The sequence below is a fragment of the Globicephala melas genome, chromosome 4 (genome assembly GCF_963455315.2).
Source record: "Globicephala melas chromosome 4, mGloMel1.2, whole genome shotgun sequence".
NCBI classification, from domain to species: Eukaryota; Metazoa; Chordata; class Mammalia; order Artiodactyla; family Delphinidae; genus Globicephala; species Globicephala melas.
The window spans coordinates 23,332,502-23,476,680 of record NC_083317.1 but is presented as its reverse complement, the minus strand read 5'-3'; the positions used below and the strand labels follow the sequence as shown (position 1 = coordinate 23,476,680).

Genomic DNA, 144,179 nt, shown 5'->3' with positions numbered 1-144,179 from the left:
GTGCATTGACAGAGGAGCTGCTGATATTTGATCAATATATTTCCTTACGTTCATCCAAAGAGACATATATGGTTGGGACATCATGTCATCTGGTTCTAACATTGTTTCCTCAGTGCATTGTATTAGCTGAGATGTCCTTGATCTGCTGTTATCTTATATATATATATAATATATATGTATATATATATATATATATATATACATGCATACATACATATATGTATTAATTTTTATTGGAGTATAATTGATTTACAATGTTGTGTTAGTTTCAGGTGTACAGCAAAATGAATCAATTATATACATAGATCCACTCTTTTTAAGATTCTTTTCCCATATAGGTCATTACAAAGTATTGAGTAGAGTTCCCTGTGCTATACATACTGTAGGGTCTTTATTTGTTATCTATTTTATGTATAGTAGTGTGTATATGTCAATCCCAATCTCCCAATTTATCTTTCCGCACCCCTTACCCCCTGGTAACCATAAGTTTGTCTTCTATATCTGTAACTCTATTTCTGTTTTTCTTCTATTTGCTATAACTTTCCTCCCTCAAACTATGAAGCCTCTCTAAGCCCCACTCTTTTCCCATCTTTATCCCCAGGTTAAAGGTCTTTCAGTGTCAGGTAACAGAATACCTGTTGAAAAGCAAGTTAAATAATAAGGTTCTGATTTTAAAATGTAATAAGATTTTCATTTCTCTAATGACTAACGATGTTGAGCATTTTTTCATGTGCCTCTTGGTCATCTGTATGTCTTCTTTGAAGAAATGTCTATGTAAAAAATAGAATAGAATAGAACAGAATAAAAAATAAAATAAAATAAGAAGTGTAGGAGTAATTGGTCCTATAATTAATTCATCAGAATGAAAATGTCAGTACTGTGGATGACTTTAATTCACTGTTCTGGTCCTTCCCGTTTATACACGGGTCAGATGCTACAGTTCCAAATATTATCTAATCTTATAATGCCAGGAACTGAGGGACATGTACCATAAGGACATTGATGAGACACCAAAAGTTGTGCTTAATAACCATAACTTAGCCTGGCTTCATCTGTCACACATCACCAAACAAGTATCATTTAACTTATTGCTCTAAAATATTAAATTAGTTATCTGGGAACTGCAAATTATAATCACATTGAGAGAGCTCTTTTTAAAAAATTAATTAATTTATTTTATTCATTTTTTGCTGCATGGGGTCTTTGTTGTTGCACGAGGGCTTTCTCTAGTTGTGGCGAGCGGGTGTACTGTGTTGTGGTGCACGGGCTTCTCACTGCGGTGGCTTCTTTTGTTGTGGAGCATGGGCTCTAGGTGCACGGGCTTCAGTAGATGCAGCACGTGGGCTCATTAGTTATAGCACACAGGATCTAGAGCGCAGGCTCAGTAGTTGTGGCGTACAGGCCTAGTTGCTCCACAGCATGTGGCATCTTCCTGGACCAGGGCTCGAACCTGTGTCCCCTGCACTGGCAGGCGGATTATTAACCACTGTGCCAACAGGGAAGTTCTTAACCCCTATGAAAATGGTCTAAATTGGAAATAATGACATCCCCAAGAAAAATGAATATGTGTATAAAATAAATATAGTTTTACACAGAAAGATTTATAGAAAATAATATTTTTCATAATAGCCCAAGCTGGAAACAATCCAAATACGTAGCAAGGAGAAGGAATAAGCAATAAATGGATTGTGATATAACAATACCATGGAACTCTACTGAATCATCAAAAGGGGAAAAACAAAACCATATTTGCAACAACATAGGTGATCCTAACAACATGCTGAGCAGAAGAAGCAGAGAGAAAAGAATACTCGCTGCATGATTTCATCTACATGAACTGCAGACAGGATGAAAGTTCAAATAATAGTTATTGAGGAGTTGTGAAGATGAGGGCTGACTAGGAAGGGACATGATAGATTTTTTCATCTAAGATGATGTAAATTGCCTATATATTTGTACCAGTGTAAGTTATTCAGGTGTGTGCAAATATAAAAATTCATCACACTGTATGCCATATAAAATTTTACCTCAATTACCAAAAAAAATGTGACATACTGATACAAAACTATAGTTTCTGAAAGATTCTCTGGTTTTTCTTTACGTTGGACATGCATTGGGTAACAGGACCCTGAACTTCCTAAAGTGAAAGAGAAAGTTTTGATATGTCATAAAAGAATAATGATGATACAAAATTTTTCTTCTAAACTAAATGAAAAAAAATGCTTCTTTGAACTTCAGTGATATTCCAGAGCCTATCAGGAGATGATATGGGAGCACCATCTCAGTTAATAAATAACACCTCATCAAATCTAACGAAAGTTGTCATAGACAAAATTCGCTAAAAAATATTTTATTAATTCATTTTATTATTTGGATTTTATTGTCTATAAATAAAATCTGACTCATTGGACATTTTGCCTTATTGTATATTACAGGTCTGAATATGTAAATAGGATAGGAAAGCATTTGAGAGAGCCCTGTGATTAAATTCAAAGAAGTATAAGACTATAACTTGAAAATTATTTTATTTTGAGAAGCAGAATTTTCTATGTAGTATTAATCTGTACCTTTTTATAATTATTAAGTAATATTTTTTTTAAAATGAGAATTAACTCCAAAAACATAATCAAATGCAAGATTATATTAGAAGTATCTACAGAAACATGTTTTTATATGTATGATATTTATGTATCTATCAACAAAAAAGTCTCGTGTTTGACTGAGACACAATATTTTGAAATGACTTTAGAAAACAGAAAAGGGATCCATTTATTATTATTGTTATTATTATTATTACTAAATTGAATTCTTAGATTTTTCTACCTGTAAATTGTATACTCTTTCTCATTATGACAGCTTGCCTTTTAATTTGATAACTATGCATACACTTATTGAAAAGTACATATTCTTCCCACATAAATAACACTTTTTAAAGTCTACATTTCCTCCACTGTCATCAAATTATCTTCCTCCCCTCACCTCAGTGTTTCCACATTTTTCTTTATTTTTCTTTCAGCTGCAAACAATAAGTCTGTATGAAGATTAAATGTAGAAACACGATGTAGGATTACAGAAGGGAACATTTAACGATGGCAAATTCACAGTGTTTAATAATGCACTTTATTAAATACATGATATTTCAATTTTACCTTCTCATTTTAAGAGAGTAAAACTAAACATGTTCTCAGATTATCAAAATAATGTAATCCAGAAAAATTTGTTCTGCTTTATTAATAATTTTCCTTTAAACAAGTATAACATTTAATTTAGCCATATGTAGAAGTAAACTTAACCATTTTACCAACTGGTGTGATAAACAAATCGTTTATCTTCTTTACACTGTATTCAACTCAACGGTTTACTTGCATACTTTTCCTACTAAATCACAAATTTCCTAAATCCAGGACCTAAATTCAGGGAGTACTCTTAAATTACAAACTTTTATTATTCATTTATGTATCGCTATTACCTATTTTGGTACATGGGATATAGTTAATAGTCAATAAATATTTTTAATTAAGAAATATTTCTTACCCAAACTGTTTTCGAACCATCAAATTCTATGTTTTTTATGTTGTTTTATTATCTTAGCTCAAATATTGTCAATATTTTGACTTAAGTTAACAAGATTTCCAATTAAAACAAAAATTTTATTGAACAAAAGATTCTTTAAATTCTATAGTGCTTTACAATTTTCAAAAGTTTCACACAGATGATTTCATATAATTCGATAATAACCCCCTTTGTTTTCTCCTAGTCCTATATTGCCCCTCCCCTCTTCCCTCTTCCCACTAGTAACCACTAGTTTTTTCTCTTCATCTCTGAGTCTGCTTCTTTTTTGTTGTTTTATTCACTAGATGGTGCATTTTTTAGATTCCACATATAAGTGATATCATACAGTATTTGTCTTTTTCTGTCTGACTTATGTCACTTAACATAATGCTCTCCAAGTCCATCCATGTTGCTGCAAATGGCAAAATTTCATTATTTTTTTTATGTCTGAGTAGTATTCCATTGTATATATATGTACACCACATCTTCTTTATCCATTCCTCTGTTGATAGACACTTAGGTTGCTTCCATATCTTGGCAAATGTAAATAATGATGCTATGAACATTGGGGTGCATGTATCTTTTCGAATTACTGTTTTTGTTTTGTTTTCTCAGATATATATATCCAGGAGTGGAATTGCTGGGTCATACGGTATTTCTAGTTTTAGTTTTTTGAGACACTTCCATATTGTTTTCCACAGTGGCTGCACCAATTTACATTCTCCCCAACAGTGTACAAAGGTTCCCTTTTCTCCACATCCTCACCAACATTTGTTATTTGTGTTCTTTTTGATTATAGTCATTCCGATATTTCATTGTGGTTTTGATTTGCGTTTCCCTGGTGATTAGTAATGTTGAACATCTTTTCATGAGCCTGTTGGCCATCTGCATTTCCTCTTTGGAAAAATATCTATTCAGTTCTTCCACATATGTTTTAATCGGGTTGTTTGTTTTTTTGATGTTGAGTTGTATGTCCAATCCATGTGCTCAATTTTTAACATAAATAATATGGGAATTTAAAGGTCTGTCAGATTTTATACAGCTTAGTTTAGTTATCTGTTTTCCTTCTAACATCTTGAGCTAAATAGAAGAAAATGGGCATCTTAATAAAGTGTATGATAATGGAAAAAAAGAAAAGTGAATTTTTCAAGCATGTGTTAATTTGGGCAATGAGTGGATTTTTAAAATTATTTAATTAATTAACTCTTGTCTGCACTGGGTCTTTGTTGTTGTGTGTGGACTTTTCTCTAGTTGCAGTAAGCAGGGGCTACTCTTCATTGCAGTGCATGGGCTTCTCATTGTGGTGGCTTCTTTTGTTGAGGAGCACAGGCTCTAGTCATGTGGGCTTCAGTAGTTGCGACATGCGGGCTCAGGAGTTGTGGTGCACAGGCTTAGTTGCTCCATGGCATGTGGGATCTCCCCAGATCAGGGATCGAATGCAGTGTCTGCTGCATTGGCAGGCAGATTCTTAACCACTGCACCACCAAGGAAGTTCCAATGAGTGTAGTGCTATTTTATTAAGTCAAAAGGAAATTTGAAGAGAGAAAGTAACTGGGCAAAATGTAAGTCTGTAAAGGAGACATAGGAGACCACAAAAAACAAGCATCCACTATTTGACATTTTTGCCTGGAATTATGTGGTTGTTCTCACTTCCCTCTGCTCCTTCTACCTCCTGACTCACTACTTACTACCACATGTAGATTTGTCTTCCTCCGTCTGTTTTTCTTTTTCTCCAGTGAAGTGCAGCCCAAATTCTAGCCACAATACGTACTTCAGTACTCTAAAGAAAATAAATAAATACAAATTTTTACAAAGGTTGTTAAAAGTATGTTTTTTTCTATACCATATTTTCAAATATAGTTTTATATTTCTTCTAAGTTTTCCCTGAAGTAGTGTTTCTCAAATATGGCTGCTTATTTCAATAACTAAGGGAGATTTTAAAATGCAATGAGATCCACACATCAGTATATTTTTTAAAGCACTCCTGGTAATTCAAATGCACAGCTATTGCTGAGAGCTATTGCCAAAAATCAACTAAAACAGATGAGTCATTTAGTGGGCATTTCATACATAACTGATGTCATCTTCAAAATCAGGCAAGAAAATGATTTGTTAGAATGGTTTCCATATATGAACTGAGATAAAAGCATTTACCATGCTTACTTGAAAAGAAGAATAAAATATCAATTTCCAAAACAAATATCTCAGGAAAGCACCTTTGGAAATGCAGAGAATTTGCTGCTTATTAAAAAAAAGTCTACTTTTTAAAATCAAGGGTATTCCATTTGTCCTCTTCTTCTCCTGTTTCTGTTTGCCCCAAAATAGCACAGAAGGTACAAGGCAGCAACCTATTTTTACCTTACTATTTGTGGAATTCTTAAAAAGAAAACATGACTTATAAGATAAGTGGCACTTAATGTTGCAAAGCATTTTTGTAAAAATGTGATATTTGTATTTGAATAACTTTAATATGGAAAATAAATTTTATTTTTAAATGCCTTAAAAAGGAAATTAATTTGATTAATTCAAGTTATGAAAAACAGAAATTGATAAGAAAAGTAGTTATAAGAAGTGAATGCAATATAAAAACGCTTTTTAATACACTTTTTTTTCTTTTTCTTAACACAGATTTTCCAAGGGCTAAGGTTCTACTTTTCCCAGAGCTAAGATGATTTGATATCTCAATTTGGCCTAGAAAGCTAAAGTTTTTTATTCTATATTTTAGGAAACTTCCAGGTCAGAGAATCTTACTCCAGAAATAAGTACTGTATGTATCTTCTTAGTGAGATATCTAAGATGACCTCATTTTGTGCTGGTTCACAATGTGATACATGATTCCTTGTACTTTGCCACAAATTGTTTAGTTTCTCTTCTAAGACTCATTCAGTCCCAAGAGTTTGGTTTTATTTTGTATGAAGGAATCCTGGATGCCAGAGAAATTCAGGATTTAAAGATTCTTCTTTTTTTCTATTCTTATATCAAGACCACATGCTTAACTCAGAGGCTATTGATATTTAAGACAAATAGTTTCACTTAATCTGCTAGTTGCTGTTTCCCTGACTTTGCATTTCCCTGAGGAGAGTCTTTACTCTCAGTTCCTCCTGATGTGTGGAAGTGAAGGAAAAGGCCTTATTTAATTGATTTGCTGAGACCTCCACATTTTGGTGAATTAGCCAGGCACTGTGAGAAATAGATAAGAAATAACTTTAGGGGAAGAGTGTTACATATTAAGATTAAGGATCCTTGTTTATCACAAGAGCTGGTTCTAAACGTGTACCAAATGAGTTTGAGCTTGGTGGTTTATGGTTAGTTTCTACTGACTACCTTTTTACGTGAGTGCTTGACTAGTTTTAATTGCTGAGCAAACAATATCTAAGTGAGCAAGGACTGACTGTTTTGGCAAGAATTTGTGAATCTGATTTTGACAAGCCCTAGCCAGGTATTACTGAAATAGGGATTCAATTATAAGGAAGAGAGAATTTTTATATATCTAGGCCCCTTAGATATCTACAGACTTGGTTTCTTAGCCAAGAGTGCAAAAAGCCATGTTGAGTTTGGAGTTTTACAGTATTGGCCAGTGCTGTCAGACAAGCAGCCTCAAACTTACTTAATTGCTCTGTTGTCTTTGACTGTTCACAGGGCCAAAGGAAGGAACTGTGAATAAGCTAACCTCTTGGATCCATGTGGCTTTTTTTAATAGGCAAAAATTTCCAGCACTCACATGATCTCTAGTTAACTAACTGCATAAACTCTGAATATGGCTTTAGGTAGTAGACATCAAAACTTTCATCACCCACAGAAAGGAAAAGTGGTACATTTTATAAACAGAAAAAAAAAAAAACAATTATAAACAGAATAAACACTGTTAAGCAGTGGGGTGCATATGTGATATGCACTATGTGATATGCAATATGATATGCAATATGTGATATTCTTTGATGGAAATTGATAAACAACTGTTGAAAATATTACAAATCAAATACTTAAAAGGAAAATTTTTTCAGACGCACAGGCTCAGCGGCCATGGCTCACGGGCCCAGCCACTCCGCGGCATGTGGGATCTTCCCAGACTGGGGCACGAACCCATGTCCCCTGCATTGGCAGGCAGACTCTCAACCACTGCGCCACCAGGGAAGCTCAGGAAATTTTAATACATATCTATAATAATCTTGAAATTATTTTGCTCCAGAAATCAAGAAAGAATGGGAGTGATTTGAATTTAAAATATCATTACTAGTATCAGAATGAAAATGAAGAGAGAATAAAATAAAAATAAAATACTAAAAAACACAAACCTGTTTATACTTATTTACCTGTTTTAAATTTAAAAATCTGAGAATACAAGAGTGGGAGTGAATGTGGATAAAAGAGTTTTCTTGATGTTGAATGTACAAACTACTCTGAAAAAAAAACTCTTGGATTTATATTGTTAAGTTGAACAGTTATATATACCTTATAATATTGTAATTTCATCCTTATATAATATACCCAAGAAAAGCTTTAATATCTGTGTACCTGGAGACATCTAAAATATAGGATCATTGAATAGCATTGTATTCGAGTGATGTATTGGAACAAACCCAGACTCTGATCCAGTGGGTAACCATATTATAGAAAATTCACACAGTTATATAATTACACAGCAGTGAAAATAAAGGGGTCACCTAAGTGAATATTAGTAATAAATATTGTGTTGAGAAAGCAAGTTCCCAAAGACTATTAATAGAAGACAATTTTATATAAAGCTCAAATATAAGTAAAATTTTACATATATATTGATTAAAAAATAAAGCAGGATATGAAAAATCTCAAATTCAAAATAAGGATTAATTTTAGGAATGATAGAATAGAAGAGGGACTGGCAAATAGACAAGCACTGTTGACAGTAATTAATCCTCATCTTTGACAATGTGTCTATGGCTGTTCATCTTGTCATAAAAATAAGTCATGTGGCAAATGATTCAAGGAAACAGCAGGGAATTCATTATAGTTGGGGTAGGAAGCTGAAGAGATTGGAAGTGACAGATTGGCTCTTCTTGGGTCTTGAGCCTGCCAGCTTTTGGAGTAGAACTTACACCATCCGCTCTTCTGGTTCTCACAACCTTCAGACTTAAACTACAACTGTACCATCTGCTCTGCTGGGTCTCCATTCAGCTTGTTGACTGCAGACCTTGAGACTTCTCAGCCGCCATAATCATCTTTATTGAGATATAAATGACATAAAACATTGTGGAAAGAGCAGTTCCCAGCTCCCAGCCAGTCGGGAAACAGGACCTCGGAGCCGTAGCCACAAGAAACTGGATTCTGCCAACAATCTGAATGAGTTTAGAAGCAGGTTCTTCTCAAGAGCTTCCAGTTGCCCGACCGCGGATCAAACCTGCACCCTCGGGACTGAAAGCTCAGAGTCTTAACCACTGGACTGTCAGGGAATTCCCCAGAATACCCCACTTCTTATCACCTCTGACACCCTCGTCCAAGCCACCATCATCTCAGGTTTATCCATTGAGAGGGACTGAGGGTGGAAACATCCCAAAGCAAGGAGCCCACTTAGCACCTGGATCTTAGATTCTGAGTGCCAAGAAATCTGGCAGAGACCATCTTCATCAAGTGACTCAAGCAAACAAAGTTAACATCACAAGGAATGAAACAAATTGAAATTGTGCACACCCCTGATAGGATGCAATAAGAAGAACACAGCATCACTTGTGTGATATTCCTGCCAAAGTGCATCACTTAGGACCTGGGCTTTATGCTAGTGGCACTTCCAGTGGAGTCCTGTAGGACATAATTCATTTTCCACATGGATAGGAATTATCAAAGCAAAAACTGCACTAGACAGAGTTATAGAGCCATGTGGCTGACAGGGTCTTGGTGCTCTGGCCGGGTGTCAGGCCTGAGCCTCTGAGGTGGGAGAGCCGAGTTCAGGACATTGGTCCAGCAGAGACCTCCCGGTACCATGTAATATCAATCGGTGAGAGCTCTCCCAAAGATCTCTGTCTCAATGCTAAGACCTAGCTCCACTCAACAACCAGCAAGCTCCAGTGCTGGACACCCTATGCCAAACAACAAGCAACACAGGAACAAAACCCCACCCATTAGCAGAGAGGCTGCCTAAAATCATAAGTTCACAGACATGCCAAAACACACCACTGGATGCAATCCTGCCCACAAGAAACACAAGATCCAGCCTCATTCACCAGAAAAGAGGCACCAGTCCACTCCACCAGAAAGCCTACACAAACCACTGAATCAGCCCTACCCACTAAGAGCAGACACCAAAAACAACAGGAACCACAAACCTGCAGCCTGAGAAAAGGAGACCCCAAACACAGTAAGTTAAGCAGAATGAGAAGACAGAGAAACACACAGCAGATGAAGGAGTAAGCTAAAAACCCACCAGAACAAAAAAATGAATAGGAAATAGGTAGTCTACCTGAAAAAGAATTCAGAGTAATGATAGTAAAAATGATACTAAATCTTGGAAATAGAATGGAGAAAATACAAGAAACAATTAACAAGGACCTAGAAGAACTAAAGACCAAACAGCAATGATGAACAACACAATAAATGAAATTAAAAATTCTCTAGAAGTAATCAATAGCAGAATAACTAAGGCAGAAGAACAGATAAGTGACTCTGAAGATAAAATAGTGGAAATAACTACTGCAGAGCAGAATAAAGAAAAAAGAAGGAAAAGAATTGAAGAGAGTCTCAGAGAATTCTGGGACAACATTAAATCACCAACATTGGAATTATAGGGGTCCCAGAAGAAAAGAGAAAAAGAAAGGGACTGAGAAAATATTTGAAGAGATTATAGTTGAAAACTTCCCTAATATGGGAAAGGAAATAGTCAATAAAGTCCAGGAAGTGCAGAGAATCTCATACAGGATAAATTCAAGAAGAAACACACCAAGATATATATTAATCAAACTATTAAAAATTAAATACAAAGAAAAAAATTAAAAGCAGCAAGGGAAAGCAACAGATCCTATACAAGGGAATCCCCATAAGGTTAACAGCTGATCTTTCAGCAGAAACTCTGCAAGCCAGAAGGGAGTGGCAGAATATACTTAAAGTGATGAAAGGGAAAACCCTACAACCAAGATTACTCTACCCAGCAAGCACCTCATTCAGATTCAACAGAGAAATTAAAACCTTTACAGACAAGCAAAAGCTAAGAGAATTCAGCACCACCAAACCAGCTTTACAACAAATGCTAAAGGAAGTTCTCTAGGCAGGAAACACAAGAGAAGGAAAAGACCTACAATAGCAAACCCAAAACAATTAAGAAAATGGTAATAGGAACATACATATTGATAATTACCTTAAATGTAAATGGATTAAATGCTCCAACCAAAAGACATAGACTGGTTGAATGGATAAAAAAACAAGACTAATATATATGCTGTCTATAAGAGACCCACTTCAGACCTAGGGAAACATACAGAATGAAAGTGAGGGGATGGAAAAAGATATTCAATACAAATGGAAATCAAAAGAAAACTGGAGTAGCAATTCTCGTATCAGAAAAAACAGACTTTAAAATACAGACTATTACAAGAGACAAAGAAGGACACTATATAATGATCAAAGGATCAATCCAAGAAAAATATATAATAATGGTAAATATTTATACACCCAACAAAGGAGCACATCAATACATAAGGCAAATGCTAAAGTCATAAAAAGAGAAATTGACAGTAACACAATGATAGTAGGGGACTTTAACACCCCACTTTCACCCATGGACAGATCATACAAAATGAAAATAAATAAGGAAACAAAAGCTTTGAATAACGTATTGAATAAGATGGACTTGATATTTATAAGACATTGCAACCAAGACAACAGAACACACTTTCTTCTTAAGTGCTCATGGAACATTCTCCAGGATAGATCATATCTTGGGTCACAAATCAAGCCTTGATAAATTTAAGAAAATTGAGATGGTATGAAGTATCTTTTCTGACCACAATGCTATGAGACTAGATATCAATTACAAGAAAAAAAACTGTAAAAAATAAAAACACATGGAGGCTAAACAATACACTACTAAATAACCAAGAGATAACTGAAGAAATCAAAAAGGAAATCAAAAAATACTTAGAACGAATGACAGTGAAAACACAACAACCCAAAACCTATGGAATTCAGCAAAAGCAGTTCTAAGAGAGAAGTTTATAACAGTACATTCCTACCTCAAGAAACAAGAAAAATCTCAAATAAACAACCTAACCTTACATCTAAAGGAATTAGAGAAAGAAGAAGAACAACAACAACAAAAAAAACCCTAAAGCTAGAAGGAAAGAAATCATAAAGATCAGATCAGAAATGAAGGAAATGATAGCAAAGATCAATAAACATAAAAGCTGGTTCTTTGAGAAGATAAACAAAATTGATAAACCATTTGCCAGAATCATCAAATAAAAAAGGGAGAAAAACCAAATCAATAGAATTAGAAATGAAAAAAGGAGAAGGAACAACTGACACTGCAGAAATGCAAAGGATCATGAGAGATTACTACAAGCAACTAGATGCCAATAAAATGGACAACCTGGAAGAAATGGACAAATTCTTAGAAAAGCACCACCTTCCGAGAATGAACCAGGAAGAAATACAAAATATGAACAGACCAATCACAAGCAATGAAATTGAAACTGTGATTAAAAATCTTCCAACAAACAGAAGTCCAGGACCAGATAGCTTCACAGGTGAATTCTATCAAACATTTAGAGAAGAGGTAACACATATTCTTCTCAAAGTCTTCCAATATATAGCAGAGGGAGGAACACTCCCAAACTCATTCTCCAAGGCCACCATCACCCTGATACCAAAACCAGACAAAACTGTCACAAAAAAAGAAAACTACAGGCTAATATCACTGATGAACATAGATGCAAAAATCCTCAACAAAATACTAGGCAACAGAATCCAACAGCACATTAAAAGGATCATACACCATGGTCAAATTTGGTTTATCCCAGGAGCGCAAGGATTCTTCAAGATACACAAAGCAATCAATGTGATACACCATATTAACAAATTGAAGGATAAAAACCATATGATCATCTCAATAGATGCAGAAAAAGCTTTTGACAAAATTCAACACCTATTTATGATAAAAACCCACCAGAAAGTAGGCATAGAGGAACTTACCTCAACATAATAAGAGCCACATATGACAAACCCACAGCCAACATTTTCTCAATGGCAAAATCCTGAAATCATTTCCACTAAGATCAGGAACAAGACAAGGTTGCCCACTCTCACCACTATTTTTCAACATAGTTTTGGATTTTAGCCACACTAATAAGAGAAGAAGAAGAAGTAAAATGAATCCAAAGCAGAAAAGAAGAAGTAAAACTGTCACTGTTTGCAGATGACATGATACTATACATAGAGAATCCTAAAGATGCTACCAGAAAACTGCTAGAGCTAATCAATGAATTTTGTAAAGTAGCAGGATACAAAATTAATGCACAGAAATCTCTGGCATTCTTATACACTAATGATGAAAAATCTGAAAGTGAAATTAAGAAAACACTCCCATTTACCATTGCAACATAAAGAATAAAATATCTAGGAATAAACCTACCTAAGGAGACAAAAGACCTGTATGCAGAAAATTATAAGACACTAATGAAAGTAATTAAAGATGATACAAATAGATGGAGAGATATGCCATGTTCTTGAATTGGAAGAATCAACATTGTGAAAATGACTCTACTACCCAAAGCAATCTACAGATTCAATGCAATCCCTATCAAACTACCAATGGCATTTTTCACAGAACTAGAACAAAAAATTTCACAATTTGTATGGAAACACAAAAGACCCCGAATAACCAAAGCAATCTTGAGAACTAAAAATGGAGCTGGAGGAATCAGGCTCCCTGACTTCAGACTATACTACAAAGCTACAGTAATCAAGACAGTATGGTACTGTCAAAAAGCCCAGAAATATAGATCAATGGAACAGGATAGAAAGCCCAGAGATAAACCCACACACATATTGTCACCTTATTTTTGATAAAGGAGTCAGGAATATACAATGGAGCAAAGACAGCCCTTCAATAACTGGTGCTGAGGAAACTGGATGGCTACATGTAAAAGAATGAGATTAGAACACTCCCTAACACCATACACAAAAATAAACTCATAATGGATTAAAGACCTAAATGTAAGGCCAGACACTGTAAAACTCTTAGAGGAAAACATAGGCAGAACCCTCTGTGACATAAATCACAACAAGATCCTTTTTGACACACCTCCTAGAGAAAGGGAAATAAAAATGAAAATAAACAAATGGGATCTAATGAAACTTAAAAGCTTTTGCACAGCAAAGGAAACCAGAAACAAAATGAAAAGACTATCCTCAGAATGGGAGAAAATATTTGCAAATGAAGCAACTGACAAAGGATTAATCTCCCAAATATACAAGCAGCTCATGCAGCTCAATATCAAAAAAACAAACAACACAATCCAAAAATGGGCAGAGGACCTAAATAGATATTTCTCCAAAGAAGATACACAGATTGCCAAGAAACACATGAAAGAATGCTCAACATCACTAATCATTAGAGAAATGCAATCAAAACTACAATGAGTTATCACCTCACACCTGTCAGAATGGCCATCATCAAAAAACCTACAAACAACAAATGCTGGAGAGGGTGTGGAGAAAAGGGAACCCTCTCGCACTGTTGGTGGGAATGTAAATTGATACAGCCACTATGGGGAACAATATGGAGGTTCCTTAAAAAACTAAAAATAGAATTACCATATGACCCAGCAATCCCACTACTGGGCATATACCCTTAGAAAACCATAATTCAAAAAGATTCATGTACCACAATATTCATTGCAGCACTATTTACAATAGCCAGGATATGGAATTAACCTAAGTGTCTATCTACAGATTGAATAGATGAAGAAGACATGGCACATATATACAATGGAATATTACTCAGCCATAAAAAGAAATGAAATTGAGTTATTTGTAGTGAGGTGGATGGAGCTAGAGTCTGTCATTCAGAGTGGAGTAAGTCAGAAAGAGAAAAACAAATGCCATATGATAAATGCCATATGATAATACGTATATATGGAATCTAAAAAAAAAAATTGTTCTGAAGAACCTAGAGGCAGGGCAAGAATAAAGAAGCAGATGTAGAAAATGGGCTTGAGGATACGGGGAGGGGGAAGGGAGAAGCTGGGACGAAGTGAGATAGTGGCATGGACATATATATGCTACCAAATGTAAAATAGATAGCTAGCTGGAAGCAGCTGCATAGCACAGGGAGATCAGGTCTGTGTTTTGTGTCCACCTAGAGGGGTGGGTTAGGGAGGGTGGGAGGGAGATGCAAGAGGGAGGGTATATGAGGATATATGTATACATATAGCTGATTCACTTTGTTATAGAGCAGAAACTAACACACCATTGTTAAGAAATTATACTCCAATAAAGATGTTAGTAAAAAAAAAAAAAAAACACCAATAACCTCCCATAACAAACAAAAAGTCATTTTTTAGAAAATAATTAATAGTAAAGGTCCATTGTCTGTAGCAATGAAGTTAATATGTAATAAAGATTTTGATCAGTCCAGTTTTATGCAAAAGACAAAAGGGGTTTGGCAAACATATAAATAAAAGAAACAAAAAAAAAAAAGGAAAAAGTTCAAATTAACCAGACAGAAGTTTGAAGATTAAATAATAAGTGAGCAGTGTTCTAGATAGAGGGAACAATATTTGATTACAAAATAAAGGGAAGGCTTCCCTGGTGGCGCAGTGGTTGAGAGTCTGCCTGCCGATGCTGGGGACTCAGGTTCGTGCCCTGGTCCAGGAAGATCCCACATGCCACGGAGCAGCTGGGCCCGTGAGCCACAGCCAATGAGCCTGCGCGTCCGGAGTCTGTGCTCCACAATGGGAGAGGCCACAACAGTGAGAGGCCAGCGTACCGCAAAAAAAAAAAAAAAAAAAAAAAAAAAAATGGAAACACAACACAGTTTCTGTGTATCAGATACTGTGCTACATGGTTATATGCATATTAACTTATATGCATTACAGCAACTCCACACCCCTACCCCCATTTTACTAAAGGAAGCATGGGCATAGAAAGTTCACACAACTAGGAGGTGGGAGAGTTTGTGCACTTCACCAGTCCACCATCACAAGACAACAATTGCTAGACTGTGTTATGAAAAAAAAAATCTTGTCAGAAAACAAAGATAAAGTAGAAGGAAAGAATACCAATATCCAGTAAATTGTGCCAGTTTTCCATAGACAGATAACTGAGAAGCAGTTAAGAATCTAAAATCTTAATCAAACTCTTCTAGAATGATTAGGAGAGTAAGAAGAGAATGGAGATAAGAGCATGTCCCTTAATTTCAGATAGACATTGCTGTCATAGGAGAATATATACTCAGTGATTCAAAAATCCAAAAAAACAGGAGTGACCAGGCTTTAGGAAAGGACCCATGCAAAGTTACTGAAGCTCCCTCTCCATGGAGCTAGGGTAACTGTGAGCCCTGAAGCCAGTTTAATTAATGTGGTCTTCCTGCCTTTTTAGGGCCTTTTTAGGGGAAGTACTAAGCTGCCCACAAGTGGGAGATTATCACATCCTGATGGATGGGTCATGGACTTGTTGGTTAAACCCAGTGTATTAAAAGAGGAAAATGTTGGAGATAAAAAGAGGGATCTCCATTTCCATGACTTCAGGTTTTCATGTGGAAGTATTCTTGTGACTATTATTCATGATTTCTCTCTTCCTTATTTACTTCTCCTTATTTACTTCTCTCCCTGAAGGATAATCTCCTTGGCTCTAGTTCCACTATTTCAGGAAGCTGAAAGTATTGCTACTCTAACTAAAGCAGTGCCTAACCTTTCTGTACCTAAAGCAGTAGCGTTGTAAATCATAATCACACTAAATATTGTAGCTTTTAAGTTAATGTTTTAACATCAGTTTTTGAGCAACACAATATTTAAATTACATTTTGATCCAGCAATTCTACTTCTGGGTATGTACCCAACAGAACTGAAAGTGGGGACATAGGGAGATAAATAGATTATTTTACAACTGTGTTCATAGCAACATTATTCACACTAGCCAAAAGGTGGAAGCAACCTAAGTATCCATCAGTGGATAAATGGATAAACAAAATGTGATATATATACACACAATAGACTATTATTCAGCCTTTAAAAGGAAGGAGATTTTGACATATGCTAAAGCATGGATGAATCTTTAAGACATTATGCTAAGTGAAATAAGCAGGTCACAAAAGGACAAACACTGTATGACTCTATTCATGTGAGATACATAGACTTGTCAAATTCATGGAGAAAGAAGTAAAATGGTGGTTTCCTGGAGCTGGGAGAATTGAGGAATAAAGAGTTGTTATTTAAAGGGCACAAAGTTTCAGTCTGGGAAGATGAAAAAAAAATTTCTGGAGGTTGATGGTGGTGATGGTAGCACAAAATGTGAATGTACTTAGATACTACTGAACTGTACACTTAATAATGGCTAAAATGGCAAATTTTATGTTATGCATATTTTACCACAAAAATTAATTAGTTAACTAATTTAAAAAATCTTATTAGATGAAGCAATAAATGGACTTTCTAACACATTAGTATTATATGAAGGCTCTGAAATCATTAGTTTGTAGCTTTTGTTGCAAACATTGTAAGTTTATCCTTCTCAGAGCTTTTATCCAAAAAAAGCGTTTCAAAAAGACCTTTGTGGGGCTGGAACTGCATTGTCTTTTTTTTTTTTTTTTTAACCACACTTGAAAAGGAAAAAAACACAGCACTACCATCTAACTTGTTTGTTTATTTCTAAAAGTAAATAATTAGCATATTCAAATAATTCTGTAAAGTTAATTTTAAAGACTTTTCCAGTAAAAGTTTAGATGATTCACACCTAAGTGTAAAAGTAATAAACTAGCTCTTTGGAATTTTTCTCATGTTCTACCACTCATACAAGTTTCACTTCAAAACGCTCATATGTTTCTCTGACCAGAATTAGATTTCAACCATGCAGTACAGCCAGACATAACTCCAAGTAGAATTTTTCAAAGCACAGCCACAGGGCTTCCCTGGTGGCGCAGTGGTTGAGAGTCCGCCTGTACATGCAGCGGACATGGGTTCGTGCCCTGGTCCGGGGAGATCCCACATGCTGCGGAGCGGCTGGGCTCGTGAGCCATGGCCGCTGAGCCTGCACGTCCAGAGCCTGTGCTCCGCAACGGGAGAGGCCACAACAGTGAGAAGCCCGTGTACCGCAAAAAATAAAATAAAATAAAAAAAAAAATAACAGAGCCACAGGTTATGTATATACTAAAGGATTAATTTGATGTAAACAAAATTAAACTAAGAACTTATCAAATCAACGATAAATAAGAGTAGTAAATGATATTTAGTTTTGTTTTTTCTACCTCATGAAAGCATTGAATTAAACAGGGGAGATGTTTGACAATATATTAAATGTGACACACTCCAAAAGTACATTATAATTTATAAGCACTATTTTTTGTGTCTGTATGTATTTATGTGTGAGGTTATGCATGTGTGTGTGTATTTCTCCAAAATTTAATCCAAAGTTATCTTTATCAAATAGCATGAAAGAGACATCTATTTTTTTACCTACTATTTTTTTTTTCTTTTCTTTTTTTTGGGGGGGGGGCGGTACACGGGCCTCTCACTGTTGTGGCCTCTCCCGTTGCGGAGCACAGGCTCCAGACGCACAGGCTCAGCGGCCATGGCTCACGGGCCCAGGCGCTCCGCGGCACGTGGGATCTTCCTGGACTGGGGCACGAACCCGTGTCCCCTGCATCGGCAGGAGGACTCTCAACCACTGCGCTACTAGGGAAGCCCTACCTACTATTTATACATCTGAATAAAAGGCAGTTAAAAGCTGAAGAGATCAATCTTTTTAAAAATGGAAAGTAATCCTTTCTGCCTCCAAATAAAATTGAATTACAACATTCTTCTTATCTTTCTAGGTGTCCATGTTGCTTAAAGATTGTAAGTTAAATTTAAAAAGTAGGCAGAAGTTTGTATCTAGAAAATGACATTTTCACTGTAATAGTCATCATTATTGTAATGCTTGTAAAGTTCAATTAATGATAAATGTCAAAATCTTAAGTGGATATACTGTGTGCTGTAGGAGGGCTAAGATTCAGAGAGAAATCTACTTTGGAGAGGTAAAAAAAGGAAAATTATGATAGTTTTTTTTCTAGGGAATATTCTCTAAAGATATATGACAAAGGTGTGTATTAAAGGACCAAATTTAAAAAGAGTAGAATAAAGTGGGATATTTTAATCTATTTTCTACTTTTTCAACCAGTGTTTCCCTAAGATTAATAGTACCTTTTAAAATTACAGTAAGACTGTATATAAGGAGATGTGACAGTGGGAATACTTGAATTAGAAGAAAGTAAAATAAAATGAAATTGAATGTTAAGCAAAGGTAGTCAAAGTGAGAGTCTACACATGTCAAAAAGTTTAAATATAGTATCATACTTAATATTCACATTGTATTCTAGTACAGGTATTATTAACTCCTTTTTCAACTGAACAAGAGCAGCAAAAAATTAAGAGATAAATAATTTGCAAAAGATATATAACTTGTAATATAACTAACACCAAGTGCTTGCTTATTCACTGCAGCACCCCTCCTGGATAAATGAGGCAAAGCACGTTGTAGATTATGTATTTGATGAAGTAGCATTTTTTTTTTCTATGAAACTGAATTCAGTTTTCAGAGAAAAAAATGTGTAATATAAACTAAGAGATTTTAGAATGCCAGCCAAAGGTCTCTGGGTTTTTTGAATTTTTAGTCTTGGCTTAATTGTAGCTGAGTAAGCACCAGGGCATGGGAGCTCAGTTGAGGTTAAAAACGACAATATGGGGCACCATCAGGGGAGCTTAAAGGCTCAATTCCTCTGAGAACCTGTGTTACTAAGAACTTGGATTCATAGAGTTAATGGACAAGCAGAACTTTAAGTAATGTGTTGGGAAAGGTACTGTTAGGTCACTTTGGGATTGTGAAGTTACAGAAAGCAAAGACACTGTTCCAGGACCTGCCATCTGTAGGTCACGTTGACCTTCCTGCTTGGGGGCTCTCATTAAGTGTATGCGCTGTAAACACATCTTGAGCCTTCTGCTGGGGAAGGATTTGAGGAAAAGGAGAACCTCTTGATATTTACTGAGTCATTAGAGAGACTGAGTGGTTACAGAATATGATGGAAGAAATAACTCTAACAAAAGCTCAGATGTTTTAAATTTATAAGATTCCAAAGAAATAGAGAAGAATCAAGGTTATTGCCCAGGATACAAGATGATGTAGACACAGAGATGCAGGGCCCAGATGCCCCTTTAAGGAAGGACTTGCTGTCAACTCTAGGAAGTCAGTCACTAGACAGACTCCAGCTGTCAGCTCCTTTAGGACCTTATCTCCACCTCAGTTACATTTCCAAGGGCCACATCCTTCCAAGAAGCCTGCATTCCCAACAGTGTGACCTCATGAAAACTTTCTGAATCTCAGGAAATTTATCTTTACAGTGGGTTTAGTAATCTCTGTCTCACAAAGTGGTTTTGAAGAGCAAGTGAAATTACACATGCAAGCCCTAACATGGTACCTAGCACACAGTATGCCCTGGCAATTACTTCTCTTCTCATCAAAGAAAAAAAAATATAATAAAAAAACTGCATCTTGTGATGAGTTTCCTCCAAATCACTAGGAGGTTATATAGCTACCAAGATCATTATAGCAATAGAATCTTGGATTCGAGATAGTCTCTCCTATGTAAGTTTGTTCTGGCTCTCAGAATCTTAGGCAATTTATTGATGCTATAATGTTTGTCACATCATGTGATCTAGGACATGGACTTCTCCCACCCAGCTCAAACTGAGATTTTCTGATTAAAACTTATAAAAGAAAAAGCACTTTTCTCAATGCACTATTTCACAACCTCTACTCATTTTTAACTGCCTCCCAACAAAATGATTAATAAGCCCGCCACTATACAGCTACACACTAATTCGGAAATGATTGTTTTAAAAATGTCTTATTTTCTCACTGTGCACTTTTTGTATTGCCTGTCAATAACGATGCATCTCTAAAATTATCATAATATGACTGACTTCATAGGAATTTGGGAAGTTAATGAGACAATGGGTTCAAGGATCTTAATAATGCAATACTTTAGTACATTTCATCTGTATACTTGAATACTATGGTACTGTTACTAGGAAACTTACTAATGACTTTATTTATCTACCCTTCCCAAATCCATGAAGTAAACAAATATTGAATTACAGATATTCTACATACTGGATTAGGGAAAACCAATTGTACAATAGGAACAGGGACTCTTATTTTAAAAAATCTAGATTTATGTTGCCTCCTTCTGTGAGACACTTCCATGTTATCTTCTCTCTTTGTTCTCAACTATTTATTAGGATGAGTATAATGAAACACATAATGATACAATATGGCTTTACCTCCTAATATATACAACTTAACCAAAAATCCAGAACATATCTCCCAGTAGTGATATAAATACTTTGTGAAACAAGGGCTTCTAGGAGTTTTATGGTTTCAGATCTCACATTTAGGTCTTTATCCATTTTGAGTTTAATTTTGTAAGTGATGTAAGGAAATGTTCTAATCTCATTCTTTTACAAGTAGCTGTCCAGTATTTCTAGCACCACTTATTGAAGAGGCTGTTTTTTCTCCACTGTAAATTTTTGACTTCTTTGTCATACATTAATTGGCCGTAGGTGTGTGTGTTTATTTCTGGGCTATCTATTCTTTTCCATTGATCTGCATCTGTATTAGTGCCAGTACCATATTTTTTGATACTGTAGCTTTGTAGTATAGTCTGAAGTCTGGGAGGGTGATACCTCCAGCCTTTTTCCTTTTTTTCTCTCATGACTGCTGTGGCAATTCAGAGTCTTTTGTGGTTACATATAAATTCTAGGATTATTTGTTCTAGTTCTGCCAAAAATATCATGGGTATTTTGATAGTGATTACATTAAATCTATAGATTGCTTTGGGTAGTATGGTCCTTTTAGCAATATTTATTCTTCCAATTCATGAACACAGGATAGTTTCCATTTCTTTGTATCATCTTCAATTTCCTTTATCAAAGTTTTATAGTTTTCAGAGTATAGGCCTTTGACCTTCTTGGTTAAGTTTATTCCTAGGTATTTTATTCTCTTTGATGCTATTTTGAATGGGATTGATATTTTGCTTTTTCTTTTTGATTGTTCATTATTATATAGAAAGGCAACAGATTTCTGTATATTAATCTGTATCCTGAAACTTTACAGAATTCATTTATTAGTTCTAATAGCTTTTTGGTGGAGACTTTACGGTTTTCTATATACAGTATTATGCCATCTTCAAATAGTGACAGTTTTACTTCTTCCCTTTTAGTTTGGATGTTCTTTTCTTTTTGTCTGATTGCTGTGGCTACAACATCAAATACTATGTTAAATTGAAGTGGTGAGAGTAGGCATCCTTGTCATACTCCTGAAATTAGAGGAAAAGCTGAAAGCTTTTTCACCATTGAGTATGATGTTAGCTATGGGTTTAACATAAATGGCCTTTATTATGTTGAGATATGTTCCCTGTATGCCTACTTTGATGAGAGTTTTTTTCAAGGATGGATGTTGAATTTTGTCAAATGCCTTTTCTGTGTCTATTGAGATGATCATGTGATTTTTATCTTTCCTTCCATTAATATGGTTTATCACATTGACTGACTTACAAATATTGAACCATACTTGCATCCCTGGAATAAACCCCACTTGATCATGGTGTATGATCCTTTTTACGTATTGTTGGATTTGCTTTGCTAATATTTTGTTGAGGATTTTCACATCTATATTCATCAAAGGTATTGACCTCTAATTTTCTTTTTTTGTGGTGTCTCTGGTTTTAGTATCAGGGGAATAGTGGCCTCCTAGAATAAATTTGGGAGTTTTCCATCCTCTTCAATTTTCTGGAATAGTTTGAGAAGGATAGGTGTTATCTTTTCTTTATATATTTGGTAGAATTCCCCTGTGAGCCATCTGGTCCTGGACTTCTGTTTACTGGGAGTTTATTTTATTACATTCAATTTTAGTACTAGTGATTTGTTTGTTCAGATTATCAGTTTTTTCCTGATTCAATCTTGACAGGTTGCATGTTTCTAGAAATTTGTCCATTTCTTCTAGGATGTCCAATTTGTTGGCATATAACTGCTCAGAGTATTCTTATGATTTTTGTGTCTCTGTGATATCAGTTGTTATTTCTTCCTTTTCATTTTTTATTTTGTGTATTTGGGTCCTCACTCTTATCTTCTGGATGAGCCTGGCTCAATTTTGTTTATCTTTTCAAAAGGCCAGCTCTTGGTTTCATTGATCTTTTCTATTGTCTTTTTGGTCTCTATTTTCATTATTTCCTCTCTGATCTTTATTATTTCTTCCCTCTGCTGACTTTGGGCTTTACTTGTTTTATTTTTCTAATTCCTTTAGATGGTAGGTTAGGTTGTTTCTTTGTTATTTTTCTTATTTCTTGAGCTAGACCTGTATTGCTATTCCCTCTTAGAACTGCTTTTGCTGATTCCCATAGATTTTGGAGAGTTGTGTATCCATTTTCATTATTCTTGAGTCATTTTCTGATTTCTTCATTGACCCACTGTTTTTTCAGTAGCTCGTTTTTAATCTCCACATGTTTTTACTTCTCCCATTTTTCTTTCTGTAATTGATTTCTAGTTTCATACCATTGTGGTCAGAAAACATTCTTGATATAATTTCTATCCTCTTAATTTTGTTAAGACTTGTTTTGTGGCCTAGCATATGATCTATCCTGGAGAATGTTCCATGTGCACTTGAAAAGAATGTGTATTCTGCTATTTTGGGAAGAAATGTCCTAGAGATATATGTTATATATGTTATATGTTAAATCCAACTGGTTTATTATGTCAGTTAAGCCCACTGTTGCCTCATTGACTTTCTGTCTGAATGATATGTCCATTGATGTAAGTGGGGTGTTAAAATCCCCTTGTATTATTGTATCATTGTCAGTTTCTCCTGTAAGTTCTGCTAATATTTCCTTTAATTATTTAGGTGCTCCTCTGTTGGGTGCATATATGTAAATGAGCTTATATTCATTCCTTTATCATTACATATGTCCTTTTTGTCTTTCTATTATAGACTTTATTTTAAAGCCTATTTTGTCTGATGAGTGTTGCTACCCCCATTTTCTTGTCATTTCCATTTACATGAAATATCTTTTTTCATTTGCTCATTTTCAGTCTCTGTGAGTCTTTAGCTCTGAAGTGAGTCATTTGTAAGCAGGACATAGATGGGTCTTGTTTGTATTTTTGTTTGTTTTTTAATCCAATCAGCCACACTATGTCTTTTGATCTTTTGATAGGAGCATTTAGTCCATTGACATATAAAGTAATTATTGATAGTTATTCACTTACTGCCATTTTATTAATTGTTTCCTGGTTGTTTTTGTAATTCTTCCCTGTTCATTTCTTCTTCTCTTTGTTTCTTCACTGGTGGCTTGATGATTTTCCTTAGAAGTATGCTTGTGTTCCGTTCTTTCTAGTTTTTGTGTGTCTATTGTATGTTTTTGATTTGTGGTTACCATAGGGCTCATATGCTGACCTATAGCTATAACTGTTTTAAACTGGTAGTCATTTAAGTTAAAACACTTTCTAAAAGAAAGAAACACTTTTTTACTCCTCTCTTCTACATTTTGTCTTTTTGATGTCACATCTTACATTTTCATGTTTATTCCTTCACTGCTTATTATGGTTATAGTTGCTTTTACAATTTTTTTGTCTTTTGTTCTGAGTACTATCTTATTTAAGTTGATTGAGTGTCAGCTTTTACTGTATATTTGCCTTTCCTAGTGTGATTTTTTTTCCTTTCCTATAGATTCTTAATTCTTGTGATAGCCTTTTCTTTTCCACTTAGATAAGAATGTTTAACATTTAAGGTTAGTATTGATGAACCCTTAATTTTTGCTTGTAGGAGAAATTCTTTATCTCTCCTTCTATTCTAAATTATTACCTTGCTAGGTAGAATACCCTAGGTTGCAGGTTTTTCCCTTTTAGCACTTTGAATAGATCATTCCACTCCATCTGGCCTGCAAAATTTGTGCAGAAAAATCAACTTAAAGTCTTATGGGGGTTCCCTTTTATATGCCTGTTTTTCTCTTGGAATCCTCTCTTTAACTTTTGCCATTTTAATTATGATATGATATTAGTTTGGGGGGGTTCATCTTGCTTAGGACCTTCTGAGCTTCCTGTACTTGAATATTTCTTTCTTTCTTTCTTCAGATTTAAGATGTTTTCAGCCATAATTTCATCAAATACATTTTTGACCCCATTCTCTTTCTCTTATCCTTCTTGTAGCCCTATAATACAAGTGTTGGTATGTTTGATGTCATCCCAGAGATCTCTTTAACTGTTCTCATTTTTTAAATTTGTTTTTCTTTTTACTGTTCTGATTAAGTGATTTCTATTATTCTGTCTTCCAAATCACTTATGTGTTCTTCCCTATCACATGGTCAGCTCTTCATTCCTTCTAGTGTGTTTTTTTTTTTCAGTTATTGTATTCTTTAGTTCTGAATGGTTTTCTTTTTCTTTTTTTTTTTTTAATATTTTCTAGTTCCTTGTTAAAATTCTCATTGTTCATCTATTCTTCTCCCTAATTCAGTTAGCATTCTTACTACTAATGGTTTGAATTCTTTATCTGGTAAATTGTTTATTGCTGTTTTATTATTTTTTTTTCAGGGTTTTTCTCTTGATCTTTCAATTGAGACTAGCTTCTCTGTCTTTTCATTTTGCTTAACATTCTCTGTCTACATGAATTTAGGTGAAACAGTTACCTACTGCTGTCTTGAGGGGGTGTCCTTGTATGGGGTCATCCCTATATAGTCTGTGTGTGGTCTGTACCTTTGGTGGGAGACCTGGATTTGATGTGAGCAGAAGTCACATCTTTACTCAGCTTATGCTGGCAGCTATCACCTCTGTAGGAGGTGGGGCTGGAGATGGTAGGGCTAGGACAGGAGCCAGGTGTGAGGCAGGGCTTCCCCTGTGCTTAGTTACCATCACTGCCCTATGGAGTGCTGGTACAGATCCCAAGTTGATGGAGCAGAAGCCCTGAGTGTTAAGTTTGAACTGGCTCTTTTCCCTTCAAGTGTGTGCTTATCTTCTCTCAGCACCAGGAATCCCACCCCAGAGGGGAATGGCACTGGAACAAGTTGGTCTTGTGTAGGGTCTCAGCTCATGACATCACACAGGCTGTGGCGAGCTGGCTACAGACAGTTGTCCAGGCTGCCTCTGATATACCACCTGTGTGAGCACCAGCTATGGCAGCTCCCTTTGAGTACAAGTCTCCTAGTGCTTCATAGTCAATTGATGAGTCCTCCCACCCTATGCTGACCTTGTCTTGTGGAGCCACACTGCAGGGTAGGCAAGGCACACATGGGTTTCTTGGGAGTTGTCAGGACTTGAGCCATAGGAGTCCAGCCATAACCACTTATTTTAATTTAAATAGAATAAATGACTCTTCAGAAGCACTCTATTATTTTATTGAATTATTCATTTAAATTAAATTATCAATTACAACAATATGGCAATGGAAATTGTTGATTAATCCTAATTACTTTAATGTAGCCTGGTTGAGAACCTTTGAAAGCAAATAGATATTACCATGTATAACATCTACATTGGAAACATATTAATATAATATTTATCTCTACACAAGAAGTAGTTTCCTTTCCTTTTATATTTTTAATGGATGTGAGTCACACAGCTTTATTTTTATATAATGAACTCTGAGTTCATGGTTGTGATGGTTCTCCCATAGTAAAATAAGTCTTCAGAGAGGAGACATTTTTCCATAGTAGTAAATAAAATGTTTTAAAAATAATGAAAAACTTGCCTGAAAGTTTTTTCTTCAAGAAGATATAGAACATTTATTTATACTTTCATTTAATATGCCACCTAGTAGCCATTATCTCTATAAATAGATGAGAAACTTGAAGGCTTATTTACTCAAAAAATCTCTGAAATAACTTGCAGAAAGATTATTCTTATAAAGTGAGTGCATATTTTGAGTAACTCTGTTGAAAATAATGAAATTAAATTTCCTTTTTAGGTCCTCTACTCTTCAGATGTTCTTTCCCACATTCAATCCTCTTTACCCTTTATCTCTGAATGGCAAATGTCCTTATAATGTGCCATTTATTGGCACCAACTCCCCTGAGCTTCCTTTAATCTCTGCAACATTAAAATTAGCTAATTTACATTTGCTAGGGTTAGATTAAAATTGTGCCTTTATTCATCCAATTCACACTGATTGTTTTCCAGAAATGATTAAGTCATTTTCAGGTATTATTTACATTTTTAATTTCCTCTAAATTGCATATTTAAGACATTTTATAAAGAAATTCAAATATAACTTCAAAAATAAAAAAAAATTGTTAATAAAATCTACTTTTATACAGTTTAATACGCATAAAAATAGATTTAAAAATACATTTTCAGAGTAAGAGAATAGATCACTTGAGTGTACAAGTGAACAGCCTTAAAAGATGGAGTAGTTTAGCAAGAAGAACATAAGATTGATTATGAAACTTTTTGGATTCTGTTCCTAGCTCTGCTGTTGCTTGACTTTGGCAAGATCTAAAATGTAGTCAACTTTTCACTTGCTTCATGCATATGAACTAAATTAAATGATTCCCCTCCCACCCATATGGTGGACTTTCTGCACAGATGCAGTTAGTATTACATGCTGTGCAAAATCCCAGCTGTAAATGAAAACGGTGCTTTCATTTATTTTCTATTGTTTTTAGTTTTTTTGAAAATAAGCTTAAGAAGCAAATGAAAAACAAAAAATTGAACCAGTATATTGGCTCATTCTACAATTGAGTGATGAAAGATAGAAAGGGCTGGAAAGAGAAAGGAAAAACAGATACATTTAAATGAAAAGAATGATGAAAATGGTAAAACTCACAATATTTGCAAGCTTCTTAAAATGTGTTCTTCAAAAGAAATGTCCTCCAAAAGCAATATTCAGAAGCCCCAATTTCCTCCAAAATTCTATGGGAGATAATGTGTTCTGAGGGAAAATACTGTGCTCTGTTTACTTCCAAAGAGTATAAAAATCTGAAAGTAAGGTAGGAAATTTGTAGTACCTCAAATATATATGAATTAGTATTTGATTAAAGCCATGGGTAATTATCAGCTTTAATATTAATCTCTAAAAGAGTTAGGTTTAAAATAAAATAACTCTTTACAGTAACTTAAGTCATCAGGTATTTTTATGAGGAGTTTCTGGTCAGAATGTCTTCGGTTCCAAATTCCTATATGTTTCTCAGTAGAAAACCAGTTTTACAGATTCTTTAGGCTAAAACCCAATCTGGAAGGATTCAGCATAGATATGTGTGTGTACAAAACAGCCAGAGACAGAGAGATGTGCCTGAATACAGATGTGAAGTTTAGAAAATAATGCACACAAAAACTCCATTGTTCACGATCATTTTTTAGATAAAGTCTTTTCTGTAGCTAGGAAATCAGTTCTATCACTGGCACAGCCTGTCTATATCTAGCTCTGTCTCTGTCTTTATGTTTATAACTGTAACATTTCTATACCTATCACTTAGTTGAAACCTCTTGAGTCGGTCTCCCAGAGTAATTTGTGTAGTTGCAAAGTGTCTGCTCTGTAGTCCTTTAGGAAATTTTATCTTCCTCAAGATATTTCAACAGCATATAATAATGAAACTTTGATGAAATGAATACATTTCATTTGAAAATAAATTTTTTTAAAGTTCATATTTCTCCCAAGTTCAGCCTCCTACCTTTACCATAAGAGTGCATAATAAGGATTAGGCAAAATTAACAAAAAATGGTATGAACTTTGTTGTCTGTTCTCTTGACTCTCCTACGTAATTCACTGTACCTAAAGTGGATATTTGATATCATGTGATATATATTGCCAATTCCTTCCTAGAGAAATCTTAACTATATTCAAATTGCCTACATTTCAGAGTGAAGAATCTTACATACCCCTGCAAATGTTCAGCATCCTTATATTAAATAATAGACAAACACTAAATGGACATACATTATATATTTAAAAATTTGTTTAAAAAATTCTGGGCTAGACCTCAGTCACAAGCAGAGACTGAAAAAAAATCTAAGGAATTAGATTAATTAATTAGTTAACGAAAGGAATGCTCTATGTCACTGAATTGCACTAATCATACATAAAATAATGTCAAATGTTGTAAACATTAGTGTTCTGGTTATCTATTGCTGTTTATACAACTACCTCAAAATTTAATGGCTTAAAACATCATTAGTTACTTTGATCACAGACCTGCAATTCTGGCAGTGCTGGGGTGGGCTGGCTCCTCTTTACGCCACAGAGTGTCACTGATGTGGCTAAACTGTGGCTGGAGAATCTATTTCCAGGATGATTTGGTCATATGGCTGTGAGCTGAGCCAGAGCTGCCAGCCATGGATCTTTTCTTCTTTCCTAATGGGCATCTCCTTGAAGCTATCTGGGGCTCTTCTTAGGATATAGCTGGGTTTTAAGAAAGATTATTGCAAAAGACAAGAAGTGGGAATTGCCACTTTTCTAAGGCCTGAGCCTAGAACCTGTCACAGCATTATTTCTGTACTGTCTGTCAAAGTAGTCATAGGGCTTCCCTGGTGGCGCAGTCGTTGAGAGTCCGCCTGCCGATGCAGGGGACACGGGTTCGTGCCCCGGTCCAGGAAGATCCGGGTTCGTGTCCCGGTCTGGGAAGATCCCACGTGCCGCGGAGCGGCTGGGCCCGTGAGCCATGGCCACTGAGCCTGTGCGTCCAGAGCCTGTGCTCTGCAATAGGAGAGGCCACGGCAGTGAGAGGCCCGCGTACCGCAAAAAAAAAAAAAAAAAAAAAAAAGTAGTCATAGAAGTCTCCCATATTCAAGTAGAAAGCATATCAACTCCACCTCTGGGTGGAAAAATATCAAAGAATTTGTAGTCAGGTTTAATACTTACTTAATACTTTAATACATACTTAATATATCCCTTTTGCTTTAATCAAATCAAAAGAAAATCCAATTTAAAATACAATTACTATGTAGGTCTCACTCAGTCAGACTCAAAGCTAATCATGCCATAGCTTGTAAAATTTAAAGTGTATGTTTCCTTTAGTTGTTTATAAAATTGAATGTAATAAATTTTCAAACTGATGTCTGACTATCAAAAATACTGTGGTAGGCCATAATCAAGGCCACATTAGTACCAAATGGACCAGAAGGAAACATTCCACTGAAGTATGAAAGCTAAGACTTGCTTTTTTAGTAGAGATAGAATCCCTATGTTAGCTGAAAGTAACAAAGAACAGCAAGCCCATTGTTTATTTTTTTCTAACCTGTTCAATTTATCATTCTACATGGGATTTATTCAACAATGAACTTTACCTCAGTCTCCTTCAGGAGGGCACTTATGAGCACCAGGAGCTATATGCCCCACGTGCATCCTCATCTTGTGCATCCTTTGCATTATATTCTTTATTTACCAGGACAGCGGTAAACTGAAGTGACAGAGAGTTTAGCTAACTCTGAGCTATCATTCTTGCAGTTTTTGAACCCTGATTAGGCTTTGTAGTCTAGCTCACAAACTGACAGAGCTGTCAAAGGCAAATATTCCAGCCTCATGAAAGAATTTGATGCTGCAAAAAACAAGAGCCCTTTGGAGATCATATTTTAATAATCAAAGGACAAATATTATTTCCTCTAGTCTCAAGACCATCTCTGAAATATATTTCTCCAGTACATACAAAAAATAATATACTTATTTGAATTATAGACTCAAATCTTTAAAGCGGAAGAGATATTCAATATTAGTGACTATTAAACTTATACTTTGCAAATGAGGAAAATACTGAGCATTGTAGGAGTTTGTTTCAGCTACACAGCTCATTAGAGTAGAGTAAGAGTTGAGACCTAGGCTTCTGGGTCTCCAGTTTAGAGCTTTCTTTATGATTATTATACATCAGGGTTTTCTACTAAAATAAGCCATCAGTATAAATCATGTGGCAGACTATTTAAAATATTCATTTTATTAGCAATTGTATAAGGAAATCTCTTTTGTTGATTACCAGAATTACGCTGAAGAAAGCAATATACATTAATAAAGAAAGCATGGAGCAGATATCTGGCTAAGATGATAGAATGTTATGTTTCTGCTACTGAGATATACAAATGCTGAATATAATATGTAAAAATATGTATAAAGTGTAAATATATATAAATATGTACTTATATAATTTGCAATATATATATGTGTGTGTGTATATATATATATATACATATATATATATATATATATATACAATTTATAAGAGAGAGAGGGAGAGAATCAAGTTTGAAGTTAACAAAGGGAAATTTTCAGATGCCTTAGCAGCAGATGATGTGGAAGCTGTTTGGCTTGTGTCTAAGGTAACCTAGTTTGCCTGGGATATTCCAGTATATCCTTATTATCTGGATTAAATAATATCACCCCCTTATACTCTCAGATGTTTTCTGGTTTGGGTGCAAAGTTACATTGTCACTACACATATAGGGTTGTGGAATACAAACATGCTGGGTTTGTTTCAATACCCATAAAGTGATGATGGATACAAGGTCGCAGACCATGACAAAACCAAAATGATCCTAACCATAAGTGGGCAAAGACACTGACAACTCTGACCAGGAAGCCAACTGAAGTGAAATATGGTGAGTTAAAAAGAGTGTCACCTGTGGCTAAACAGATGCCTAAGTCTGAACCCCAAAATTTCTGGTGATAAATCCTCTATTTAAAGAACTAACATAAAAATCATTCAGACATAAGGAGTTTCTAGAGAGACATTTCAGTCTTGATTCCATCATGAAAACAAAGTCATTTTAATGAAATAATTGGTTTAATAAATGCATTGAGATTAGATGATTGTGGGAGAGCTGGAGCAGCTACAGTTCAAGGAATTGTCACCAAATATAAAACAATTGCTCGTGGGAGGTAAGAGAAACAAACCTCAAAGTCTTCATCTTAAGCATTAGATTGGGTGGTTCTCATGGGCTGGACTGAATGATTGGAAGCTCCTATCAAATGCTTCAGTCAGCAGCAGGGAAATGGTTCTTTTCACTTGCTGGCTGAGAAGCTACAGTGATTCTTCAGTTTGACCACGAGTAAGGAAGAAAATACCTTTTAAATATTGCATGAGTTCTCTTACTGGTAAACTGTAGCCCAGAGTTTTAGAGGAAATGGGGTTCTGTAAAGGAAGTTCCCTGCTTCTCCTCTACCATGCAGAGAAAACCAGAAAAGGGGGATGAGGTGGATGCTAAATTGACATTGGACAATCCAGCATAGGCCCCACAGAGATGAATGCACTCCCATCCCCCATGAAGACTTCTACAGCCCAGAGAACACCTGACACTCCTTCTGAAGACAATGTCTTTGGAGAAAGGCTCACACAGACAACTGAAAAGCATTTACATGAATCTTTTTCTTTGAAGCTGAATTTGCAGAATTAAAGTGAAAATTCAGATCCAGAATCTATAGATTTAAAATGATCTGAAAACTTATTTTACAATAAACATAGTTAAATTATTCAAAGAGACAAAAGAAGAAATAAAGTTCATAATGGGCCTAGAACATTTTTAATATATAAATCCCAGAAATAAATCATATCTGCATTTAAATTTAAAAGTGATAGAGAGTTAATTAGTTACTCATTATTGTTATTAGTTAATTATTTGGCCAACAGATCTTAGGAAAACACTAAGGACACATCACAGTGAGTTTAAAGATGATGATTGAGAGAAAAAGAAGAAAAAGATGATGATTGAACTAAACAGACAAAATAAGAACCTGGATATATGTCTAAAGGAACACCAGAGGGTGAAGAAAAGTGATAGGGAAGGGAATCTATATTTAAGTAGAATGTGATTTCATTTTTATCTAGAAATATAGAAATTTTTATCTAGAAATATAGAAAATGTGTTCTCACATTGAAATAGTACAGTGAAATCTGAGTAGGAAAAGTAAAGCAATCTTCACTTTCAGAACATCAAGAGTAAAGACATACATTTTACACTCACACACACACACACATATCCATACATATATATATGTGTGTGTGTGTGTGTGTGTGTGTGTCTGTGTGTGTGTATTATGGTAATAATTGAACAATTTTAAGATAAATGGTAACATCTAAATTCATTTACAACTTTAACAACTAGACATTTGACCTTAAAAAAATCACATAATCTTTTCAACCTTAATTTACTCATCTGAAAAGTGGGAATAACACCACTGATTCTACTTAATAAAAAGAAGCCATACTATTGGGCCCGTGAGCCATGGCCTCTGAGCCTGCACGTCCGGAGCCTGTGCTCCACAGCGGGAGAGGCCACAACAGTGAGAGGCCTGCATACCGGAAAAAAAAAAAAAAAAGAAGCCATACTATTTTGAAGTTACTTAAGAAACTGTAGAGGAATATGAGCTACTTGTTAGCTCCATCAGTTATTTGAAAACTTAAGGCGCCATTCTATATCTTTCATCCATTTAATCATTGTTTCAAATATTAAAATGACCATCAATATGAAAAAATAGAATAAGAAAATTATTGGAATGTGTTGGGAAGGAAGTTGTAAAAGTGGGTGAATGGCAGTTTTTTTAAAAGTCTCCTCATTTCCATTAAAGCATTCTAAATGTATTTAAATGATGCTATTATATGGAATAAAATTTAGTCATAGAGTACAAGTTCAAGATTAAATACTGCTTTCAAGTATAAGAATTACCTATGATGAAGACTGATGGTTTTAGGTTGTTCTGACCTTCTTAGAATTAGATCTAAACAAAGAAGTCTTTCAGCTTTGGAGACACCATATAAAATTGTCACTTTTCAAGATTTAACTGAGTTATATGGAGGTGGACATGCAGAATATTACCTGTATTAAGCTAAGCATACACTAATGGTTTTATCTTAAGAAAGAATGATGATTCGGAAAATTAAGACTAAACACAAATCTTCCTGCTCTGTTAAAGAAAGTTGTATAAGTCACCTTAAATCTTCAGGACATGGAAGTTATCAGTAAATCAATAAATGAAATAAATAATTGCAAACTCGAAATTTTAGAATGGAAAAGGGAAAGAAAAAAATGTTTTTGGTTTTGTTTTGCTTTTTTACAATGCATATTCCAAAGTGAAACCTCAAGTATTTTATAAAATATAGTATATAGTATTTATAGAAAATGTTTCAGTCAGAAAAAAAATCAATGTATAAAATACGATGAATCCTCAAAGAACAGATCCTTTTAAAACCAAAGTATTTTATTCAAGCATAGAAAGAAGCTTCATAATGAAAACAGCAATATGAGTAATTTGTTTTATGGAGAGGCTCCAGAACCTTTTTCCCCAAAGAGGTTAAAATAAATTGGGACCATCTTAATCAAGGTTATAACTTCCTTGAGGCTTATCTTCTGACAGAATCATTTACTTTTCTGTTAGCAATTATTGTCTGGGGCTTTTCTACTTCCTCACAGTTCCCAGTCTATAAGTCAAAGAATGATCTGATATTCAATTATTTGCACTTTAAAAAAATAGTCTAAACTCAATTAGAATTGAGTCACAATTAGGTATAAACTAATATAGCTTTAATATTTCTGGTTTATGGGTGGTTGTCTAATTAGAGAGTGAGCCTTTACAATGCTACCTTACTTCCATTGGAAAGCGGTGAGAATGGGGTATCAGAGAGGAGAGAGGAAACCAAGCCCTTGGGCTGGTATCTCAAAGAATGGAGATTTCCCAATGACCGGACATCTCACCCAGCAGCAGGGCTCACTTGACTATACTTTCAATGAAAATAGCAGAATGTATTCAATATTTCCTTGTTCCCCAAGATTTTGTTCAATCATGAGCAATACTGAATGTTGATTTGCTATGTATTACCAAAACAAGTTGATGAGATAAACCTGAATTCATTTCTTGCCATGGTAACAGAAAAACACTACCTCAGCAGAGGGGAAAGAGATATTCATTGAGATTTTAAAGCCTGGTTTAAGGTGACTCCTTTAATGTGAAACCTTGGTTAGGATTGGGTAAGAAACATAATAAAATTGTTTAGGATTGTGGACACAGTAAGGATAGAATTTTGAGGCAAGTAGGACAAAGGGTCTTGACATGTACCTTTCAGTAAGTTACTGGAATGCAAAATAAAATTATTTGTAATTTTATCTTCTTGCTCAAGGGTTGTCTGTGATACTAATGTGAAGTTGGGCAAGAGTTGTCAGTGGGGCTTCCCTGATGGTGCAGTGGTTGAGAGTCCGCCTGCCAATGCAGGGGACACGGGTTCATGCCTCGGTCTGGGAAGACCCCACATGCCGTGGAGCAGCTGGGCCCGTGAGCCATGGCCACTGAGGCTGCGCGTCCGGAACCTGTGCTCCGCAACGGGAGAGGCCACAACAGTGAGAGGCCCGTGTACCACAAAAAAAAAAAAAAAAAAGAGTTGTCTGTGATACTAATGTGAATTTGATGAAGTCAGTGCAGGAGTAAAGGCATGTTTAAGTAGACAGTAAACTGTGCAATGGAATCTCAGCTCTCAACAGGGAATTTCCACAAAACAATATGAAGACTGATGAAACAAGACAGGAAAGCAGACTCCAGAACAGAGAAATAGCAGGCTCAATGAAGAGAAACATTTAAGCACAAAGAAAAACAAAATGATATGATTGTATCTTAAAAGAAGTATGACTTTAAACATACACATACAAAAAGAGTAACACCAGAGAATAAAAATAGAGTTTTTGGGGGCTTCCCTGGTGGCGCAGTGGTTGAGAGTCTGCCTGCTGATGCAGGGACACGGGTTCGTGCCCCGGTCCGGGAGGATCCCACATGCCGCGGAGCAAAATAGAATATTTTGAAACTAAAAGAAACTTCAGTATGTAGGCTAAATAGCAAGATGGATATGGCTGAAAAGTAAACTAACAAGTAGATGTATTCAAGTGAGGATTGCTTCCAAAGGGAAAAGGGATTGTGAAGTATGAAAAAAGCTGTAAGAGACTTGGGAAAATCATATTAAGTTCCAACATCCAAAAAGCTGGAATGCCAGAAAAAGAAAACCAAGAGAATACTGAGGAATCAATGATTCAAAAATCAGTTTCTAATGCTCAGTATGGTGAATATAGACAACGATATTGTATTAAAATCATCAAACTTGATAAAACTAGATCTTAATTATGCACTCCTCAAAAAAGAAATGAAGATTATATGATGTGATAGGGATGCTAAGTATTGGTACAATGGCTATCATATTATGACCTATAAGTGTGTCAAATCAAACTATTGTACACCTTAATTGTATACAATGCTATACATCTAACATATTTCAAATAAAAATTTAAAAATGGGGTTCACCTGAGGATGTTTTAAAACCGACTTAATTATACATTTTTATCCTAACCAACTATTTTGTTTTAACCTCTAATAAAAAACATTTATGGGGGGACATTCAAGATGGTGGAAGAGTAAGACATGGAGATCACCTTCTTCCCCATAAATACACCAAAAATACATCTACATGTGGAACAACTTCTACAGAACACCTACTGAATGCTGGTGGAAGAACTCAAACTTCCCAAAAGGGAAGAAAGTCCCCACGTACCTGGGTAGGGCAAAAGAAAAAAAGAAAAAACAAGACAAAAGAGAAAGGATGGGACCTGCACCTCTGGGAGGGAGCTGTGAAGGAGGAAAAGTTTCCACATACTAGGAAGCTCCTTCACTGGTGGAGACTGGGGATGGGTGGGGGGAAGCTTCAGAGCCATGGAGGAGAGCGCAGCAACGGGGTGCAGAGGGCAAGGTAGAAAGATTCCCACACAGAGGGTCCATGCTGACCAGGACTCACCAGCCTGAGATGCTTGTCTGCTCACCCACCAGGGCAGGTGGAGGCTTGGAGGTGAGGCTTGGGCTTCAGAGTCAGATCCCAGGGAGAAGACTGGGGTTGGCTGTGTGAAGACAGGCTGAGGGGTTAGTGCACAACAGCTAGCCAGGAGGGAGTCTGGGAAAATGTCTGGACCTATCTAAGGGGCAGGAGACCATTGTTTCAGGGTGCATGAGGAGAAGGGATTCCTTCCCCATCTGCCCATAGATGGCAGAGCACCACCTAAGCCAGCTCCAGAGATGGGCGCAAGCCACTGCTATCAGCTCAAACCACAGAGACAGGAATGAAATGCTAATGCTGCTGCTGCTGCCACCAAGAATCCTGTGTGCAAGCACAGGTCACTATCCACCCCTTACCTGAGAGCCTGTGCAGCCCGACACTGCCAGACTCCCAAGATCCAGGGACAACTTCCCCGGGAGAACACACTGCGTGCCTCAGCTTGTTGCAACATCACAGCGGCCTCTGCCAATGCAGGCTTGCCCCATCCCAATTTTGACTACTGTACCCTTCCTTCACCCCGGCCTGAGTGAGCAAGGGTGCCCTAATCAGCTGCTGCTTTAACCCCCACCTGTCTGGGCAGGGAACAGATGCCTGAAGGTGACCTACACACTGGAGTGGGACCAAAACCAAGCTGAACACCAAGAGCTGTGTGAACAAAGAAGAGAAAGAGAAATTTCACCATGTAGCCTCAGGAGCAGTGGATTAAATCCTCACAATCAACTTGAAGTACCCTGCACCTGTAGAATACTTGAATAGACAACAAGTCATCCCAAAATTCAGGTGGTGGATTTTGGGAGCAACAGTAGGCTTGGGGTTCGCTGTCTGTGACTGATTTGTTTCTAATTTTTATGATTATCTTAATTTAGTTTTTAGCACTTGTTATCTTTGGTGGATTTGTTTATTGGTTTGGTTGCTCTCTTCCTTTTCTTAAATTAATTTTTATATTTTAATAATTTTATTTTATTAAAAAAAATTATTTTCTCCCTTCTCTTCTGAGCTGTGTGGCTGACAGGGTCTTAGTGCTTCAGCCTGGTGTCAGGCCTGAGCCTCCCAGGTGGGAGAGCAAAGTTCAGGACATTGGACTACCAAAGACCTCCCGGCACCAGGTAATATCAATTGGTGAGAACTCTCCCAGAGATCTCTGGCTCAATGTTGAGACCCAGCTCCACCCAACGGCCAGCAAGCACGAGTGCTGGATGCCCCAAGCCAAACAACTAGCAAGACAAGAACACAACCCCACCCATTAGCAGAGAGGCTGCCTAAAATCATAATAAGTTCACAGACACCCCAAAACACACCACCAGGTGCGGCCCTGCCAACCAGAAAGACAAGACCCAGCCCCATCTACCAAAACACAGGCACCAGTCCCCTCCACCAGGAAGCCTACACAAGCTACTGAATCTACCTCAGACACTGGGGACAGACACCAAAAACAACGGGAACTATGAACGTGTAGCCTGTGAAAAGGAGACCCGAAACACAGTAAGTTAAACAAAATGAGAAGACAGAGAAATATGCAGCAGATGAAGGAGCAAGGTAAAAGCCCACCAGACCAAACAAATGAAGAGGAGAGAGGCAGTCTATCTGAAAAATAATTTAGAGTAATGATAGTAAAAATGATCCAAAATCTTGGAAATAGAATGGAGAAAACACAAGAAACATTTAATAAGGACCAAGAAGACCTAAAGACCAAACAAACAATGATGAACAACACAATAAAAAAAAAATCTCTAGAAGTGATCAATAGCAGAATAATTGAGGCAGAAGAATGGATACATGACCTGGAAGGTAAACTATTGGAAATAACTACTGAAGAGTAGATTAAAGAAAAAAAGAATAAGAAGGATTGAGATGGTCTCAGAGACCTCTGGGACAACATTAAATGCACCAATATTCAAATTATAGGGGTTCCAGAAGAAGAAGAGAAAAAGAAAGGGTCTGAGAAAATATTTGAAGAGATTATATTTGAAAAATCCCTAATGTGGGAAAAGAAACAAACAATAAAGTCCAGGAAGATCAGAGTTCCATACAGGATAACTTCAAGGAGAAACACACCAAGACATATATTAATCAAACTATCAAAAATTAAATACAAAGAAAAAATATTAAAAGCAGCAAGGGAAAAGCAAAAAAATAACATACAAGGGAATCCCCATAAGGTTAACAGCTGAGCTTTCAGCAGAAACTCTGCAAGCCAGAAAGGACTGGCAGGACATATTCAAAGTGATGAATGGGAAAAACCTACAATCAAGATTACTCTACCCAGCAAGGATCTCATTCAAATTCGACAGAGAAATTAAAACCTTTACAGGCAAAAAGGCTTAGACAAAAGCTAAGAGAATTCAGCACCACAAAACCAGCTTTACAACAAATGCTAAAGGAACTTCTCTAGGCAGGAAACACAAGACAAGGAAAAGACCTCCAATAACAAACTCAAAATAATTAAGAAAATGGTAATAGAACAAACATATCAATAATTACCTTAAATGTAAATGGATTAAATATTCCATCCAAAAGACATAGACTGGCTGAATGGATAAAAAAACAAGACCCATACACATGTTATTTACAAGAGACCCACTTCAGACCTAGGGACACATACAGACTGAAAGTGAGGGGATGGAAAAAGATATTCCATGCAAATGAAAATCAAAAGAAAGCTGGAGTAGCAATTCTCATGTCAGACACAATAGACTTTAAAATAAAGACTGTTACAAGAGACAATGAAGGACACTACATAAGGATCAATCCAAGAAGAAGATGTAACAATAGTAAATATTTATGCACCCAACATAGCAACTCAATACATACAGCAAATGCTAACAGCCATAAAAGGGGAAATTGACAGTAACACAATCATAGTAGGGGACTTTAACACCTCACTTTCACCAATGGACAGATCATCCAAAATGAAAATAAATAAGGAAACACAAGCTTTAAATGATACATTAAACAAGATGGACTTAATTGATAATTATAGGACATTCCATCCAAAAACAGCAGAATAAACTTTCTTCTCAAGTGCTCATGTAACATTCTCCAGGATAGATTATATCTTGTGTCACAAATCAAGCCTTGGTAAATTTATTAAAATTGAAATCATATCAAGTAACTTTTCTGACCACAATGCTATGAGACTAGATATCAACTACAGGAAAAATACTGTAAAAAATACAAACACATGGAGGCTAAACAATAAACTCCTAAATAACCAAGAGATTGCTGAAGAAATCAAAGAGGAAATCAAAACATACCTAGAAAAAAATGGCAATGAAAACACGACAACCCAAAACCTATGGGATGCAGCAAAAGCAGTTCTAAGAGGGAAGTATTTAGCAATACAATCCTACCTCAAGAAACAAGAAACATCTCAAATAAACAACCTAACATTGCACCTAAAGCAATTAGAGAAAGAAGAACAAAAAAACCCCAAAGTTAGCAGAAGAAAAGAAATCATAAAGATCAGATCAGAAATAAATGAAAACGAAATGAAGGAAACAATAGCAAACATCCGTAAAATCAAAACCTGGTTCTTTGAGAAGATAAACAAAAATGATAAACCATTAGCCAGAATCATCAAAAAAAAGGTAGAAAATTAAAATCAACAGAATTAGAAATGAAAAAAGAGAAGTAACAACTGAAACTTCAGAAATACAAAGGATCATGAGAGATTACTACAAGCAACTATATGCCAATAAAATATACAACCTAGAAGAAAGGAACAAATTCTTAGAAAAGCACAACCTTCTGAGACTGAACCAGGAACAAATACAAAATATAAACAGACCAATTACAAGCACTGAAATTGAAACTGTGATTAAAAATCTTCCAACAAACAAAAGCCAGGACCAGATGGCTTCACAGGAGACATCTATCAAACATTTGGAGAAGAGCTAACACCTACACTTCTCAAAGTCTTCCAAAATACAGCAGAGGGAGGAACACTCCCAAACTCATTCTACGAGGCCACCATCACCCTGATATGAAAACCAGACAAAGATGTCACAAAGAAAGAAAACTACAGGCCGATATCACTGATGAACATAGATGCAAAAATCCTCAACAAAATACTAGCAAACAGAATCCAACAACACATTAAAAGGATCATACACCATGATCAAGTGGGATTTATTCCAGGAATGCAAGGATTCTTCAATATATGCAAATCAATCAATGTGATACACCATATTAACAAACAGAAGGATAAAAACCCTATGATAATATCAGATGCAGAAAAAGCTTTGGACAAAATTTAACACCCATTTATGATAAAATCTCTCTAGAAAGTAGGCATAGAGGAAACATACCTCAACATAATAAAGACCATATATGACAAACCCACAGCTACAGGTCTCAATGGTGAAAAACTGAAACCATTTCCTCTAAGATCAGGAATAAGACAAGCTTGCCCACTCTCACCACTATTATTCAACATAGTTTTGGAAGTTTTAGCCATAGCAATTAGAGAAGAAAAAGAAATAAAAGGAGTCTAAATCAGAAAAGAAGAAGTAAAACTGTCACTGTTTGCAGATGACATGATACTATACATAGAGAATCCTAAATATGCTACCAGAAAACTACTAGAGATAATCAATGAATTTGGTAAAGTAGCAGAATACAAAATTAATGCACAGAAATCTCTGGCATTCCTATACAACAACGATGAAAAATCTGAAAGAGAAATTAAGGAAACACTCCCATTTACCATTGCAAGAAAAAGAATAAAATACCTAGGAATAAACCTACCTAAGGAGACAAAAGACCTGTATGCAGAAAACTATAAGAAACTGATGAAAGAAATTAAAGATGATACAAACAATTGGAGAGATATACCATTTTCTTGGATTAGAGGAATCAACCTTGTGAAAATGACTCTACTACCCAAAGCAATCTACAGATCCAATGCAATACCTATCAAACTACCAATGGCATTTTTCACAGAAATAGAACAAAAAATTTCACAATTTGTATGGAAACACAAAAGATCCCAAATAGCCAAAGCAATCTTGGGGAAAAAAAAAAACGGAGCTGGAAAAGTCAGGCTCCCTGACTTCAGACTATACTGCATAGTGAAGACACTATGGTACTGGCACAAAAACAGAAATATAGATCAATGGAACAGGATAGAAAGCCCAGAGATAAACCCATGCACATATGGTCACCTTATCTTTGATAAAGGAGGCAAGAATATACAATGGAGAAAAGACAGCCTCTTCAATAATTGGTGCTGGGAAAACTGGACAGCTACATTTAAAAGAATGAAATTAGAACACTTCCTAACATCATACACAAAAATAAATTCAAAATGGATTTAAAATGTAAATGTAAGGCCAGACACTATAAATCTCGTAGAGGAAAATGTAGACAGAACACTCTATGACATAAATCACAGCAAGATCCTTTTTGTCCCACCTCCTAGAGAAATTGAAATAAAAACAAAAATAAACAAATGTGACCTAGTGAAACTTAAAAGCTTTTGCACAGCAAAGGAAACCATAAACAATACAAAAGGACAATCCTCACAAATGGGAGAAAATATTTACAAACAAAGCAACTGACAAAGGATTAATCTCCAAAATATACAAGCAACACATTCAGCTAAATAGCAGCAAAACAATCTAATCCAAAAATGGGCCAAAAATCTAAATAGACTTTTCTCCAAAGAAGATATACCGATTGCCAATAAACATATGAAAGGATGCTCAACACCACTAATCATTAGAGAAATGCAAGTCAAAACCACAGTGAGGTATCACCTCAAACAGGTCAGAATGGCCATCATCAAAATATCTACAAACAATAAATTCTGGAGAGAGTGTGAAGAAAAGGAATCCCTCTTGCAATGTTGGTGGGAATGTAAATTGATACAGCCACTATGGAGAACAGTATGGAGGTTCCTTAAAAAACTAAAAATAGAACTACCATACAACCCAGCAAACCCACTACTGGACATATACCCTGAGAAAACCATAATTCAGAAAGGATCATGTACCACAATGTTCATTGCAGCACTATTTACAATAGCCAGGACATGGAAGCAACCTAAGTGTCCATTGACAGATCAATGGATAAAGAAAATGTGGCACATATATACAATGGAATATTACTCAGCCATAAAAAGAAACGAAACTGAGTTATTTGTAGTGAGGTGGATGGACCTAGAGTCTGTCATACAGAGTGAAGTAAATCAGAAAGAGAAAAACAAATGCCATATGATAACACATATATATGGAATCTGAGAAAACAAAAAGGTTTTGATGAGCCTAGCAGCAGGATAGGAATAAAGATGCAGACATAGAGAATGGACTTGAGGACATGCAGACAGGGAAGGGTAAGCTGGGACAAAGTGAGAGAGTAGCATTGACATATATACACTACCAAATGTAAAATAGATAGTTTGTGGGAAGTAGCTGCATAGCACAGGGAGATCAGGTCAGTGGTTTGTGACCACCTAGAAGGTGGGATAGGGAGTATAGGAGGGAGATACAAGAGGGAGGGGATATGGGGATATATGTATACATATAGCCAATTCACTTTGTTATACAGCAGAAACCAGCACAACATTATAAATCAATTATACTCCAATAAAGGTGTTTTAAAAAAAAAACAAAACATTTATGCTTCACCAAGCAAAGTTTTGCTATTTGTAAAAGCAAAAAAAAAAAAAAAAAAAAGTTGAACTGCTGAGATGCCCCTGAAATCATAGTCTCTGACAATTCTAGAAAATGTCCCTTACTTATGCAAGGTGCAATATCTTGTGTCAAAGATGGTCCAATCCAGGACAGAAGTCTCTTCTTCAACATTTCCTTGAGGCCATGAGTATTGGGACGCTCTCCATGTCTGAGTGACCAGAAAATTTTGGGGTATAAAAGCCTATATATCCTGGCATGTATAAGTTCTTCCATTGTCTAGAATTCTCTCTCCTATGAGTGTACAAAGTAGACTGATGGCAGATCACTTGTCTGGAAACTTTATCTAAATTGTTTGATGGAATCCTTATCCAGTTAAAGATTTTTTTCTGAGTAGTTTGGTGAAGTGATCTTGGTTAATCTTAATAATGTTTTCCTAACAACATCCATGTTGCCTGTTACCACAAGATACATTGTTCCATACCTTTTATTTCTACATCTGGATGTAAAGTCCCTTGAAAAGGTGCTATCAAAACAAATCCATTTTACTAAGAAAGGTATGCATGTTTCTTCAAAGTGGTTATTTAGAAAAATAATTACCACCTGTCAACTGCTCATCACCAATGACACAAGCTAGTTATATTGCTATTGTGGGGCAGGAACCACAATTCTGTCTTTGAGCAGGTAAAGAAAATCTTACTAAAATGACCTTTTATTACCAGCTTTGTCCTCTCTTCAGGTTTGTAAAGATTGTTAGCTATATTCACAGAAGAAAGAAGCATCCTGCCTAGTTCTGGCACCCACCGTTACAGCCAGGCTTAGATAACATCTGCTAATTTTGATCTGAATAAAATCATCTCATTTTATTCATTTTCTTTTTTAGCACTAACATAATACCCCTCTTCATACACTTTATCATAGAGGTTACATGCTAAATGGAAAGAAGGTGATGCATTTTCATTTTTTTCTTCATCATTGTCAAACCAAAACAAATCTGAATTTACTAAGGAGAAATTGTATTTGGAAGGATTATTGCAAGGGTGAAAAGGACTATTGTAATAGGGGACGGGAAGTATTATAATAGGGAGAACACTCTGATCATAAAGTTTTCGAGCATCTCAAGGGTTAGGCAAAAAGAGTTTTCTTTTATAGAGAGAAATGAACAAGGTTAAAAGGAAATGCCTGACAGGGAGTGAGATGAAAAGGTGGCCTGATCGGATAGGAGATCAGAGAATGTTTTACTCTGAGGCCAGCCTATTCTCAAGAAGGGCTGTTAAAGAAAAGTTGCATGCTGCCCAAAGATAGGGACCTGGGGAAGGTGAGAAGCTTAACCAAAGTTGTTTTGTTTTGTTTTAACAAGCATTTCGTTCTGATTGATCAGTGGGGACAAGCAGTTCAGCTTCTAATTTATGAAGCAAAGAATGAGAATTTGGAAGGTGTGTATCTGGTTTTGTTATAGGAAAACAAGGGGAACATCCATGATTCTTATCTAAGTCATGTTGGGAAGGGCGGGTGATCAGAGCAGACCTTTTCATGGAATACAAAAGGGTGGGGGTTTCTTAACCTTTGTTGTTTTTCAGAATCACAGGGCTCAGGTAAAATTCAATATTATCATCATAAAGAACATTTTAGATAGGCATCAGAGATGCTCAAACTATGTCTTGAAATTTCAAAGCACAGTTCTATAAAATCACTTACAGTCATCCTGTGAGGTTAGAAGTCAAATATTTAGAGGTTCTCCTTTGAATAAAAGCCTGAATCTGGCTGTTACATTTATTGTTTGTTCTAAGTGGCATATTTATACATACAACAAAATAAGAACGGCATCTGTTAGTATTTAAACACCTGAAAACTGTAATACTTCTATCTCTAAAACTGGTAGTGTTTTTATGGATTACATATGATATGAGTTTTGTCAACACAGAAAAACCTAGAATAAGCAGCCAGGGCTTCTATTTTCTCACTCAAAATGTAGCCAATGAGTAGATAATTACTCCAAAGTTACATATAGAATATAACTCTTAAAATAACTGTAGAATATAGAATATTATGTAGACTATAGAATATTATTCTATAAGAAAATTTCCAAAGCTCTAAACTATATATTTTGAGAGTGGCCAGCCTTCCAATGCTGATTCTGCAGTTTGTTGCAGAATCAATAATTTTGTCATTAGTTTTGTCACCTTGGTAAGTTGTTAAGTCCTTTGTGCCTTATTTTCTACATCTGTAAATTGATTACACCAATGCCCACTAAATTAAATGAGAATGGAAATGTAAAATCCATTCATTGCATGTGGATTAAAGTCCCGGTAAAACAAAACAGCAAAAAAAAAAAAAAAAGGGGGGGGAATTTTTGAATTAATAAATTCCTTTATGAATGAATTCTGATAATATGAATAATCAATACATGATACCTAAATAAGAACTGGCAGTTGATCAAGAAAAGATGCTACAATTCTTGAATCTACTCACCTACTCAACCCTGTTCCTTACTCTTATAATTTTTTTCCTAGAATAAAATCCAAAGGCATTCCATCCTCATATTTTTTAAACTTTATGAAATATTTGTTCTATTAGAACTAAAAAGTATGACAGATACATGCAGTGTTAAAAGCAAATCATTTTCTTGTCATGCCCCTAGAGTTTCTTCAACTAGCATAATAATAACTGGGCCATTATTCCTCTGAGAACTGGAAATGAATGTTCATAAATAATTGAGTTTCTAAAAGCCATAATAACAAGGACTTTAAATGTCATATTTACTTACCTTTATTTCCTGCCATGTAATTTTAATATATCTTTATATGTACTATTCATGATCTCTTTCTGTAGCATTATCCAGAAAATGTTGAATTTTTTTGTAACTGAGCCTGGAAGAAAAATCTAGAGGAATCTTTGAAAGTAATAATTGTGTAAGAGGTGCTATGATTCAATGCTCGGGAATTTTTTGTCTTTATGAGCATCCTTGATAATATTATTACACTGTTTAATAAGAGTGTCAGGGAGCAATGGGGCAAACATGTAATTCTTTAAGAGCAATTAACAAGAAAGTTTTGATGGCTTACTCCTTCCTTGTATGTATGTTTCTGTCAGGGAGATTTCACTACTAGAGTATAGCACATCTTTTTTGGCAGCAATGATATGAGTCTGTTAAAAAGTAAATTGGGCAATAACAGCAAGAGAAAATGGGACTATTCAAGAGCTGTCTGCAATTATCTGAGGGCTCTAAGAACAAAGTGAAGCAGCTGCTGCTAAGGAAAGAATCAGCAGTAGTTGCCAACACGCAGCGAAAAATCAACCCAATCATGTGGGCAAACATTTTAACACAGTATCCACTGTGGAACCTCAGCTCACCCTGTATTTAACCCTGGACAAAAGCCATAAAGTCCAACAGACGAAAATCTCTGTTAACATTGTATATGGCAAAGCAACAAACTTGTGATCTACAGCCCTTGATATCTGCTGTTTTGGCTATTGTGTCATTTTCTACCTGGTCTACCAATTAGGGGATGAGGGCATTAAAAAAAAAACAAAAGTAAAAGAAAATGCACGAGAATTAGTTTCCCCAACGTCATTTTTCTCTACCATGTGCCTAAAATGAACTAAAGAAACCTCAGTTGAAAGTGGAGTGGGAACAGGCCTGTAGGGGGAGCTCTCACACCCCACCATGCATCGTCAGTTGCTCCAAATAGGAAGAGACTTAAGCCTGCATCTCTGACAAGAAGGTGCCTCTACTCTACCACCAAGCAGAGAGAAAGAAACTTCTTTCCACCCCATGACAGCCCAGTTAGATACTAGCAGCCCAACCAATGAGAAGTCTCCATATTTTTGGACTCGCACCTTCCTCGAATGAACTCTGTTTATCACAGCCCCTCTCAACTCCCCACTTTACCCTATAAAAGCAGGTTCCCCCTTCTTGTTCTCTGGATTTGCCTTTGTTCTGCCATAGCTTGCATCTCCCAAATTGCAATTCCTTTGGCTATTCCTGCATAAACTCACTTTTACTGGTAAAATAGTGGGCTATTATATTATTAAAGTTGACACTTGTATAGACAACGGATACCTACCCATCCGTCACCACTTAAAGTGTCCATAGGAGGTTTGTTTATAATCTGCTTTGTGGATTAGAACAATGAAAGAATGAAATCCAAACCCTTAAAGGTTAAGCCTAAATACATTTATCAGATCCATAGCATTAAATTATTGTTGTAGTTCATAAAGTCAATGTCAAGTGCTTAAAACTTGCAAATACACAAAGTGGATTTTTTTTCCTCTTGAATGATGGCATTTCTATGTCCTCAACAATAAAATTTCAACATTGTCATTTTTCAGATTAGTATACCAAGATTCGAAGAGGGTAAGTGAATTTCTAGAGTTGCAACAATTAAAAGTACCTACCTCAAAGGGTTGCAGTATGAATTAACTAAATAGGTATGACTTAGAAAGACTTTATAATGGTGTTTGGCACATAGAATGTGCTTAGAAGTGTTTGCTCTTATTATGACCCCTGTTTTCAAAAGGTTGATATTTTCACCTTGTATTGCAAAGCTTGAACCGCCAACTATGACTAAAGTATCAACTGCTCTTTTAGAAGAACTGGAAACACTCCAGGACTCACTTTCAGCCAGGTGCTCTGCACTTCCTGGACTGATGCTGGCCACAAAAGCAATGCTCTTAGAAGATAATGCAATACCACATGATTGCAAAGCCAAGGAGGTCTAACCCCAGAAACACTCAAAGGAACTTGATTTAGATTTGACCTGCGCTTGACAGCATTATTGGTATGAAGCAGGCAAAAGTCCAACCAATGCGCAGCCCAGACAGTGGAGAGGAGATCCTGGGGATGTGAGGATGGTCCCACAGAACACCCTTACTCAACTGTGTCATTCCTGACATCAGGACACAAGCTGGCTTCAGGACTTGAGTCCAAGCTTACAAATGCCTTAAGTTAAAAGTGATGGAAGAGAGGCAACTGAAGCCATGCTACATTTTTATTCTTATAACAACTTGGTGTTGTCTTTTGATGTTTACAAAACATTTTTTTCCAAAATATTATCTCAGTAATTCCCTATAAAAAGAAGGGGAAACTGTCTTTATTAAATAATCATAATGCAAAAAATAGTATTAAGAGGAAGGTACAAAGTCACATATCTCCTTTGCAAAGTCATTTCCAAACCTACTCCTCTTAAAAAAATAGAGTAGCAATGCTAAAGCCACCAGTCTCAGGCTGGATAGCCAGGCAGTCTGATTATAGAGATATTTGTTAATATTATGGGCTTCATAGTTTGAAAATGCCGCTTCCAACAGGGGTCAAACAAGTATCACCAGCAGAAACTTGTGTTGGGTTGATTGAGTGAGGAGTTGAAGGGTGCTTGACCTTCTAAAGGGGTCAGCTGCTCCCAAGATCAAATGCTGGGCTGATACCCTAATGGGATTTCAAGATCTGAAATTCTTCTAAAGCTAGAAATTCCAATTTCAATGTGAATTCTCCTTATTTTAAAATTAGATGATTAATTCAATTTTGTAAAAACACTACTTCAAACACAAAAATACACTAGTGAGATTCTGTTATGTCCAAACCCTTTATCCCAACAAGTGGGAACTTTAAATCAGAAAGCAGTCTTAGAAAGAGAAGTGGGTAAGTTTTATAGCAGCACTGGGTGGTAGTGGTGGGACAGTATAAATGCTGTTTAAGCACTGAGGGTACGGGGTTGCTACCAAGGGATAGCTTAGTCATGTGTGGTGACATTAGTCTCCCACAGTCTTTAACTCTGCCAGTAAAACCACCTCTAATTTTAAATATACATATATATATAAATACATATATATATATATTTATATGCCAACTATTTTATAGGAACATTTTGAAAGATACTACATTTTCAAGACTGGTTTAAATTTTGGAAAGATTTTAGAGGCTATTAGAAACTAATACAATTAGATTTAAGTGAAAATACTGAAAAACTTGCCATTTTTATGGTTACATTCACCATAATTGAAAAAAAGAGTTTCCTTGGCCTGAGAGGGAGGCAAGGAGAGAATTTGTGGAGAGGGGCAGTGGGGACCATATACAGTGATGTCAATTTTGTTGGGATGGTTGATTCAGATTTAACTTATACATTGCTTTTTTAATAACTAATTTTTTTAAAAAACTAAAAGCTAAAGTAGATAAAACATGGACAACTGATTGAGAATGCTATGAAACTAAGTTACGATTAATTCAGTTCTGTGCAACTGAGGAAAAAAATATAAATGTCACAAAAGCATAAAGGCAGTGGGATAGTTATGCCAACACAATTTCAGCAGATATCCCTGACCTCTACTCCCAACTAGTCTCTAATTCCTTCCTCTATGAGACTCTGGTGCCAATAAAGAGACTAGGAAAGTGGAAATACATCCATAGTTCACGTTCTGTCTACATTTTGTAGTTTGCAAGTACACATTTCTTGGAACACAAGAAAAGGACTATATTCCCCTCTTGGAATGAACAGATAAAAATTACTTTTATTTCCCCCTATGCTGAATCACATTAGTCTATCCCTAAACCAAAGCACATACCTCTCCTCCAAAACAGAGTTCTTAAGACCCAACTTACCTGTAAAAAAGTGCTTCTACTAATAAAAGTCAAGATAACCATCTGGGAATATGTAGAGCTTAGCCTTTGGATTGGATATAATTGTTTGAAATCCAGCTACAATTCATATTAGCCCTGGACTTTCAACAAGTCACTATCTTTCTGTGCTTTACTTACATTAAGGCAGGTAACAGCAGTGCCCTGCTGGACTGTGTCCCTGATCGGGTTTTATTATACCTGGGTTCATTTGAAATCCTGGTAGGGTAGCATGAAGGGAAGCTGATTTGCAAGTGGCTGTTTAATTTTGTTTTTAGCAGGTGAAGGGGCAGTACAGAGGCATGAAAATGGGGAAGATTTGATGAATCTACCCAACACCAAGCCCAAAGTGTGAGTGATAGACCCTACAGAGATATTAGTTTCAGCACAAACTGCCAAGACCCAGATTTGCAGGGCTTGAGCATTCATTCACCTCTTTCCAAAAAAAAATAGGATACACTGGAATTCTGTAGCTTTATAAGTGATACGTCAGCAGACAGCAGCAGAGCAGTGGTGGAGACCATGCTGTTTAGTGGATAATACCAGATGCAGGTTGTTCACATGCTTGGCCTGTTGTCCAAAGAAGATGCCCAGTAAGAGATGGAAGATTCCCAATGAAAGAGGTACTGGAATAGTGTCTTTTAGCAAGGTCAGAATTCTAACATGAATACATGTAAGGGTACCACTAGGAATGCTAAGAAGTGTGCATTTTGACACTGCTCTTTTAATTTGAGCAATTTAGACTGTATTTCTAACCATCTCAATCTTAAAGCAGTGTACTAATCATTGACAAATAAACATGATCAGCAAATCAAAAAGTTCTCTGTTATAAAACAATATTTTAAGGCCTTAGAAGATAATTCTTTATCTCCTGATATTGGTGCTGTCTTTTGATACAATCTATTCCTACGGCATAAACCTTCTAGACCAAGTGGCTGTTGACAACTTGATGTTTTTAAGGAGTGGTAATGCAGGTGACATGTAGCAATGAAGCCATTTGGTACTTTTTATTATTTCTAAGAAATCTTGATTATTAACTTTGTCCCCTAATTACTTTCAGTAACCATTAGCTTTCAATCCAAGCACATTTTTCCTCAAAAATACCAACCATGACAGGAGCAAACCTCCTTCCTTAAAACATGTTACTCTTGCTTTCTTTAAATATGCCAAAGATAGGGCTTCCCTGGTGGCGCAGTGGTTGAGAGTCCGCCTGCCGATGCAGGGGACGCGGGTTCGTGCCCCGGTCCGGGAAGATCCCACATGCCGTGGAGTGGCTGGGCCCGTGAGCCATGGTCGCTGAGCCTGCGCGTCCGGAGCCTGTGCTCCGCAACGAGAGAGGCCACAACAGTTAGAGGCCCACGTACCGCCAAAAAAAAAATAAATAAATAAAATAAATATGCCAAAGATGAAACTCGGATAATGAATGAAAATTTGGCTTAAAAACCTAGCTATTTTGTAAAATTAGCAATAATGAAATCAGGTAGTGTCACAGAAATGTCAAGCATCCAGAAATCTACAATGAAATTTTCTGTGTCACTCTCAGAAATAGTTCTTCTGACTGGTGGAAACACATTCACAAACTGAAATCTTCCCCAAGCAAATGGAGCAAAATCAAATTCATTAATGTTTTATATAATTACAGAGAACAGTTATCAGGGATGTGCTACAGTGTGTGGCACACAGCTCATGCTCTTTAAAAATAATGGATATATGAATGGATAGATAAATAAATGAATGAATAAATGCTATAATCAGTCAAAATATTTTGCTGCAAGTAAGATTAATTGACTCCAGCTAACTTAAGTAGAAAGCAAAATCATTGGAAAGATAATAGAAAGATCACAGAATGGATGGAAATCTTAGTGAAACTAAGAGGTGAAAGCTAATGGGGAGAGTGACTCAGCACTCAGCAGTAAGAAGCAAATCTAAGGACACATCATGGAAACAACTGGCTGAGATGTTATATGATGTAGCTGTAGATCAACTGGTTTTACCATCAATGACCTCCTGGTGCTCCCACCTCTGATATGAACATCCAATATATAGATTCTTGGCCATACTCCCAAGTCATCTGGGCATTGCCTGGCCCTTTGGGATTGTATAGTAGGAAGGCAAGACCCATACTCTCAAGGAGACTCACACAGTAGAAATACTGCTACAGTAGAAAGTGAGTTTAAAGGCAGTAAGAAAATAACAAAATTCACTACAATATTGTAGAGTATGATATCATCTTTGTTTTTGATATCTTTATAGCTATACATATGGTAACTGATTAATTCTGATTAAAGAGACATGAATGAGTTTATTTGCTTGTTTTCAGTTTGTCTGCATTTGTATTTATTAAAAACAAATAATTGGATTAAACTGTCAAAGAAAAGATAGAGAATTTTCTGCTTTAGTTTATTAATTCACACATTCTTTTACTCATTGATTAATTCAATAAATGTTTATTGAATAACTTATATTTTAAGGGCTATGTCAGAAACTAAATATTATATTGCAATGAACAATATTCCTAACCCTTACAAAGTATACAGTAAATTAGAAGAGAACACATTACACAAATCCATAAAGAACTACACATTTGATATGGAAAGAGACCATAATTAGTTAGCAATATAAAGTCTAACTGAGGAAGTGACATAAAAGGTGATGCCTAAAGAATATAAGAGTTTGCTAAGAAAATTGGAGGTAAACCAATCTAGGCCAAGGGCACACTTTCTGTAAAGAGCCATATAGTAAATATTTTCAGCTTTGCAGGCCATATGGTCCCCCTTGCAATTGCTTAAGTCTGCCTTTGCAGAAGGAATGCAATCACAGACAATACACAATAACCAAATGAGCACACCTGCTTTCCAGTAAAATGGCGTACTCTTGGACCATGGGAAGTAGTTAGCTGACCCTCTAGTTGAGCAAAGAGCACATTAGGCATGTATGAAACCCTGAAGGCACAAAACCTGAATAGATAGTTTATCAAAACACAGGACATTCACTGAGCACTCTGTCTGAAATAGGAAATGCATGTTAAATACTTGCAACTGTATTCATATATCATATTGACTTAGAATTACAGTTTTAAATGAAGGTTTTTCAGACTGTGATTTTAAAAGTTTTGGGTTTTGTGAAATAAATGGGATTTTTTGCTATTTTATCCCATGGCATAAAAATACTATAAATGAACTTGAAATAATAGGTTATATGAAAAGTAGAAAAAATATGTCAATCTATCCTACTCTGTTGTTTTGATTTATTTATTCTAATTATCAAGATGTAAACTTTATAATTTGTTAGAAAGCTTTCCATTTTTTATTGGTTTTCAAATCCATTGCAGCAGAGATGCATGTGCTATTTGGGATATGCAAATATGTGCAATATTCCCTCTGTTTCTGATAAAATCTCCTGTCTTATTTATTATCTTGTATATTTCCTATCCCCCCACCATACATACACACACATGTTTTTCAGTAAGCTTATGACCGACTTTTTGAATTTACTTTTCCCCAGAACTAGATTTTATTTTTTATCTTTATTCAAAATTTTTTTCCATTTCCTCAATTTCAGGTCTTATTTTTAATTCACTCTTACCTCAGTCTTAATTTCCAAGTGGTTAAGATAGTTTTGTGACCTTTTAAAATTTATTTTTAACTTTATTGGATTATATTCAAAGATTATTACCTATAAAACTTTTACCTTTCTGAATTTATGAAGCTTTTTGTGTGGTAAATACAAAAGTTTCAAGGACATAGAGAGATTTTTGAAAGATGTACTTTTTATAGATATTCATTAAATCATCATTAAGATTAATTAACTTCTTTTTTTAATGTTAGCATTGCCTAATTTTGAGAGTGGTTTATTAGAATCTCATAATCGAATTGATTTTGTCAAGTTCTTCTTGGATTTTTAATAATTACATTAAGTATTTAGCTGATTTCTTATTATTTTATGCATTTATGATGATCATATCTTTCCACAAAGTGTGTCTTTTTTATATAAAATGTTTCATTTTATTTTGATTAGTAAGTTTTACTTTAAATTCCACTTTGACATATTAATACTGCCATTGTTTTTTTCTTTTTAACTTGCATTAACCTAACATCTCTTTTACTATCTCTATTCTATCATTTTTTAGATATTTTAAGTGTATTTATTGAAAAAATGTAACATTTTTATTTTTAAACTTGTATATTAAACCTCTGTCTTTTAAAAATATAATTTATTCCATTTTCAATCATTTGTAATTAATATACCTGATTCTTGTCATAAGCTAGGAGTTATTTCACATTGCTCCTCTTCTTTTTTTGTTTAGCTCATGTGTTTTCTGGTTTAAGAAAAAAACACTGTTATTTCCCTTTGATCATTAAAAAAATGTGTTGAGTTTTTATTTTACTAATAGTTACTACTTTTCCTTACCCTGCTCTCCTCTTCAGAGATTTCTTTTTTTTATATGAAAAGAAAATAAAAAAAGTAAAATAAATAAGATAACCCAATAAATATTTTCCCAACCTAATTCCCCTAATTCCTCCTTACATAAACTTCAATCCAAAATTTAAAATGCATATTTTGCCTTATTCTTCCTTATATTTTCATTCCATTGCTCTTCCCTCATACCACTATGAGAACTTGGACAAGAATAAAGATGCAGATGTAGAGAATGGACTTGAGGACATGGGGAGGGGGAAGGGTAAGCTGGGACGAAGTGAGAGAGTGGCACGGACATATACACACTACCAAACATAAAATAGATAGCTAGTTGGAAGCAGCCGCATGGCACAGGGAGATCAGCTCGGTGCTTTGTGTCCACCTACAGGGGTGGGATAGGGAGGGTGGGAGGGAGGGAGACGCAAGAGGGAGGAGATATGGGGATATATGTATATGTAAAACTGATTCATTTTGTTATAAAGCAGAAACTAACACACCACTGTAAAGCAATTATACTCCAATAAAGATGTAAAAAGAAAAAAAAAGAGCTTTATTTACTCTCACTCCCCATCTCCAACCCAACCCTTATTTTCTGAGTTTTGTTGAAGTCATTTAATGTTTTTATTTGTAATTATTATTAGAATTACCCAAAGAATGTCCTTTTGGTTTCAAGACTCTAGACATTTAACACTTAAGTTAATATTCATTTAGTGTACTTCTCACCACTGATTCTTCATTTTTCCTAATTTTGTGTGTGCTTGCTCTTTGGTGGAGTAGTTGAATAATTTTTCATGTGTTTTTTGACATAGATTACAGAAGCTATGCTGTTTAAATCCTTGCTTAACTTCAAATATCTTGACTTAACTCATGAGTTAGCTCTGATAGTTAACTGCTAGTTTGGTGGGCATACAGACCTTGGACTATAGGCCTTTTCACTTAGTATTCTTTAGAAGATATTCCCACTGATTTCTAGCTTCCAATGAAGTAAATGTGAATTCTGTTCCCTGAAATTTTTTTTCTCCTTTTTCATAAGTTTTTCTGTATAGGCAAGTTATTTTTCATCAAGTCATTTAATGTTGCAATTGAGTAACTGCTTTGCTATTTTGTTCATATCATGATCCACTTTATCTAAGCAGCTCCATTTTGCTGTGTATATTATTTGTTTCTGCAGGTTGAACTGTCTCTAATACAAGGTCCTCTGAGACGGGTAGTCAACTTATATACATATATATATATGTATATATATATATACACATATATATATATATATGGCCACTAGGTTCATGTCTTGTCAATGGATTGCCTTCAACTTCACACACAGCTAGGTGGTGGTCCTGTTTTCAACTCCATAACCATGGTAGAACAGGAAAACAGGTCATTCTGCTCCTTGAAGAGGAATATAAAAGAAGGAGCCTTACTCACTATGTTTCTATTTCCAGATCTTCCTGTGCAAGTAGAAAAGTCTTCAGCGACTTCTTACAGTAGAGGAAATAACACTGTGATAGTTAAGTTTATATCACTTTGACTGAGCAGTGAGTTGCCCAGACATCTGATTAAACATTATTCTGGCTGTGTCTGTGAGGATGTTTCTGAATGAGATTAACATTCAAATCAGCAAGCTGAGTAAAGCAAATAGCCCTCTCCAATTAGGGTGGACCTCATGCAATCACTTGACAGCTTGAGTAGAACAAAAGGTAGAATAAGGGAGAATTTCTTTTCTCTGCCTAATTATCTTTTAGCTGGGACACTTGTCTTCTGTGTTCAGGCTCAAACTGAACTTATGCCATTCTCCAGCTTTCACCAGCCGATCTCGGGATTTCTGAGCATACATAATCAATTATGTGAGTTAATTCCTTATAATAAGTATATCAAGTATAAGTATAATAAGTATACTTATGTGTATATGTTTGTTTGTTTGTTAATATATCCTTATATCCTATTGGTTCTGTTTCATTGGATTACTCTAATACAACTTCCCTACCTTCAAATGTCTCTTATGATCAAACTCTTTGCTGGCTGGACCTACCAATATCTAGGCCTTATCCTGGGGACTTCAATGTCACTATCCAGGCCTTTATCTGGCCCTTAGACACTAAGGCTGCACACGTTTTCCTTCCATCCTCTTAGGATGATGAAATGAATACAGGTCATGCAGATGAATGCATGTCTCTGCATCTGTATTTGGGAAAAGAATATAACTCAAAGGTGGGAAGGAAGGACAATGGAAGTGAATTTAGGTATTTCTTGATACCTCCTCTAAGAAAGGCTGAATTGAACATCTAAAATAAGATTGTGGTACTTTAAATATTCATAATATTTTGATTAAGGTATGCCCCTAGCTCTTTGAGATATTCAGTCCTCAAAATATCTGAGACGGAGATTCCATAGTATATGTAATGATAACATCTAATAATAGTATGATGACTAACATTTATTGAGCCCTTTTATAATGATAGGTAATTTATATTTATTATTTATTTTAATATTCACAGCACCACTATGAGGTTGGCTCTACCATTTTTCCTCATTTTACAGCTGGAAGAAAAGCTGAGCTTTAGAGAATTTAATAATATATCAGACAATAAATAAATGAGCAAGGACTTGAACTGATGCCTTATTCCAGTTTTCTCTGCTCATAATCACAATACTATATTCTAAGTAATGTAATTCAAAGAGAATGAGAAAGAAATACCCCTGTCTAAAACATTTCAGCTTTTATATTCATTACTCCTACTTTCTGACTCTTCTTACTTTGAAATTCCCTTATCAAGAATATTTGAGTAAAGTAACTATGCACTAAATTTCAAAAGACAATATTCTTATTTAATTATCAAAAACTTCTGTGACTTATTATTTGAAGTTCAACTTGTTCTTTTAGCTACCTGTATTTAATCGTATCCTGTGCTAGTTAGTAGCACAGGATACGATTAAATACAGGTAGCTAAAAGAACAAGTTGAACTTCAAAAGCCTTATATACCTTGCATATCTCGTAAGAAATTCTATCTGCTTATAGTTGCAATACGACGTGCTAAAGCAAGTTTATACTTCTTGAACAAAATTTTCTAATCATTGATTATAGAAAGCAATGCAATAATTTCTATGACAATTCAATCAGGCATATTACTGCAATATATTAAAATCAAGAGTTTTTTCTCCATAGGTACTTTAATTGAACATTGTTTGGATTTTATAGGAGGAACTTTTACATATTTGATGTAGTCAAGGTATAGAAGGCACCAGTTACTGAAATTTGACTATATAAATATAAACTATGTTGCTTAAACTTATTGGTGCACTTAGAAGCAATAAGGCAATGGTTCTTTAGAGCTTTTCTTTTTCTAAGAGAAATGTGTAACTAAATATGCTACACATTTTTTAGTATTTTAATGTCTTTAAATGGCAGGGTGATTTTTATATTCATATGAGCTTTCTATTCCATTTCTCTTGGAGAATCGTAAACATGCAACATTTATGGTGACATGTAATTTTTAGCTTGCATTTTATTATCTTTCTTGTGATTAAAAACTATGTTTCCAGGAATATCCCATTTTTATGGTTCATTTCTAAAATTATATTAGATAATTTAATTACAAAATGGTATATGATTGCTTCTTTCAAGTGACTTCATAGAGATATTATTATGATTCTATTTTTGATTTTCTTAGAGGAAAGGAAGTAGTAAAGAAGAATATGTTAGGTGTCTGTCAATAAAATAAAAATCATCCAATGTTTTATGGCCAAATAATTGAAACCAAGTACACAACAGACTTATACTTTGAAGCATATAAAATAAAATTTGAGATATAATATTAATAATAATTACTTTAAAAACTGAGAGATATGTATAATCTGAAGAGATTAGTTGCTTTGGGAATAGAAAATAGACAGTTGCTCTCAACAGTAGTTCAGGTGCAGAATCACAGAAAATGTTATGGAGAACGACAGATAAGGAGTAGCAATGTCAACCTTAAGCTTTTTAGTTTCGATATTTGAGTGACTACACCAGTTGGAAATATAGGGACAGTAAAGTGATGAATAATTTCTGGATGAGAGAAAATAAGTTCAGTTTTATATTTTACCACTTTAGTGTGACTTTTGACCATTCATAGAGGGATATCAGGTAAATATTTCAAAATGTGAATGTGGAACTCAAAAATATTTTTTTTCAATATCAAATGTTCAAGCATTCAGATGGGATAGCATAAGAAATAAGTAATTGGTTTCAATGAGTTATATGTGGATTTTAACAAAAACAGCTAGAGACAAGAGGAGAATGCTTTTGGCTGAAGTTTGGTAGTGAAGGAAAGAAAAAGGCAATACCTAATTTTAAAGGTATAAGATATAAAGATAGTAAAGACAGAACAATGTCCCCCAGAGCAGGAGAGGGGAAGAGTTGAGTCATAAGATTAAGAGGAAAAGCTAAGTTAATCCAAAAAAATAAAATAAAATAAACAAATGAACAAGAAGAAGGTCTTAGTATATTTAAGAACACGAGACTGTTGATTTCCAATTACTAGATTAGTAGATATTAAGTCATTTATAAACTACAAGGGGCATGTTAGTAGTATACTGTAAGAAGGTGAAAATAGTTTAAAAACTGCCTTGAAAAGAAAGCAAGCAAATTTTAAAAGAAACAGATAGATTGACCAACAGTATTAATGGCTCATCTAATAAATTCCCAGTGCATATAATCCTGCTGTGTAGCTTTATCCAGTACATTTCCAACTGGGAAGAGCTGTGCTCTTACATTAAAATCAATCCATGTGGAGGAAGGAGGTGGAGGATTTAACTCCACAAGAGAAAACCATAAAGCTCTTAGCGGATAATTTAATGGAAAATTTTCATGACCTTGGAATAAAGTACGGTTTCTTGAACAGGGTAAAAAGTTCTAACCATGAAGAAATTATACAATATTTAAATTAGGAAATCGTATTAATCAGTAGTTCACATTAACATGTGAAGTGCAGAACATAGAGTTAGGATACATTGTCTGCCTATTTAATCATCAAAGATCTAATCTCGGAATATATAGAATTATTCCATAAATAATAAAAATATACGAGTCAAACTTAAAAAGGGACAAAAGCATTTGACCAAAGAGGATATTCACATATCCTGTAAATGGATGAACAAGTACAAAATCTTACTAGTTTCTTGAGAAAATCAAATTAAAACTATGAGATAGCACTACATACTTACCTGCATATCTGAAAATTTAAAAACCTGATTAATACTTAATGTTGCTGAAGATGAACAGCAATTGAAACTCTCATACCTGCCGGCAGGATCACACATCAGTATAAACACTTTGGAAACCTCCTTGACATTAACTGCAAAACCTGAACACAGATACACCAGATCATATAGTAATATTATTCCTAGGAGTATGCCCAACAGAAATGTGTACAAAATCATGAGCTTAAATACTAATAGCAGCATAACTCATAATAGCCAAATTGTGCAGATTCATTTCCATCAATAGCAAAATTTATAAGCAGTGATATAAATAGTATCACACAATGGATTGCATTACAGCAACGAAATGAACAAACTATAGACAATGAAGGAGTCCCACAAACATAATGCGTGAAAAAGCCAGTAAGAAAAGGGACCTTAATGTGTGATTTTATTTACATAAACTAAACTATGGTCATAAACTGAAATTCTGGCAAAACTATGAAGACAGAGAAAAGATCAGTGGTTACCAGGGTTCAGAGGTGGGGGAAGGATGAAAAGGTGGAGCAGAGGGTATTTTTAGGGAAGTGAAATTATGTATGATACTGTTATGGTGAATACATGACATGCATTTGTTAAAAACCATAGAACTATATAAAACAGTGAACCCTTATATAAACTATGGGCTTTAGTTAATAATAATGTATCAATATTGGTTCATCAGTTGTAACAAGTGTACCACACCAATGAAAGATCTTAATAATGGAAGAAACTGTAGGCTTAGGGAGAGGGAGTACATGGGAGCCCTCTGAACTTGTTGTTCCATTTTTCTGTAAACTTAAATTACTTTAAGAAACAAAGTCCATTAATTAAAGGAAAAAAGAAAAAAACGGAAGGACAAATATGTTTCCAGGGCCCCATCAATCACTTCTTTAGCTGCCAGAATCCTTGATAGAGGAAAAAGATTCTCTCAAAACAAACACTAAACTAAGAAGGAGCCATGGATTTGAGCCCTTCTTCCAGCAATCAGATAAGTGTGACTTTAGGACTTTCATCAAAAGTTCTGCAGCCTTCAATTTTTCAAACTATAAGACATGATAAGTTATATAAATAATCTGTTTCTTGATCTAGCTATGTTATTGTTTATTGAAATTTTATTTGACTAATGGAATGTTTTTAGCTTGGGAGAAGCAAGATTAGTTTACTGAAACATAAATAGTAAATTAATCTTTTCAAAGGAGTACAAAAACAGTGCTTTTGTTACTAGGGCTGGTTGTTTTGAAATGTGTGTGTGTGTGTGTGTGTGTGTGTGAAAGAAAGAGATAATTTTCCAATTTGAGCAGTGAATAAAGAAGTAATAGTTTTAACAGTATGGGGCTTTGAAAAAATTTTAAATATGAAGAAATGTGTTATCAAAACTGTAATTTCTAGAAATGTAAAGAAATAAAAGCCTATTATTTGTTACTAGAAAACTACTTTGGTAGTGTGAACAGTTATATTTTTCTTTATTATTAATTGAATTGTATTATCTGCTTTTAAATCATTTATTTGTCCTAAAAGTAATAGTTGAGATTCAGTATAAAAAGGAACAATACTCAATTATAAGACTGACTTATACATGTTTATAATTTGCATCAAGATCAATACATATGCAGATCACAAGTTAAGTATAAATGTCTCCCCTTTTAGTCCATTTCAGTGTGTGGTTAAAATTACTTTTTAAATTTCTGAATTAATGCATCTAAAATACTCAAAAAAGACACAGGGTACTTGTAAACATATTTTCAGATGCAAATTATATGCTACTTCCACTAAGAATAGATTTTTCTAACCTTTGAGGATCATTATAGATCATTCTTTAGACTTCCTTATAAGTAAATTTAAGGCTGCATCTTTAACTAAAAAAAATTAAGCACGTATTTCAATTACTATTGTGTCATTAGGTACATATGTTTTTCTTCCAGATTCAATCATTACATGGCTTCCTACTCATGCTGTTGTTAAGCTTATGAAAAGAGATTAATGAAATGACTTGTCTGTGCTTTCTCTTAAGTTAGAATGTGCCTCATTCTCCTCCTTGTGCTTGATTGAAAGTTAGCAAGATAACAATCTGGTGCAGTATTCATAAAAGAGCAGATTTGGAGCCACTTGCTCTGTGGATCAGGATCCATTCAAGAGGTTCAGGCTCGGCTGGTTTCAGATGGAGCCCAGGAATCTCCTTTTTGAAAACTCCTCATTGACTGTTATGCATACTAAAATCTGACAGCTTTAATGCATTGGTGGAAAAAATATATTTATTTTTCTCTTTCCAAATTACATTTCAAAACAAGTACCTTATTGGAAAATCCAATTTCTAGTTATTCAAGACATATTTAATAGAACTTCCTATATATATAAAAAACTGCTGTATAAACATAAACAGGGATTGAATAAGTATTACAAGAATACTTATGGAAAGATCACAGACCAATAAATTCTACAGGAAAAGACCAATTAACAGAACTAATTCATGGCCAAATTTCCTTTGCAAAAAAAAAAAAAAGTGATACTTTTTTGATGCAGATTTCAAGAGGTCCTGTAATTAACACTTGGGGAGGATTTTTAGCAAGTAAACCAAAATTCTAAGAAGGATAATATTTACACTAATGTTAGCCACAGCAACAACTGCAACCATTTTAAGAATGTTTCATGTATTATGCATAACGTAGATCATCTCTTATTGAATTCAGTGAGGTATGTATTATTAGTTCTTTCATTTTATAAGTGATATATTAGCGAGATTAAATAATCTGCTCAACGTCATATAGTTTGTGAAGCCATTAATTGAGCAGTCATCAGATGTCCTTGTCTATGTTTTATTCTGTCTCCCACTAAATAGGCAGAAAATTTCTTCCAAACAGAAGAGAAAAACTTCTCAAAACTTCTAAATTTTTGCTATCTACTTCTAAGCTACATAATGGCTGGAATCTTTAGGATCTTCCTGGAATTGTGACAGAATATCAGAGAGAAGGTTGAAATACAAAACCATGCTCTGCTTAAAGAGAAATCTTGAGGTAAATATAGATATCTCAGTCTTAACACTGCCCCCTTCAATCCACCAAACCATTTCAAAAGAATGAGCTGTGTTTTGTGAGGCCCTTATTATGTGATACTTCCTTATACTATGGAATCTCACAAAGGTCTGATCAGAGAAGGTTGTCACACTTTGAAAGCAACTGAACACATTTTGAGGGAGTATAGAAAAGTCATTGTTAATGGATTTAGTCATTATTTAAATATATATATATGTATTTTTTTCATTAATGAATTATATTTGGTGCCAGCAAGGTGAAAGGTATAGTGTAAACAGTGTTTTGAGTAAAATAGAGGCATTACCCTGAAGGAAATTGTCTAGTTAGTATAATAAACAAAATTAGATAAATAAACAAAATAAATAAAGACTCTGAAATAACCAACTAGATGATTCAATAAAGTCACATGGTCAAGGAAAACCTGTCTGGGAGATTAATTTACCATGATTAATACATTAAAAGACTTACTAGAAAAGGTAGATAACATATATAAGAGATTAATATTTAAGCAAAAAGGGAAATTTATAAGAAAGGATCAAATTGAAATTTTAGACATAAAATCTTGATAGCAGCAGTAAAGAATTTCTTCAGCCATCTCTAAAGTAGGCTGGAAAATATGTCAGTGGAAATTATCTAAACTGAAACACAAAGCAAAAAAATATTGGAAAAATTATTTTAAAAATCTATGGGACAGTATCAAACAGTCTAGCATAATGTAATTAGAGTCCAAAAAGGAGAAGAGAATTATTGATAGAACAATTGGACAGAAAATTAGTAAAGATACAGAAGTTCTGACAGCACTGCTAAAAAGAAGAGAAAGGGAACAAATAAGACTATAAGTAAACAACGAAAATACAATAAATTTAAATACTATAGTATTAACAATCACATTAAGTGTAATGGTTTAACCTTCCATTTAAAAAGCAGTATTAGCCACACTGGATTAAAAAGCATACCCCAAATATATGCCACGTATTAAAAAAACCCACATTAGAGTACAGGGGGCAGCATGCCCTGAAATAGAAAAATAAACTCAACACTCCACCCCTCCATAAAAGCAATGAAAAATGGGACAAAAGGGATCAGAATCAATTTCTTTGAAGTACAGATATTAACTAAAGACTTTCAGCAAAGCAGAAAGTGCTTATTCAAGAAAGCAGCTACATTGCCAGTAAATACAGTAAGCTGTTTGGTATTTTAACTTATACCAGTTTGATCCTCCTTCTCTAGTTTAGCCATAGTCCCTGAAAATAACAGCTTGCATTCCCAGTACTGAAGTGGACACTACAGACTGCATTTGCAAATTATTGTACTAATTACTTTTTAAAATCTACCCAGTCATTCCCTGGAAGACCAGCTCAAAAGTTTTACCTTTATTTCACCTGACTCAGAACTGACCCAGAGCTAAATCTGCTTCCACGGGTCGTTTGTCAAAAACATTTACAGGACAGTGTTTTAGACACAGCTGCCAGTGGTGATAGATAACAACTGGGGCAAACAAACGACTAGCTAAAAGACATGGGAGAACTGAATGGTCAATGAAATCTTCATAAGGGCTTTGAAAAGCTCTAACATATTCCTGGGAAGCCAGAAGTCCACACTCATGCCCAGAGCTGTGCATGTGCTCAGGAATGACCTGAACAGGTCCTCAGTGCTCAACTGTCTAACCTTAAGCCCATGTGGAAGCAGGAAGTGAAGGCCAAGGCAAAGTTGTAAACTGCCTGACTGAGGGCTGAAGGGGCACCCAAATATACACAGAGCCACTCAGAAAACACTGGAAGGGTTTTTTGGTTCCAGATATTTAAGGAAATTCTCTCCAATCATTAGCTGACTACTAAGCTAATGGAACAGAGATGCCAATAGCCAAACACAACAAAAAATACAGACTTTACAGAATTAGTTTACAAAAGTCATTAAATAAACCAAAAAAAACCAAAAAAACAAAAAAACCCAAAACTACATTGAAAGCAGCAACAAAACAACATGACAAAGAAGTGTATCCAATTTCCAAAGCTGTCACAATATAATATGTAAAATGTCCAGTTTTCAACAAAAAAAAAATGAGGAGTGCAAAGTAACAAAAACATATGACCCATACACAAGAAAAATATGCCATTAATAAAAACTGTACTTGAAGAAGCACAAACATATGAATTTCTAGAGAGATACTTTAAAGTCAGCTATTCTAAGTATTTTCAACAAGGAATGAATAACATGTCTGAAAAACTAGAGTATGAGAATGATATTTCACCAAGTACAGAATATCAATAAAGATACAGAAATTATAAATGGAACCAAATTGAAATTTTGAAGTTGACAAGTATAATAATTGAAATAAAAAATTCAGTAAGGGTTTCAATAGCAGATTTGAGCAGAAAGAATCAGCAACTGGAGATACGAGATTATCCAGTCTTAGAAAATATAATGAAGAAAAATGAACAGAGCCTGAGACCTGTGAGACACTACGGAGCATATCAACATATGCATAATAAGAGTCCCAGAAGGAAAGGAGACAGAGAAAAGGGAATTCTGAAGGAATATTTGAAGAAATGGTCAAAAACTTCCTAAGTTTGACTAATAATATTAATATTGCTCATTCATCTGGCAAACCAAAACAGGGAGCACACAGAGGGATTACATACTGTAGCCATATTGGATTTATGGCAGGAATGCAAGGTGCTTCAATATACGAAAATCAATCCATGTAATACAACATATTAATAGAATAAAGAGAAAATAATCATTTTGATGTAGAAAAAGTATTTGACAAAATTCAACATGTATTCATGATAAAAACACTCAACAAACAAGGATTAGTGGAAAACTTCTTCAGTCTGAAGAAGGGCATCTGCAAAAAACACATAGCTGACATTTTAGCTAATGGTGAAATATTGAAGGCTTTCCACTTAAGATCAGGAACAAGATAAAGATGTCTGCATTTGCCACTTCTGTTCAGTATTGTACTAGAGATTCTAGCCAGGGCAATTAGGTAAGAAAATGAAATTAAAAAGAGATTGGAATAGGAAGAAGCAAAACTATTTCTCTTTGCAGTTGACATGACACACACACACACAGAACTATTAGAGCTAATAAATGATTTCAGAAAAATTGAAGAATACAGTGTCAACATACAGAATCAGTTATGTTTCTATACCCTAGCAATGAACAATGTGAAAATGAAATTAAGAGAACAATTCCATTTACAATACCATCAAAGAACATAAAATACTTAAGAGTAAATGTAATCAAAATTGTAAGACTTATACACTGAGAGCTATGGAATATATTTTAGTAAAGAAATATACTGATGGCAAGTAAACACATGATTAAATGTACAATGTAATTAGTGAGATGCAAATTAAAGTCCCAATAGGATACCACTACAGAACTATTACAATTAATTTTAAAAGTACTGACAGCATCAAGTGCTGACAAGAATTCACAACAGCTAGAATGCTCATACATTACTGATAGGAATGCAAAATGGCACATCCAGTTTGGAAAACATTGGCAGTTTCTTAAATGGTTAAAACATATACTAACTATATGACCCAACAATCCCATTCTTAGGTATTCATTCAAGAGAACCAAATACACATATCCACACAAAAATCTATAGTTGAATGTTCACAGCAGTTGTATTCATGATCACCCAACACTGAAAACAGCACCAATGTCCGCCAAATTTTGAATGAGTAAACAAAATATTGTTCATCTACACAGTCTTACTCAGCACTAAGAAGGAGTGAATGATTGATACACACATTAATGAATCAGTGCATTACACTGAGTAAAAGAAAGCACTCAATGTGCTTTTTTTTAATATAGTCCGTGATTCTATTTATTTAACATCTGTAAAAGATAAAATTCAAGAAACAGGAAAAAGTTTAGAGGTTGTCAGAGAATGGAGTTGTGGGGAGAAAACCGACCACAAAGAAACACAAAGAATCTTTCTGAAGTGATGGAAATCCTCTATACATTGACTACAGTGGTAGTTACACAACTATATACATTTTTCAAAATTAACAGAACTATATACCTAAACGGAGTAAATCTTATTGTATATAAATTGTGCCTCAATAAAGTTGACTAAAAATAAGTACTAAGGAATAATTAATATCACCTGCAAAAAAACATAGGTCTCTGTTTTGTGCTCACATGCTGTCCAGGTAAGATATGCTTTTTCAAATCTGCAGGCTTTCAAAATTTATCTCCAGGTCAGTTGGTATTTTTGAGACTCTCACCCATGTATCCAATTACATAATTGTTATTTTCACTGATATGTTCAAGTGATTCAAACTCATCATATTTAAAACAAATCATAATCTGTCACCTCTGCCTCAAACTTGCTTTACACTTTTGTTTCTTATCTCAGGTAGTAGGGTCAATTATTCAAGCCAGAATTCCTGATACTATGCTTGTTTCCTTTTTCTCCCTTTTGCTACATTTGGTCAGATGCAATCTGTATCTAGCAGGTAGTAGAAATGCAAAATATATTTTTGAATGAATGAATAAATTAAAGAATTCTGCTCCTGGGAATAAAATCAATATTTGAATGATACTAAGGAAGCCTGTGCCTCCAGATAAGCATCATGAAACATTAGCTCTGCTTTTAGAAGAAAAACAATGCAATTAAGGGCAGAGTATGGGAGAAGCGGTGAAAATTAATCTGCTGCTGAGATGCACAACTTAAATATCTTTAGAGAAATGAGAATAGATTGATTGAGGCAAAACTGTCATAAACTCTTCCATGTTTTTCTCCTTAAGTTTTATGTTCTACATCTTCCTAGATCTTATTTATATTTTTTATATCTGCCTCTACTTATAAATTCATAACTGCCTTGTTCTCTCATAGGCACTCCATTTCTCTATAGTTTATGCCTGGCTTTGCTAAATCAATTAGGTTCAATTGAATTTAGCTAAATAAGTTACAAAACTAAACCCAGAAGACCACATTAACAGAGACATACTGCTGCATTCACTCCTGATGAATATTTAGTAGTATCCATATTTCCTCAGTCTGTAAGATTATTTGATTTATTATGTAAGCCTGTAAATAGAATAAAATTGATTGGTCTTAAAACAATAGGCACTCTTATCTAATGGGAAGAAAAATGTAGTAAACTGAAAATAGTGGTGTTTGTGAGACTTATCTTGGTCATTCAAAACTAAAATTTAAATAGGAGTCCTAGAGGGATGTGACAAGCCTTCCCTGCCTCTCCTTCCTCATCTCATTTCTATAGAGATCAGCCTGCACTTATAAATTGAACTGGAGCTGCGTATGACTTGTTCTCACAAACCCATGATGGATAATGGCTAATGGGTAGTACTGTGGCTTCAAAGCACTGTCTTTGAACAAAATAGTTGTGGGACTTGAAGATACCTTCTGCTTCAAAAATACACCAAGTTTCCCAGAAGAACTGGGCAATAAAACTGAAAGATCAGGGAAGGTCAAGCACAAAAGAACTAATAGGATCTCAGGGGAAGAACGTTGCAGCTGGAGGTTATTACCACTCATGACTAGTCCAGGAGATATGTTAAAAAAAAATCAAAACTTTTTCAGCAGGTAGAATAAATAAACTTACTCTAGACCATGTTGATCTTTCTTTTCCTTCAGATAATCAAGACTGCATCATTTTCTTCCTTCACATTGCTTTAGTCATACCTTTAATTTTTCCAAGTGCTCCCTCAGAGTAGAGCACTTGCAATTTGGGTCATTGACAGTTTTTTTAAAAACCCTAAAGTTGGGACATCCCTGGCGGTTCAGTGGTTAAGACTCTGTGCTTCCATGGTAGAGGGCATGGGTTCGATCCCTGGTCAGGGACCTATGATCCCAAATGCTGCGTGACACAGCAAGAAATCCTAAACTTTCTTTAAGCCTAAGCACTGGATAAAACAAGGAATACTTTAGAATAATGTATAGCATCAGAATATTATGTATGGTCTATGTCCATAGTTTTCTATTGACACTAAATAACAACATACTTTAGGAAACTCTGTTAGACCATTTTTCATGGATTAATTAATTTACTCTTTCTTGGGTATGTATTATTACTATTTTTCATGAAAAAATAAGATACTAAGAAAAAAAGAGAAAATGCTGATTCATCTGACACAATTCCTTCTTATCACTTAGAGCTGTTTAGACAAATTAGACACGGATCTTATTAATCATCCATTACCACTGCACATATGTACGTAAAAATATAAGTTAAATTAATTAGTTCAGGTATTCCTAAGATGTATTAATATTGAGAATCCAATTATTAATCACTTTTTCACCCAGATTTATCATTGATAATATTATCCTTTGTGTCAGTAAGAATTTGCAACATTTCTTTGAAAAATTTATATACTATCCAGAAGCCACTGTCAGTGTGCTGTTAAGCTAACTTTATAAAAACACCACCCTGAGATTATTGCTCTACATGTTTGATTCACCAACTCCCTGCCCCAGACTAAGTCAATCCTGGGGATATAAAGAACGTCCCAAGGGTGTCATTCAGATTATCATCCATGCCGCTGCCATCCATTCTACAAATTTTCAAGTTGGATATTTTTTACAGGCAGTGACAATTATACCATGACTATTCTCCAGCTATCATCAATTTTAAGACAATGTCAATTATAAGATGCATAGTGATAGCAAAGATGTTAAACTCACTGCAAACGCATATCATGCCCAAAGCTACACAGCTAGTAAATGGTCAAGCCAGGATGCAAATAAAGGCCTTTAAACACAAGAACCCACACTGTTAAAGACTTTTAATTAGACCTATTTCACATATGCATTTGCATATTAAATATTGTGGATGGAAAATGGAAATTTCAAATAAAATTGCTGTAATCTACTTAATTTCCCAGATTAATTTCTGATGTACTTCTCTAAAACTGCTATCCTATTACCTTTAGCTATACAGAGCCTAACTATTCCAGCTGTGTCAAATTACTCATCTATTCTTCAGTCCACAAATTCTTTCTTTGTGCACAAATGTATTAGTTAGGGTATTGTTTGCTACTGTAACAAATAAGCCCCCAAAATAAAATTGTTTCAAAAAGAGTTGTATATACCAATTTTGGTTGAGAGTTTAGGTAAGTCTTCAGGGGTCACAAGTTGATGGAAGAAATCTTCAAGCCATGGTTTCCAAGATTATTTCATCCTATAAGCCAGAAAAAAAGAATTATACATTGTAGGTGCACAATACTTATGGAATGCATGAATAAGTGATTGGATTTTATGTTCACTTATCTTGAATAAAATATGAAATATTTATTCTAGATGGAACAACCCCTCCTGAGAAGTCATACTGAAAGCACATTGAAAACGTATGCTTTTCAATGAATAATTCCTGCTGATCCAGTTAAACCAGAGTAAAATTGGAAATCAATTGTCACTTTTATTTTTACTAAAGAATATTTTCTCATAGGACAGAAAGGGCTATCTCAGTTTTAGTAGATTGGTGAGGATGAAAATGATGATGAAGTGTGAATGACTACCTAGTAGAAATGAGAGCAAAAAAAGATTTCTAAAGACATAAAAGAGTATGTCATTCAAGGATATTGTAGAGCATATAACAGATCATGTAGATGAACTACAGAAAAATGGTGATTCCCAATATATTGGTCTTACCCAAATCAATTAACACTTCTAAAAGTTTTACCAAAAAAAAAAATAACACAAAAGTTTTTCTAGAGGTATTGTAAGACTGTACAATTATTTTTTTCAAGGTCTGACAACAGATAAAAATTCTGTCTAACAATAATTAAAACAAGAGAAATGTATGCTTTTCAGTGTACATTAACATATGTTATCCCACCATGGATTTTCACTTGATTCTTTAAGTTAGGACGAAAGTTATAATGGTATTACAAATAAGAAACCAGGACTCAAGTTAAACCATAACTGACAAGTTCAAGAATTCAACTTTATGGTCTTCCTTTACATCATTTCCATCATTACCTTTAAGAAGAGCAAGTCATAAGTGAGGTCATTTACTTACTTCTGGTAGCCAGCTGTGGTGTAAGAAGGCTACATGTATCCCTATTAATCTGATTCCTCAAACCAAAGATGGCCAAAGCTGTTTCACACATTTCACTCACCCAGAGGTAAATAAACTGCATTATATGTTCCCTCTCTCATTGTGGTCCATTTGAAGTAATCTGCAGTGTGCAGCCATGGCTTGCCAGACTTGGTCAGAACTAAGCCCTTGCTATTTTTGTCTACTTTTAACAGCCTTTTGACTATTTATCTCTGACATTGTTTCACATTTGCTTCAATTCAAATATTTTGAATATTCAAAATATTCGCCCTAATCCTTCTGTTTGTTTATTGGATATCCATTGCCTCTGAGTTTTCAAACCATAGAAGCAACATAAGAGCTTAAAATTTCATCTCGGTCCATAACTTCCCAAGGAAAGAGTCATGTCTTTAAAGGACCAGCTTACTCTAGTTGTTCTGAATAAACTTCCAAGGAAGGAGGCTATCCTATTGTGAATTTTTTCACTGAAAACTTTGGCTTTGTTTAAATGCCTCCTTCCAGTCATTTTGTGGTGATATGAATAGAATTGTCCAAAAATATCCATGGACGTTCACTCTGAATTTCCTGGTCAATGAACCAGTTGAGATAGTTGGGAGTTCCACCATCCCAGCCCCACCTTCTCTTGCCAGATGGGGTTATGCCCAATTTCAGCTCCCCATGGCACAAGTTGTTGCTATTCCTTGACAAGAGAGGATGTAACATCCCATGGGCACCAAGCTCTCCAGGTGCTGAGCAGCTGGTATTCCCAGACCACTTCTGTCAGTAGCTGGCATCAAAATTCCAGACTGCATGAGACCAAGCTCCCTTTGTTCTCCCAGTTCACAAGCTATTTTCTCACGCTTGCTCCAAATAATGAAGAATAAGGGAAGTCAGTGTCCCTGCACTAGAACATAAACACCCTGTATGCCCAAGCACCCAGGCCCTGATAAAATTCTCTCTGCGGAGGAACCTCAGCTTTCTCTTTGCTTGCTGACCTGTCCTTGCAAATAGGACTTTGTTGAATTCTGCAGAATCTCCATAGAGGAAAGGTTAGAGACCCAGAAGAAACCTACTTTGCACAGCACAATACTTTGCAAACTCTTCTGAGCCCTAACTAAATAATCAGATAAACATCCAGGCACAGAGTGAGTGACTCAGATGCAATTTGCACTAAGCATTATGTCTCTCACCTTCTAACCAGTATTATAAACACTAGCATGACTCCTCATTTCTCTTTAAGCTACCAATTTCTTTTGTTTCCCTAGATCCTCTATAACACAGGCTTAATTAACCTGAAATAATTATTTTAACTTAAGCAGAACTTCCAGCTGTTTTTGAAAAATTTCTACTTCAAATCTCAGAGCGTTCTCTTATTTTTCATTGGGTTATTTAAGGACTCATTGATAAATATATTTTACTAATTCTGTTTATAAAAATGTATGCCACCATTTCCACCCAAAAAGATGCTTCCTTTATTTAAAAATATAAATTCAAAGTTGTATCATTATTACCATTACTATAATAATAACTTGATTATGTAAATGTATACATTTTACTGCCTTGGTGTTTTCTGTTATAGACATCATGTTTTCTATATTATATCCTAATTTCTGAAACAAAGAATATTACCCAAAGTAGAAAGAACAGAGAACTATAACTGAATATAAAGATAAAACTTTATCTTTATATAAATATATATAAATATATTAATGATACCATATTTTTGTATTCTTAAGTTCACCATAAAGTTTTCATTGTTATTTTAATTTTAATATGTAATTGATCTTTGTAAGCATTTTGTATTGTCTAATTACAAAAAAAAAGGAAAATATAACTGGTTATCTATGAGTAGAGGGATTACAGGTGACTTTCAATTTTATCGATGGTCTACAGTTTCTAATTATTTTAGATAACTATATATTATATTAGATATTATATATTATATAACTATAGTTATAACTATAGTTATATAGTTATATATATAGTTATATATATAACTATATAACTATTATATAACTATAACTATATATATAACTATTTTATATATTATATAACTATATATTATTTAAGAACATTAAAAATGTCTTAGAAATTCAAAGGTGGCATCTGAATAGTTTTGAAAAGGCTTTTTCACTAGGTACTATTAACTATTTATAGGAAAAATATTGTCCAACTCAGAGTCTCTGGGAGAAGTATGTAGAATGTTTAAGAAGAAAGACAGGGCTGCTTCCCTGGTGGCACAGTGGTTGAGAGTCTGCCTGCCAATGCAGGGAACACGGGTTCGTGCCCCGGTCCGGGAAAATCCCACGTGCCGCGGAGCGGCTGGGCCCGTGAGCCATGGCCGTTGAGCCTGCGCGTCCGGAGCCTGTGCTCCGCAACGGGAGAGGCCACAACAGTGAGAGGCCCGCATACCGCAAAAAAAAAAAAAAAAAAAGAAGAAAGACATACCAGATTGCTTATACTTTTTAAAAAATCTTAATGGAGAGGAATCAGTCATCTTCCAGGGTCTCAATTTCCACATTTAGGTACTCACCAAGTACATTCACTAACTTTATCACTTTTTAATATCATAATTCTACTATTACCTTGGCCTTTTCACTTGGTAAGATTACCTTTTTAATACCCATCATGATAATTAGGCCTTTGTAAACTATCATATGTATGACTACGACTATGTTTTCTATGTTCTGGGAACAGTATTTCTATTGGTCAGAAGTACAACAAAAGTTAAATTTAATTAGCCTAGTTTTAAGGTAAAACAAATTAAGACAGGTGTCATTGCAAGAATTCCCAGGGTCACCTACAAGTAAACAACAGAATCAAAATTAAATCCCATTCTTTCTCCAGGGTCACTGCCTTGCCCAGGTCCAGGGAGCACCTTGGTAGTCGAAAGGAAAGGCACTTACATTCCATCGTACACCACAGGTCTCTGCTCTGGCTGTAGAGCTGCTGTCAATTCCTTCTTTATATACCAGGCTGCCTCCCATTTCCCGACAGCCAAATGTGGTGAATGGTTTGGCCTTGGAGCATACAGCTAAGTCTACAAGTGATCACACTATGTCCTCCCTCTGAGAATTCATAAATGAACAGACAGCTGCTTTATCGCTGGTATGAGAGAGGAAGCTACTAATGTAAGATTGCACTGTCATTACTCAGAATTTCTAAGTCAGAAAAATAACATAAAAATGAGAAAGTTGACTTGTCTGTGGATTCATTTTTATACAATTTTATTTGAGAAGAGCCACAATCAATGAAAGTTCTAGCATTCATATTTTGCCAGCCACTGATGGATATTAAGGTTGCCTCACCTTTGCTGACTTTGTTATGTGAGAGGCTAACTTCCCTGACTGCAAATCATCACTGGTAATTCACTATGATGGTGGGGCTGTACATCCTGACCCAAGGGAAATTTGCTTTCTGTTTGATAAACTGAGATTTCTCAACACTCCTGTAACAGCTGAGTGACCTCTCTTGTTCTGGAGAGAAGCTGCCCTTGTTTAATCTCCTCAGGTTATTCTCCTATTGGCCTAAATGAGAGTCTAGTTGCTCCTTCAGACAACACCAAGAGATACGGTGGTGGTGAAAATGAGGGAGGAAAAGAAAAATAAATGGCATCATTTGCTTTCAAATAAAGCCTCAGGTAAAAACACTAACTGCCTTGTGCTTATTTTTACAGAAAAAACAAACAAACAAACAATCATTTCAGGCAATTACACAAGATGAAACAGGGGGAGAAAAGCATATACAGCAGCTTAATACTACTCTTACTCTTTCCTGAACTACTGTGTTTCAGTCCAAGAATTTTACCTCCAAAGAAGATATTCAAACATTGCTACCTTTTTATCCTCACGTGTCATACATAATAGAATCACATTGGACTAAGAATTCAATGACATTAATTAATTCTAAGGGATTTTAATAGCTCTTGTTTATTCCTTTTTTTATATTCAAAGTAATTTTTTTTTCATTTAAGGCATTGTAGAAGTAATACAAACAGCCAAATCAGTAAAATGAGAGTTAAACATTGTTTGAACAAATAAAACTTTTCTCACAACTAATTATTTTCATAGAACAGAATTTATTCATATTTACTGTGGTAATGGGTTTGTCTAGAATCAGGATAGAATATATTATCTGGAACAAAAATATTCGTGAGTATAAGGAAAAAAGTACCCACGTTGACCATGTTAGATTCCATGGGAAAAGCAAAAGGGATTAGACTAAATTTCAGTGCACTTAACATCTAGTAATTTTAAATATACTAGACAAATTTGGATGGGGAAAGGTACTGGTATTGAACAAAAGATCTTGCTTCACTGAAACCACTGATAACACCATTGGTGTCCCTCTGAGTCAGAAATCTCTGTCTCTCGTGTGTTCTTCTCATGCCTCTCCCTCCTGCCCAAAGGATCATCATAGACTTCAGTGTAATACACACACCAGACTATCTTGAGATTTCCCATAACAAAAGTTAACTATATACAAGCATTTTTTTTTTTTTTCTGTTGAGGTCCCCTCACTTTGACGACTAGTCTACTTGGAAAAGGTCAGAATATGTCTAGATTAGTTCTACCATGGCCACTTCACTCAGAAAAGTGCTCATTTTGGCTGAATCAAACTTTGGAAAGAAGGGTGGTTCTCACTGCAGCCTAGAAAAGAGATTTTACTATCATCACATACAGCTTCAAGCTGCCTCTCATCTTTAGATTTATCCAGGAGTCAGGCTCCGTTCCAAGTGTTCAAGTTGTCCACTCGCCAAATTCTTATTATGGTCTCCTCTTGTTCCATAGAAACACTAGACCTACACTTGTCAATGAATATCCGGCATCCTTTTCCCTGAGATACACTAATACTTCACAAGTCTCATAATTCAGTCCCACTATACACTTGTGGCTTGAAGTTACAGAAAGGATAAATGCACAGCAATGGCTAGTACTATCTTTAAAGAAATAGTCCCCCTCTCACAAATCTCTTTTCTGCTCGCATATATTGGCTAAATGTGGTTGCTGGATAAGAATCAGAGAACCCGTTGTTGATCATTGCTGAGCGAGTACTGCTAATATGCTTTTAGAACCTCCCTTTAGAATGTCACGGACACTCCCTTACTTTGGGGCTTCAGCCAATATTTTGCACTGTTATTAAAAGTTTGGCATTTTGTTTTGCTTTAGAGAAGAACTAAAACTCTTTAAAAAGGAATTAGTTTTAGAAAACATATTAGGAGATTTGCAAATGAACCTATCCAGAAAGATTTATACCTCACAATTCAGGAAAAACAGAGAGGTTAGGTACAATCTTTTCCATCAAAGACATTATAAATTAAAACTAGCAGAGGAAAGCAGGCACCATAAGTCGAAGGAAACAAACCAATCTTTTCATTGATTTTTGTATAAAATTCTTAGTGAACCCCTAAAGTAAGGATTATGACTGAAGTGAGTACAGAGTCTACAGATAAGACTCATTTACCTCATATCGTTCATACATATGGGATGTTTTATATTATAAATATACCTATAATATACCTGTTAGGTATATATATATATATATATATAGAGAGAGAGAGAGAGAGAGAAAGAGAGAGAGAGAGAGAGAGAGAGAGTCATCAGTCCATCTGTGTGTGGGAAGGATTGGTTTTCCAGGACCAATACCAAAATCAACAGATGCTCAAGTCCCATAGTTGGCCTTTCATATGTACAGACTCTGCATCCACAGATTTAACCAACCACAGATCCTAAAAATAGTACATGATCCACAGTTGGTTGAATTTGTGGATGTGGAACTCATTGATATGGAAGGCCAACTGTGTATGTATTGAAAAAAAAATGTATAAGTGGACCTGTGCAGTTCAAACCCAGGTTGTTCAAGGGTCGAATATACATATAATGTTTTGGTATCAGTCATGAATAGTGTTTATATACATATATAAACACCCCAGGTTTGGTTGTTATTTACTAGAAAGACTCAGCATATAGTCATACTCAAGGCTATAATTTATTATAGTGAAAGGATAAAGCAAAATTAGCAAAGGAAAAGTGTATGGGACGTGCTATAAACTGAATATTTGTATTCTTCCCAAATTCATATGTTGATGCCCTAACTCTCAATGTGATGGTGTCTGGAATTAGGGGTTTTGGGAGATGATTAAGATTAGATGAGGTCATGAGAGTAGAATCCTGGTCTGATGGAATTCGTGCCCTTACAAGAAGAAATACCAGACAGCTCTCTATGTCTATATCTATCTGTATCTATATCTATCTATATCTATATATCTATATATCTCTCTCCATCTCTATCTCTCTCTATATTTATATATCTCTCCCCCATGTGAGGGTATAATGAGAAGGTGGCCAACTACAAGTCAGGAAGAGAGTTCTCACCAGAACCCAACGATGCTGGCACCCATCCCTGAGACTTCCAACCTCCAGAACTGTAGTAATTTTCTGTTGTTTAAGCTACGCTGTCTATGGTACTTTGTCATGGCAGCACAAGCTAACCAATGAAATGCCTTTTCAGAGGAAACTAGGTACAAGCTTCAAAGAGTCCTCTTCCAATTGAGTCACATAGTATGTGCTTATTTCCTCCAGCAATGAGCTGTGACAACATGTGTAAAATGCTGCCTACTAGAGAAACTCATTAGGGTCTCAGTATCCAGGATTTTACGGAAGCTGGTCCTGTAGGCACCCTCTGCCTTGCATTTTCCAAAATTCCAGATTCCCAGAAGAAAAGCAGGTGTTCAGTATAAACCATATTGTCTGTACAAATAGTCTAGTCATACTAAGCCATTCTATTTAGTTTTGAGAATGGTAGGAACCCACCCTAAAACTCAGATGCCAGCCAAGGGCTGATCTAGCAAATGGGCATTTTGAAGTATAGCAGTCGCAGGCCTGCTATGTTAACTCTTTTCTGCATGTAGCCCAATCTGGGTTGCACCAGGTAGAGAAAACTAAGGAATTCTACAGAGGAAGAAAAGTAAATTTTGAAAGATGAAGCTTTGAATGGGGCACTGAATATAAGAAAGAAACATTGCAGCATCAAATTTCTGAGAGCTTGAGAAACACTGACAGTTAATGTAGGCTTTTGGGGGCTACCCTTGAGAAGATGCCTGGGGTGAAAGCCAAGACTGAAACATTACTAGAACTTGACTGGTAACTGGCATTCGATGAAGAGTTTGACAGGAGAGAAATTGCCAATGAGACATATGTGGAGTGTGAGACCATCTGGCATAAGAAGTTGAAAAGAATTTTAGTTTTGTAATAATATGAAAATATTATTTTCAAAAGTCAGTGCAGAGGGAAGGAGACTCAGAAAGCCAGGCAATAAACAAGGACATGTAGTTGGGACTCACCTTACTTGGTGAATAAATCTGGGTTATTTTAGCCTCAACCCAGGGCTTTCAAGGAGCCTGACAGCTTCCCTCCAACCAAGATTCTCCATCATTGCTAGAATAATTCAGGTGGAAAAGGAGAAAGTCTTAACACACAAACACCTACCCTACCTACCTACCTACACACACACACACACACACACACACACACACACACCTGTTTGTAGCATGAGTTTAGGGTGGTGTCACATTAAACTGGGTAAAACAGACAGCCACAGAGCAAAGCAGATTGTTATGTTGGTGGCCACATTAAAGCAAGTAGAAATTGGAACACTGCTAACTTCACCTTCTACAATCATCACAGATGCATGTGGAATATTGGCCCAGAACTCAGTGAGGAGGTTGAAAGTTGCAACATAAAAAAGACAGGCAAGAAAAATTCCATTCCTTATAAACTTTTATATTCTGATCACCCTGGTCTTGGAATGGCATAATTTTCATGAATTAATAGATTCGTTAAATTAGTACAATGCCCTAAGGCAGGGAACTCTAGTCTCAGGGCTATTTCATGATGAAGGCTGTGAATGAAGACTGTGGACAGTGGAGAAAAAAGATGTGTTCTAGTATTGGATTCTCTATTCTAATGCATTCCAAACAAAGGATTAATACTGAAATCTGATTTAGGGAACACATAAGCTGCAGAGGACATTTTAAAAAATGCAAATCTCAGGAGAGTTTTGCAGCCTTTCATACCTAGAGAATGTTCCTTCTAGGGCACCATGGTATAAAAACCTACGTACTTGGTCTTTCTCCTTGGTTCCTGATACAGAGCTCCAAAAACCCTCGGAATTCCCTGAGTGATAGGAGCATCTAATGTTACTGATAAAGAGACCTTTACAACACCTGAGTTTATGCCGTATGGATTAACTCACGGTGGGACCCCTAGATAACTCCAGGAATTGGGCTGGTCACCAGGAAGACTGATCACATGATTGGAGGATTGAAACTTGCAGCCCCACCCTCTGACCTCTGGAAAGTATAGGGGGACTAGATACTGGATTATAAAAACTTTTGACCAATGAGATTTGGAGAGATTCTGAGTTGGTGAACACATCAATGTGCTGGGAAGGTCTATTACTAGGTGAAAGCTCTGCACCCCCCCATACTCCATACTTTGTCCTATGGAACTCTTCCATTTGGCTGTTCCTGAGTTGTATCCTTTATATTAAACCAATAATTGTAAATAGAGCACCTTCCTGAGTTCTGTAAATTGTTTTAGAGAATTGTCAAACCTGAGGAATAGGTCATGGAAAACCTCAAATCTATAGTTGGTCAGATAGTAGTATGAGTCTCCTGGGACACCCATTTACACCTGGTGGCTGAAGTGGGGGCAGTCTTTTAGGACTGAGCCCTTAGCCTGTGGGATCTGGGCTCCATGCATATATCATAACTATGTGGAACATGTAAAACATATATGTTAGATAGATGACAGATAGATATATAGATGAATAGATAGATACAGATGATAATCATGTTGCCATAAAGTTATCTAAAATATACTCCCTATTAGTATTGTATTTGAGCTCTTGTTACTCCACATCCTCACTGATACTTGATACTATCTATATTTTTCAATTTAGCCATTTAGTTGAATAGTAGTATCAACTTGTGACTTAAATGTATACTTCCCTGATGACTAATAAGTTTGAACCATATTTCTAATGTTCATTGGCCTTTTGAATCTTCTCTTTTGTAAAGGGTTTAAGTCTTTTGCCCATTAAAATAATTTGGTTATGTAGTCTTCTGTGATTTGCAGAAATTATTTATTTATTTTGGCAATGAGATCTTTACTAGCTCTATGAATATCATTTTCTACATTTTAGTTTAATTTTCACTCTTATTGGTGCCTTTTGATACACCAGAGTTCTTCATTTTAAAGTAGCTTGATTTGTCTTTTCTGCAAGTTTTACATCCTTTTTAAAAAATTATTGTCTGCTCCAAGATCAAAAAGTTGTCGACATGTATTGAGATCACAGTCATTTTCACACTTCACTGAAGTATCACCACTGTTATAAATTAGGAGACATCATATGTTTTGTTGTACTCCCAGAACCTATATCCTATCCATATTGGTTTTTCTTTTATTCTTTCATCTGAACACAATGTGTTAAGTATAGCTTTATAGCTTATTGTAGAATTACATTTGCTACTATAAAATCCCTAGGTTTTTTCTTCTACTAGAAGATTACTTTGCCTTTTTTGGCACTTTACATATCCATATGAATTTATAATCTGTTTACTAACTTCTGAGAAAAACCCTATGAATATTTTGATTGGTATTGCCAATATATAAATAAATTTGACATATTTACAATATTGAGTCTTCATAAACAAACATGTTTATTTTAGGCATCAGTAATTTTTAAAATATTTTAGTATGAAGTCCTTACAAACTTTTGTTTGATTTATTCTTAGATTTGTGATTTTTTTGTTGCCTTGTAAGTGATATCACTTCTTAAATTTCCAATTGTGTTGTTCTTTTTCTGTAGAAATATGATTTTTTTATATTGATCTTGGATACAATAGCACATTCATTAATTTAGTGAAACAATTCATAGAATATTTTAGAGTTTTTAGTTGTCATGTTATCGTCAAGAAAAAAGTTTTATTTCTTTACTTTCAGTTTTTTTTTTTGTTTGTTTTTTTACATCTTTATTGGAGTATAATTGCTTTACAATAGTGTGTTAGTTTCTGCTTTATAACAAAGTGAATCAGTTATACATATACATATGTTCCCATATCTCTTCCCTCTTTCATCTCCCTCCCTCCCACCGTCCCTATCCCACCCCTCCAGGCGATCACAAAGCACTGAGCTGATCTCCCTCTGCTATACTTTATACTTTCAATTTTATCATCGTATGCCTCTCTCTTTTTTCCTTGCTTATGTTCAGACTCTCTATTAAAATATAAAAGTAGAAATAGTGAGTGTTCTTTTCCTCTTCCCCCTCTACAAGTTTTCAACTTTTTAAAAGAGATCACTGAATATATATACCCTCTATGTTTTCTGTAGATATTTCTTGTCATTTAAAAAATTTCACTTTTTGTCCTAGTTTACGAAAAGATTTTTCATGAAAGAGTGTTGAATTTTAGTCAAATGCTTCTTTTTGACTTCTGTTGATATATATATATATATATTTTTTTTTTCTTTCTCGACTGTTCTTGACAGGATATAGAATTCATGGTTTGGTCAGTCTCAGAAAAGTAGATAAGAAAGGTCACCTTCAATTTTTTTCTGTTTTTCAGAGATTTTGTGCAAGATTAGGGTTATTTATTTTTTAAATATTTGGAAAATTTTACTATTAAAGCCATCTGGTTCTAGAGTTTCCTGTGGGAACTTTTTAAAATAACAAATTTAATTTCTTTAACAGGTGCTTCACTACTAAGATTTTATATTTCACCTCTTAACTTCAGTAAATTGTAATTTGTGGAGGCATTTATTCATTTTAACTAAATAATAAATTCTTTTGCTAGAAGTTGTTTATAGTGTTCTTTTGTTATTTATACTATAGATCTATATTTATGCCATCTTTTCCATCTTTATTTTTGTTATTCTGGTTTATTTTTCTCTTTTTTGCCTTGATCAATCTTGTTAAGGATTAACAAATTGATTAATATGTTCAATCTTTTCAAAGTTCTAACTTTTCACTTTATTTTTTCTATTCTACAGTATTTTTCAAATTTCCTTCATTTCTGTTTTCATTTTTATTATTCCTTTCTTTTCTCCATGCTCCTCCTTCTGGAGATACAAAGTTAAATTGTTGATTTTCACCCATTTTTCTTTCTCATATATGCATGTTAGGCTATAAGTTTTTCTTTAAATATTATTTTATGTCTCACAAGTTTTGATCTGTTACATTTTATTTTAATTCAATTCAATAATTTTCTGATTTCTATGCCGATTCATTCCTTGATCCATGAGTTGTTTAGGAATGTATTATTTAATTTTCAAGTAGTACACCTTTTTCTAGTATAGTTTTATTGCTGATTTCCATCTTAATCCCATAATTAGGGAACATACTTTGAATTATTTCAAATATTTAAAAATTTCAACATATTTCAGTATTTTGAATTTTTTTGAAGCTTTGTTATAGTTCACCATGTGGTTGATTTTGATGAACCTTACGTATGCACTTGAGAAGAAAATAAATTCTATTGTTGTTGGGTGAGGGTTCTACATATGTCAGTTAGTTCATGTGTTAATTGTGATGTTCAGAAACTTTTTTGTCTTTCTTTATTTTTGAATGATTTTCTATCAATTGTGAAAAGATACTCTAGATAATGGAAGCCAAAATTTTCCAGATGGATTTCATTTAAATTAATTTTTAATGTTGTTTCACATTATTCTAAATTGTATCCATCTTTGGGAAGATTCAGTTGAGTGATCTATGTTTTGGTCATTGAAGTAATCCTTGAATGGATGACAGTAATCCATTTATAGCATAAGTTTATACTAAACACACATATTGGGCAGCTTTCCAGAATATTCCATTAACTCTTTTTTTTTTTAATAATAAAATGTTTCCAATAAATGCAATCAAGTGAAAACACGTTTCTTTCATAGATAAATATTATTTTTTAATCTAACACTATAGCATTTTGTAGCTGTATATGCTTAAGTGGTAAGGGAGTATGATATTTTGATAAGATCTATCTTTATATTTCAATATTTTGAAAAAACTCTTTAAATATTCTTTCTTGCTAGTTATCCTATGAATCACAGGATGATTTTCTTATTTTTAGTTATTTTCCTAACCAAATATTTTTAGATTATATTTGGGGTTAGCAACTCGTCAAAAAAAGAGAGAACAAATTTTTTTTAAAAAATGTAATCCTTAAATTAGACAGGGGAATCTGGTAGCCTAAGGGCAAAATTTAGCCCTTAGACATTTTTTGTTTGATCCATGGAATTTTTTAAAAAGTCAATATTTTTAAAGTGAGAGATGTTATATAAAAATGGTAATGTTAATTCTTTTGAAATTTTAGAAATTTGACTAAATCAATGCCATAATTTTCTCAGCACCCTACAGCCTCCAGTTTTGGAACAAGCATCTTTATCCTAGTAGCCTCACCCACTTAAGTTTCCTTCCTGGAAAATGTAGAGAGATATTTGTTGGTCCTGCCATAAATAAAGTTCTGTGATCTTAAGCATCCTAATAATCATCATTCAGTCCATATCTTGTCAACTGGAGTGTGTTTGGGGTGCTGACCGGGTGGAGAATATTGTAGGTCAATTTATGGGGTTGGCCAAAAAGTTCGTTCAGGTTTTCATAACATCTTATGGGGAAACCCGAATGAACATTTTGGCCAATCCAATATAATAGAAGTTGTGGGGAGCAACTGGCAAATAATATGCAAAGGAATATGCATCAGATGTGTAAAATCATATGCTTGGAGATTATTCTAACAAAGTTGTTTACTGAAATTTTAATTAGGCTAAAATTGTATCTGAGAGTTTTTAATTAAAAAAATATTAAATACAGATGAATAACACACACCTAGTAGTGGTGACATGGCATCAGAAATAGTAGTAGCGATGGACAACCAACCTAGACAGAGAGACTGGGATCTAATTATTGCCTTTAAGGAGTCTTCCTCTTGTAGCCAATCTCCAGATCTTTGAAGCAGAGGAACAAGAGAGAATTCCCCACAATGAGCAATATATGTACATGTTACGTGAGTTACCTGCAGTGACCAGGAAGTTCAGTGCTCAAAATTTGTATGTGTCTATGCCACATTACACCATTTAATGTTAACAGAACTTAATGGTAGTTTCTGGAATAATGACAATCATAAAATTAAGTGCCATTTTCTGGAATCAGAATATTAGTTTAGAGGGAACCTGAAGGAAAACTGACTCGACCATAAGTTTCTAAACCATGTGAAATCAGAGGTTATGACATCACTCTGCCTGGAAATATTGTTAATCCAACTGTTTAAGATAGGGATGTATTTTCAGAGAGGAAGGGGTTAAGCTTCCCAGCAGCTGTGGCAGATTAAATAGCTATTGACATCCATTTTTAAGGTGAGAAATAATTCACTGTGGAAGCTATTTGCTTCTTTAGGTACAGAGACACATCCAGGACAATTGAATTTGAATGTATACTAAAACTGAAAGAAAATTAGTTGCCTGATTTCTCTAAATCCATGTACATTCTGGGATATGCTTTGACTGAACAAAATCGAGTAGCAATATTTTAAATACCAGCAGCTCTCTCTTCCACTAAGAGACCAAGTCATGGTTTAAATATAAGATGGAAAGAAACAATTGAAAAGAGTGTAAAGTTTAGATAACTAAACAGAAAGCTGAAACACAGAAGAGGGTTTCTTTTTTTGGACCTTATGGGTAAATATCTTTCCTAAACCAATGTGATTAAATTTATCTGCCAGGAAAGAAAAGAATAAAAATTGCCTAGTACCACAACTTTTGAACAACACTATAGTGATCTTTGGATAACAGTACTGATGTAGCTTAAAAATTCACTGGAATACATAGTTTCTTCCATCTTGATTTCATATAATTCACCAATATATATATACATAGGAAAAGTTTTTATGATTTACCAGGACTGTATTTGCTCACCCAAAGATTCTCTGGATGAACTATTGAAGGTTTCCACAGATGACTGCATCTTATTCTTTACCTACCTTGAACTTCCAAATTATTCCCTGTGAAGAAATACTATGAAAACATATACAGATGGCCTGGAAACTTAAATATATAATTGGAATCCCCCCCATCTAGAAAAAGAAATAGTTCTGGTTGAAGCCTAGGATGGCTAGTTATCCAAGGTCTACTTTATAGCTTTATTTAGAGCCCATTAAATTCAATATAGACAGAATTTTAAAACTAATACCAAATAAAGGCAAATGACATAATTTTAAGCATTTAAGAGAACTCATCAAACAGTTTCTACTGTCATACTCAAGCACATTCTCATTCTAGGACAATTATTCTTTAGGTCTTCCTGTTTTTAGTTTTGTTATTGTTAAACAAAACTAAAAACAGGAAGACAAATACTGAAGGAATACAAATACTAAAGGCAATTGCAAAATGAGTAAGTATTCCTCTAACCTAACTCTAAGGAAAATAATTTATTGGCATACAGCTTCACTTTTATATGAGAAGTTTTCATTAATTTTTATGGGCCTTTGACATATGAACATTTTGGGAAAAGGATGTGGAGCCTGGGGGAATATGTCTACAATAGTGCAAGGGTGCCTTATTTTAATATTTTTCTGGAGTTTCCCATAGCGTCTTCCCTTCTAGTCTTTAATCAACATTCTATTTGTATCATATTCACATTATTGTCCATTGGCATGATGAAATTTGATGGTTGCTCTTTTAATCAACATTTCAAGATTTTTTGGTACTTAATGCTTTATCATGTATAGCTTTGAAAATCTACATATGCTCACAGTTGACTTTTAAGACATTTTAGTAGGAATAAATGTATTCATTCAACCAACATTTATTGAGATCTTATAATGTGTCATGAACAATGGTAAAAAGAACTGGAAGAGCTAGAAAAGTAATGAAACAACAAATACAAAAATTAAATATACAGTTGGTATGATACAGGTAAGAAGTAGTATTCATTCACCTCATTTTTTACAGTTGAGCAGAAATTAACATAGGAAAGAGGTGGAGGGACTGTTCCTGGAGATAAAGATACAGAGGCAGTAGGAGGATGGAGCAACCTTAGATAATACCAAATCAACTGCTATGGCTGGAGCAAGGGTGTGGGTGGTGGATTGCCGAGATATGGGTTAACCAGGTCATCTGAGACCAGATCTCGAAACACCAGGTGAAAACTGTATACAGAAGCTATTGAATAATTTAAATGAGAGTAACCAAATAAGAGTGTTTTGTTTTTTTGTTTGTTTTTTGGCTGCAACACGTGGCATGCAGGATCTTAGTCCCTGACCAGGGATCGAACCCATTGCCCCCCATCAGTGCAAGCGCAGAGCCATAACCACTGGGCCGCCAAGGAATTCCCAAGATTGTATTTTAGAAAAATTATTCCAGCAGCTGTCATAAGCATGGATGAATTGAGGAGGGAGATACAACAGGTAGAGAGAAATGAGGCAGTGCTAAAGGGGATCAGGAGGAAGTAAGAAGTATATTATAGGGATAACAAGTAGAATAGAAAGGATTTGGATGTGGAGAAGAAAGAGAAATATAAAAGATTTCTTGTGCAGATAAGCTCATTGGGTTTAAGCTGAATCTCTCTGAAACAGAATACAAAGGAGAACTACATTTTGGATGGAAGATAAGGATACTGGTTTTAGATAAATTAATTTAGATCTCAGTATGATTCCCTAAATTGATAATTAATCAGTTGTGATATTCAAAATATTTAATAACCAATACAGCAAAGGCTATGGTTAATCAGGGTAGATGTTGGCGAATTCCCTGGAGTAGGGTCCTAGAGGCTCCCTGACATGCTGGACACTGAGGAAGGGAAAAGGGGCTTAACTGTGGATGGTAAGATCTATTATACCAAGGTTGGAGCAAGGATCCCCAGTCCAAACAAATGATAATTAAGGGTATGGGACAGTGGCTTTAACTAACTCATATAGTGTATTTCACATGTCTGCAGTGAACCAGGATGAATATCAATCCTGGATATGGGGACTTGCAGATTAGGAGAACAATCTGTATTAGAGGCAGATGTTCGGGAGCCTTTTCCCTTTGCACTAGTGACCAAAGTCCTTTATATGAATAGAATTTCTACTCTTTCTATTGTATTATTCAATAATGCTTTTACTCAATTTCTCACAGGCTTATTTCCCAAAGAACAGGGGATATTCCTTTCTCCATGCCTTGCACTAAATTAATTAAATGGTTCTTTTATATAAAAGTGTCAAAGAAAGATTACTAACAAAAACTCCCCAAAGACAGACTTATTCATAGGGAGCTTTAAGCAAGTTTCTTTTAATTTTCTACTTGGGTTAATCATTAGACTAGATATCATCTATTTTGGCTTAATAATTTCTTTTCTTTTTCTTCCATTTTTAAGAATAAGAGCTGGAATATCTGTACTCACAGCATGTCTCAGAGTGTCAAGTACAGTGAGGAGTCTTAGATTTTATCCTCCTTGCAAGCGAACATGTGAGCCTGCCGCTGTTTTATGGATGCTAGCAGAAGGCATGACAATCCTGGGTCAAATAATTTTATTAATCACAACAATTCCAGTGGCCAGAATATCAGCATTTTTTTTTTCTTTTCTTTTTTTTTCTTTTTCTTTTTTTTTTTTTTTTTGTGGTACACGGGCCTCTCACTGTTGTGGCCTCTCCCGTTGCGGAGCACAGGCTCCGGACGCGCAGGCTCAGCGGTCATGGCTCACGGGCCCAGCCGCTCCGCGGCATGTGGGATCTTCCCTGACCGGGGCATGAACCCGTGTCCCCTGCATCAGGAGGCGGACTCTCAACCGCTGCGCAACCAGGGAAGCCCATCAGCATTTTTCTTGAGCAAGTTCCTCAAGCTGCAGTTCCCACAGGGCATGGCAAAGATGGCCAGGTGAAGCCTGCACATGAGTGAATTTTTTTAATAGGAGAGAAACTCTGAGCTTAGGAAACCTAATCTTTTATCATAGATATTAAGCATGATTTCTCTTTGTTCTAGACATAGACACTATTTTACTGCATTGGACAATTAACAAATCTGCTGTTTGTGTTGAAGGGAGATATTATTTCTATCTTTCAAGGCTCTTTGCTGTGTGAACATCATTGAAAGTAATCATATCCAAGATATACAGGAAAATAAGAGATCCATAGAGGATTGTCTCCCAAAAATACCTGCCCTTCATTTTTTACAATCTTGACTTCTGAGAAATTTTCTCATAAGAATACCTCTCCATTGACTAAATGGCTAACTTGACAATCAGTGGCTGGGACAAAATCTGTTCCATTTTTCTCCTTCTCCATTTAACTTAAGCTGTTATCAACATGACTCCAAGCAGCAGGACGAGGCCTGCCTGTGGATTTCAAAGATGCCCTGTCGTCCTGGTCTCAACTGGCTGAACAAATCCTATAAACCATCAGTGTCTACGTTAGAAAGCCATGTGCTATTCTTAGGTTTCTAAGTTTGCCATTCCACGTGTCCTGAGACATGGATCCAGTACCCCAGGATTTATTACCTATTACAGACTCCATGCAAAAAAGAATTCTAGGGCATATCTAAATTCAAAACAGACCAGTGAGTTGAGGATGACCTGAAAGTCTTCCAGGGCCAGAGGAGTATTTTCTTAAACACTTGAAGGTCACTTATAACCATATCTAATGAGCACGTCACAATGTTTTTGAAAAGGAGGCAGGTTAATACCTGGTTTCCACTCAAGAACTATAGTCAGAAGTCCCTAGTTGAGTCTGAATAATTCGGTTAGTACATGAAAGACAAGGTCATTTTTATTGAACTTGCAAAAATCTACAGTGTTCCCCACTCTGGCCTGAGTGGTCCATGGTAGTATATTCAACCAAGTGGTCATTATCTTTTATGATCTAGGATTATGCTGATTTAACGTGAAAATCCAAGTAATTTACCTGGAAATAAGTGTGAATTCCCTACGCTCCCCTTTGTCCAGGCTGTCCCTCAGAGTATATACCAGAGGCTGACCTGAGGTTGCCTTTAGAGGAAAGAATGAAGTATCATACACAAGAATGGTAAGGACAGGAAACTGAAAACGGGTGCATATATCCCCAACTTGTTCATCCTGATCATTACCCAGGAAGCAATTGAGAGTAGATTATCCCATTCTGGTTACAGTCTCATTCAGTGACAAAACTTCCTTACTAAGACATGTGAACAAAAGGAGCTAAGGTGGTAGTCAGAAAACATTTTACATCAATTTTGGAAGAGACGTTTCTAATATGCAAGCATACCAGTTGTCTGTAAATGGTAAAGAGTATGGAAGATCTATTGAATATCTTGAAAATCATTTATTGTTAAGTGGTTTTTGTGACAAAAGCTTACCATTATCAGATTTCAAATGGTCCAGAGACTGAAAACATGACACATATTATTTTCAAGGGCTGAGTTGGTATGGCAGAGTCAGCAGATTGGACTAGAGCTGCAGCCCTCTAACCTAAAAAAGTGTCAACAGCAGTAATGCATGACATTTCTAGCTCCTGGGGTCTCCTACACTATGTGAGTTGGGTATTCTAAGTATAAAGGCAAATGGAGGCTGGCAGCTATTACATAAAGAACTCCCATGAACTTGACTTCTCTCATTCTAGTACATTCATAATTTCAGCCTCCATCATATTTTTTCCTATTTAGCATGCATATTAATTTGCTAGGGCCCTGTAACACAATACCACAGACTGGATGGCTTAAACAACAGAAATTTACTTTCCCACAGTTCTAAAGGCTAGAAATTCAAGATCAAGGTGCCTCCAGGTTTAATTTCTTCTGAGCCCTCTCTCTTTGGTTTGCAGATGGCTTCCCTCTTGCTGTCTCTTCAAATATTAGTCCTCTGTTCACACGCCCCTTTGGCATGTCCTTCTGTGCCCAAATTTCCTCTTCTTAGATGAACCCTAGTCAGATTGGATTAGGGCCCACCTACATGACTTCATTTCACCTTAATTACCTCTTTGAAGCCCTTATCTCCAAATACCGTCATATCCTGAGGTACTTAAGGATAGGGCTTTTGACTTTCCGAAGGATGTGATTCAACCCATAACAGCATGTTTCCTTAAATATTAGTGTTCTAAAATGTCCATCTCATCAGGGTTGCTACCTCTCATGTGTTAGCTGTCAGCAAAGTTTCCCTAACTTCGATGGAATGGACTCAGAAAAAGGAGAATTTTAGAAGCCAAGATTCAGCAAAGGAAGAAAAGGTATGCTTCGCTCAACTTATCATCCCTCAGAAGACATGTGAGGGAGAGTTTTGGGCACACAAGATGGGTTTGTCATCCAGTAAAGGGACCTTCTTAGAGTAAGCAATCTGATCCATGGGGAAACACACACAAGTTACAGATTTGTGTGCCAGGCTGCTTGGATTGGCTTCTGGCTGCTTTCAAGAGTTTTCTTAAAATAGAGATATCTTTGACATTGAATCTCTCTCAGTTCCACAGGAGAGTGAGCGATGCCCCTGAGGTAGTGTCTCATAAGACTCACGTCATCTCTTGTTCAGAGGGGATCACGAAACTATCTTCTAAGAGTCAAACAACAGTGTTTCAATCTTTGCCCCCATGGCCTATGGGATACATATAACGTTGTCAGGGCACCGTGGTAGCACCGTTCTCCTCCAGATGCCCTTGGATCATTGTCTATGTGGCCCATGGTAAAGATTCAGGGTCATTTTCAGAAAATCCTACTTTTTCTAACAGATATAGTACTTTGGGATAATCAACATCCGTCTGATTCTTATGCAAGAGGACTGATTTCTGGGTAACAGTTTGATTGCAGGATGGAACTTGTATATTCTGTAGACATAATTTGATCCCAGAGTAGTAAAATAACTGATTTTAAGGAAAAAAAAACAATTAAGTTTAAGGTTGAAGACAGAGATGCATTAATGGGGATGGTCTGTTATTTCTGTCTTTGATCTTACTGACCTTAAACGTTCCTGAAAGGAATTTGGTCATTCTGTGAGAGGTTACCCGGGTCCTTTGTGAAAAACAAGTTCTAGCAGATGTTTTAAATTTCAAAACACCACAGTGCTTTTTAAGTCATTTTGCACTTAAATTATTCAATGTGGGCAGATAGTTGGAGCCATCTCACTAATGGAGTATCTATGAGTTGTTTTCCCTCTTTCATGTAAATTATGGCCATTGTAATGATGGTTTAGGTCACTTTAGATGTCTGGAGGCCAGAAACTTTGAAAGAAACCCAGGATATTTTAAAAATGGAAAGCTCTCTTCTCCATTTCACTCTAATATGAAAAAAAATATGAGATTGGCACCATCATACTGAGATTAAAATAGACTCATTCAACAAAATGTCTTTTTTAGTTGTGACATGTATATTATCTGATTTTTCAAAATGTGAGAAGCATAATCTTATTTCCTGCCATAACAGCATGTGATTTTTTTTAAAATATATATATTCACACAGATAAATGAATGTCATTAGCCAAATGATCATATAATTTTAGTTCATCACCTTTGCAAGCTGAGAAAGAAGATACATTGCATCATAATACCTTTTGCTGAAACATTGCAAAAATAGACAGTTTTAATAAGCAATAGTGCTCAAGAGACGTGAAAATAGAGTACTAAGAGTCAGCTTGGGAATACACAATGAAGATTAGTCACATTGCTTATTCAGTATCATACTCCATAGCATCTAACTAAATCTGTACTATATTTGGCATTAACAGCCCACAGTAGAAAAAGAAGAGAATCATTTAACAGTGGGAGGTGATCTGTCTTGTTTATCTAATACAGCAGTTTCTAATGTGGGGAGCAAGATAGGAGGGGGTCTACAATTTGGTCCAATGAGGTGCTCAAGGAAGGTGTTTGACATTCCATTCACACTTATTCTATCTCTTTCACCTTATTTTCATTTTGGATCTTTTAATTATGTTTGTTTATTAGCACTACATGAATATAAGTTATATAGTCACACATGCATATATAATTTAAAGAAATATAAATATGTTAACTGTGTGTAATTATTTTTGCTCATGCAGATGAGAAAACAAATAAACTTAAGAACAAAAGGGATAATATATTCCTCTTTTACGCAAATCATTAGGTTATTCTACATTTTATGCTTAGAGTAAAAAAGGCAAAAAATATCACACGACTTATATTACTGACAATTGAATATTCAAAAATATTTCAATGACACAAGACATTGATAACAAGCTCAAAAAACAATTGTTTAAAACAAACTCAATGATTCTGCAAAAATCATATTTCAGAATAATATGTGTTTGTATCTTATTTCCACCGTAACAAATTACCATAAATTTAGTGCTTTAAACAACACATATTCATTCTGGAAGTTACAAGTCTAAAAAGGGTCAGCAGGATTGTGTTCTCTGAAGTTCTAGGGGAGATTCCATTTCCTTGCCCTTTCCAGCTTCCAGAGGCCACCTACAGTCTTTGGTTCATGGCCCTCTTCCCCCTATTTCAAAGCTGGAAGTGTAGCATCTGCAAATCTCATTTTCTGCCCCTCTGCTTCAGTAGTTGTATTGCCTTCTATCAGACTCGAACTCCTTCCATGTCCCTTCTATATGGACAATTGTGATTACAGTGGGACCACTTATATAATCCAGGATAATTTTCCCATCTCAGAATCTTCAACCTGATCACATCTGAAAAGTCTCTTTTCCTACTTAAGGTAACGGTGACAGATTCTGGGGGTTAGGACCTGGACATCTCAGGAAGCCATTATTCAACTTACCACACATAGAAAACATTTTTAGCTTCCTAAGCTCTTTCTAGTCAAAAAAAGTTTCACTTAGTACTGATACCCACTCAAAAATATTTCTTTACTCTCTTCATACTATTAATTTCTTGAAGAAGGAGGAGGAGAAACAGGAAGAGAAGAAGAACAAGAAATTGTATGCAAAGTCAGGTAGGGCCTAGGTTTACCCCAGATGTGGAGTCCAGCTACCATACTTACAAGATTCCATCTAACCAGGTTTACTAGACTGGGATTCAAATCAGGTAAGAGAAGTCTAGATAAGACTTTTTTTTATCATAATTCTCTCAATCTTGAATTACTAATGTTGATTATCTCTTTGCTTTCGTCTAAGATATATCTTCAAGTAATTTTTCAAAGTATCTGTAATTTCTGTATTCTTATATATGAGAATGATTTTGTAGCCTTCACATATGAAAGACAATTTCACTAGTTATAAAATTATCAAGGGAGCAGATCATTTCCTTCTTAATTCTGAATACATTACTTCATCATATTCTGAAAAATTATATGGTCAATATAATTTTTCTCCCATGTGTAAGCTTTCCTTTACTTTTTAATTTTCTTTTATCTTAAACTCTTTCAGAGCTACTTTACATGAGCATATTTAATCATTGCAAAAATCCAGAAGTGTGTGAAATCATTAGCCATTTTTAAGATTAAAAAAATCTACGTCATAGCAGAATAACTTTCTTACATAATGTCACTCAGCATTTAAGTGCCTTATTATTCAAGATGGCTACATTATGTTGCAGTTAACAACTCCAGGAATCCACAAAAGGCTATTTTTTAATAGAAGTCTGGTGCAGAATCAGGCAACTTTTCAAGGCAGCTGTGCTCCTTGCGTTGGCTCAGAATTCAGCTGCTTGATCTGATGGCCCAACTTGTGATTCTATACCCAAAACTGTTGAGGAAGAAAGCACAGAACAGTCTTCACTGGCAATTAAATGACTCAAAGTGACATACACTGGCCAGACTTATATGTCAGAACCAGTCACAAGGCCCTGTCTAACTGCAAATATGGTGATAGGAGATAATCCTGTCACGTGATCTGGAGGGGATGATAATTAATTATCATTAGTTGTAAGTTGTCTTCACAAGTGTGTTCCACAATGGCAGAACAGCATTTCAAGCCCAGACAGTCTAGCTCCAGAGTACTTTCAACCGATAAGTTAAACTGCTTGGTAGCATATGTAATTTTTCTTTATTTTTATAATTTAACCTGTATCAGGATTTATTCAATTAATTGAAAATTTTAATTTGTATCTACTAAGTGCCTGGCAATGTTCTTGGAGCTGTGAATACTGCAGTAAACAAAGTCACTGGCTTCATGGAGCTTAAATTCTAGGCCCTGGTCTTTTCTCACTGTGAAGATTCCTTTCACTCTGTCTCCAGATTAAAAATAGAGTCTTTTTGATTTTACTTCTTTCCTTTTTTTATATACTTTTTTCTTCACTTAACCAGTTTTATCAATTCGATATCCCCTTCAGGGGTGCAACATACCATTATTTTATATTTTACTATGAAAGTAAAAGTCCTGTCAATTAAGCTGTGAGATTTGCTGTAAGCCTCTTCCTTATTTTAAAAACATTAACATGTAGAAATATAGGATATTTTAAGTACAGTATTTCTTGAATTATTACTTTGTTCTAATTTTTCTTTTTTCTAACTAAAATAGCTATAATTCTTACTTTGGCTCTCTGGGCTTTTCTTTGACTTAATATTTATGAATGTCTATCTTTCCTTCATGTCTTTGACTTCCCTTAAGTTTGGTCAGAGTGTATCAGTGTGTCCTATAATTTAATGTTCTTGGCCAATTCTTATTATTTTTTTTTTTTTTTAGCGGTACGCAAGCCTCTCACTGCTGTGGCCTCTCCCGTTGTGGAGCACAGGCTCCGGACGTGCAGGCTCAGCAGCCACGGCCCACGGGCCCAGCCACTCCGCAGCATGTGGGATCCTCCCGGACCGGGGCACGAACCTGCATCCCCTGCATTGGCAGGCTGACTCTCAACCACTGCACCACCAGGGAAGCCCCCCAATTCTCTTTTTAAATGGATTTACTTAGAAAGTTTTTGCCATCCTATCTTATTTTACCCATCTTCCTTTTTATCTTGTCTGAATTTTGCTTTACTCCTGTTTCAAATACATTTTTAGGTACCTGCCCAATTTTCAAATACCTTCTTTCCTAAAATGATAGGCCTCTGTGGTAGACACCGATTAGATCATACTGCAAGAAAGACATACTGTTCACCTTCAGGGAAGAGAGTTATCATTCAGCATCCAGCTGTCAACACCAGGGTCAACCTCAACTGTCTTGTTTCAGGTCATGATTTTTCTGGGACAAGCCACCTCTGGTGACAGAGTGTAGCTGGAGTGTAAATGCCTGCCCAGATCAGCCCAAAGACAGGCAAATTTCATGAACAATATTTGCTCCAAAATTTGCCAAAGCTTTGGTGAACCTGCATTTCTGTTCAATTTATCCCTTTTCACAATTCTGCTTCATCTCCTTTCCTTTCAAAAATACTGATCCCTAATGAATATCTTGCACTCTAAATTGTATATCAGTGTGTGTAATCCAGAAGAATCATCCTGCCACATAAACAATATACATTTAGAGTTTGGCTCCAGGGTTATATTAACTTTCACACCCCTGTCACTTCTGTCATAATATTGTCTGAGGAAACCTAGACCGTTTGAAAGTCTTGCAGAATATCACATTGATCCATTATATTGATAAGATCATGCTTATTGGGCTGAGTGAGCTAATACACTGGTGGGCTTGGTAGGACATATGTGAATATTCAGCGACCTACCATGTCAGTAAAACTTTTAAAAGTATAGTGGTCAAGGGCATCCCCTCTAGTGTAAAAGATAAATAATTACATCTTGTAATTCGTACCATCAAGAAGGAAGTATAATGTCTGTTAGTCCTTTTGGGTACTAAAGGCAACACATTCCACACCTGTGAATATTTTTATGGTTCATATACTTTTGATGTGAAAGGTTGCCAACTTTAAGTGGGGTTCAGAGAGGGAAAAGGGTCTGCAGCTTATCTAGCTTCAGAGGAAGCAGCACTGCCATGTGGCCCGTATGATCCAACAAATCCTATAATTTAGGGGATATCCATGGAAATGTGGAGTTTGTGTTAAGATTCAGTGAGGAAATCATAATGCAGGTTCGAAGAATTCTGGAAGAAAAATAATGTTATCAGAAGCAGACATTATAAATCTTGTGAAAAACAAATCCTAGTCTTGTACTAGACTCAGGTAAAGAAAGAATACCATGGAATACCATGTTACCATGAGACCAGAGCAGCCCATTATTAAACAGGTCCTATAAGATTCACCAAGTCATAAAGCCAGGTGGATACATACCCATCCTTTATTATTATTTTTTTTTTTCTGGTACGCGGGCCTCTCACTGTCGCGGCCTCTCCTGTTGCGGAGCACAGGCTCCAGACGCGCAGGCTCAGCAGCCAGGGCTCTCGGGCCCAGCTGCTCCGCGGCATGTGGGATCTTCCTGGACCGGGGCACGAACCCGTGTCCCCTGCATCGACAGGCAGACTCTCAACCACTGCGCCACCAGGTAAGCCCCCCCTCCATCCATTTTTAAACAAGGAAATAGTACATTTGGAATTTAGCAGAAGCAAGATATACAAGCTGGTAGACCACAATTCCATGGTTTCCAAAGTTGTTGCACTAGTGTTCTTTCTTCAACTTCTGCCCAGAAATAGGTCATTCTCATTGAACCACTTTAAGAAAAGAAAAACAATGCCCATTTGGTTTATAGATGGCCTGGCTTGCTAGGTGAAAAATGGATAGTGGCTGCATTATGCTTCTTTCAGGGGTGATCTTGAAAGATAGAGCTTAGTAAAAATGCTCTCAATGGTCAGAGTTTCAGGAAAATTATCTACCTTATGTGGAAAAAACGGAGCCCAGCGATATCAAATATATGGTCTTATAGGCAGTTGCAAATGGCCTGGCCAGTTGGTCCTGGCCTAGAAAGAAAATTAGTGGAAGAATCAAGGAATTCAGAGGGAGAGGCAGGAGGATGGACATACTGGAGTGGCACAAAGGGAGGATCTTTCTATCACATGTTAGCAACCACCAAAGGACATTCCATCACAGATGCTGAATTACACAACCAAGAGAACAAAATTACTGGGTAGGATGACATCTACCAGCCTCTGCCATTGACCACCCTAGCACCAGTACAATAGGCACAGAAAAGTACTGTTCACTATGGAAATGGTAGAGACTATGCATGGACCCAAGAGAATGGACCTTCACAGCTACTGTTATTGTGAAATGTCCAGCCTCCTAGAAATAAAGAATAATGCTGAGGTCCCAGTATGGCACTATTCCTCTAGGAGACAATCCAGCCACTCACTGGCAAAATTTCTGCATTAATCTCTTTCCATATTGGAATGGTCAGCAGTTTGATCTCACAAAAACAGGTGCATATTCTGGATATGAGTTTGTCTTTCTTGACCTCAGACCCTCAACAAGCACCACTATTTGAATGTTTGAAGATTGTTTATTCCAATGGCCTGAATCCCACTGAATGTCACCTGGGACCAAGGGATCCAATTTCCAGCATATAAGTAGGCCCATGACCATGGGATCCACTGGTCAGATCACACAGTATGTCACTCAGGATCTGATGACCTGATGTACCATTGAAGCAATGGCTAATGCATACCTGAGTCATCAGTCTGGATGTAACATTCCTTGAAAATGGAATGTCATCCCCCAGGAGGCAGTATACATATGGAATCAAAGACCTTTACATGGCTTCATGTCCCAATATAAAGAATACATGGCTCCATCGTACAGTAAGCTCTATCTGCTTACTCAGTTATGTTCTTTTTTCATAAAGGCTACTTTTGTCTATGAAAAAGATATTCATAATTTTCTTTGGGTTTCTGCAGTCGATAATTTTCAGACATTTGCTTTCCTCTTGCATTTTTGTGGTAATACTGCCTTTACTTCACTTTCTATAAAATTTCATAAGAAGTTTTGCTTTTTTCTTCAATTTTTTTATTACAGATTAAGCAAGAAAAATTTATTCAGACTCATTATTTTTCATTAATCAAAGTGTGGGAATGTCCCTTACCTGGGCACACATTTTGCATAAGCATTGGCTATATCTCCTCTTCATATCTAGACTTGAAAGTTGGTTTATAGAATGCAGTGTTCTGTCCTATTCCTATAAGCCAACTACATTCATAGAACACAGGTTTCCTATACTGAGCTCCAAATAAGACCATTGCTTGGTTTTCTGATAATCTAAAATAAAGGACAACAGAATGCTGAGAATGCATTATTTCCAAGAATATTCTCATATTCACCCTGCTGAAAGTGCTTTATTTAGGATGAAAATGCTTCTAGGTTGCAATGCTGTGTGTTTCTATACCCCTTTCCGTATTTCTGACTCCCTGCTGCATTGATTTCCTAGAATTGCAATTCCCAAATGACTATAAAACTGTGGGTAAGAGTACAAAAACCACTTCAGAATGTATCAACTGTCAAACATAATGGTAACTATCCAGTTTTCCAGTTAGTAGAGACATGGGTCTCTGGGTCATATTTTAAAGTTAGAAATAAATGAAGTGTCTGTTTCTATTCATGAGTAAGCTCAATTTCTTGAGTAAAGTGTAAGTCAGTCCATAATCACCTTTCTCAATCAGGTTCAATTATCCCTGTAGTTAGTGGAAATACTTCCAAACCTTAGTACCAATTATCTCAGGGTTTCACTCTGCTGATTTTGTATTTTGTTTTATCTCATTTCATTCATTCATTCACTTGTTTACTTATTTATTTTCAGCTAGCTTCTGGTCTAACTATTTTGAAATCATAAATTACTCTGTATAGTTTAATCCATACTTGATTTTCTCTTCCATTCTCTCCATTCTTGATCATGCACTATCAATTAATACAGCAGCCTTCATAGTCACCTCTTTTCTTGTGCTATTAATTAAGCTACTGTGTCTCTGCTTCACACTTTGCTTTCTATATTCAGGCTTATTTTGCTAAGGCTGGTGCTCTACAAACCATCTTACTCAATCAGCTAACTGGCTGGCACCTATGACTTATGAAGCCACGTGGATGAATTTTAATTATGATATGTTGATTGAGAAAGAAGCCAGACAAAAAAGAACTACATGCATACTGTATCATCCCATTTATAGGAAATGCTAATGCCAGGCAAAATAAATTTAAAGTGACAGAAACCAGAGCAGCTTTTGTTTGTGGTGTGTGTGGACTGGAAGAGGGCACAAAAAATTTCCTTAGATGATTCTATCTCTATTGATTACACTTGTTAAAACTTATCAAATTGTACACTAAATATATGCACATCTGTACATTCAACTGTGTGTAGGTTTTAACTCAATTTAAAAAATATATTATCCAGGGCTAAGAAAAAAACGAAATCACGGATAACAAAGAAACCCCAAAACCAAAATCAGCAAAACCAAAAATGCCGCAAAACACTAGCATGAAAATGAAACCTATGCTTTTAAAGTTCAAAATAATGGTTACATTTCAAACAGGCAGATGGTGACCTAAATGGAACATGATAGAAACTTCTGGAATGCTGGGAATATTTGTAGTCTTGATATGGATTCTGGTTCTGTAGGTATGTTCAATTTATGAAAGTTAATTGAGCTGTGCATATTATATGTATAACATATCTATGTGTAAATATATCAATAAAATATTAAAAATGACCTGCAAGAATTTTTTTAAAAGTCAATGACTTAACATTGAAATATTTCTTGAGAGAATTATCATAACTAAGACAGAACATAGTCATTCACAGATTTGATGATTATCAGCAAAGAAATAAAATAAATGAAAAAAGAAAAAGCACAGCAGAGAGGAAAGGAAAGGGGTGATGATGAACCAGATGAAACAAAGGCCACTTTGTAAGAGGCAAAGTTTTGAGTCTTATGGAGTAGTGGAGTTTGTTTCATGCGTCATGTGATGTGAGCAATAAATTTCAGCTCTGCCCTCCTGGCTGACAGCTGTTCGCAGAATAAGAAAAGTGAGAAATTAGAATGATTTCTACTTGAAGAAAACAGATGGTTACTTAAGTGTGTTAATTTCTGCCATTTAAGATTAAAAGCAGAAAGAAACACACTTTGTACATAGTCTTTATTTTTAGACTTTTATTGAAACTGTTTGCCTATTAGCTACATTGTTCATTGCCATTTTCAGTTGTCACTAATGTTGCCAAGTTTAAGATGAGAAATAAATATTACGGTCACTAAAACTGTTGCTTGTTTGACGTGCATGTATGTACTGTCTGTTCAATATATGTATCTTTTGTTATATGTTTATTTTCCAATTTTACACATCTGTCTGTATGCATTTTCTTTCCATATGTATATTAATAGATGCACTATCAAACTATTATGGCATAAATATTAATAATTTCAAATCTCCTATAACACCACAGTAATCCAATTTTCTACATGAGAGAAATGCTTTTCCACCAGAGTAGTAACTGAGTTACACTGGTATAAAGCCATAAGCACTTAAGTTATTGCAAAGGTGTTTTAATGATTTAACAATATTTTTTGTGATCTTTACTGAAGAGAAACCAAAAATATTGCCTGTTATTCTATTATAAATCTGTCATCCTAACTTTCTAGATGTCTAGTCTAATCCCTTTCTCAGGAGCTTTCTTAAATTGTACACTGGTACAGAAGACTTAACCTGGTGTAGGTCCTTGTTGGACCAGGTTCTTTTCATCCCTAAAAAAAAAAAGATTAAAAAAGCCATGGAAAACTTTCTCTCTGAGTATATCTAATAAGATGGGAAATATTTCAGAGAGGGGCCTATTTAAATGAACTACAGGAAGGGTCACACTGTACATTTCAATATCTGTGTCCCTACCACTCATATTACCTGGGTAGTGATGGCAATGCAAAGTCATTGAGAGAAGAGTTATATGTCAATCTTCTGGTTGAGCGAGAAAGATGAGAGCTTCTTCTGGGGAGGTTGGTAAGTCTGAGAGAAATTTAAAAATAATTTAATGTCAAAGTAATGCCCTTCATTCGCATCCACAGGTAGAGATGATTCCCCAATCTGTACAGAATTATGGCTCCAACTCTTATCATTATTAAGCCTTACCTGTTGAGAGTTCTGTTTAGGCTGTTTATATTCTAGGAGATATGTCCAGCCACACTGCAAAGAATCAAAGAAATAAAGTCAACATAGAAAAGAATGCAATAAACTACATTGATGTCAACTTATCTATAAAATTTAGAATGTAACAAGAATAACACCAAAGCCATTGTTACTTCATTGTTAAAACAAAACAACAAATAAACAAACAGATACTCTCATTTCAATTTCGGAACTTATAGATTATTTCTTGGTCTTAAAAATAAAAGATATTTTCAGCAATTTTCTGTTGTATTATCCCTGAATACTGAGGCATAGTTAGCATAGCGATCTATTGAATACATATAGAGTATATATACATATATAAAGTATATAGAGATACATACACTTAGGTTTACAAATATATGTACTTAGCTTTATATATATAGTTTTATATGTATATATGTGTATATATACATATATATGTATATATAGAGAGAGAGAGACAGAGGGAATGTGCATGTACATGAGTACAGATATCTATGTGCCTAAATACTTATCTGGCTGGATATTTAATAGATATTTCTATTTTTTAAAACATAATTATTACTATAAATCTAGATAACCTCTAGCAAGAACGAAAACTAGAGGCAATATAAAGATCTCACATCCAGTGTAGACTTGAGGCTCTGTAAGCCAAGAAAATATGTCAACTCTTCATTTTGAATAGCAACATTAATCATTGTATGAAAGTTTGCATGAAAACAGTGTAGATTAATTTCTTTCTGAAACAGAATGTTTTCTATATTAGAGTATTAATACCTGTGCATACCCTAGTCACTTTTATAAGCTCTATTACATTTATATGCCATGGAAAATGATAGAAGAAATATAAAAAATGGGTTTGTCTCAAAATTACTTTTTATGAGAAAAAGATATTAATAGGTAATAGTTGAAAATACTTAACATTTATTCATTACTTAATATGTACTGTATAGTTTTCTAAGTGATTTATATTTAATAACTCATTAAATCTACATTACATTAATGAGAAGTAGCTAATTATATAAATGAGTAACCCAGGGCAGAGAGAGGTAAAATAACTTACTTGAGTTTATAGCTTACTCAGGGTCTGTGCTTGGAATACCAGGTATTTGAACCCTGACATCCCAGGTAAATTAATCATATGCTTTACCTTTATATACTTTACTTTTCTTATAACTGATCATGTATCCCTAGATTTATAGATTTAAATCCATATTAAACTAATTCACTGAATTTTCAGTTACTATGATATTAAATTACAAAAAGAGTTTTTAAAATGGTGTGTAATTTTATGTTACTTCTAAATTAGAGTGTTAATAAATATGTAAAATGAATAGAAACAGACTTATAATTCAAGTGACCTCACTACTGTAGATATGGATAAAACTGTTTTAAATCTTCAAGATAAACACATTAAAGGAAAAAAAGGAAGTGAAAAATGCAAAAACAATGATAATACAGTGTGCAGAGAGTACCCAACTTTTCTTCTGCTTTCAATGACTGGTGATGTATAGACTGAGATAGAAAAGTTTACACATACTGGTCTCTGACACTATCCTGTGACTTTTGAGACATTCCCAGTATAGATCATGCTTTTAAGCAACTTTGTAAAATGTAAATATAATTTACATTTATAATGTAAATAATAAGTACAATGTAAATACTTGTATGATTTGCATGCTCCCAGAATAATAACTACAGAGAAAAATCAAGATGAATCGGGATCTTAGTTATCCTCCCTGGAAACTTCCTAGAAAGGATACATAAGGTTGTTAGACCCTTAATCTCACCCTATCCCACTTTGTGCTTGAAGTCTCAATAAATTTCAAGTGATATATGAGACGAGAGGGGAGATACTGATAAAATGATGTTCAACTCTCAATTCCTAATGGGGATTTTGTTCTTTGGATCTCATAAATGGCATGTCCTTCTCTTCCCTCAATAATGGCTCTAAATCCTTTGAAAGACCCCCTACCAATCACTCTTGTCATACTTAGCACTGAAGAGCTGTGTGCTGCCAAGGAGGGAAGAAACCAAATGTTTTAGTGGCATCGACCTAGAGGCATATGTCAAAATAGTTATGTACAAAATCACAAGATTTATTTAAGTTATCGTCAAGTTTCTGCCCCTGAAAACATACTATTAGCCACATGCAAATATAGCTAAAGTCATTCTTCAAACCCCTTTGACTCATTACCCCATAGTGCTCTCTCTTCTCTCTTCTCTCTCTCTCTCCCCCCTCTCTCTCCCTCACTCTCTCTCCTGCAGGAAAAAACATGTCAGAATTTAGACGCGATGCAACATTTGTCTTTGCATGGGAAGCAACTTATAATTCAACACTGACATTGCCCCAAGTGAAGTCTATAATTTCTTCAAAAAAATACAAATTTCATGTAAGCACAGTATATCACCAGCCTTAATTCTTACTTCAAAGATCAAGAGTTCACAGAAAAATCAAGCATGAAATTCCTCCAGAAAATGGTGAAAAAAACCCCACATTTTTCCTATTGAGGGGCATTAATTTTATGGTTATATATTTATTTTTAACTTGTCTAAAAATGAAAAAATCAACATTTTCAACAATGATATGAAAATAATCAACGTTTTCAACAGTGAAGTGAGTTTCCTGCACACCTATATACCCAATTTCTTTATTCCTGATTTTTTTACCTCTTGAGTATCTAATAATTAGGTCCAGTTAAAATACAGAGACCTTGCAGTGTTGTTTCAATCTTCACTGCTGATTATGAATTACCCATTCAGCAAAATTTGTCTCCAAAACATTAATTTTTGCTTGTCCTCACCTTCATCACCATCAATATCCTATAAAATTTCTCATCATCCTTCTCTTGGACCATCTCATAATTTTTCTTTCTCCATGTGACCCCCTTAAATAAATTTCCATAAGATCTCAAGAATGATACACCTAAAAGAAAGTGTGGCTATGCCATAATAACCCTGAATTAAACTCTTCACTCTCAATGTGCCTGGCACACATTGTGGTGGTTCTCAAATGGAAAAGCTTAGCAAGAGAAAAATCTTAGCAATTGTCCTCTCAGTCTACCCCATTACTTTTCCCATTATTATATGGAATAGTATTAAAAATTATTTATTTCAAAATTCTCCTACGTGATTCTGCTTCAAACATCATCACTTACTTTGTACCTATCCTTCCTCACTCTGATTGATTGGCAAAAGTCCAAACTGCTTGAAGTAACACAACAATTAAAACTTATCCTGTTCTTCCTTCTCTGTGAAACTCAAGTCTCATTACTTCTTAAACTTCCACAATAATTACCATTAATAGCCAACTATTTTTAGATCCCTCTGCAAACCATATTTATCTATTCATATATACTAGTATCTTTGCCTAAAACAGGACTCAGAGTTTTATCCGTTTTTACAGTTTTATTGGAACATAGACAAACACATTCCCTATGTATCATCTATGTCTGCTTTTGCACTACTATGGCAGAGTTGAGTGGCTGCAATAGAGGCTGTGTGACCTTCAGATTCTAAGATATTTACTATCCGTCCCTTCCTTTATAGAAAATTTTGACCAATCCTTGACCTAAAATATCCTTTTACTTTTTCAACTGTATAATCCCTACTTATATTCAAGATTCAGATGTGTATTAGTTTTATAAGAAATATGAGAAATGTGCATGTTTTGTGTTGAAATTGGGTTATTGCCACTAGTCTGAGTAAAGCTTTCTTCTGAACAACCATATTCCTTAAGCACATGTCTATCTATGAAAGTTTTCTATACATTTGCTTGTCTTCTTCACTCTGCTTTGTAAGAGACACTTTCCCTTTTGACTTCTGTATCACCAAGAGCCTAGAACACAGTAAGCAGACAATATTATTTGGGGATTTGAATTGAATTAATATATGCCGGCAACTGTGCTGGGAGGTGGGGAGACCAAGATAACAAAGGTGCTGTAACTTCAGTCAAATAAATAACATTGTGAGAGCAAAAATTTTGTAATTAGTAATTATTAGACTACAATACGATAATGATGCAAGTTGTGATAATAAGCAAAGAGAAATGGAGGTTCATAAAGACAAAAAATTAATTGACAGAAAGGAAGTATGTCAAGAAAATCTGTACCAAAAAAGAGATTAAAAAAAAAGAATTTGGGGCTTCCCTGGTGGCACAGTGGTTGAGAGTCCACCTGCCGATGCAGGGGACATGGGTTCGTGCCCTGGTCTGGGAGGATCCCACATGCTGCGGAGCGGCTGGGCCCGTGAGCCATGGCCACTGAGCCTGTGCGTCCGGAGCCTGTGCTCCGCAATGTGAGAGGCCACAGTAGTGAGAGGCCCGCGTACCGCCAAAAAAAAAAAAAAAAAAAAAGAATTTGAGCACCAACCATGTGTCAAATGTGTCTAGCTAGTATAGAATTAATGATACAATTTTCTTACATAACTAAAACTCTAAGAAAGAAAATAATATGACTAAGTCACAGAATTAGGGAAAAGATAAGTATTGAGTTTTTTCACTTTCTGAAGCTCAGGCCCTTCACTAGATGAGACCAAGTTTCCCCCTTGTCCCTCTTCCCAAGGTGGTGATTAAAGCCTGGATGAAAATACCAATCTCAACCTTGACTCATATTCCATCTCCTGCCCTCCCCACAGGGCTATGCATGCTTGTACTTGGAGTGTGGAGTGGATAAGAAAATGTAGTCAGATTTTTACCAGGCGTGTAACTCCAAACTCTTTGAATGGGAGATAGGGGCAGGATTTGATTCTAGGAAAACCTCTCCTCTCTTAATTTCTAATATCCAGTTTTCTCTCTTTTTTAATAATAGCATTTTAAGTATTGTTAATTAGTCTCTATCCTAGATATCTGCTTCTTCATCCAGAGAAAAAGAATATATACAGATAATATATCCATCATAGGTATAAAACTCAAAAAATATATTATTCAATAAAAATTCAACAAGTATATTTAATAAATGCATTATTGGAATATAGGAATATATTTTGACTGTATTTGTTGACAATATACTTAGAATATATTAACCAAATAATTTTTAATAAGGTCAGGAAAAGATGTATGTGAAGAATACATTCACAAAAATACTTTGAAATATACTTGCATATTTTCTATAAGAAAATGTTTATGAATAACAATACATCCACAAGGAAAATATTCCTGAGTATTTTCTTAAATAAGAAAATTCACAGAGACTTCCCAAGATCCTCTACTCCTTCCTCTTATAGACTGTTAACAACTCAAAGTTTGATGATGATCCCTTCTCATACTGATGGTTTGGGCTGCTTAAACCAACATTTCATGCACGAATGTCTCCAGCAAAATGCAGGCACCAGGCTCTGTGGTCATAGTCATGTCCAAAACAGGTGATACATATCAAGCTCTCCTATGGACACTCTCTCCATACTCTCTCCAGCTTGGTTAAACTGCTTACTCCCCAGTTTATCAAACTTCTTGTCAGGGATCAAGGTTTTACTTGCCTGTTTGTAGACACCTCAGTATGAAGGGATGATTATCTCAAGATTTGGATGGGATGTGGGAAAGGAACTATCTCAGAAATCCTTACATAGCATGATTCTCCATTTCTTCTTTCCTGCAGTCTATGTAGACAAAGAAAGATGAGTGGGAAGCTGGGATGATTTTTGGAGTAACAGACCTAGTATGATCATCTTTCAATATCTTCTTAGAAATATTTATGACTAATTGTTATAATGATTTCATGGCCCTTTCCTTGGAAGATGGAGTATTTAATGTCTCTTTTTCTATCATTGAATTCTAGTTGCCAAACCTAAGGCAACTGTAAAAGGTACCTTCAAGATTACATTTCATAATTATTAAAAGTTGAATTATCAGAGAGGAGAGGCCAACTGGAAATAGAGCATTCGAGTCACAGGAATCAGTATAGTAAAATATGCAGAGACATTAATGGACATTGCATGTTGAACAACACTAAATGCTCAGAATTTTGGAATGTAAGGAATAAAGAAAGACGGAAGAAGGTGAAGAGAGAAAGGAGACTGGGAAACAGATAAGGAAGTGTCTTACATGAATATTAAAAATTTTAAAGAATATCTATGTTTTAAATTTGCTTGATTAAAACATACACAGATGACATATAGAAATTTTCACAATAAATATCTTAAAATATTTTTATTTAAACAAATTCTACCAAAATCAAGTTCTTTGCCTTTATCCAGAGAATCCAATGAGCTTCATATGCATAAAGGGTATAAAATATGTAAAAATATTTTTTTCTTATTTTTTAGAAAATGTTACTTTACACAGAAAACATTCTTAATATGATATATATATATATATATATATTTAAATGTTAGCACCAGAATCTGAATAAAGGTGTTGAGTGCAGTTTATTTTACAGCTCTGTAGGAAACTCTTGAAAACTAGACCAGTGAAACAAATACCTATTCAGGAATATATTAACAATGGCTTAACAACAGCAGCTGATGTTACACTGCTGGAAATCAGTTACACACACACACACACACACACACACACACACACACACATATGTAAGTGTACTGGGTGTTCCTGAAGCTGTAAACTACCCTGAGTTACTCACCTATCAAAAGAATATGATCTACATGGGTTTTTAAATGGATATTAAAGGAAGTCTCATTATGTAAAAAGCAGATTTTTATAGCTCTTGAAAGAATATGCCAAATAGTATAAAAATCTGGATGTATGGTTGAATAAAATTATCAGTTTCAAAGGTAAAATAGGAAATTCTAAGAATAAAAGTGTTGTACATTTTTATGCTGCAAACTCCAGTAAAAATAGCCAGTGTTTCAAGTAATGACAATAAGTAGAGGCTGGGAAGTCCAACTTTATTCCGTAAATAAACTATATTACATTTTCAAAACCAAGAATACATATTCAAAGAAAATGGAGAAATATGTATAAACATGAAATGGAATCTCCTTAATGACTCAAATTTTGAAATCTGAATAGACTAAGCATAAATGTGATTCATTTTAATAATACATGTTCTCAGATGAGAAAAGTCTATTGCCATTTGTGGACTTTTTAGAAAGCTGCTTTCATTCCTAATTAAATAAACATTATATAAGTATAACTATTTAAAATATTAAGCTAAAAAATATCTTGCGGGCTTCAATGTTACTTCCAGAAAGGATGCTAAAAACAGTCTATTGGCAGGAAAATGATCAGGGCTCATTAGGGATTAGGTAAAAGAAAAGAAATTTTAATTTGCAGATAAGTATTTCAAGAAAGGTGAATTAATCTAAATATGTATATTGATAAAATCTCCTACTATGATTAAATACATTTGAGTTTCAGATTTTAATATAAAAACCTTTTTTACTTAGGAGGAAGACATGTTGAGGCAAGGACTACAAAACATAAAAATCAATTCTCAAAAAGTTGACAGAAAGCTAGCCCTTACAGAAGCGTTACCACTGAAGTATGATTTCCCAGTGTCTTATACTTCAGTTGAGATTAACATTGTTTCTTGGTAGAAATCAACAAAAGTGGATAGAGAAAGGTCAGTATTTTAAGTGAAAAAGAAAAGGCAAAGTCAAGTCTCATGGCCACTGCGTCATTCAGAAATCATACTCTACGTATCACATAATCCCTAGTCATGACACATATCACTTTTTTAAAAGTTTTTTTAAACTTTTTATTGGAGTATAATCACATATCACTTTTTATATCACAAACTTATATGTCTCTGCTTTGTGTCTGTGTTGTGTCAATATAAAACATTCCTATTGGGTTTTACACATCAAATGTCAACAATCTCTAATCATCAAAACTCGCAACTACTTGTGAGCCTCTGCTAATATTTATGTCTTCATTAGCCCTAAACACTTATGGTAAGTCATATAAAACTACTTCATTAATAAGTTGCATAGGTAATAATGGGAAAAGTTTCCAAATATGGCAAAAATATCCGTAATTGCTCTAATTCTCCATTTTTATTTCCTGGTGGACTTCTGAATTCATAAATTGTCAGTTCAATGTGTGCTCTAAACCTAACATAGAGTGGTGACATTTTCAATGATTTATTCTCCACGGATACTCACTTTACTTAATTTTAGTTATGGTTCAATGTAACTATCTTTACTGAATCATCTAGAAGGTTGATGTAGAATTTGTTTATATAATTTATCATCTTTTGAGACTCATATAAGAGAGACATGTGCAAGACATGAAGATTCCAAAATTAACATAAAACTAGAGTTACTATTCACAGTCTTCTGGGGAAGACAAACACTTATCAGATCCTTTGAATAACATGTGAAAAGTACAATAATAGAGATATTCACATATCATTGTGGGTTCACAGTGAAAATACTTTACTCAGACTTGGGAAATAAGAAGTGGTTTTCTAGGTAAGGTGCCCAACAAGCAAGGGTCTAAATGCAGAAACAGGGAGGATAATCTAGTGTTGAGCTGGGAAAATGGGGAAAGCCACATGAACAAAAAGGAAAACTAGCACAGTGTAGGGTGTTCAATGAATCAAAAGTAGAAGTAGAAGAATAAATTCTAGAGGCAGAAGATTAAGATAATAAAAGAGAAAAAGTCCAGGTCATGGAGATTCCTCTCAACTAAAGTTGTTTGGGAAACTGAAGGAAGGGCATGAAATGGGATCTAGGAATATAGGAATATGGGAGAGTGAAGTGGCAAACATTAACACAAGATTTGCCCATTGGATCCCTTGGTGGCTCATAGAAGTACCAGAGGGTATAGAAATACAAGAGAAGGGTAATACTGATGTAGTTTTCCAGTGAGAGACACAGCGCTACAAGCAACAGGAGGCAATCCTGGTTATCTTAAGCAGAAGGAAATGTATTGAAAGGTGTGGTAGATAGTGTCTAAGATGCCCCCATGAGATGATCTCTTTCCCCTGTGGTTAACACCTTTACATAATCTCCTCCCCTTGAGTGTGGGCTGGATTTGTTGATTCACTTGTAATAAATAGAATAAGGCAGAAATAGTGAAAGGTCATCTCAACAATTAGACTGTAAAGACTGTGGCTTCCACCCTAGATACTCTATCTTGCTCCCTCTTGGATGATGATCAGTTTCTCCCTGGTGAAAACTAATTGCCATGTTATGAGAAAACCCTGTGGAGACTCCTATGGAGCAAGCTTGGAAACAGATATTCTGAGGTCTATCAACCGCCACATACATGATCTGGATTTACCTGTCTTAGTTGAGCCTGGTGATGACTATGACCGCCCAATCCCCAAGAGTATTATTTGGAATAGAAGACGTGCAAATTGGATAGAAACCGGGGAAAGAACTGGGGCTGAAAGAACTACTCAATCATGCAAGAAAGATGACACCATTTACATAAACAGACCCTGGGTTTTCAGTCCCAGTATCACAACTTTCAAAATCAAAGAGAGAGAATCCAGTTGTCTATTATTTTGGCCATGTGCTCACACTTAGACCACACAGGATAGTAAAAGAAAGGATCTAACAGAGAGCCTTTTATATTCTCCAAAAATTCCTTTGACTTCTGTAGTGAGAGAGCAGAATCCCTGGACTGACAAGAACTCACTCAAATGAGAATGAGGTATTTCTCCAAAATAAAACTGTTATGCTGTCAAGAAGGGAAAATTGATGTTGGGTAGTCAAGATACAATGAATGTCCACCGTCTGAGAAAAGATAAGTTCAGTACTGAGCATAGTCAAATTTTTATGATATCCAAGTGAAGATGTACATGCAGTTTAATAAGTGAATCTGAAGCTTAAATGAGAGAAGTCAGAGACTTAGTTGAGAGGCATCAAAACTTAGTATTTGAGTTCAGGTAATTTTATTTGGTCACCCATGGAGAACAGAATGAACAGGAGCCTTTAACTGAGGGAAGAATGTTATGAAATACTAACATGGGAAAGAAATATTGCAACAAAATATCAACATTGCAAAGAAAAAGAAGAGCCCATAAAGGTGAATAAGAAATATTGGTGAGGGCTTCCCTGGTGGCGCAGTGGTTGAGAGTCCACCTTCCGATGCAGGGGACACGGGTTCGTGCCCTGGTCCGGGAAGATCCCACATGCCGCGGAGCGGCTGGGCCCGTGAGTCATGGCTACTAAGCCTGCGCGTCCGGAGCCTGTGCTCCGCAACAGGAGAAGCCACAACAGTGAGAGGCCCGCGTACCACAGGAAAAAAAAATATATATATATATATTGGTGAAAAAATTTGAGGAGAAAGTAGAACCCTGGGTACCAAAATTAAGAGATAAGAGCATTTCAAAGAGAAAATGACTGATAATATCAATTGTATTATAATATTTCAGTAAAATATGAAGGCAAAATTGTCCTCACATTTGGAAATCAATGTTTATAGATTCCTTTTTTTGAAAACACATCATTTCAGTAGCCAAATCCTGTTCATAAGAGTTGGTGGCTCTCCTTTGCACTAAGAATCAAGTTCAAAATTCTAGGCCTAACTTTTGACATTCTCGCATAGTCTGTCTACCCAATTTACTACTTATAGATATGGCTTATGTCCCCAACAGGACTATATTTTCCTTGAAGGCAGAGACTATATGTTACTTTTATATTATATTATCTAGTATATATTATAGTAATATATAGTAATATATAATATATAATAATATAGTAGGTTATCAATAAATCTATTTTAGATAACAGGGGTTTTTATTGCTCACTCATTCTATCTATCTACACCTGTTTATCTGTGTATGTATCTACTTATCTATCATCTATGTACCTATTTTTACAAAACCTATACTGTTAATAAGCTAGCTTAAATATAGTTTAAATTATAAGGCTGACACTTACAGTCTCTCTCTTTCTCTCTCTCTCCTGCATATCAGGTTTAGTCAATAGAAGAGAATTTCCTATATCTTCACTCTTTTCCCCCTTTTTCTACTAATTAACAAAGGGAAAAGATGAGGTCTAAATACTGAGTTACAGTTTTATCCATATTTTCTTGACAATTTATCTTTTTTATTATAGAAAATAAACAAACAAAAATAAAAACAACTAATTTCCACTGTATGTTTTCTTCCCTAAACTAATATTTCTTAAACTATAGCTAGCACCTTCTTCAAAAACACAGCTACACTATCATAAATACAAAAGTTTTTGTGTAGGTCCCATTAATTAATATGTTTGAAAATAAGCTTTAATACTCAAAAAAAGAGAAAGGAAGAAGGAAGCCTGAAATAAAAGTTTATGTGTTATCTACACCATTCCATTTTTTAATTTAGGAGCACTTTCATGTCAACATTTGCCAGTCTCTGGTTAGAGGGAAGTAAAGTATAGGAGAAGTTCCTGGAAAACACACAAGCTTCCTGCTTTTCTCTACTGTTTGAGTCACCTTCCTAATTATCATACAAACTTCAGGAAAATATTTCATAAATCTGGTTTTAAAACTAAAACTTTTTTCAGTTTTTGTTTTATTTAGTTTGCATATATATTTGGAAGATCTTTTCCCAGGTTCACAGTAATCCTGATTTTTTTCAATGTCTCCCGGTGTTAGTATTTTACAAGGCTTACATGCGATTTGTGACATGACTTATTTAAAGTTAGCAGGAGAGCAGCAATCCTCCTTTGGCAATTCCAGTTCACATACTAAATTCAGGTTTTCTCATGCAGTACAACACCTGCATAAATTTGAAAAACTGAGAATCATGAAAATGGTATCTCAATAGCAATTCAGTTCAGCAAAGGGAAAAAATTTACCATGCAATATGACACTGTGAGCAAGGTTAATGCCCTGTGGAAACTACATTTCCCTGAAGATTTGTTGTTGTTGATGATGATTTAAAAAAAATAATGCATACATAATCCTCCTATTACACATACTTTTCTGTCAGATGGGTATCAAAATACTGTTAAGATTTGTCTATATCATGTGAAGAAAAGCCTTTAGCTACAGCAAAAATAATGCACAAGACACCCATAAACAAACAAACAAAAACACACAAACACAGCTGAGTGGGAGTGGATCAGCAACTCCTTTTAAATAATGTGCATCTGATTTAATTTTATTGTATTGAAGGAATAAATGCTTGTTAATTTTTAAATTTCCCTTATCCATTCCTAAATTCAAAGGTAATGACAATTCTGAAAAAACAGAAAATTGTAATATACTTACCTGAATTACACAGCAAATTATCATTTTTTTTCTTTCATTGTAACCAAGGAAAACGGTCTCATTTTAGCCAACACACACAGAAAGTGAGAGAGAATACAAAAATCTGTCCCCTGCTATCAAGTTATGAGTTGTTATGATTATGAAGAATTTGATATAGTCAGAAGTTTCTGAAATGTGGAAGCCTAATTGAACTGAAAATGTGTAATAAATAAAAAAAGTATGTCCACTATAAATGAATCCTTGAACCGAGCCCAGGGTATCACACTCATTCTCTCAGTCTCTGTCTCTGTCTCTTGTCTCTCTCTCTCTCTCTCTCTCTCTCTCTCACACACACACACAAATACACACACACACACACACACACACACACACAGAATTTTTTTCCACAAGTAATCAAAGCTAATTACTGAAATTTCCAAGACCTCATTGTTTGTAGCACAGAAAGTAACAAATATTGACAGAAAATCTTATAGAGAAACCCTAGGACAACAGAATAACTTATTCAATAAAGATCTGTAAAGTTTCTATTTTTGTTTGTTTCATGAAGGTGTTCATGTGGTGTAGCTAACCCGCAAGTTTAAATTCACATATATACAAAATTACAATCTAAAAAGTAATTAATGTGATATTCTTCAATTCTTATTTTTTAATAGATCTTTATTCGAATATAATTGCTTCACAATACTGTGTTAGTTTCTGTTGTACAACAAAGTGAAATCATCCATACGCATACATATATCCCCATATCTCCTCCCTCTTGAGCCTCCCTCCCACCCTCCCTATCCCACATCTCTAGGTCATTGTAAAGCACCCAGCTAATCTCCCTGTGCTATGCTGCTGCTTCCCACTAGCTATTTTACATTTGGTAGTGTATAATTAGTTTTCAAGACACGGATTAAAAGATCAGCTCAAAGCGTCAGTTTTCAAAAGAAAAGTCAATATGCTTTAGGAGGATATAACACTACAGTTTCCCAGTAATTGATGGTAACATCTCTCTCTTCAGCTCCAGAACTACCAGAAAGATGACTAAAGAAAAGTCCGGGCAGGCTTTCTGCCTCTCTTAGACTTAATTCGATTAGATAATTATTTGAATCTCCAGAAGTACCTTTGGAAATATTTTAGGAAATTATAGTTGACCTTCAAATCTCTTCACTGTTCAAATATTTATCCTTGATTTTATATATATATATACACATATGTATATATGTTTATAAGTTTCCTGTGGAATCTCACTTAAGGAATTTGTGTCATAATTTTCAGATAATAAAATGGTGTTAGATTTTCTTTTAAAAAATTCTACTTGAATACTGTGGTCTCGATAGTAAGAGAAGATGGCAACACATTTCCCACATTCAACCAACTAATAAAGTCATGCCATCTGTGACATGCAAATAGTTAAGTGAATTATTGCTATAAAAGTGTCTTGTAGTTCTCTATATAACTTCTAATTCTAGTGATGTATAAATAATATAAAATAAAAACTTAAAATTATAAGTTGATAGGTGGTGGAGAGATAATATTTTGGCTTAACAGTACTAAGAGACGTGAAAGTCAACTGTAACCTTCTGAGAGAATCATTTCCTGTGTCAGATTCTGGGAATAGAAAAATCATCAACACATTTATTTTTTACCTCAAGAAATTCCATCTTATTTTCATGTTCCCTGTTTTCCTGTCCTTCCATTACAAACATATTTCCCCTACTTGCCAACACTTTTACTCCCTTTCCTGGTAATGTGTGCACACTCATCCAAGTGACATTGTAGGTTGCCTCTAGAGCAATGTTGATTGTACCAAGCATGTCAAAGTCAATACTTCCTTTAAATTCTAAGTTATCTAGGTAATTCATTTATAAGAATGAGGAAGTGATAATATACAATGAAAAAGAGTTAGAAAATCAGTATAAGAAATTAAAAGACAGAGAGGAGGGTACACTAATCCTTTCTGTAGTGTTTCAAGAAAGCTTCTATGAGGTCAAAATTTGAGTTGATTATTTTAGGTTAAGGCTTATTTTACCAGATGGTACCTGGAATTGGGGATGGAAGAGGAGGAGCCACTTCTGCTACAGAATATATCATATGACAAAGTGCAGAAGAGAGAGAGGAGTAAAGTTTTGCAGTTTTGAAGTATAAATGTAAAATGAGGTCAGGTAAGGAAAAGATGTGTGTTAACAGTAAGATATTTAAATCTTTGATAATCAGGAAGTACTGAAAAACTGAAGTAGAGAATTGTCATCCTTAATTTTAATTTCATATTTTAAATTTTAAGTACTTGAATGAACATTTTTAATTTCATGTCTGTAGTTTCATTCCTTATACCTTGAGGAACAACATTTAGACTCTAACAAGATCAGTGTTCCTACTGTGTGTCTGCATAATATACTGATTTAGATCTGCCTTATAATTTTTCACACTTAATTGTGGTTTAATACTTATAATCCTATAACATTCATGCTTTGAGGATAAAGACCATATTTCTGATTCACCTAGGTGGCCCCTATTTAACACGTCAAATAAAATAAAATTGTAACACTTATTCAGTGAATAAGTGAATGGATGATTCACTCTTCCTCTATCCCTGCTCCTGGGAAATATTTGCTCCTTACCCATTATGTTCTATCTCAGTAAATGTCACCACAGTCCATCTAATTAGTCAGGACATTTGCCTGGAAATTTTCTTTACTCCACTCTCATACAACCAACATTAATCCATGAGAAAATCCTCTTAGTTCTTTAAATTATAACATGAATTTGACAACTTTTCACATACTCAACCATTCTTTGAACTATTGCAGTATCCTGCTGACTTATTTCTTCAGTTTCTGCTTGACAGTCTCCATAAAGAAACAAGAGTTATCTTTTAACAAAGATAAATCAAAACCTGTCACTACTATGTTCAAAAAAATTTCTGGTTCAACATATGGACTTTTGGAAAGAGCACCACCCCCACTCACACAACAATAAAATCTAGATACGGTGTTAAGGAGTGTTCTAATTTCTTTATTTTACATGTAGTTGTCCAGTTTCCTCAGCACCGCTTATTGAAGTGGCTGTCTTTTCTCCATTGTATATTCTTGCCTCCTTTATGAAAGATAAGGTGACCATATGTGCGTCGGTTTATCTCTGGGCTTTCTATCCTGTTCCATTGATCTATATTTCTGTTTTTGCACCTTGTACCATACTGTCTTGATTACTGTAGCTTTGTAGTAGCGTCTGAGGTCAGGGAGCCTGATTCCTCCAGCTCCGTTTTTCTTTCTCCAGATTGCTTTGGGTATTAAGGGTCTTTTGTGTTTCCATACAAATTGTGCAACTTTTTGTTCTAGTTCTGTGAAAAATGCCATTGATAGTTTGATAGGGATTGCATTGGATCTGTAGATTGCTTTGGGTAGTAGAGTCATTTTCACAATGTTGATTCTTCCAATCCAAGAACATGGTATACCTCTACATCTGTTTGTATCATCATTAATTTCTTTCATCATTGTCTTATAGTTTCCTGCATACAGGTCTTTTGTCCCCTTGGGTAGGTTTATTCCTAGGTATTTTATTCTTTTTGTTGCAATGGTAAATGGGATTGTTTCCTTAATTACTCTTTCAGACTTTTCGTCATTAGTGTATAGGAATGTAAGAGATTTCTATGCATTAATTTTGCATCCTGCTACTTTACCAATTTCGTTGATTAGCTCTAGTAGTTTTCTGGTAGCATCTTTAGAATTCTCTATGTATAGTATCATATCTCCCTCCATCCCTCCCTATCCCACCCCTCTAGGTTGTCACAAAGCACCAAGCTGACCTCCCTGTGCCATGCGGCTGCTTCACACTAGCTATCTATTTTACATTTGGTAGTGTATATATGTCAATGCCACTCTCTCACTTCAGTGACAACTTTACTTCTTTTCAGATTGGAATTCCTTTTATTTCTCTTTCTTCTCTGATTGCTGTGGCTAAAACTTCCAAAACTATGTTGAATAATAGTGGTGAAAGTGGGCACCTTCTCTTGTTCCTGATCTTAGTGGAAATGTTTTCAGTTTTCACCATTAAGAACATTGTTGGCTGTGTGTTTGTCATATATGGCCTTTATCATGTTGAGGTAAGTTCCCTCTATGCCTACTTTCTGGAGAGTTTTTAACATAAATGGGTGTTGAATTTTATCGAAAGCTTTTTCTTCATCTATTGATATCATATGGTTTTTATCCTACAATTTGTTAATATGGTGTATCATGTTGATTGATTTGCATGTGGATTAAAGACCTAAATATAAAGCCAGACACTATAAAACTCTTAGAGGAAAACATAGGCAGAACACTCTATGACATAAATCACAGCAAGATCCTTTTTCACTGACCTCCTAGAGAAATGGAAATAAAAAGAAAAATAAACAAGTGGGACCTAATGAAACTTAAAAGCTTTTGAACAGCAAAAGAAACCATAAACAAGACAAAAACACAACCCTCAGAATGGGAGAAAATATTTGCAAATGAAGCAACTGACAAAGGATTAATCTCCAAAATATATAAGCAGCTCAGGCAGCTCAATATTAAAAAACAAACAACCCAATCCAAAAATGGGCAGAAGACCTAAATAGACATTTCTCCAAAGAAGACATACAGATGGCCAACAAACACATGAAAGGATGCTCAGCATCACTAATCATTAGAGAAATGCAAATCAAAACTACGATGAGGTAACACTTCACACTGGTCAGAATGGCCATCATCAAAAAATCTACAAACAGTAAATGCTGGAGATGGTGTGGAGAAAAGGTAACTCTCTTGCACTGTTGGTGGGAATGTAAATTGATACAGCCACTATGGAGAACAGTATGGAGGTTCCTTAAAAAACTAAAAATAGAACTACCATATGACCCAGCAATCCCACTACTGGACATACACCCTGAGAAAACCATAACTCAAAAAGAGTCATGTACCACAATATTCATTGCAGCACTATTTATAATAGCCAGGACATGGAAGCAACCTAAGTGTCCACTGACAGATGAATGGATAAAGAAGATGTGGCACATATATACAATGGAATATTACTTAGCCATAAAAAGAAAAGAAATTGAGTTATTTGTAGTGAAGTGGATGGACTTAGAGTCTGTCATACAGAGTGAAGTAAGTCAGAAAGAGAAAAACAAATACTGTATGCTAACACATATATATGAAATGTAAAAAAAAATAATAATGGTTTTGGAGAACCTAGGATCAGGACAGGAATAAAGACACAGATGTAGAGAATGGACTTGAGGACACGGGGAAGGGGAAGGGGAAGCTGAGATGAAGTGAGAGAGTGGCATTGACATATATACACTACCAAATGTAAAATAGATAGCTAGTGTGAAGCAGCCACATAGCACAGGGAGGTCAGCTTGGTGCTTTGTGACCACCTAGAGGGGTGGGATAGGGAGGGATGGAGGGAGATTTAAGAGGGATGGGATATGGGGATATAAGTATACGTATAGCTGATTCACTTTGTTATACAGCAGAAACTAACACAACAATGTAAAGCAATTATACTCCATTTAAGATGTTAAAAAAAAAATCCAGATAAACTACAAAATTAAAGCTGTCCTTGAACCTGACACTCAGCTTGACTGTTCAACATTCAAAGTTCAAAGATTCAATCACAAAATATAAAACTCTTGAAAGAAATAAGGGGAAAAATTGTATTACCAAAAGACAAAGCAATCAACAGGACTGTACTCAGAGATGACCCCTATGTAGGAATGCACAAAGAGCTAACTTGTAACAACAGTAATTAATATGGTAAACTGCCTAGTGGAGTGTGAAAAATAGATGGGGAATTTCAACAGAGGCAGAAAAGGTGAAATGGAAATGCTGCTGGGGCAGGGGGGCGGGGGAGCAGGAAGAAACACAACAACACTACTGAAGATAGCACTGAGGGACAAGAATACACAGTCTAACACATTTTATTATAGTAATTTAAAACTTTACCTATTTTTGTCTCATACTAAAATATAAAATTCATGATTGCAAAGTTAAATGTAGTCTATCTGTGCCTATTTTCTTCACCACATTTTTTTCTAGCCACTGGAACAATAACAGTCAAATAGCAGAGAAATGAAAAGTCTTTACTAACTGGAATCACCATATGAAGAATTTTTATTATCATTTTACTTTTCTTAAGAATATCAATAATCTAAGATTTCTTAGACTTCTGAAATTTTGCACTGGATGTTTACATTTATTTATTTATTATTTATTTATTTGTGGACTCTTCTGGCGGTTGTATGACACCTTTAGCTTCTTTCATAGGGCCTTTTAAAATCCTTAAAGTAAAATATTAGAAAAAAAGAAACACAAATATGTTGAAATAAAGTTATAAAATAATTTAAAAATTGTATGGTATAGTAATATGAGTGCATCATTATTAAATACATTAGTAGATTTTAGCAGGAAAGAATATAATAATTATGATTACAAAGTGGTGATGAATGTAAAATCTATATACAGTACAGTATCTCTAATGGGATAGGAAAAGGAAAACATGTACGGTTTCTATGGGTAACAAAGTACCGCAAATACTGCAGTGATTTATTATCCACATTTCTAATTGAAAAATAAATAAATAAATAAAGCCTAAATATCAGTAGGGGACAAATATGTACTGTTTTTTTCTATCTCAGTTCATGGATTTCTTATGCCCATGAAGCTCTGGAATGACTGAAGACACCAATTTAAAAACCTCTGCTTCACAGAAATATATATATTTTAAATGCTACTCATTTTTAACAGTAGAGAATGTTGTATTTAAAAGTTTAGTCATCAACAATGAATAGATAACCTGACTCTATGTCTCTGTCTCTGACTCTCTGTCTCTGTCTCTGTCTCTTTCTCTCTCTCTCTCTCTCTCTATATATACACACACACGTATATCTCACCCCATAGAAATTTTGCAAAAGAATACAAATTAATAAAAATAAAACATTATAGAAAGATTTCTTATTGTGAGTGAATCAAAGAGAGTTTCCTGCCTTTACAAAATGGTGCTTGCTTTTCAAATATGTATCTTGGGATCCTTAGCTATTTCACAGAAGAAAAGATCTGAAACAATCTAGTGTTCAGGTTTGGAGAGTCGGCTGCAGAATAGTTCTCTTGAAAGCATCTGATAGAATCCAGAGATAAAGAGCAAAAGGTAACAGGGAGGTCTGCTAGAAGACTCTATAGAATTGAAAGTATTTGCACAGAAGTGCCCCTCAGGTAATTGATAAAAAGTAGAGGTATAGTCCACTGAGATAAGAAACTACCAAACATAAGAGAATAAAAATTTCTTCTGGGAAATACTGAGGTAATCCATCAACTTTATTATTTTAGTCCTTTTCTATTTCACTTTCCTTCAACAAAGTCTTTATTTTGACAATGTAGAAAGGTTTACACAAACAGTTTGTATTGGAAAAAGTATAATAATCCCTAAATTCACTTGCTAGGGCAAGTTTACTTGCAACAAAAGAAGGTAGAAGACTGGCAATTTTTAGCACATTTGGACTAAACATAAGCAAACAGGGCTTTACCAAAACACTGTGGAAATTTAGTTTGGTTAGTTGAATGCAACTCTGGCTTTTAGTGGAAGACAAAATAGAGGTTACATTAAGCAACCAAAATTCATTTCTGCTTCTCACCCAAAAATATGGCTCTCTAAAATGTAAAAACTCCTGTTTTAATAAAAATTGATACTCTAAAACCATTTTCCTACTTTTCCTGAATGAGTTATAGAATTGTCAGGGAAGAGACCAATACTTGATGATAATGATATTTACCAGAGATTTTACTTGATGTAAACAAATGTGACCTAAAATGTATTAGCTGAAGGATCATAGGAAAGGAATTTTAGCAGTTTGTCTCCAATTTTTTGGATCACAAGACATCACCCACCAAAAATAAAAGCCTTAAGCTCTTATTCTGCTTGTGACTCTAGGAATCCCCAAAGTAGAAGTGTCTCACAAAAATCTAAATTACTGCCTGGTGGCCTATAGGTCTCTGACCTAGTTTTCCCTTACCATGTCTTTGCCTTTTGTCTGCATCCCTTGTATTCTGCATCAATCCACCTGCCATGGTCTGCTATGTGAACAGTGCTTTCCTTGAGCAGTGTTATTTGACCTCTGACAACCTTGGGGAAATTATTCCCTTTGTAGTCACTACTCTGAGTTCATCATCATCTCCGACTGCTTCTGTAGTTTTTACTTCTCTCTTAGGAAGATAGGAAAATATATTCCCTTTTGCATGCCCGACTCTTGTAAAAAAAATTACAAAGCAGAATTGTTTGAGCCCCCAGTGATTCAGTCCTGCTATTGTAGTCTTCTCCTTTCGAATATCCCCAAGATGAGAATGCTGAGAGGTTAATTAAGAGCCATACAAAATGGCTGGTCCACTGTACCATGTAGGTCCTGCTCAGTCTGAGCCCCCAGACCAGTGTCTTTTCTCATTAATACACATATTTTTCTCTAAAGTATCTTATTATCTTTTTCTGTAATCTATGTTTTATGGCATTCTATTCCCACCATCATTCTGTCAGATGGGTTTGAGTCTCTCTCTTCTATATCCCATGGGGATCTGTGACTGTAAATCTGGGGAAATAGTTAGATACAAGCTTAGAAATATAGTAAGCATTTGATAATGATTAATATTATCAGAGTTATGTTTGCCCAGAAATCCATTTGGTAATCTTCAGGAGGCAGTCTAATCACAGAGGCCAGCCTAGCCAGCATGTCCCAAACTCAACTAAGGCTCAGAAAGGGCAACATATGACACAACCCCTCACACATGTATCATCTCCCCAATTCTCACTATAACTCAGTGATGTTGTTTAGAATTACTATTTTATAAACTGTAATAATAGAAATCAGGATAAATTGAAGTCAAATAAGAAGTGACAAAGCTGGAGAAAAACGAAGTGTATCTAAACCCCCAAATGGGTATATCATTATTCAAAATGTCATTAGAGTTATCATAACCATTGATTAACTACTAGGAATAATCCAGTGCAACAATCCTTTTTCCTTTGTAGCCCCAGTATCTGAACAAACACTATCAAATGAACTCAAGTCTGAGAGTGTTCTTTCCTAGATGAAAGTCAACATAAGAGCTCTTAATTTTGGAATCTCAGGGAACAATATAACCTTCCTTATTCCTCCTGCTTCTTTGCCAAACTGTTCAGACTCTCTCCAATATGTTGTGGGAGGCAAGCTATGTAGTGGTTAGACTCATGTTCTCTGGAATCCACTGTCAACCCCTCTACAAATCCCACATCTAATACTGACTGACTTGTAATTTGAGATAAAGTATTTAATATCTTTGCTTTCATTTTCTTATCTGAAAAAGGGAATAATTGTAGTACATTATAGCATTATTTTGAAAGTTAAATGAGATATCACTTGTAAAGAATGTAATGCATTGCTTAGCCCTCAGCAGACACTTAACGAATAATAGTTATTTTAAATTTGAAAAAAATACAATGCATAAATCAAATCAGAAAATAAAGGAAGAAACTGAGGGGTATGTGTTTTAACTTTCACATTTAGGTATCCCAAACATATTTATTAAGTCATTGCGGAAACAGTGATTGTGGACTATGGTTAACATCTACTTTCAAGGCACTAACACTATATTTTCTAGTACTGTGATAATTTATAAACTATAGTAGATGTTTGAGGACAGAGGAAAAGGTATATAATAGTTGCTTTCGAGTAGGAAGTTAAATGGACTAAGAAAATGTGGCAGGATTGCAGGGTAGCATTAAGGGGTCACATGTGGTTAGCAGGCCTGAGTTTAAAGTCAGGCCAGTTAGCAAAACAGATTATTCTTTTTCAGCCATATTCAGCTTCATGATTTTAGTTATAATAGATAATAAAATTTAACCAAGATAGGCCTTTTGCTATAAGAGTGCAAAGAATGGAGAGACCAGGTGTATCAGTTAAAATAACCTAGGTTTTGTTGCAGAAAATAAGATAAATAATACTCAGCAGCTTAAAACAATCAAAGTTTATGTCTTGCTCATGTTACATCTCCATCACATCAGCAGCAGTGGAAGGTTGTTGGTTGTATCAGGCTCTGGAGAATCTCCATTTGACTAAATGCTTCAGCTTCAAGGGCCAATTAAATCACTTCTCAGAACTCATTGAGCTGGGCAAATGGCCACACCCAACAACAAGGGGACTAGAAAGTGCAGTCCTACCTGAACAGAAGACAACCAGAGTATTTGGTAACAGCACTGATGCCACACACAAGTGAAGGAATCATCTATATATACACTGATATCAAGAAAACGTGATAGGGTCAATGTAGGAGTGAGATTCAATGAGTGAAGAGATAAAATCTTAAAGAAATGAAGGGTGGATGATCACGAACTCTTTAAATAAGTGAAAAAAAAAATGAAGAACAGGTAGTAAAATCAGATAAGAAGTGTTTCAAAGCAGAAATGAGGGGGTGGGTTTAGCCTGAGGAAATGAGGAGCAAGACAGGTAATCGTCCTCCGTCAGGTTTGGTTTTATGAGAGCTGCACGTAAAACAGCGATTTCAGGTGAAAGCCAAGTATCATTTGAAGCAAAAAGGTAAAAAAAATAAAAGAAAAATAAATGATGAGAGGTGAGTTTGGGGTTATTTTTTTTTCCTTTTTTACTTAGAATGAATCGTGATTTTAGAGGACACAATGGAAGGATTTCAGAAGTTGGGGACAATGGCAGATGGGGTCAGATTAAACAATATACAGGTCCATATAAAGATGTATTTTCAAGGAATGATGCATGACTTAGGCTTTCTGGGTATCTTATGATTACTGATGCACAAAGACAAAGGGCAAAATGAAATTTGTGTCCATGCTCTCCAAGGCTTATTGCAGTGGTGACATTGTGGAGAGAGAGAAGAAAGAGACTTGCCCAGAGCACAGAGAACTCATTGGCTCCATCTAATCTGTACCATTTTTTTACCATTGTGAGTGTTTAAGTAAAAAGAGTACATGGAGTTGTAGGATAGTATTGATAATTGTTTAAAAGATTTGCACTACAGTAGCAACACATTCAAATAATAAAATCTTGGAATGTATTTAGTGTCCCATGTAGAGTAGTCTTTCAGTTTACTCCAAAATCTGACCAGAGTTCATTTGCTGTATGGATGAAGAACTTAATAAAAGTCCTAATTAACTTGACACTCACTTCTGGGAAATAAGTAATGGTTATGTACATGATTAGATGTTGGACTACAGACATTGCTGGAATTTTGCATATGATTCCATTGCTAAAGATTTGTTATAGTGATGAGGTTTTTGCCTTTGTGTTTTATCTAGCTGAATTGTTGAGTAGGTAATTACTTTAAAAAGTAGATCTAAAAAATTAAAATAAAAAATAAATAAAAAATAGATCTATTCAACTAAGGTATTAGGATGAAAAGCTATTAAAGAAGATAGTGATACAATTGGTTTCTGACCCAGTAAATGGTAACTTGAGGAAATAAAATTTTTATATCACTTAATTTAGCACATGTGTTTTTTAGTTTCCTGTAATTTAAAAGCATCATTGACCCCATCTTTACTTGTCATGAACTCCCTACCGATTAGATGACCTGAATGCTTTCTCTAAATTTGAATTAGAAGAGGTTTATACAATAAACATATCTATTGTACATTTCATATGACCACTAAAAAATGTCTAATTTAGAAATAAAAGGTTTTGAATTAAGCAACTTATTAAAAAAAAAAAAACCTCAACATTTTGTGGTAGCCTTGCAAAAGAAATAGTGCATTATCTTAAAATTAAAGTTTAAAACTTCCTCTATAAATAATATAAAAGGGATATATTTTATTAATATGCAGAAGTAAACCTCAAGGAAGTATTTCTAAAACTAATAGTAAAAGAACGAAACACTGAATAACAATCATCCTGGCTTTACAGATAACTTACTTTCAAGTTACTTTCTATTTACCTCTAAAAATCAACCCACAGTGAGGTTTCACTTGGCAATAAGGGATCACTGGGCAACCTCTTTTGTACTTCCAAGGCCAAGATGAGGTTATTTAACAGACATTCCTTAAAGAAATCTAATCTGTGTTATCCCTATGTTCTACTTGTTTCCTGTTTTTAAGAGGTGTGTTTTGCCTGATGAACTAGTTTTTCTTGTAAGGTAGGTCTTAACCACCTTCAAGTAAATAATATACAATTTGGGGCCTCCATTCATAAACAACTCATATAGTCAAAAGGGTCTGTGTACCAGCTTCCACTATATGCTATATTATGGAAGTCTGTGTTCTGTGTTTGTAAATCAGATTCACTACTAGACGTGTGGAAGGAATTTAAAAAGTGAGAGATATTTTGACATCCATGCTCTTAAAAATCATTTTAGGGAAAATTTAAAGATGATTATGGAAATTTTATTTATTTTAATATAGGTGTGGAAAATATAACTGAGGTGGTATTTCAGATGAATTTGTTAGTTAATAAATTACACTCTTCAGCTGTGGTTGACATGATTGCAATTTCTTTCTTCTGGGACAAGAGCTATGAACCCAATGAACTTGTAACTGCAGAGGAAAAACTCCTTTGCTGAGCTTGTTTAAGAGATTAGCTGTCTTTAACCCTAGACTTGATTATGCTGTAGATAGGTTCAGACTGTACTAATTCTCCATGGCTAAAATGCCTTCAACTCAGTAAAATCATGGTTTCAAGCATTGCTGAGCAATTTGTTGATAATAATGTCACAATTTCAAAGTGAGTGGCTGATTTAGATGAGAAAAGCTCCTTGGGATATGTGTGAATTATGAAGTTTCTCTCTTATAAGTGTGCATCAGATTCAAGTTCAGCTGGTTAAAATTTTGTCTTATAACTGATGGCATATCCTTAAGGTTTGGGGGGCAAGTTTATGAATTCAAGAATTTATCTGGAAAATTTCGTAAACAACTGTAGTCAAATTTTGGGTCCTTTGGCTCTGATTGACCATTCATCATATAAATATGTCAGACATACTTTACTGACTTAAAATTCCTCAAATTTTTACATACTCAGATTCTTGAATAAAGATTACACAAATATCTTTATTCTCATTGGCTTAACAACAACAAAAAATTCTAACAATAATTAGGACCAGGCCTAAAACTATATCATCACATATCATCGCTAAAAGGATCTGCATTTTGAAGAATAAAGACTATATGTATTTAACACTGCTTCCCACGTGGTTGATTTTTAGTTCCAAAACATGGCATTCCAAGCCCATCACAGTCTACCTCTTTCCTTGTTTTCCAAACTTACTTATTTTATATGACACTTTATTCTTTATTTTCTAGTAATTAAAATTGCTTATAGTTCCCAGAGTCTATTATGATATTTTACACTCCTTTTCCTTTATGTTATAAAATTTCCTCTTCCTTGGAATACCTATTCTGTTTCTGCTACAGAACTTTTACTCATCTTTCAAACTACACCTTAGAAATAAATTCCTCAAGTAAATTTTCTCTTGTTGCCTCAGGCAGGTAACTTTAAGATAGATCTCCTGGGTCCTACGTATTATTTGTAATACTTCAGTTCCACATTTAACAAACTATCTTAACATTTATATTTTGTGTTATAAAGCTCCTTTTCTAGATAATTAGACCATGAAAGGTAAGTACTCCTTTTATCCATACATGATCAAAATATTTCCTGCATAAATTATGTAAATAATAATTTATTGAATCAATAAGGAAATGTTTACTAACAATAAAAAATCATGTGTGACAAATTCACATACATATGAGTTGGAATAGGATATGTCATTGAAAAAATCTGCAAAACTCCCCAAACTCTGAAACTTCAGGAGCCCTAGAAGATTCCCTAGAACTGCTCAGAGAATCTTCTAGGACTCATAATCTCGCTAATAGACTTTTCCCCAGCTCAAGGCTTTTCTGTAATTCCTAACTAATGTTCTCTTGTAATAGAAATGCATACAGTTGACATTAAGGGTAAAATTTTCAGGGGGATACAGGAAATATTTTATGTTTTCTTTACCTGAATTGTCACAGATATTTTCCTTGCTATTTACATTTTTCAAGCAATTTACTGAATATAGTTTACATTCCTTAAAACAAAAATAGACTACTTTTAGTTGTAATTTTTCTTTTTAAAATATACATATAGGGCTTATGAAAAGGATGAATTAGCTTTTATTTAACCTCTATCCCTATGGAACTGATAAGTATACAAGTGATTGTAGTACAGTAAGAATCAAAACATTTGAGAAAGAGTTGTCTGCCCCACATATAAGTAGAAATCCTGCAGGGGGATTAAACTCATCCATAAACATGGGTGGGCTGATATGGCCTCATAATCAATCAATCAATATCATATCCTCAGAAATATACTAAAAGTTGTGGAAGATAAAAAATTAGCATCAAATTCGTTATAATCTATTTGGAAAGTCAGTATTTACTAACCTGAAACAAAAGTTTATATTAAAAAAGAACATAAAATTTCAGGGTATAAAGAAATAAAATTAAAGGGATCAGTAACAGAATAGATTGTTGTCCAACTATTTATTCTCCCTCATAACCGCTTTATAGATCCTCATTCATTATCAGGAGTTACTCAAGAGCTCCGTTGATAGAAATTATGTCCTACTTCATTTTGAACTTGACCATGAAGTACGCTTTGACCAATGGAATGTGAGTAAATGTGATATTTATTATATCAAAACCAAAACTTTAATATGATTGCATGGTCTGACTCAGTCTCTCTTTTATTTCGGTGTTATTTGTTCCAGGAAAGAATACCATGCCCCAGACAGAGGTTGCTTTATTCAGTCCCAGACTGAGAAAACATGTGGAGGAGAGCAGAGCAGGGCAACTGCCAACTTGTCCTTATTGTAACATGAGCAAAACATAAATGTTGTAAAGAACTGATATTTTGACACTGTTGTTATTCCAGGACTTATAAAGAAATTAATACTAGAGTCAGAGTGCTGTTGTAGTATTTATAAAACTAAAATAGGGTGCTACGGACTTTGAGCCAAGTGTCAGGCAGTGTGGACATCATTAATAAAGTTTAGATAAATGACAATCCAATGTTATTTCTGCCAGATTGTTTGGTAAAACTATTGCCTATTTTAAAATTAGGTAGTATACTTAATGAATTTGTGCCCACTACACTGGCTATTAGCTGTGTTTTGCATGATACCACAGAAAAGAGATGAGTTTAAGAAAAAATTAGGCTGTTGGCAATCAGAGATGAAACAAAGAATTCCCAAAATTCAGGACTTGCAGGTTTGAAAGATGCACTCAACTACAGTAGTCAAATATAAACTTTAGAAAAGGCCTGAGCCACAAAAGCCAATGAAGACAAAGTCTTAAGGAAAACACCAAATCAAGACACAGAGGGAGAGGTGATCATCAAACTCTTTGTTAAGACCTCTCACTGACTTATGAGCAGAGAAAAGAGACCAAATGTGTGGTCCCCAAAAAGCCTGGTAAGATCAAAATAGCTATCAAGACATCTAGACAAGAGATACATCTCAAAAAGAATTGTGGGTGTGACTGCTGGCACAAGGGGCTGACTGAAGTCAAAGAGCTAAATGCCAACAAGTTTTTGAAAGTTGTATCTCCAAAAGTGCCACCAGCTTGGTTTGAGACTAAAATACAAAACAAGCCTTAGGCTCTCAATTTTCTAATGGCAGAAACAGGAAGTTACTCAGCTTCTGCGGTGCTCAGATTCTCCCATGTGCCTTTTCGATGTGACTGAGGAGAGTGACGAAGAAAGAAGAGCCTCTAGGAGAGCAAAGTCTAAGTTACAAGAAACAAGGATTGGTGATCAGTAACCAACACAGGAGTGGGTTAAATTGGGGATTAATCAGGGAATATTCCCTAAATTCTGTGATGGCAGACCTTTACTACTGTGACACAGGAATTAATTGCCATGCAGCAGTGACTCTGAGGGTCTCTTCTTTTTCTCTATCTGAATATGTTTATTTGGTTAGAGTATCCCTGTTTCACCATAAAATATTGGGTGTGGATGAAGAATATGCTTGTATTATTTGTTCATTTGTTTCCAGATCAAAAGGAACTGCATTTGGACTTGATTGAGATCATGGGATGTAGGACTTTGCATTTTATGCCTTAATTAAATGCATTTGCTTTATTCCTAAGGGAAGTATTGAGTGCATTTTTTCATGCAGGAGGAAAGCCGATTATATGCCATCAAGAGTGCAGATTGGAATAATTGATGTTATTGTTTGAATATCTGCTCTCTCCCTTCTAAGGGTATTACATAGTCCTATCTCCCAGAAAGTGGAGTATAATTTCCTCCTCCAATGTAAGGCATGTGTAAGTGATTTGTTTTAGACAACGAAATGAGAGTAGACATTACACAAGACAACAGTTCACACCGAATCTTTAGGTACATCTATGTAATTTATTTCAAACTCTTCCTTAAGAACAACATATCCCAGATGTTGGTTAATCCTTCACAGTGTGTTCTGGAACTAGATGATGCATGGAGCTAATCTGAGTCCAGTCAAGTCCAGCCAAACTCAGCAGAGCTCAATTAATCCAAAACTGACCTATAACCTACATTCTGCCAACCCATAGAGTTAATTTTTCTGTAGTAAAAATGAATGTTTCCTATTGCAATAAAGAAAAGTAATCAGGAAAATCTTTATATTTACAGGTGGGATTTTACCATATTGTGGAGATTTGGCATCTGGATAACGAAAGGATGAAGCAAAATATTTTTGAAGTAAAGGTAAGTGCAATTGCAAAGGTGGGGAAACAAGAATAAAGTTGGCTTGTTTGAGAAAGAATAAAGAGGTAATTCTGATTACATAAAAACTGCATGATGAGGAATAGTAAGAAATGGACTAAAACTCTGAGCAAATTGTTAAGATTCACTATCTCTGGGGCTTTATGAATGGCACAGTGAATTAACACAGACAGCCTATGTTATGGTCACATGTTCCTAGCTTCTGTTGTCTTATGGCTTGTGTATATGTTTAGAATGTTTTCCTCTCAGAGTGCTCCTAATTGCACAAGATAGGATCTAGAAAAGCAAATATATTTTCCAGGTTCTCAATTTCATATTATGATTTGTTGGAAGATATTTAAATCTTAATTTATTAACGTAAAATCTTTTAAGCTTTCATTGACTCTGATTTCAAATCCTTAGGAACTGATCACAATATTAATCTGAATGTAGAAAAAAGTAATAAAATGGCACAATGCATCATTTCAGTTATCTCTATTGTTTAACTGGATTTTTACTGCCAAACACATGTAATTTATGTATAACAATAGTAGTAATAGTATCTTACTCAGTAAGAGAATAGCACTGTCAGTTACTGAGAAAGGTTATCTGAACTATGTGATCTAATGCCCTGTGGTTCAGAGGGGAGAGCTTTCAGCAACATTTCTTTCAATCTTAATGTCATCAGAGGCAACGTTTAGGAGACATGAGTTTATTTCAAAATGACAGGTGAGTCTTGTAGCAATTTTTCTTGTTCCCTTTCTGAAAAATGATGATTTTCAGTTTAATTCATTTTTTAAAAATCTTTGATGGATGGTAGGTGGTCTGCAATAGTGAAATATATGTCTGTTTTTATTTAACCTATGAACTCCCTGTGTTACTAGGTGATTGAACTCATCTTCCAAAAAAGTGGAATTTTATTTATCGTCATAAAGAAGAGTTTTAACATTAGCAGATACTAAAGGATTTGACAATGTGGTTCAATCCAGTAATCCAGTGACTTATTGATTCGATTTAGTTATTTTATATTTTAGTCCCGAGTGGCATCAGTTCCTTTAAGATGTTACTTTACAAAAAAATAAGCCATTCATATTTTATTTCTCTGTACACTGTAAATGAGATCAGCTTATTAGCAAGCCACATTTGAAAACCAATCTTACTACTTGAACATTAAATATCATATTTACATAATTATTCATTACAAGTAATTTTTAGAATGTTTATCTAGACATTGAAAGTTGAAAATATAACCTAATTGGTTAATTGACTTAGTACTATAATTTAAGATTTGCATTCCATAATAGCCCAACAGACAAAATGACATTAAAGTTTTCAGAAGACCTCCTACAGATGCCTGCCCCTGGCTCAAAACAGATATGTTTCTGGAAAATTAGCCATGTGACTAAGAGAATTCCTCTCTGCATCTCCCTAACACCTGTTTGCTCCTCTTCCCTTTGGCCTGGAAGGAAGTATATGGAACTCCAAGTATTATTATTTCTATTTAGTGTCTGGATACTTGTAAATTTTTAAGTTATAACCTCATTAAAACATATGTCAGATACTTCCATACTTTTCAAGTGCTATTTTTAGACCCTTTAAAGTTTATCCTTGGTTGTAGGATATATTATAGGCTCCATATAACCTCAAAGTTCTTTTAAATGTTTTCTTGGATCACTCTCCAGATGAAATCCACACCACAAATCTACATCCATTCCCTCTGATCTTATTTTGGTTCCTTGAACTTTTTACACATCACAGAGCTCCCAAGTGCTGGAACACTATTCCTCCACCCCTCTTTGCCCAGAAATGTCACCTGAGTCTTAATTTCTCAAGACTTAAATCATTTTTTCTATGTAATTTCTCAAGACTTAAATCATTTTTTCTATGAGACCTTCTCTGAAGTTTCAGACGAGCTTAGATGCCGCTGTTACATACTAGCTCAAAAAGAGTGTATGTTCCTTTCAAATATTTATATTTGAATCTTAATTTATGCATTTATCTTTAAGACTATAATATGGAATAGCATATTATGTTTACCAATTCCTTCTTATTTATTTAAATCTGGGAAGAATAGCATCCATAATTAATTCCTCTGAGAGTAGTTATCTAAGTTGGAGAAAAGGTGTCTATGGTTGAAAGGAAAAGAAAGCTAAATTCTAGAATTACAAAAACTGACATGACTCAGAAAAGAAAAGAAACGTGTAGAAAAGAAATGTGATTAACTCTCCCAAGTGTTTTAGAATTATGTAAATGTCTTACTCCACTTGAGGATGGTATTTTCATTGAATGCAAGCTCTTTATTAGCTCACTTTATTTGCCTATCTAGGCAGATATTTGGTAATTGCAATGTATAGGTCAAATAAAATCCTCAGTATGTTTTTCAGCATTTTCAGCAGGCTTCCTGTAAGTTAAATGAAAGTATCAAGTAAGAAACTGCAGTATCAGTTTTTTTCTCCCTAATTAGAACAGAACTTTTTTATTACCATTTTGAGTGTTGCTGTTTCATCTGTGATCCTGAAGTAGCTACTGCCTAATGACTCTGGTAGAGAAAAAAAGGTCATGGCTAACATTGTATTGGCATTTTGCCTTTGTCTAGTCACAGCAGGAGCCATTGCTCTATAGAATGTTTAAAGGAAATAAATCTGTGGCTTTTATGATGATTGAGAAACTGTACAATCCCTGGGTAGGGGGTTAATTAGAAATGAAAGGGCTTAAAATTTCTCTCAAAGCAGATCTCTTTGGGGAGGTCATTTTCAGAAAGCATCTCATTTATGCATCTCTGAAGTGCTTTTTAAAAAGCATATTCTTTTAAAAAAAATGGATAACCAGAGAAAAATCATGAGGATCAGAACTAGAAGGGATACGTCAATGAATAAGAAGTAATTGTAAAAATCCATTAGGAAACCTAGTAATTTCTGTCTGGTTAAATAGTGGTATTTGCATATATTTTACCATTGATATGATAAAATAATGCTAATTTTTTATAGCAGGCATTTTGTAATTGATTGTTTCAGTCATTTTTCTGTTTACGTTAGAGGACAGATGTTATTCTTACATTTGTATTTGTGATAAAATTGTGTTCAGAGTAAGAGGGAATTATATAAATTGTCTGCAGGGAAGAACCAGTTAATTTTGTCCTATTTACATCACAAAACATGGACAAGATATTGTAGAGACCATGAAAGAAAATCTGCTCTTTCATTGAATATTCAAATGACTATAGGGCCTTATACTAGCCACAGAGAAAAGAAAAAGAAAATATTAACTTACATAGGAAATATTTTTTACTTTCTGGTAGCTTACAGTCTAGTAGAAGATATGTAGAAGATTCAAATATTAGTATAAGGGCTTCCCTGGTGGAGCAGTGGTTGAGAGTCCGCCTGCTGATGCAGGGGACACGGGTTCGTGCCCCGGTCCGGGAAGATCCCACATGCCGCGGAGTGGCTGGGCCCGAGAGCCATGGCCACTGAGCCTGGGCGTCCGGAGCACAGGCTCCGCAACGGGAGAGACCACGACAGTGAGAGGTCCGCGTACCGCAAAAAAAAAAAAAAAAAAAAAAAAAAAAAAATTAGTATAAGATAGTGGGTGTCACTTGCCAGGTCCCCGAAAATGCCATCACCATGCTAACTTGTGGATAAAGTAAAGCCAAGTTTATTACTTCAGTAGGGGGAGCCCCTGTGTTGAGTCTTAGTAGGGTCTCAGAAGGGAGACATCAATGGCAATATATTCAGAAAGATTTGGAGATATCAGTTTTCTCCTTTTTCTTTGAGCATTTACTTTAGAAAATTTGCAATTTTAAGTACTTTCTCCTCTCTTTGAAATGTATATAAATCCTTTGAAAGCTAGATTGGTATTTTATTAGTTTATGACCTAGGAATGTCTTTCTCAAGGACTTAGAGACTATTTCTTTGAAATGTAATCATCAAGAGAGATAGCACCCCTTACTCCCAGTCTCTGTGGGAGGGTAGGAGCCTATTTCTGTGGGCACTTTGCTCCAAGGTGCAAAACTACTTCCTATTATCATAAAGATACGTGAAGTTTGTTTTTCCTCTGGATAATGCCAATTAACTCACACAGACCGACAGCCCCATAATAAGGTAAAGTTAAGATGAACTATGTGTGATAAATGGTGCTGTTAAGTCCTCTGACTTGACGACTAGTTATCAGTTACCTCGAAAACATGTAACGGGTCGTATCTGCATGACTGTGTAAAAGAGTGAGATTTATTTTTGTTTTTGAAATATCTTAGCAGATTGCTTGTAATGCACATCACACTCTGGTTTAATTAATGTTTATTCAATAATGAAAGTGTTCTCTTTCTCTACTACCTTTGTGGAAAGAATTTCTGGGTTGGGAGACTTTGTTTTTGATTCTATTTCCCCAAATTTCCATCACAGGGGACCTGTTTGGGACTGGACAAAGTTTGTGCTGTAATAGTTTAGGACTGGTGGGCACAGTGAGAGAAGGGTTTGAAGTGAGTCTTGAAGAGTAAAGATTTGTTTATTCAGCTAAATCGAGCTTTATTATTCTGAGAAGGAGCTATGGGTAAGTAGACTACTCTATTGTTCAGATAACCAGGTATTCGGTAAGTTCCTAAAACAATGAATGAAGTTATTATAACTTCATCTCCCTGGGTAAAAATTTTCTGGAGTATTAAATTTATGTTAATTGCAGGCTATAAAATATTAAATTTGTGTTAGTGTACACAACAAGCTGTGGGTCTGTAAGTGGTTTCAATTCTCATGTGGAAAATTGCCAATTTTCAAATGATATAAGCCAACAGTTGTTGGTGTTCAGGGTAAAGAGGCTTCATATTTCAGTTGTGATAAGAGAAAGCATGTTCATAACTCCATTGGAATTCATGACTGTCTTTGAAGACAAGAAAGAATTTCAGTAAAAAGGCATGAGTAGGAAAGATGTTCTAGCTAGGATTGATTCAACAGCATATGAGGCTGTAATCTTGAGGAAAGGAAGGGAATCTGAATATGTAGCTCCACTGATAAATAGCCAGAGATGAGGCCGAAAGAAAAATAGAGGAGAGATTCTAAGGAATTTTGAGTGTTGACCCTTAGGACTTTGGTTTTTACTTGGTAGGAACTGGGGAAAGAAAATCAAATCGACAACTGATTTAATAAAGACATGTTGATTCAGTGATAGGGCTAGAGAAAATATATCAGCTAGAATGTTTTAGGAGCAGGATATATTATTATTGATTTTAATTATTCAGTATTAAAAGATGTCTGGAGCAAGTGGTTCAAGAGTTATATAACTCAGCTTCTCAACCATGCCTGGATTCTAGGTCATCTTCATACTGTTCTCTTATTCACAAGAAGGTGGTCCTATAGATCCAGCATCACATACTTATGTGACCAGGTCCAATCCGGGATATAAAAAGGTGGCTTTCTGTCTGCTCATCACTTTTTTTCTTTCTTTTTAATAAGGAAGGCATACCTTTCCAGAAATCCTCCAGAAGACTTTACTTTAGATCAGAGAGTGGACAAGATTAGGACACAACCTCACACTCTTGTTGCAAGGGAGGGAATACGAAAGTAAGTGGAAAGGAAAAATTATTCCCCTATAGTTATCAATTTATATTATATAAAGCTTCAAAAATGAAAAAAAAAATCTATTTTGTCTCGACAACTGACAGATTGAATTGATAGACAACTTAATGGTACAGTCAAGATAAGATAGAAACAAATGATAATGATTACATAAAATGTCAGAGGGCTTGTGATAATAGGTTAACAACTTAGAAAACAATCAAAGTATACTCGAGTCTCACGTTATATTATAGCGTAAATACCAGAAGATTAAAGTAATTAATTGCAAAAAATGAAGCTATAAACTAGACATGAGTATATATTTTTGATTTTGAGATCAGATTATATCAAAGCATAAAAGTGATATCACAGAGGAAAAGAGAGATCACAAAGAAAAAAATATATAGTATAAGCTACACGACCAAAATAAAGCATCAGAAAAAAAATTGTAGAAGAAAATGCTTTTAAAATATTTGTCATTTACTTTATGAATGCTTATATATGACTACTAATTTAAAAAGCTTTTGCAGAATGATTCTTAAAACACGTATAAATGACCCCTAAATGGATAAAAAGCAGAAAGAGAAAAAATATAAAGAAAATATTATGAAAAGAAACTTACTACGAATCAAGAATTGCATATTTGAGCACAATAACATTTCATACCATAAGTCAAAGAAGAATAAAAATTAGTATATAAGAGATGTTAAGAATGTTGGAAAATTGGTCTTTCACATCTCAGTCGATGAAGCAAAGAATGATAACATGCCTCACTTCTAGAAGATGATTTGGTAATATATATCAAAATATTAAAATGTGTTTTTTACTTAGTATTATAGCCCATAGATATTGAGTAATACTATGGTGAAAGTACTATATATATTTTATATATAGTAACCTGCGTCACGCCTATGGAGTACGAATCATTTTTAATCTCTTTTACAGATAAGAAAACTGCAGCACTGTGGGGTGAGATAAACTCAGGGACACAGCTGATAAGTCTTGGGACCAGATTTCAAAACTATGGTGTCTGTCTCAACAGGTCACACACATAAATATCATGTTACCTTGCTTCTCTACTTTAAATAATCTTACTTAAAGAAATAGAGGAATTATAAAGATGTATGTTAAAGATATTTGCATAAAGAATTTTTAAAGTAGTTAAAACTTTCATATGAAGTAAGTATCCAAACAGGAGAATTTTGCTTAAAAAGTTTACATTTCTTAAAATTGGCAGTGATTATTTTTTGCTTCTGCTTATTTTTTGCGATTAAACACACTCATATTCTTTACTTTAGAGATTTTAGGTAAATGACAAAATGCGTGCTCTGAAAATGTCTGATCTGTAGTCATTTTTTGTTTGTTTTTAATTTGAACAACAGTTTGACAAATTCTTGACATCTATCTAGAGAATCTAGAGAAGCATGGATTTCTGGGGCAGAGGAAGTAAGCTTCAGGTAGCATTGAGTGTTCAAATTGTAGGATTGCTTGCTGAATGTCTTACTTTTCACCTTCCTCCTATCTCCCCTAGAGAGACAAAATATTCAACTGCAAACTTCTATTTCTGTGTTGTTTTCTATTCAGAAAGTATGTTGCCATTTAGTCATTTCAGATAGGGATCATGGACTGAGCCTGTTTTGCTGCCTAGTCTCTGCATTAACTTAACCTCCTCTTAGACAACAGATAGATGATAGATAGATAGATAGCCCAAGCAGCTGGAGATGGCTGTAGCAATGGAGGGTCCAGGCCCTTGAGGCGATAGAGGAGGCAAGATGGCTTTTATCCAGCACCAGATTTCTGAGACAGGGAAGCTGAGGACATAGCAGGAGTGTTTGAAATAGTCTGGACCAGCCAGAGGATACAGGCTCTGAGGATGAGCTGGAGGAGAGCAGTCGGTTAAATGAAAGCATGGACCCAGGGGGAGTTGGACCTTATGCCCTTGGCATGGAGCATTGTGAGAAACTTGAAATCTCAGAAACTACTGTGAACAGAGGGCCAGAAAAAGTCAGGCTAGAATGTTTCAAGCTACTTTGGGTACTTGGTAAAGGGGTCTGTGGAGAGATTTTACAAGTAAGAAAAGTAACAGGAGCAAAAACTCAGAAAATATTTGCCATGAAGGTGCTTAAAAAGACAATGATAATAAAAAGTGCTAAAGACACAACTCATATAAAAAGTAGGATGGAATATTCTGGAGAAAGTAAAGTATCTTTCCTTGTGGATTTAATTTATGCTTTTCAGACCGATGGAAAATTCTACTTCATCCTTGAGTATCTCAGCAGAGGAGAATTACTTATGCAGTTAGAAAGAGAGGAAATATTTATGGAAGACACAACCTGCTTTTACTGGCAGAAATCTCCATGGCTTTGGGACATTTACATCAAAGGGGGATTATCTACATATACCTGATGTCGGAGAAAGTCATGCTTAATCACCAAGTTCATGGAAACTAACAGATTTTGGACTATTCAAAGAATCTATTCATGATGCAACAGTCACACACATATTTTGTGAAACAACAGAATACATGGACCCTGAAATCTTGATGAAAAGTGGCCACAGTAGTGCTGGGGATTAGTGTAGCTGGGGAGCTTTGATACAGGACATGTTGACTGGAGTACCCTCTTCATTGGGGAGAAGAGAAAGAAAACAATTGATGAAATCCTCAAGGGGAGAAGAGAAAGAAAACAATTGATGAAATCCTCAAGTGTAAACTCAATTTGCCTCCCTACCTCACAGAAGAAGCCAGCGATCTGCTTAAAAAGCTGCTGAAAAGAAATGCTGCTTCTCATCTTGGAGCTGGTCCTGGGGACATTGGAGAAGTTCCAGCTCATCCATTCTTCAGATATATTAACTTGGAAGAACTGCTAACTGGGAAGGGAGAGCCCCCTCTTTAAACCTCTTTTGCAACCTAAAGAGGATGTGAGTCTGTTTGATTTGAAGTTTACACATCAAACATCTATCTACCTGTTGACAGCTCAGATGACTCAGCTCTCAGCAAAATTGCCAACCAGGTCTTTTTGGGTTCTGCATATGTGACTCCATCTGTACTTGAAAACGTGAAAGAAAATTTTCCTTTGAACCAAAACTCTGGGCAACTTGAAGATGTATTGGCAGCCCATGAACACCTGTCAGCCAGGTCAAATTTTCTCCTGGACATTTCCAGGGAAGAGTTGCTTCAGCCAGCATGGCAAATCTTCAGACACCTGTGCCATATATGGTGGAAACAAGTGTCAGGAATAGACCAGGTGGATGTGACCATGACTGGGGAAACTTCAGCGCCATTTCCATTCTGAGCTCCACACTCCTGGCCATACAAAATCAAGCTCTTCCCATGATCTCCAAACAACAAGAGCACCTGCGTATGAATCTGTGACAAAGCAATGCTTTTTAAGAATTTAAGGCAGAAAGGTGGGGAGGGAATGGGTGAGTATCCTTCAAGGTGAAAAAAGAAGACTCTACATAACAGTCTTGAATAGTCAGTGTCATTCCATAAAACACTTTGGACAGAGGAAAAATAAACATGGATTTTCAAAAATCAATCAGTGGTGCAAGGAACTAAAGTGAAGTCGAATTTTGAAACTCTTAGGCACTAGGCACATCAATTAATTGATTCCTAGCGACATCTTCTCAAACTTATCAAGGATTTTCATGTTGATGGCTTGAAGCTGATGGTATTAAGGGTAAGGTATTGCTTCTGAATCACTGTTGAGTTCTGATTGTATTGAAAAAGAGTTATCCTTTCATTAGGCAAAGTATGAAGTTGTCTGTAATACTTGCAGCTAAGGATAAATTAGCATGAAACTTGGTCAAACTTTCTCCAGCAATATGGAATCAAAGACGAAAGAAACTTATCAATTGATGTTTTATGTGCAAACAACCTAAAAGTTGCAAGTTATGTTTTATTCAGGTAACTTACTGAGCCCAGGAGACAGCCTCTCAGTTTCTAGGTGGTGATGAAGACCCCTAATTTCTTCCTCATGAGTATTTTAAATAAAAAATAAAAATCATATTTAATCATATAAAAAGAGAAAGTAAAAGAAAATTTATGGGCTTGTTTTTTAAAATGATGTTTTTAAGAGTATTTAATGCTATGAGAAATGTTCGTGGTATTTAAGCTTTAAAAACAATGTAAAACCTGTGTATTTAATGTTTCCCATTTAATACAATTTAATGTATATATGCATATATAAACATTGTGTATTTGGAAATTTTCTTACACTAAAATCTAATTTGTAGAAACAAATTTGTTAACTCATTTGGTTTTGTTAAGGAGCTGACCTGCCAGGTAACGGAAACACAGAAATACAGGAATGAATAAATGAATGAATGAATGAATAAATAAACAAAAAATAAATAAGAGAATGAATAATTAAATAAATCAAGAGATTTTAAGCATACCTGTTTTAAAACTAGGCTAGGGTAATAATTAAAAGCATAGGTAATTCTTATTATTTTCAAGTAAAAACAATTAGCCACTTGGATTTCTGTCATTCTTTTCAGCACATCTATGTGATGGGTTTTGGGGTATGTGGGAGAGCCTGTATCACCTTAAATACTGGCAGTGAATTCTGACTCTTCATTTTCTAAGCAGTAGTATGCTGGTAAATGTTTAAAAATAAACTCCGTGAAAAATAAATGAATGAATGAATGCATGCCTGCACTGATTTGTAGCACTTGTCAATTTCCATGGTATAAATACTCCAATGACCGCTTTTCAAACTACCAATGTATCGGAAAGAGCTGTGAATAATTGGTCCTAGGAAGTGGTAGGAGCCTGTTTCATACTCCATTTTTTCTGAGGCATGGTTCTGTGGACATGGTTCCTAGAGCATCTATTCCTTGCATGCTGGTGTAACAAGTTCTGTTCTCTCTATGCTTGCTCAGGACCCATATATTAGGTCTCACCTGTGTCTGTTTGAAGCTCTAGAACAGGGGTTGGCAAACTTTTTCTTAAAGGGACAGACAATAAATATTTTTAGACTTGTGGGCATTTGGTCTCTATTGCAACAAACTCAACTCATCTATTGAAGCTCAAAAACAGCCTTAGACAATATATAAAATGACGGACATGTCTGTGTTGCAATAAACCTTTCTCTTATAAAAACAGGCAGCAGGGCTCTAGACCTTACTTTGATGTTCCTGCCCATGAACTCCTGACTCTCTGCTGCACGCTGCATCCAGCTCTGCGCCTCAGGCTATGATACTGAGCCTCCCTGCAGGACTGCTGTGAATAGTATCACATCCATGTACACAGTTGTACCGTATAGCCACAGTCCCTGTGCTTTCATCCCCAGCTCAACTTGCTAACACCAAACCAAGAGATGGAAGGACAGAAATAACAATTTTGGTCACTTACTTTCCTTCTATTTTCTTCAATTTTTTCTTCTCTTAATTCACACTAAAAGGGAAAGGCATTGTTTTTGCCATGTCGCGTACTCCGTTACTGAAGAACAAACATCACTTAGCCAAATGGGCTGGTGTAGGCTTCACTCCACGTTGGAATTCTCTGCTCTGAATCCTTCAGACTGGCTCCTTAGGAATGTGAAATATCTCTTTTTTCATCTAAACCTGGATTTCAAACCTACTGCCTTGCTAAAGCAGTCAACTACCCTACATGTTCTGGATAATATCCTCGTGATTCAGAATATGATGTAAAAGGGAAATTAAGGTGCATTTCAATCATTTCTATTATATGGATGTATTAATAGTGGACAAAAATCAAGATAACAACAATAATTTGTGAGTATTAAGTAACTTTTTAAAATTACACAAAATTATTTTAAATCAGAATAATAAAAATCTTAAAATATTTCAAAATGAGGACACTGTGGAGAGCTTATAGAAATATTCTACAAGTTGCAAAATATTATTTTCATAAGGATTAAGTGGAAATTTAGACAATAGACTATTTGGCAAATGAGGAAGGGAACAGTCTGGTACAGCAAATGTAATAGACTCCCATGCCAAAGTTTGCCTAAGCGTTTCAGCTGCAGACAACGGGGAATAGCTGTGTAATAGGAATGTCATGCCAGATGTTCCAATTTCCCTGAACCTAAACTAATCACTGCTGTTGCTTTGGTCTATGAGAAAAAAAAAAAAAAAATTTCATTTGAAAGCATTAGGATTTGTGTTACATAAAATACCAGTTCTTTCTAATTCTTAGTCCTATCACCAAAAGTCAGAAGAGATTAGAAATATGCCATTTGAATTTTTACAGTTAAATTTTATTTTATACAATTAGACCAATGCATTTCTCCATTTTATGGGACTTGATATCCACATTTGAAATGGACTCCAAGGGGTATTGAAGAGGATAAAGATGTGGAAGAAAATCTCCCAGGGCTTCCCTGGTGGCGCAGTGGTTGAGAGTCCGCCTGCCAATGCAGGGGACACGGGTTTGTGCCCACGTCCGGGAAGATCCCACGTGCCGCAGAGCGGCTGGGCCCGTGAGCCATGGCCGCTGAGCCTGTGTGTCCGGAGCCTGTGCTCTGCACCACAACAGTGAGAGGCCCGCGTACCAAAAAAAAAAAAAGAAAAGAAAATCTCCCAAATAGACTTCTGCAGCTTAATTTTATATTGAAGGACTTCCAGAATCTAGTTTTATTTGTCTGTGTTTTAGTTGCAAAGTGACATTATATTTTGTCCGTGTGGAACACATTTTAAAACAATATTCTTCTTTAATACTGTAAGAGATACATAGTGTTGCATGCCTCATTGATATATGAACGTGATTAAGGAAATGAAATTGCCCATGCCTAAATAATTCTTTAAAAGTGTGCCGTTAGAAAAATCAGAGCATGACAAGTTGTAATTATTAACTTTTATAAAATATCACTATATTTAGAAAAATAAATATACTGTGGTGCAATAGCCATTAGTTTCACAGACAAGAAAGTAAAGCTAATGCTAATAAAATATATGCTTACAATTTTTTTAACTATTTTCTTAATTACCTTTATTAATGACAAGTTTGGATTAGTACAACTAATCTTTTTACTTCAAATGATTTTTTTTGATTCATGTTTTTTTTAAGGCTGAAGTGGCTTCCTTTGAAATATCAAAGTCAATAAATAATGTCACCACTTATTAACAACAAATTAAATGAAAGAAGAAATAGATAAATGCAACATTAAAAATTCAAAGATGTCACACAGCTCATCTATGCACATTTTCTCGACTTATAGTTAAGAAAACTCAGACATTTATCTGCTCTCAACTGACAAAAACTAACAAAAATAGATACAGTTCATGAGTTTAGAATACACAGATGAGGGAGCTGAGGCGTAGAAGAAAGAAAACGTTGAATGTCAGGGGTAATATAAAGCCGGGAATACTTATCAACTCACTTTAGTCAAACAGAAGTTAGAATGGTGGTTGCCAGGGCTGAGGGGCGGTAGAAACAGGGGGATGATGGTTAAAGAATACAAACTTTCAGTTATGAGGTGAATAAGATATAGCATGGTGACTATAGTTAATAATACTGTATTCTATGCTCAAAAGTTGCTGTGACAGTAGACCTTTAATGTTCCATTGTAACAACAACAACAACGAAATGGTAATTATGTGTGGTGAAGAACCTGTTAATTAACCTCATTGTAGTAAACATTTTGCAATATATAAGTGTATCAAATCATCACCTTGTATGCCTTACTTATACAATGTTATATGTCAATTATATCTTAATAAAGCTGACAGGGTGGTGAGAGCAAGCTAACGGGATAGAGGTTTCAAGTTTATCTCAGTAAGTTCTTGGTGGCAAAATCAAAAGAGAAAATATGTTTTATATTGAGATTCTTAATTGTTTAAGCTAAAAAGAAACCACTTGTATAGGGGGAGTAAAATTCATTTATTTGCATGCTTGTTTGTTTTTTTCATACTAATATCTGAATGTAATGCCTCTAAGGAGTTTCTTATGATGTAGAGACATAGGTCCTCAAAATACCCTAGTGACATCTAATTACCTCTTTTTATTACTTTCCTCAATGAAAGACAGATTTCCAAGGGACCAAATCACTTATCAGCACTCTAATTGTCTGATTTGATTTGAGTAAAATTAAGACTACCTGGAGAAGTGGTTATTTGATAAAAACCACACAGCTATTTCAGGACTAACCCAGATCCCTGGAGTTATAAGTAATAATATCTCCAATATTAAATTTTATATATAATTGGTAATCTCCTGGACAACTGAGTGTATTCAATCTGGTTTCTCTCTCATTTTTCTTTATACATTTATTTTTCAACATAGTCTTTGATAGATTTTTCACTTTCAAATGTTTATTGTTTGTTATTCTCCAAAAACTGCTTATAGATTTCCCAAACTACAAGTGAGGAAATAAGATGCTATCTGAAAAATAATTTGACTGACTATTCAATTCCGTCAAATAACTGCATATAGACAAAGCTTGAAAAGAATCCATTTGCAGAAAATAAGTGTACAAGTTCTTTGCAAGTTCACACATGGCTCAAACACACCTTGGTTGTAATTTTACAACCTCACTTAATCATGCTTTTGGGTAGAGATTATTTCTTTTGTAACCTTTTGTGATTTACAGTATTTCAAATAATGTGTAACACATAATACACATTTAATGGATTTTTAAATTTTTTTTTTTTTTTTGGCTGTGCCCCATGGAATGTGGAACTTCCCTGACCAGGGATTGAACCCATGCCCCCTACTTTGGGAGCGTGGAGTCTTAACAACTGGACCATGAGGGAAGTCCAGTTAATGGATTTTATATGAACATATAAGGGATAAATCAGTCTTAATTGCTCTGTTTTACCCTGTCTATAATTTGATTCATCAATTAGTTAATTATTAATAAGCCATTCATATAAGATTTCAGCAATGAGAATAATAAGTTTTCTCAATAGGTATGTTTTTATCGGTGAAGATGATTTCAGGTATAAGTTACCAAAAAAGAAGAACAACAACAACAAAAAATTGGATAAAAAAGTAAAAATATTTATTATTTCAAGTAGCTAGAATAGTCCAGGAAAGGGCGGCTTTTCTATTGGTTAATTTACTGGATCAATGATATCATTAAAGACCTGAGGGCTTCCCTGGTGGCGCAGTGGTTGAGAGTCCGTCTGCCGATGCAAGGGACACGGGTTCGTGCCCCGGTCCGGGAAGATCCCACATGTCACGGAGTGGCTAGGCTCGTGAGCCATGGCCGCGTCCGGAGCCTGTGCTCCGCAGCGGGAGAGGCCACAACAGTGAGAGGCCCGCGTATCGCAAAAAAAAACAAAAAAGCAAAAAAAAAAAAAAACAAACAAAAAAGACCTGAGTCCATTTCCTCTTTCTGCTCTGTTATTCTTTGTGTATTTCTGGAATACCTCATGGATACAAGAGGGCTGCACACCTGCAGGCAGTGCATTCTAATACTTAGAATACCATGGCATGTACAATACTGGCTGAATCAAAGAATAGTAAGATGACAACCTTTTTGCTGGGAA

General features: G+C 35.2%; 1 pseudogene; it reads left to right on the top strand.

Moving 5' to 3' along the window:
- Positions 1-136,479: 136,479 nt before the first annotated feature.
- LOC115864261 (ribosomal protein S6 kinase beta-1-like) lies at positions 136,480-138,096 on the top strand (annotated as a pseudogene).
- The last annotated feature ends 6,083 nt before the right edge of the window (positions 138,097-144,179 follow it).